Source organism: Cryptomeria japonica, chromosome 3 (genome assembly GCF_030272615.1).
Source record: "Cryptomeria japonica chromosome 3, Sugi_1.0, whole genome shotgun sequence".
Lineage (NCBI taxonomy): Eukaryota > Viridiplantae > Streptophyta > Pinopsida > Cupressales > Cupressaceae > Cryptomeria > Cryptomeria japonica.
The window spans coordinates 910,759,984-910,904,162 of record NC_081407.1 but is presented as its reverse complement, the minus strand read 5'-3'; the positions used below and the strand labels follow the sequence as shown (position 1 = coordinate 910,904,162).

Sequence of the window (144,179 nt, the reverse complement as noted above, 5' to 3'; positions counted from 1 at the left end):
CCCTTCTTTACCCAACTCACCACTCACACCATCTCTCCCTTCAGAACTCTGACTAACAGAGTTATCCAATCCAGAGGCTAAATTCGAGAATCTCACCTCTGGGGGAACCTCTTGCACATCCTCATCCATAGGCGATATAAAACTATTCTCCACAAATATTTTATTCTTATTGGAGTTTGAAATATTAGGGTTATTTGCTCTGATTTTCTCCAGAGCTAGATGTTGCACGTTTTTCCTCCTTCTTTTCATAGGATTTTTCCCCACAACTTGAAACCCATCCTATAGAACTTCACTCATCTGTTTTAGGGTGTCTGAAATAGGAGAATGAATTGTGGGGACAATTCTGGAGGAACCAAAGTTAGTATTTTTACTAGATTTTGAGGCTTTATTATTTTCCCCATTTAATATACTATTGATTTTTTTGCTAATGGCATTATGATTTTCCATGTTCAGGATATGATTCCCATGTATAGGAGGTGGGTTGTTTGGTTCGCTGTGGGGTTTCTCCGCTCCCTTGAATCGATTAATTATAGGGCAATTCTTACGAATGTGACCCTCTTTTCCAATAGAGAAAACAAGCATTAACCCCATCGAGGACTTCAATTGAGCATGAAACAATTTCAGATTCTAAGTTGATGTTAACTGATTTGGGGAGATCACATCCCGGGTTGATTGAAATCAGAACCCTAGCGTCTAGATGAGGAATAAGAGAGGCCGAGTTATCCACCCAGATATCCCTTCCTATCGGTTCAACTATTTGAGGTATAAATCTCCATAACAATGGAGGCACATTTTTAATTAAAATCCATCTAGGGCACAAAAGTGCAAGGATTTCCTCATTGACCGCTTCTGGGGTCCATTATAGGGCACGAAATGTGCATTTTCCCACAGTCCAATATTGTTTATCAAGAACCTCTCTTTGCATTTTATGATCTTTAAATAAAATAACAAATAGAGATTTTTTAATAAGTCTATAAAATGAAACAAGATATCCTAATTTAGTATTCCAGACATTTTTGAACCAATCATCAAGAAATTTACGAGCAGGACATTTATCGACATCTACGGCCGCAAAGAAAATAGCAGTATCTTTAAGCCTATTCTTTTCCATGTTAATTTAATTGCACATTAACACATTGGGGGAAATGGAGATGGATTCCAGTGCACAGTTAGGGCCCTTACCTTCTCCACGGGGGCTGCCATTACAACTACTCACAAACCTCGCACCTTCAGCGACCACTAGCTCGGAGATCTTGGATTGAAGAGGTTTTGATCACTGGTTGATTAAATTCTTGGTTGTCTCTTTTAGGACTTTAATAACCCCTCTTTTAAGTTTCAACTTATGTGGTAATGTGACCATTCTCTTTAGGATTTAATGTGAGAGTGGTGACATACAAGAAGGCTTGCTTTTGGTAGGTCGATGTATTCGTTTGTTAAAATATTGCAGTATGTGAAATACAAGCTCAAGAAGTGGAATACACAATTCCTTTGAAATCTTCACCTCAATAAAATGTTGGCTCAAAGTCATCTAGATTCTATCACTTGCCAGATTCAAGATCAAGGTCTAATTGTAGATTTGAGTAGAGAGGAGATAGTAATTGCTAAGGAGCTTGAGGAATGGGATCTTTGTGAGGAGATTTTTTGGAAGCAAAAGTCTCAAATTGATTGGATTTAGGAAGGAGATAGGAATACTGCTTTTTTCATAGCTCTATTAAAGCTAGAAGAAATGATAATCGTATTACTTCTCTTGTGTCCTCAAAAGGGGTTCAACTCTCCTCTCTAGGAAAGATTTCTCGAGAGGTTACTCAGTTATTTTCAACTTCATTTATTGAGGACTCTCCCTTGCGAGTGATGATGAAAACTCCATTGTTGGTTGTATCCTCTCTTTAGTTTTGAATGAGGCTCTCATTCAACCCATCTTGATGCATGTATTGGACGAGATTATGCTTCAAATGAAAAATGGTAAAGACCTAGGTCCATATGGATTTCCAATTGAATTATTTCAAGAATTTTGGAAGGTTATCAAGTTGGAAACAAACAAATGTTAAGAGCCATGAATTCCACTTGTTTGTCTCTTATTCCTAAAAGGGAAGGGGCTAATGATTACGACCATTTTAGACCCATTGCTATTGGCAATGTGGTTTATAAAATCATCACCAAGTTCTTTTCATAAAGGCTCAATCCTTGGGCCAATTATTTGATCTTCGAAGAGCAAGGTGGATTTGTTGGTGGTAGAAAAATTCTTGATGGGATTGTATTTGCTTTTGAGACTATTAATTCTATGACGACCTGTAAGGAGAAAGCTATATTCATCAAATTTGACATGGATAAGGCTTATGGTAGGGTCAAATGGACCTTCTTACAAAAAGTTCTTCTAGCTTTTGAATTTGGTGGTGATTAGACTAATTGGATAATGAGTTGTGTAACTTCTGCTTCCTTTTTAGTTCTTATAAATGGTGAGCATTAGAAGTTATTTAGATATTTTAGAGGACTTTAGAAAGGAGACACTTTCTATCCTTATCTATTTATCATTATTGCAGAAGGGTTGTGAATATTTATCAAGTCCTACGTTTGACAAGGTTTGATTTAGGGATGGATTTGGTGCAATAGTTTACCCCCTCATTCTCACCTCCAATTTGTAGATGATATACCCTTGATGGGCATGGCTAGAATTAATGAAAAAGTGAATTTAAGAAGAACCTTAGATACCTACTTGGCTTCCTTAGGGAAAATTATTAATGAGGATAAGTCTTGTATTTTATTTTTCAGCACTCCTCGACTAATTTAGAGTGGGATTATGACTAATTGAGAGTGGGATTACCTAGATTATTAGATTTCAAATTGCTTCCCTTTCTCTAATTTATCTTCTGATTCCGCTTGTTGTGGGATTCCAACTTAGGGAGTATTGGTAGGAGATCCTAAATAAGTTTCACAAGAGGATAAACCATTGGAGTTGTGGATGGCTTTCTTCTATTAGGAGAAAGAGTTATAAATTCTATGGTGCAAGCTCTAACTATTTACAAATGCTTTGTGATAGTAGCTCCTTCAAGTTTTGTAAAGAGTTTGATGCTATTGCCCAACAATTTATTTGGGTAGGTAATTTTCTCTCTTCAAAGTGGAGCTTGGTCAAGTGAAATTCTATTTGTAGGTTGAAGCAAGAGGGAGGTTTCAGTCTCAGACCTACGAGTATGATTGGTCAAGGTTTAGCTACCAAGTTATATTGGTGATGGTGTACTTCTCAAGAGCAAGATTGGGCTAAAATGATTACTAGCAAGTATCTTCTAGGGGTGAATAGTTTGGATGTGCCTCAGTGTATCCTTTTAGGGGAGAGATCAATGATATGGAATATGAGTCCCAAAAGAGGGGTGAAACTCATAAAAGAGGGTCTTTTTGGATACGTAATAAGAGTTCGAATGCCCTTTTCTAGCATGATTCCTAGGATGGCTTTTCATCTCTTATATCAATGTTTCCTAATTTGTGATCCCTTTGTAACAATTTGCTTGAAGTAGGGTGGAGAAAGGTGGAGTATTTTGAAGTTGTAGGTGGAGGTGAGTTGTTGGAAGGATCCCGAGGAGTAGCCATTGGGAGGTTTGAAAGAGGATCAACAAGAGTTAGCTAGGATCTTGTCTTGTAGAATGTGCAACTCCCTTAAAGGCAGAGATATTCTAGCTTGAGGTCCCAATCCAAAGGGAAAATATTCAGTTTCCTCAGGATACCTAGAGCTGGATAGGTAATTATTTGGTAAGGTTGGCATTCCTTGGTGGAATCGAGTATCGAATAATTTTTATTGGCCCAAGTGTATTTTTTTCTTATGGCTAGTGGTTCAAAATAGGTGCCATACTTGGGAGAAATTACAAAAGCAAGGTTTTCAGGATCTATGTATCTATGTTCTTTGTAACAATAGTGAAGATTGAACTTCACATCTCTTTTTTCAATGCTCTTATTCTAGAGAGATTTTACACCTCTGGTGGGTGTCCTGGATTCATATTTGTATTCATGCCACATATCTGGTTGAGTTCTAGGAAAGTTTGGGCAGACCTTCAACAATAACCTCTTTTTTTCAGGTTTCTTAGGCTATTGGCCCAGCTTTCATTATCTAAGATATTTGGCTAGAAATGAATCACGTGATCTTTCAAGACTTGAAAATGGTGGGGAATCTTTTGTGGAGTAAGGTCATCATCGGGATCTAAGAAACTATCTTAGCAAAATGTGATCTCTTAATTATAGTGGACCCTAGTGATATGGCTATCATAAGGAATATGGAGCTAAATGACTATGGTTCCAACTCTTTTAAGGGGAAAATGCCTCAATAGGCCAAAAAGAAAATTCCTCAAGAGGGTTGATAGCTTCCTCATCCTGAAGGAATTTTGAAAGTGAATACTAATGGATCATCTAGGGGGGGCCCTAGACATGCAAGGATTGGTGGAATTGGTAGGGATAGTGATGGAGGTGTTGCATTTATTTTCTCCATCTATAAAGAGAAACAAACTAATAACCTTATGGAAGCCCCAAGTATTCTCTATGCATTTGAAAGAGAATGTTACCTTGGAGAATATGATTATAAATGTGAAATTGATTCGCAGATTGTAGTGGATATGTTGAATGAGAAAATATTGGACGGTGTGAACTAGCAATTATCCTCAGTCGTTAAATAGATTTTAAATATTTTCCTCTTTGGAATTTATATTTCTTCTATCATATTCCTAGAGAGTGGAACAAAGTGGCAGATTGCTTGGCCAAATAGGCTTATGAGAATTTGGATGGGTGGGATATTGGTGATTGGGGACTCTTGACCCTAGATTATTCTAATATTTTTGAAAAGTTAATCACGGAGGACAAGAATATGTAGTTGCCATTTTTGTGGGGTTTCTCTTGGGACTGCTTCTTGGTGATTATTGGTTGTTCTTTGGTGGGCATGTGGCCATGTGCTTTGTATTCTTTCTTTGATGAATAAATTTTTCCCCCTTTTTAACAAAAAATAAAATCCAAAAATTTAATTTGTGATAGAAAGTTTTATTAAAATGTTGAAATTTTATCTTGTTTGCTAATCCATTCATAAGTTTTGATAATTTAAGATATCAATCTAGAGTGTATTTCAAATTATGGATATTTTAGATATAGATGTTTGTTCGGTATACGTATTTGTTTAGTTTTATGAAAATTATTGTTATTATTGATATATAATATAATATGTTGTATAATTATTATTATATTTTTATTATTGTTTGTTCTCATGGTTTAGATATGCTATTGTATAAGGAATTTGATATAATTTTATTCTCTAATAAGAAACCGATTTGAAGGTAGCTTGATCTTTTACATTCGATAAAATCATCAAAATCGTTCACCAATGGTATAGGAAGTATAAGTATATTGATATACTATTTTTTTATGAATCAATATTGTAATCAAGGATAAACCTTACATGAAACTAAATGTTACATTATTAGTGAATCATACACAACAACATGTTTATATTCTTATATTGTTATAGAGTTGGAAACTAAACTATTTCAAGGAATTGAATTATTGTTGGCATCTTAACATGCATGTGTAAAGTATTTGAATCAGCTATAACAAGATCAATTTGTTTGATTTAAGTACCTATTTAGGTATGCCATTTTGGGTTTAAGCTATTCCTAAAGAGTAGGAGATATTTCCCACTTTAATATTTAAGCTTTAAGCATTTCAATGCTATTGATGACTCTTTCTACAATATTGAAAAAATAATTCTCTAGCTTTGAGCATGGAGAAAGCTATACAATTTAGGATAGTTGTTTGGAAACCTAATATTTTTGGCATTACTGATGGACATATTTTAGTCTAAAATTTATTTTGAATAGCATGTTTGTATCTACATGTCTAATTATTTCAAATTGAAAACCCCCTCTAGAGAAAGGAGTGACGACTTTGTTGTGAAGTCTAATTTATTAATATTTTGAAGAGCCAAAATAAGATTAGAGATGCATATAATTTAGTGATCAAATAATAAATTCCTATGATAGAAAAAAAAATCGATACAACAAGTAGAGGTAAATCAATAAAAGATACAAATAAATATACCTCAGACAAGTCAACTGACAATAGAGTTAGTATCCATAGGCATAATTATCTAAATCTAATATAGAAGAAAATAATGATGCAAGAAGTACCATTTTGATGCAGAGGTAAGGGTTAGACTCACAAGGGTAACTCAACTTGTGGGCTTCTCCAACAAGATCCTCAAGGCTTCCAACCTCCTTGTCTATTGGTGTGAGGGTTTCTTATTAAAGGTCTAATACTTCTTTGCGAGATTCTTCTCATCCAATACTTTACCCAAAATTCATTTAATAGAGGCTATCACTGGCTTCTTCATGACTGTCACAATCACCATACCCTAGAACAATCATACTCCCAATTGTCCTTTCTTGGTGAAATGGCATCAAAACTCATAGGTTCATAGCTTGGGGTCCTTCCACACCTTTTTCAACACCCCTCACACATGATAGATCACCCTTTAGTTGTTTTATGTCTTGTTTTCGCAATACTGCTACCATAGAGGTCTGATACATGATGAATATCAGACCAATCAGTCTAACTTAGAAAACGTCACAATGAATTCAAAGCCCTACGAGAATGAAACATGAAAATACATAACTACAATGGTCATCCTACTCTATTTTATGAGTTTCTTACATGGGAATGATAAAAATACATTATTTTGATGCCACCGGTTACCCTTATCTAGGGTTTTGACAGTTTTTAGTAAAATGATGATATCTTCTTCAAAACACAATAAAATTTAGTGAGACAAAAGGGAAAATTTCATAGATACACTCCTTTATCACCTCCTACAAGTTTCAAGTGAAGGCATGAAATATTTCACAATGAACAAAAGGAAGAATCAAACCGCGACGTTTTGAAAAACACAAAAAACTCCAACTTCACTAAGAAAATCTTTCAGGATTCAACCAACAACCCTTGGATGGCATTCCAAAGGCATATTTATGCCCATCCAAGTGGGTTACAACCTCCAACCACCAAAAAACAATCTCCCAACCATATTTTTAAAAAGTTGTTACAAAAATGTAAAAATTGTTGTGACAAAAATGACAACTATTTGCAACTTTTACACTTTTTGCCTAATGGATGCCAAACTTACACAATGAGGTCCAAACACATCATAACGACCTCAAATGGCCTTAAAAATAAAAATAAAAAAACAAAACAAAACAAAACAAAACAAACAAACAAACAAACAACAACCTCAAGTTTTGACCTTGTTGGCCAAACCTAGGTCCCTAGGGTGCTCTTGCACCACATTTCATGATTCTTAATAGCTTAACCATATAATGAAACAAAAATATCAAGGGAGGTTACCATTATTTGGTGAAAATAGAATTATAATTGAGATTGCATCCATGCATGGTTAAATGGTTACCAATTAAGAAACAAGAGTGTTTCTCCAAACGAGAAGTAGATAATACAAAATGAATATCAATTCTAAGTCACTTAACATATTTGAATATACAAATCAGGTTCAAGTACATTAATAAGATACACAATCAATTATAATGATAAAACAATCTAAACATTAAATTGGTTGTAGATTAATTGTGAATACATTAATAGAATATTGTTCACATTTCTATATAAAATTCATGTAATATAATAAATTCTTTCTAATTAAACAATGCAAGCAGTGCAAAGTGCTAAAAATAGGAAAGAATAAAGAATATTGAATATATACAATTCTTATAGGATGAAGTTCATATATAACTATTTATAATTGTATCAAAGTTATATTTGTAAAAACTTATGGAAGAATGATAATAAATTTGTAATTGATTTCAGAATTGTGATAGAATTGTTTGAGGATAATGAAGTGGTACTTTTAATCATTGAAAAAGTTTTACATTAATAATTTTAATTTTTAGTTTTCATAATTATTCAAATCCTTAAGTATCTATTATACTAATAATAGGAAAGCATCATCTTAAGTACTTCATTAATGCCACTAACAAATATGAGAATTAAGATCAAGATGTAATGATGAATTATCTTACAATATGGAGATGGAATTGAGATCCCAAGTTTGCTATTCGTGAATTAACAACCATAAAAAGGGAGTAAATGAAATGATAGAGGATTTGAACAATAGATTTATAATGACAATAAGGAAAATTCTACTATGTTTAATTCTTAATGACTCCATCTATATTTTTCTATTGTCTTGTATTTGATGTTAAAATTCCGTATTTTCTAAGAGATAAAGATCCTCATCAACAACATTGAAAGCAATATAAACGCATCTCAAAAAAATATCAAAACACATATTGTACTAATTTATTAAAAGGATATACAGTAGAAATAACAATTCACAAATCAATAAATGAGTATCAATTTTAACTCATTTAATGAATTATAATATTCAAATCAAGGTCTAGTACATTAGTAAGATACACAATCAATTAGAAAGCAAAAACAATATAAAAATTAAATTGGAAGTAGATTAATAGTGAATACATAAATAAAATATGATTCGTATTTAGATAAATCAATTTATTGTATAATATAATATAACTTAAAATAATAAAGCAAAGTTGGATGTTCAAAGCACTAAAAGCAAGAAAGTAGAAAATATATCTATATGAGAGTATATGTAATTCTTGTAAAATAGAATCCAATATATCTATTTATAATTGTAAGAGAGTTATGTTTATAATAGAATAGTATTTGACAAACACTAAAGACTAATTAATTAATGTAACCCAAACCCCTTCTCTCAAATCTCAAAACAAACAACAACTATGAATTCAAAATGCATGAAATAATGCAAAAATTTGCAAGTCTAGATCCAACCTTTTCATTCAAACTTCTCCACAAAGTTGCATAAAACTTAAAAGAATCGACCTAGAAGGCTGATGTTAATTATGGGTAGCTTGGACAGTTGTTCATCCTGACCCAGAAATAGCAGCATTAGATATGGGTAGTTTGGACAACTGTTCGTCCTGACCTAGAAATTAGAAAATGGTTGTTTTTGTCAGATCCTATTGTTAGGATAATAACAATTGTTATTTAATAGTGGCTCTTTTTAGGTGACACCTCATAGCCAAAATTAGTTATTGGTTATTGAGTTGTCTTAATCTCAGCCGTTGGTTTGAATTAATCTCGGATGTTGGTTTTCCAACAGAGTAGTATAAAAAGGGGTCACGAGTCATTTGTAAAAGATGAAGTTTGTGAATTATTTGCAGAGTTAGCAAATAGTCTTGCGGTGTTAGCAAGGGGCGCAGTGATAGCGTTGGGGATAGCAGTGCAGGAATATCAACAGGAGAAATTGGGAGATTGTCGGAGTTCTGCCAGTGAGAGGCAAGGAATTTTGTATCTCTTAATTTGTTGAAGTTAATATATTTCTCATCTGCAGTACTGGTTTTCCCTTCGGGGTTTTTCCAAGGAAAATTGTCCGGAAATATCGCGTCATTGTGTTACACATTTCTTTCTGCCTATTTTTATTTGTGAAGTTGTAGTTGTGTTATTTTCCAATATTTGTTGATCAAATAATCTATTAAAGATAGGAGGTTGATAATCAGTAACTGCAATAGAATTTTCACATGGTATCAGAGCTAAGTTGAGGGTAGAAAAGGTTTACCCTAGGCAAGGAAAGAAATTGAAGGGTTATAAAATCTAGATTGACTTCTTTAGAAATATTATTTCTTTTATCCCTTGAGATGGCCTTGGCAGGTTTAAGAGATTAGGACATATTAGATGGAGCCTCAAATTTTGGTGTCTGGAAAGCCAAAATTTCTTTATTGCTAGAAGAGAATGGTATCAAGGAATATGTTACCATTGTTGTGACTATACCTACAGATGCAACACTTCTTGCAACATATAAGAAGGATGATGCCAAAGCGAGGAGGATAATCATTGACAGTGTTAAGGATCACATAGTTCCTCATATCTTAGATTTGGATAAAGGGAAAGCAATGTGGGACGCCATCCTGAATCTGTACCAGAATGCAACCACCAACCGGAAGTTGATTCTCAGAGAAAAGTTGAGGAATACTTAGATGAACAAGGGAGAAGATGTTATATGTTACCTCACCAGGCTTAGACTTGTCAAGGATGAGTTAGCAGTTGTTGGAGATAAACCAGATGATGACGAGCTAGTAAGAATAGCCCTAAATGGGTTTTCTAAGCAGTGGGATGTCTTTGTTCAAGTAATTAATGGACGAGACACCTTACCAAGTTGGGATCGGCTTTGGAGCAATTTCACTCAAGAGGAGCTTAGACTAAGCCTTGTCAATGGATCCAATAATAAGAGTAAAAAAAGTGAGGTGGAACAGGAAAACGTTGCCCTAGCGGGTAAAGGGAAAGCAAAGAAGGGATCTAGCAAAGGATCAAATCCACAAGGTGAGAAGAAGAAGAAGGATCTTTCTAAGATCAAATGCTTTGGATGTCATGAGTTTGGCCACTATGTCAGCGATTGCCCACACAGGAAGAAAGATAAGAAGGGCAAGAACCAAGTGGCGGCTTCAACAAGTGCAGAGGAGCTCTCTAGTAGATTGGAGGATGAGTTTGCACTCATAGCTTGTATGATTAGCTCAACCTCACAGATTGTCTAGTAAATAGATAGTGGGGCGTCATTTCATATGACAGGAGTTAGAGAGTACTTCTCCAGCTACAAGGAGGAGAACACCAGAATCCAGATCTCTATGGGGAACTTGTCCAAACTCAACCCAGTTGGGAAAGGGACTGTTCAGTTTCAGAGGGAGAATGGTAAGATGATTCCTCTTCATGATGTGTTGCATGTTCCAGGCTTAGGGATGAATTTGATTTTTGTATCTGTCCTTCAGGACAAAGGGTACAATGTACTCTTTAGAGGAGCACATGTATTGATTAAGAATAAGGATTGGAAATCGCCCATAGCTATTGGAGTTAGGAGTGGTCGACTTTATAGGTTGTAGTTTGATACTCCTAAGACACTCATGAGCATCAGTAATCCTAGAGATCTTGGAGAGCTATGGCATAGGAGAATGGGCCATATACATCATGGAGCACTTAAATTGCTTCGTGAGACTATGATAGGTGTTCCAGAGGTGAGCACAGAGCATGATGATATATGTAAGGGATGTGTGTTGGGGAAGTTTGTGAAAGCATCTTTTCCAAGAAGTGACACAAGATCTGAGGGTGTTCTTGATCTAGTACATTCAGATGTATGAGGACCTATGTCAACGAAGTCTCTCAGAGGGTATGAGTACTTTGTTACTTTTATTGATGATTTCTCCAAGAATACCTGGATATACTTCTTGAAGACCAAGGATGAGTTTTTCAATCACTTCCAAGAGTTCAAAGCTCTTGTGGAGAATTCAACAGGAAAGAAGATAAAGGTTCTTCGGTCAGACAATGGAGGTGAGTACAAAGGAAATGAGTTCTAGGAGTTCTGCACCAAGGAAGGAATCAAGAGAGAGTGGACTGTTCCTTACAATCCGCAATAGAATGGAGTTGTTGAGAGGAAGAATCGGTCGATATCGGAGGTTGCAAGAGCTATGTTGCATGACCAGGATATGCCTCGTTATCTGTGGGCAGAGGCATGCAGTACAACATTATACATACAAAATAGAGTTCCACATAAGGTACTGGAGAAGATGACACCAGAGGAAGCATTCACTGGGAAGAAGCCAGATGTCAGTCACTTCAAGATCTTTGGGAGTTTGGCATATTGCCACATTCCTAAGGATACACGTACCAAGTTAGATCAGACTGCAAAAAAGGGGTACTTTGTGGGGTACAGTGAAACCTCAAAGGCATATCAGATATTTATTCCAAGGACCAGGAGGATTATAGTCAGGCGTGATGTCAAGTTCATGGAGGACAAGGCATTTAGAAGGTCCAGAGATTTGCCAGTAGATGATCAGAGTGAGCAATCGACAGAAGCTCCAAGGATAGCTCAATCGAGTCAAGGGCAGCAAAGCTCAAGTAGAGTTACTAGTACAAGCATAGGCTCAGGTAGTGAGAGTTCACAGAGTATGGAGCAACTGGTGTAACATGAGATGCATCAAGAAGACATGGAGGTTGATTTTTCATCCTCTATAGTTGGTAGTAGGAATCATGAGGTTCAGCTGACACAAAAGAATACTCAGGAGTTAGTGGGTACTCGTAGGAGGAGTAGTAGACAACGGAAACAACCAGCTAGGTATGATGACTATGTAGCATTAGTTGGTCAGTTGGTAGATAGTGAACCTTCTAGCTATCAAGAGGCTGCACAACATCAGGTGTGGCAAGATGCAATGGTTGAGGAGTATGCCTCAATAATGCAGAACGATGTGTGGGAAGTAGTTCCTAGACCAATAGATAGGGTTGTGGTTGGATCATGTTGGATCCATAAGATCAAGCACGGTGCAGATGGTAGCATTGAGAAATACAAGGCAAGGTTTGTGGCAAAAGGGTTCTCTCAGAAGGAGGGAATAGACTATGAGGAGACATTTGCTCTAGTTGCCAGGTATACTTTTATAGGAGTTGTAATCTCAATTTCAGCACAAATGGGATGGCAGATCCATCAGATGGATGTCAAGACAACGTTCCTCAATGGTGATTTGAAAGAGGAGGTATACATAGAACAACTAGAGGGCTTTGTAGCACACAGTAAAGAGATCCACATGTGTAGATTAAAGAAAGCTTTGTACGGACTCAAGTAGGCTCCCAGAGCGTGGTATGAGCGCATTGATAGTTACTTGCAGGAAATGGGATTTGTGAAGAGTGAGGCGGATGCTAACCTCTACTACTTGGTGGTTGGGGGTGAGATTCTTATTCTTGTCTTGTATGTGGATGACTTATTTCTAACTGGTTCACTAGGGCTCATAGAGGAGTGCAAGAGGAACCTTGCAGCAGAGCTCGAGATGAAAGATTTGGGACTTATGCACTACTTTCTAAGCATGGAGGTATGGCAGACAGATGGAGATATTTTCCTTGGGCAAGGGAAATATTGCATTGAAATCTTGAAGAAGTTCAAGATGGAAGATTGAAAGCCATGTCTACACCTATGATCACAAATTGGAGGAAGGTAGACACATCCAGAGAGAAGGATGTAGATCCCACGTTATACAGGTAGTTGATTGGTTCTCTCATGTATTTGGTCAATACCAAGCCAGATATAGCATTTGTAGTTAACTCTCTTAGTCAATTCATGGTTGAGCCAAAGGGAGCACATTGGACAATGACAAAGCATGTGTTACATTATTTGTGAGGTACAATCGAGTATGGGATTAGATATGCTTGAGGTGAAGGAATCAAGCTGATGGGCTATACTGACGCAGATTGGGCAGGCAATACAATAGACAAGAAGAGAACTTTAGGGTGTTGTTTCAGTCTAAGATCAGGAGTTGTCTCTTGGTTCAATAGGAAGTAGAAGTCTGTGGCTCTGAGTTCTGTAGAGTCGGAATACATAGTAGCTAGCATGGCGACATGTGAAGCTATATGGCTTTGGAAGTTGCTAGTAGCCTTGTTTGGTCAGAAGGTGGAGACTATAGTAATACACTACGACAATCAGAGTTGCATTAAGTTGACTGAGAATCCGGTGTTTCATGATAGGTCGAAACATATAGACAACAAGTGTCACTTCATCAGAGATTGTGTACAACATGGAGTTGTTCAGCTACAGTTTATACCTACAGATCAGCAGGTAGCAGACATTCTGACAAAGGCATTGGGGAAGGCAAAATTCATCTTCTTCAGAGAGAAGTTGGGTGTCGTGCAGAACAACTTCCTTGCTAAGAGGGATTGTTAATTATGGGTAGCTTGGACAGTTGTTCGTCCTGACCCAGAAATAGCAACATTAGATATGGGTAGTTTGGACAGTTGTTCATCCTGACCCAGAAATTAGAAAATGGTTGTTTTTTGTCAAATCCTATTGTTAGGATAATAACAATTGTTATTTAATAGTGGCTCTTTTTAGGTGACACCTCATAGCCAAAATTAGTTATTGGTTATTGAGTTGTCTTAATCTCAGCTGTTGGTTTGAATTAATCTCAGTTGTTGGTTTTCCAACAGAGTAGTATAAAAAGGGGTCATGAGTCATTTGGAAAAGATGAAGTTTGTGAATTATTTGTAGAGTTAGCAAATAGTCTTGCGGTGTTAGCAAGGGGCGTAGTGATAGCGTTGGGGATAGCAATGCAGGAATATCAACAGGAGAAATTGGGAGATTGTCGGAGTTCTGCCAGTGAGAGGCAAAGAATTTTGTATCTCTTAATTTGTTGGAGTTAATATATTTCTCATATGTAGTACTGGTTTTCCCTTCGGGGTTTTTCCAGGGACAATTGTCTGGAAATATCGCGTCATTGTGTTACACATTTCTTTCCGCCTATTTTTATTTCTGAAGTTGTAGTCGTGTTATTTTCCAATATTTGTTGATCAAATAATCTATTAAAGATAGGAGGTTAATAATCAAGAATTGCAATAGAATTTTTAGAGCTGATAAATATAACATAAATTAGAAAGAAAAAATGATCTACAACAATAATGAATTGCAAAGTTTTTTCCCTTTAAAATGGTCTTCAGTCTAGTGAAATATTGCTCCTCCAACCTACAAACCCTCAATAATCAACCTCTGTTATCAATAATGGAATGAATGAAGATTCTTGCTACTACCAATCCTTCATTATAACCAGCAAAACAAAAGGCTTTAAACCTCCCTCTTCAATATCTAAGCCTAAAACTTGCAAATTCAAACTTTTGTCCAAATAACCCACTAAATTCCAAATCAATAATAATGCGTCCAAGCTCTCTCCAAGCCCAATTTTGCCCCCCTTAAAAAATCCAAGACTAAAACATGAAATAGCCATAAAACCCCATAATTTCATGCATTTTATATCCAAATGGTCTTTTCTATTTTTCTTTGTAATATTGTAAAAATGGTAGATTCTCTTCCCTTCCCACTCCTCACAAATAAAGCTTGATTTGGAAAAAAGTGAGAAAACACAACACGGGAACCACAAATTCAAATTCCTACATTGTGGGAGCATTAATTGGGTTGTCATAAAGTATTAAATTCCGAAAACCCATGCCAAGTTTTCTGATTTTGTAATTAAAACTTCAAATTTGCCTCTTTAGACTATCTATCACTTCTGTCACTTCATAATTTTGAGACATTAAAATGTGACCAATTATTTAATAATATATTTTGGCTTCATATTGGAATTCATTCTCCAACTGCAAAATAAATTAACGAACCTTAGAAAATAAAAAAATTAAATATTCTCTTTTTGGTTGATGAGGATTGCTATTGATTGTGGATGTTCTTGCATCATTAAAATATATTTTTTTGAAGTGTTTCATTATTTAATAAGGAATAAGTTTTTTCAAAATTCAAAATCTTAATTGTTTTGTCATTCATTTTTTTTTTGCAAATCTAGAATGATGTTTTGGTCCAAAGTGAAATTTCCTTGAACTTGAAAGTCCTGTAAAATAGACAATATTTTTTATTTGTTTTTCAAATATTTTTCATAAGTTTTTTTAAGTCATAGAAGAAATTTCTTGAGCATCTCTTTTCAACATTACAATACAAAATGTTGTCATGCTTTGTTGTCATTACACATTTAAGACAATGATTATAGATATATGTAATGTCCTAGTTGCAATTGGTACAATGGCCAATATTGTTTACATCAATGAAAGAGATTGATCATGTCAATGCAAACTGAACAAGTGGGATAAAGTAGAATAGAAAAAGTATTTGCACAACTTTTAATTTGTCATACACCTACACATTTCACATAGCTAGAGAAAATGTTAGAGGTGAATATATATGACTATTTTGTAATGAAAAGATTATCTAGAAATAAAATAGATGTTGTTTCTTAGTCAATGTGAAAGAAATAGAATGTGGTGAAATGTATAAGGAAAGAAGTAACCTAAGATGTACAAGAGAAGAGGTTTTTAAGCTGATTTAGAGTTATTCTTTTATTCAATGAAGTTATGTAGGTTGATTGATATGTACTAAGTGTATGATGTTTGGCATCAGATTGGCTTATGATGTTTTTGAAGAGCATAATCCTTATTTCGAACATGTTGCTCTATTTGTAAAACCTACTACAGTAAAGCTGGATGCAATTGTATCTATGAAGGTGTGCAAGAAAATATTAATGCATTGATGTAAACGACATTGTTATGATATATAAAATTGTGGAGATGTAGAATCAAAACATTTGTGTTTTTAGCTATTTTAGCTTTATCATTTTCAGTTTTTTCATCTTTAATGTCTAACAAATACTAATAAGTTGTTCTCTTGTAGCTAAAAACTTGTGCACCTACACTACAAGCTCTATGCTACACTTTGCAAAAGCATTTTTATTGCTGTGATAAAATGAATGCATAATTCTAGCAGACACAAGAGATATTATCTACACTTGACTCATCCAATACCAAAATGGATTCACAATCATCATGATCATATTTTTGTTTGGAAGCAAGTTTGGAACCTTTTATACAAATACTCGCACCTATATATATTTTTTATTTTAAAATTTTTGTAAATGATTTCTTGTAAGATTTAGTGTGATTTTCATTTCTCCTTTGTGATCAATTAAGTCAACATGGAGGGTTTGTCTTGAACTTTTTACTTTGTTAAGATAAGTAATTTTGATGACATATGCTTTGATAGTTTCAGAACAACTTATCAGCACAAACAAATTTAAGTAATTGTAACTAAAAATTATTTTTAGTCAAACATATGGTCTATAGAGATTTATTATAACTATGTTATATGGGCCACAACTTTTCCAATTGTAATTGTCTACTAAATGTATATTTTATACCACTTTGGGTCTAATTACCAATTTTATTTTATTTTTTGAAAAACTCGATGTTTCAACATCTCTTACTCTTATAAATAATTTTTTTTTTTAAATGAAAAAATATCCTTTTATAGATCTATAAGTGAATTTTCCAAAATATATATCTTTTAATATTTTAATTAGTTTTTATATTTTATATTTTATTTTTATTGAAAGTAGGTCAACAACACTAAAATATAAGGTTGATTATCTTGTGAATGAAAAATACTAAAATTTATTTTAAAAAATTGAAAAAAATAAAAGCACTAGAGGAAAGAGTCTATGTCAAGATGATATAATTTTTTTCCTATTTGGACAAACAATTAAGAAAAGATTTGACATCAAATGGAAAAGGGTTATATTTAAGTACACACGACTTTTCAAATTTAATGAAAAATATATATTCATAAAAAAATAGTTAAAAATATATTTTTGCACTATAGTTTCAAGTTATCAATATACACGAAAAAATTAAAGAAAAAAAGGCAAAATTTACTATACATAGTGTGACGCTTCGTGTAACTTCAATTTCAGCGTTTTATCAACAACTAAATTATAGTGTTTACTTTATAAGAAAGTGTATTCAAATAATTTTTTTTATTTTTTCTTTAAATCACAAACATAAAATACATAAAAAATATGCATTTTATTAGTTTACATCATTTTAAAATTCAAAGCATATATATCACTTTCTATTGATTCAATCTAAAAAGTTGAATCAACATTGGCCATTTCCTTTATAAAAGTGTGACACAACTTTGTGCTTTTACCCCTCTAATTTTCCAAACATTGAGATCTTCAATTGATAATTTATTCAATGTATTTGTAGTTGATTTACAAAACAAATAAAATTCTTGAGATAATAAATGATAATATTTCATTTTTTTAAAAAAAAATTCTATTTACTTTTGGATTTGATGACCTATATCCTTTTGTGGTATCACCGACCTTTTGTTATTACTCCTTTATTAAAATTCAATAACAAATTATATTAATAAGAAAATATTGCATTGAAGAATATAATGAAAGTATAGAATACAATAATAATGGAATATTATTAGAAAAAAAAATCTTACCAAAGATATTGTGAATATATGAAGCTTGTGATTAGAATATATGGTTCAATTACTTCACTATTTTCTTGTATGACTAGTATAGTAAGCAATATACAAATTGTATAGTAGTCACTCTAATATGTATTTGTTTTAGAAATTTGGAATCTATATTTGTCAATATTTTAGTAGGCATGATCAATTAGCAATTTTAAAAATAGAATTTTTTTGTCAAGTAAAAAATCTATTTCTTGTTTGGAATAAAATTTCTAGTCCTTTTGTAATTGCGTTGTCTTGTTCCTTATTAATGTTGAAACCTCCAATAATTATTATTTTTTTGTTAACATATTTGATCATGTTAATGATTGCAACAAGTTTTGTACCAAAAGATGCATATAGATTTACTAAATTGATTTTGTAGTTATGGATAATTAGTTGTACTAGTATAATTTGAATGTTATTGGTTTTATAATACTTTCAGTTTGTGATTGGTATTGCTTTTTTTATACATAGCATGATTACATGTGTAACATGCATATAAATACATTCAAATTGTTGCAATTTGTTATTGATGTTTGAGTCAAATGCATGTGTTTCTCGAAAACATATTATATTAGATTTGATGAAGTTGTAGTCATTTACAATGTCATCGATATATGATTTTAGAATTTGTGTATTCAAGGAGATAATAGATGTTGAGGTGTTTGTGTTTAGGATGTTTTTTTTTGTATTGAAATTGTCATTTTTCTTTTGTGACTAATCAATGCATTTTGTTTACAACTTTTTTTAACATTATTACTTTTTTGTTAGTGAATTCAATAAGTATAATGAATCATGTGACAATGCAATATATACTAGTCTAGGTGATCTAACTCCTAATGGATCAAAGGCGAGTTTATCCAATGTGAGACCTTGTTTATGCACATGTAAGTTTTATAGGGAACTATTTTCATATTTTTATATGTGATACACATTTGGAATTTGATACACATTTTTCTACTCACACTATAGGTGCCCATTGTTTCAGTGTTGTGTTAATGTATAAATGTTAGAGTTTGCTAGTTTGTTGTTGACCAATTTTTACATCCATAAATTAAATCCATATGATATCTATATTATTTTTATAATGTCCCCTTCTGTGGAATAGTCAGAAGTGACCACTTAAACTATTTAATTCTTGTAGGCTAAAGCAAGTATTAAGAGAAAAAAATAAATAAATTATTTTATGTTATCCAATAAAGTACATTTTAAGCATAATTTTAATTAATTAATTTGATAAAGCAATATAAAGTGACTTAAGTGAAATACTAAAAGGAAAATATTAAAGCCACTTTACTATTTTGGAGATCATTTCTTTATGATTGATTTATTTTTCATATATTTGGATTTTGGAGAGCTTCTTGTGGATCAATAACCATAAGAGAACAAACCTAAGGAAAAATCATTTTTAGTTTAACTATTTTTCCTAGCTAGTTGCAGGAGAAATCACTTAGATTTCTCACATAGTTTTAATGATTGAGATTTTATAAAAATTTGTGAAATATTTGGTAAAGAAATTTTTTCATATTTTTTAAAGATTTGATAGTTTTCTTGAAGATGTTGGGACGTCAATCTTGTGGGATATTTAGTTATTTTAATGGTTGACAAAAGACTTTGTGTTTGGGTGATTATTTTATATTATAGAGAAATTTTGTTATGGCTAATGAGGTAAGAGGTTGTGAAGAGAAATTGATAGTATACCTAGGTCATCTTCCTCTACTATTGTGTTGAAAAATGAGTATATGGATGGGCGTGGGAATTAAATTTTGTTGGTAGGTGCATAAAGGTTATGGGTAATGGTTTGGGTGATTAAGGAAGACTTTCCCAGGCATATACTTCTGCATACACTAGATGTATCCCTTTGTCGAGTATTCTTTAGTGTTTAGGGGTTGGGAAAGACCAATACTAGGTGTGTAGTTGTAGCTCACAATGGACTAGTTTGTTAGGGGTGTGTGGCATACTTCATACCTTGGTGTGGGAAAGATAAGCTATATTTATTTCCACACAACTCAATTGCAACCACTGAGTTGAATGTTGCCTTTTTAATATAGTGTTACCAATTCAAAGAATTAGTTTATACGTATGAAAGAGGTCAAAGGTCAACAATAAACCTATTTACTACTATTAAGTTATATGGTGGTTTTATATTGAAATATTTGTAATTATAGCTCCCTCCATTATATATTTCATAGATTATTATAGATCATTTCAAATATGTTATGTATTCATTGACTTGGAATGAAACTATTGCCAACTTGAACATATAAATCTACAAACATAAAATTTATCACTCTTAGAAACATAATTTTTTTTGACAAAATGAGTGTGGGAAAGAGTGCAAAATTATGGTAAAAAATTTGGAGGGATATTAGAATGGTATTAGATCTTAGAGAATGCTATCCTATTGGGTTTAATGAAAAAACTTGATGTATGAAACCTTTTAATGAATATATGAGGTAGGGAATATATAAGTCATGGGAGTAGGAGAGAAAGAGGTGTTTTAAGTTTAGATTTGAAAGAAGAAAATATGGGTGATAAACATGATAGAATGGAACAACATCATCCTAGTGTGTTGGTCATATTAAGTGATTTAGCTAGAGGACAATTTCATAAATTGGATGACGAAAACCATGAATGTAAATAAAAATAATAATTCGAGTGGTCCTAAGAACAATGGTAACATTAATGGTAACAATGGGCATAATGATAACCATGGAGAAGGTAGCAACACTAATATTCCCATAAATAATTACAAGGTAGCAAGTAGAACCACTCTTAGGCCTTTAATTCTTAGATCTTTATAGGCACAACCTAAAGAGAAAGTAGGAAATCAGGGGGTGGTGAAGGTTGGGGTGATTATTTATGAGAGTAAAATCATTGGGTGATGAGTTCCATGCATCTATGTCCTTGGAATTTTTTTGTGGCATGAAATTCAAAAATAGACCTAGATGGGAAAGTAGGCAAGGAAATAATATAGATTTGTGAAAAAATTGGGAGAGATAATAATCCCCAATTTTGATGGTTCAAGCACGAGGGCTTCACTTAGTGAACCTGGGTTATATCATGTGCGTTCATGGCATACTAAAGAATCCCCCTATTTTCAAAAAATATTTCCCTAAACTCCTTTTTTGTCACCCCCTCCCAATACAACACCTAGATTAAAAACCCCTCTATTTTCACTAGATATTGCATTTTTTCATAGCCCAAATTAAAAACCCCCTATTTTCACCAAATAGACAATATATTGTTTTCAATTTTTACGATATTAAACCCCCTAATATGAATGCACACAATATAATATTCCCTAGCCAATGAAGCCCCTGTGGGTTCAAGTAAGTTTACTACTCATGTATGGGTGCATATATTAGACACTTATTTTTAGCTTAACCCCATGACAAAGATGGAAGCAGTTAAATATGTCACTCTTCATTTAGATGGAGAAGCACATGAATGGTGGTACCATGGGTTAGTGACCTTGGGGTATGATAGCATTTATTCATATGTAGATTTTATGTAGAGATTGATAGATAGATTTGATAGGAAGGATCTGAAACTCCATTTCAAAGAGTTGACATAGTTGAAACAAGATGGTTTAGTTGATTCGTATATTTTAGAATTCCAAAGGTTTTCTATTATGGTCATTGATGTGTCAAAATATAGATTGATTGTGTTGTTTATGGAAGCATTATCAAAACCTCTTTATGGTTGGATCAAGGCAATTGACCCCAACAATTTATAGGATGACATCAAAAGGGCTAGAAACATAGAGTTATTCCCATAAAACTTTTTCAGCATAAGCCCTTCTAGCATAAAAAAGATAAGAAACCTTTTCAAAAGGAATGGCTTAAAAAGAATAATATGGATGATGAGGTTGGATTTGAATTATGTAGAATTTTTTAATGTTTTAGCTACAAAGAATCTTGGGAACTAGACTATAGGTGTTTGGAGAAGGGTATGACACACCATATTGTGGTAATCTCTGATGGCAAGGAGAAAGATAAGGTAGAAGGATATCAAGACAATGAGCATAGTGATTCAAATGGTGAGCATGTGAGGAGGATATATAAACACCTAAGGGAGTCAAATGTGAGACCATTGCTATACTTATTTGTACACCTAGTATAACTCCTTTAGAGTTCATGGAGTTCTTTAGGGTTAGCATGTGATTGTGTTTGGTAGATAGTGGGGTAACCCAAAACTTTATAGATTCTACATTGGTAGTTAAGAGGGGATAATAGGCAAAAGAATTTGAGATATTCAATGTGGTTGTGGCAGATGGTTTTTTGATGACTTGCACTAGATGAGTCCAAAAGTTGAGCACTTTATGAACCACACTTTCAATAAATAGTTGTGAAAGCACTAGATAATAGTCTTGTATGAACCACATTTTCAATTAAAAAATGCGAAAGCACCTTGTGGTGTTCTTTGATGATATTCTTATATACAACAAGATATAATCCATCATCTTAGACATCTTGACGAGGTGTTGGGCATCATGGAGGCACAATCCTTGTTTGCTAAGGCTTCCAAGCGCAAGTTTGGGACGCCATAGATTCTTTACTTGGGGCATGTAATTAGTGCTAATGGTGTCCTTTTTCATTAGGAGAAGATTCAAGTTATTTTGGATTAGCCACTACTGAGGGCATTGATGTAGTTAATGAGATTCTTTGGCTTGTGCAATTACTCTAGTGGGTTTGTTAAGGGGTTTTCTTAGCTTGAAGCACCCTCTTACAAATCTCACCAAAAAAGGAGCCTTTAGATGGATGGATGAGGCTTAGCAGACATTTGACAAACTCAAGGAGGTAATGAAGTACTTGTCTTGTTTTGGTTTTACTATATTTCTCTCAATCCTTTGTGTTGGACTATGATGCTTCGAGTGACAAAATTGGAGTAATGTTGATGCAAAAGAGACACCCTATTTCCTATGAGATCCAAAAGCTTCAAGATGATTAGAGAATCTATTCCATCTACATTAAGGAGATGCTTGCCACCATGCATGTGTTGGCAAAATTTAGATAGTATTTGGTGTGTAGAAAATTTATTGTTAGAACAAATCATGATAGCTAGAAATACTTTTATAACATAAAAACTTGAATGAAAGACAAGAAAAGTGGGTTATTAGAGTACATGCATATGACTTTGACATAGAGTATGTAAGGAGGAAAAATAATATCATTGTAGATGCTCTTTCTAGGAAGCCCACGATTTGTTCTCTTGTAGAAATTTAAGACGATTGCAAGGCTCGCCTCTTACTTGAGTATTCCAAGGGAACCTTTGCATGTGAGTTGATGGATGATAAGGTTTATAATGACAAGTACAAGATGGTGGATGACATCGTCTACTACAAGGACATGATTTACTTGGTCGTTGAATCAATGCTAAAGGAATTTTTTTTGAGAGCCTTTCATGACACATCACCTCCAAGAAATCTAGGATACTTTAAAACTTATAGGTAGGTCAGAGAGAGATTCTCTTGGAAGGGTCTCAAAGATGATGTCTCGAAACATGTTCATGAGTGCTTGACTTGTCAATAGAACAAGTTAGAGCATACTTTCTCAGTAGGTCTATTATAGATGTTGCCTATCCTCGAGTAGAGGTAGAAAAGTATATTCATGGATTTTATCATTGGTCTATTGAAGGTACATCACAAAGATTGTATCTTTGTTGTGGTTGATCGATTGACCAATTTCGCACACTTCTATGCCATTTCATCATAAAATAGTACAAGACATTGCAATTTACAAAGCTATTTTTCAAGGAGGTGTTCATACTCCATGGATTACTTAAGAATATAGTCAATGATAGGGATATCAAGTTTCTTAGTTCTTTTTAGCAGGAGCTATTGAGGTTGGCTAGCACAAAATTGACCTTGAGTACCAATTACCACCTTTAGATCAATAGCCGAGTTGAAATTGTGAAGAAATGGGTGTAGGGATATCTATGTAACTATGTAGTGAGACAATAGAAGGCTTGGATTAGGTGGTTGCACTTGGGTGAGCATTATTACAACACCACCTACCACATGTTGATTAGGATGACTCCTTTTAGAGAATTTATGGATATGATGCTTCATCATTTGTAGACTTAGCTTTCTGTGATAACAATGCTTCTAAGGCTAAGTGGATTTAAGAGAGTTAAGAAATCCTTAAGACACTTAAGGATATTTTTTAGAGTGCCTCGAATTAGCATAAGATATATACAAACAAGCACATAGTTGAGAGAATTTTTAGGTGGGTGACTTAGTTTTCATGCACCTTCAGCTCTACAGACAATCTTCCTTGATGAGGAGTGGCACAAAGAAGTTGAAATATCGCTTCTATGGTTTATTAGGAGGCTCAATGAAGTAGCTTACAAGTTGGAGTTGTCAAAGAATAGTAGGATTCACAATGTATTTCATGTTTCTTACCTCAAGAGGGAATTTGGGCAACACATCACATCGCCACTTGAGCTTCCACAATTGGATGAGGAGGGCAGATTGGTTTATTTCTTGATGGGATACTAAATGTCAGAGAGAGGAGATTAAGGAGCAGAGTAATCAAGGAGTATATCATTAGATGGAGAGACTTGTCAATTGAGGATGCCACTTGGGAAGGTGATTAGATTTAGCATCCTAATTTGTAATTGCTTGAAGGCAAGCAATTTCACAAAGGGAGGATTATAATATTCCCTTCGAAGGAATAGTCAAAAGTGACTACGAAGCCTATTTAATTCCCATATGCTAAAGTTAGGTCGTAAGGGAATAAATTAAAATAATTATTTAATGTTATCCAATAAAGTACATTTTAAGGGTAACTTTATTTAATTAATTTAATAAAGCAACATAAAGTGACTTGATTGTTCTTGAATATTAAAAGGGAAATATTAAAGTCACTTTATTAACTAGACTTTGACAAATTATTTAAAGTGAGAATTTGAAAAAGTTTTCGAGAATGTTTAGTGAGTTTTAATAAAAGGTGATTTTGAAGCTCATTTCTTCATGTTTGGTTTATTTTTCATCTATTTGGATTTTGGAGAGCTTCTTGTGGAGCATTAACCCTAGGACGGAAACCTTAAGGGAAAGTCAGTTTCAAAAGTAAAACTATCCATCCTAACTAGTTTTAGAGAAATCACTTAGGTTTCTTGCATGGTTTTGATGATTGAAATTTATAAAAATTTGTGAAGTATTTTGTAAAGACAACTTTTAGATTTGTGAAGGTTTGATAGTTTTCCTATAGAAGTTGGGATACCAATCTGATGAGGTACTTAGTTATTTTAATCATTAGCAAAAGACTATCTAGTTGGGCGATTATTTTTTGATAAGGGGCAATTTTATTAGGAAATAAGTTGCATAAAAGAAGAAGACATTATGAAATATGCTGAAAATACTTTATAATAGATCAGGATAACAAGCCACTTTGAAGGTGCAAACCTCCAAATATCTCCAATGAGAACACAATGAACATAATTTAATAATCAAATAAGACTCACTACCTCCTATATATATCCTACTTATGCCCAGGATATCACCCAAGGTATGACTGTATAGGCCCTTGGTTGACCTAAATAATTAAAAAATGATATTATGACTTAATTAAAAGTTAAGGTAGCTACAAAACAACTACTCATAACCCTGTGTATACTCTAGGATTAAGTGTGTAGTAATTTTTATACGGTTAATGAGATATGAGGGTGTGAAGAGCAATTTATTGTATACCTAAGTTGTTTCCTCTATTGTTGTATTGGAAACTAAGCATATGTTGGGACGCGATAATTCAAATTTGTTGGTTGGTGCATAGAGATTAGGAGCAGTGCTTTGGGTGGTTAAGAAACAATTTCCAAGGTGTATAATTTTGCATATAGTAGACATCTTCATTTGCTAGGTATTTCTTGGTGTTTTGGGGTCAAATAAGCCCAATACTAGGTGTTTGGATGCAACACAATTTGGACTAGTTTGTTAATGGTGCATGACATACTTCATACCTTGGCATGAGAAAGATAAGCTATATCTATCTTCACACAGTCCTGTTGCAATCTTTGGAGTTGAATGTTGCCATTGTATGTAATGTAACCACTTCAAATAATCATTTTATACTTGTGAAAGAAGTAAAAAATAAACCTAGTTACTATTGTCAAGTTCTCTATGTTGAACATTTTCAGTGTCTCCCCTTGAGATTTATGACATGGTCTAATAGCATCCTATGACAGGGTAGTAGTGATTTCTTGAACAATTGCATCTTTTGGGAAAAATGACTAGCTCAACTCCCTACAAATAGTATTAGAGGGGGCTCATAGGTTTGAATCCTCTTAGGAAACGCCGAGGGGAAGATTGTTAGAATGTTTCCAACATCTCCCCTTGAGATTTGTGGCATGGTTTCACAACCTTATGTGAGATCCTTAATTGGATGGTAGCGGTTTCCTGAACAAGTGTATCATTTGGGAAAAATGATCATCTCAACTCCCTACATCGTGGTGGTTTTATATTGAAACAACTTTGTAACTGCAACTCTCTCCATTATATATTTCATATATTATTATAGTTCATTTTAAATATGTTATGCATGATCACTTGTAAGAAAACCCTCGCCAATTTGAACATATAAATATGCAAACATAAACTTTATTGCTCTTAGAAACATATGAACTCTTTGACAAAATGAGCATAGGTAAGAGTGCATGATTTTGGTGAAAATTTTGGAGGGATCTTATAGTTTTGAATTATGTATTCTTGGAAAATATTATTAGCTCCATTTAAAAAATAAAGCTAATGAAATGACAAACTTTAAATCAAAATATGTAGAATCAAAATATGTAAGAAAAGATTTGATATTAAAAGGAATTTAATTTTTTTATAAAACTATTTGAGATGGTCCATTTATCCTTAAATACATCATATGATGTTCTTTTTTCCTAGGCTCCTTCATGATGCCCTTTTTTCTTTGGATCCACACATAAAATAATTATATAAGAGCGAAAATAAAATGGAAAACAAAAATGTTAATGGCTTGGCGAAGGACTAGTTCACATCAACGTACGTATGAAACTTGAAGGTGAATCACACCTAAAAAAGAGTGGGCAGATAGAATATGTTGTTTCTATACTTTGGAACAAGTGGAGATGGAATGACACTACACCATGGAGTGTCTTACTGGCCTCATTTTTTCAAACCAATTATATTGATATTTTAAATGTTGGCTACCCGAGTAACTTGTTTCAAGGAAAAAAGATAACAAAAATTGTAGATTATTTGATCAAGTTCCATAACAAAAAATTTAAACTTAAAAAGAAAGGGAGATCAAATAGACACCGTCTATATGAGTAGTTGATCATTTGAATTTTTGTACTTAAAAATATAATTAATTACTCCATATATTATTTTAATGTGATGATCCCATACACTGTTTGATCCTATGAATAGAATTAAAAACTTTCATTCTTTCCTTAAAAATCTTCATTCATTCATTGGTACAAACTAATGTCAAAACAGCCTTTGGCTTTTGTCCTTTTAGAAAAAGAAAAACTGAGAACACGTGGCATACACGTAACAACTAAACCAGCAATTCGTTCACAAGAAAACTACTTGGCGCTGAGCTGGCGTTGAATTCCTTGGGTTACCCTGCCACTTTACTCACTTTTTTTGATATGATTAAATCTTATACCCGTTGGAAGGCTCTCCGATTGCATTTGATAGCTGATTTGATTTTCTTAAACTGGAATTTCCTACAGCGAAGTCATTCGAGATCTTCATCAGGTGCATTTCCTCTATTTGCAAAAGAAAAAGTGAATTGAAGGCTTTTAGATCATGCTTTAGGGTTTATAACGATAAAATCATACTCTGGAGAAATTATTGTGTGTTCTATGAGATTTTTGCTTGACTAAGCGTTGCATTTTATTATCTGTTATTGTTAAAACAAACCCTGCACATACTAAAGTTTATTTAAAGTAAATTGAAAGTTAGACGAATCCTGAAATTTAAGAATGAAATGACAGTACGGTAATATGTTCATATTCGAACAATTATACAATGAACGGGGTACATTATGGTTTTTCTTGGAAAACTTTTAAAAATGTCCATAAATGACGTGCTGGTGCGTGGAATGTTAAAATTTATTTTTATTAAAAATCTAAGCTTAAATTTTCGTGACATCATGCTATATTTGTTTGCAAAAAACTCAGATTCAGATTTATTCTACATTCAAAGGCATTTATCACCTTGCAAATTGTATATATTTAGGGAAATTTCTGCTAGAAGTTCATGTAGTGAAGTGATGATGGCACATTGGGGGCATTTATGGACTATTTTCGTAATCGGTATATATTTGTACAATTCTGGACACTTCGAAGTTTATCTTAGGTAAATTGGACGATAGAAGAACCTTGAAATTCAAGAATGACATGACGGTACCGTAATGTATTCTCACGAGAACTATATTACCTTGTACGGTGTGAAAAATACATGGTAAGCTCCCTTAAAGAGGAGTCGTCAAGCAAAGAAAACAAGATTATATATAAACAATTGATAAAATGATGAATCAAAAAAAGGAAGTTATGTGATTTCAAGAAGGAAGGAATTAATTTCTTTGGGAAACATAAATCCCAAAGGTTTTTGGAGGGAGCAACAACAAAAGAGAAAACAAATAGAAAATAATATCACAAATGCCCAGTGGTTAGATTATGCGAAGCTTTTATATGAACGGACAAATGAGAAAAGTAATCATCCCATAATTGACACTTCGGCTGAGCTCTTTTCAGTTGTAGACATCAAACAAGGTATAAAGAAGTCGGTAAGTGGCAAAGCTCAAGACATTGATAGTTTGCAGGCAAAAGTTTTAAAATGGGGAGTGGAGCTTCTAGTTCCACACCCAAGAAGATCTTTACTAGGGTCAATCAAGACATCTTTTCGGTTGAGTGGAGAACTAGTGTTGTTTTACCTTTTTGCAAAAGCGGAGACATCAATAACCCTTCCAATTACCGTACTATTATGGTCAACCCTCTTCTTGGAAAGCTTTTTGGGAGCATGCTAGAGTGTAGTATCAGCAATTCGGCAGAAAAAGAGGGAAAAATAGCAAGATGACTGGCTAGCTTCAGGCCTAAACATTCTATTGTTGATAATTGCATCACAATAAGACATTTCATTGAAAAAGTTTGGGACAACCAAGGCGGAGAGTCCTTTTTGCTGCTTTGTTGATTTCAAAATAGCTTTTGACACCGCCTCTAGGGATAAGCTTTGGCACAAAATGGAAGAATTGGAGGTCCCAAAGGAGTATAGGGCACCTATTCATAAGCTCTATGAGCAGGTTAGAGCCAAAATCAGAACTGAGGAGGGCATATCTAAATGCTTTGGTAGTGATATTGGAGTCAAACAGGGGTGTCCTCTATCCCCAACATTGTTTGTTTATATATTGATAAACTTGAAGAGTTGTTACACAATACCAACAGAGAAGGTATCCAGTTGGCAGGCTACATGGTGAAACTACTTTTATATGTAGATGATCTTAATCTTATTGCTAAATCTGCCCAAGGTTTGAGAGAACATTTGAAAGATTTGTAGCTCTTTTGTCAAGAGGTTGGGATGCAATTAAAAACCAGCAAGACCAAAGTTATGATTTTTTCTTTGAAAAACAAAAAGCAATAGGTTACTTTTATCTTTGAGAGTAGCTCCTTGGAGGTTGTGGATGAGTACAAGTACCTAGGAACTAATTTCCACTATAGGCTTAGGTGGGAGACATGTAGATTAAAGAGAATCCAAGGAGGGTGGAGAGCTTCATACCTTCTTCAGGACACGTGTAGGTTAGCAAAGTTGTGGTATTGGAAGACTAAGAACCCTCTTCAGTTTGTTAGTTGTGTTGGTTATCCTCTATGGGTGTGAGGTTTGGGGGAGTAGCATGTCAAATCACAAATGGTGACAAATAGAAAGAATTTAAAAGCATCTAATCACTAGTAGTCTCAAAGTCAAATCAACAGTCCCATACGAGATCCCTTTAGTTGAGGCTGGTATGTTCCCAATTGAGGCTTTAGCGATCATTCGTTTGTTAAGTTAAAAAAGGTTGAAAATATGGATGAGCAACATTGGTCCAAAATGGTTGTTGAAGAGGAGCTAAATCTTAGGAAAAGGACATGGAAGAAACAAAATAGCAAGTGGATGGATAAATGGGACATAAATTTGCATGACTGTCCTCACACTAATGAGGAGATAAAAAAGTGGGTATCAAAAAAATTCAAGAATGCTAGGTGGCCAAAACAATTAGGCAAAAATAAAGCATACTACATCAAAGATTTTAATTCCATGTGGAAATATGATGATAAAGATTATTTGTTATCTACAATCAAGGGAATGGCTAAAATTTTAATTGCGCAACTGAGGACTAGCTCTCATCATCTGAGATGTGAAACTAGCAGATGGATGGTGCCCAAAGAAGATTAGGAAGAAAGAACTTGCATTTTTTTGCAGCAAAGGGCTGGTAGAAATTGAATGGCATTTTATCAAAGAGTGTGCAGTGTATGAAAGATATTTGTTGTCAGTTTGATAACAACTTAAAGGTGAACAGTTAGAATGAACTTTTTGACGAGGCAAGACTTCACAAAACGATGAGTTTCTTACTCAGGATTCATAACAAAAGAATCAACATGGAAAAAAATCTGAAAACACATTAATTTGTTATCTCTTGGTCCCATAGACCGCTGGGTCTTGTGGACATCATTAAAATTCCTTCGTTCATTCATTAAAAGTTTTAAAAATATCCATAACTATAAGTGAAGTGTTTGTCAATGGAATGTAAAATGAGACTTTTCCTTTACGAGTCCAAGCTTAAATATTCAAGGCACCATCTAATATTTTTTAACTAAATTTGATACTTGGGTTTATGCTATATGCAAATGCATTTATGACATTGCAAATTGAATACACTTAGTAAACTTTCTGGTAGCAGGCCATACAGTTTGCTGATTGTGGCCTAATTGAAAAAATTTATGGGCTATTCTTTTTCAGCTGGAATTTTCATAGAAGACTCATAAATTATATTCACTGTTTAGCAAATTTTGAAAAGGAAAATAACATTGACAATTATTAGCCAAGTTTTAGTTCTCTATGGATGGTGTGGACTCTAGCCTAAAGAACATTGTAATTTAGCCTTGGAAATGTGCCTAAGCCTTGAGCTTAAGATCTGATAATACATCATAGAGAAGATGGATTACATTTATGTATAAGGGAATAGCAATGCCATCAATTAATTTGACCAGAAAATGTTTTTTTTCAACTCTAAGAGTAAAACCCCTTGTTCAGGGAAAAAAATAATTTCATTAAAAACTAGTATAAATAGGCAATAAAATTTTCATAAATTGAATTCATTGCTAGTAAATTGCAAATAATGTTTACAAATCATTTATTAACATGCTAGAAAAAAATATTTTGGGTATTTTTTGTATGTCCCAAGGGCATTTCCATGTTTGTTGCATATGGTCTGTATTTGGCATGGAAAGTTTCTGCAAGTAGTTTCCTAAGTTCGGCCTTTTGAGTTGCTAAAAACTTGGCCTCATAGCTTCATGAGTTTACATGTAGAGTACTTCCCTAGGAAAGATTTCTTTGAGTACTCAACAAGTTTGTATACTAGGATGTAAGATACAAAGGTCCCTTGTTCCAACGAAATGGTTTGATACACTCACGACAATATTGGTTAGGCTGTAACCTAAATAGTTAGTTTGCCTTTCTGTTTTGATTTATTGGTCTATGATTCTATTCTCCTTTTTGGCCCTGAAGTCATTTGTTAATGTATGCAAATGTCTACAATAAGATACAGACTGTGGAGCAAAATGGAAGCATATAATTTAGGTGAATTCAAAGACAAACATACCGTGAATTTTATAAGCACATTATGTAGGAGACAGAATGTGGTCTATAAAGTCTTTATGAAGTACATATATCTTCATAACCTTGACGATTTGAATACTTTTGCTGACGTTTCTGCTAAGAAGGTAGAGAGTCAACCAATTATGATTATGGCTAAAAGAAAAATTTATAGGCTTTTATAATTTTTTGATGGTGATAGTACGTCCATGTTAAACACATTAGTGAAACCTACATGCTAAGTTTCCAAACTAATCAGAGCACATGAATGCAAAAACTGAGGGACTGGCACGTGACGTCCTTCAGATACCTTTGGCACATGCCAAATCTGGTTAAGATGGAATTTTGCATGCCATCGTATATAAAATGTTTACTGAAGCCTATGTCGACAAAAGTGGGTATGCTTTAATCTTAGCAATGTAGATTGCTTTCATTTGGCTTCTGTGATGCATTTTTCTAAAGTGCTTCCACATTGTAAGATGTTGTGTAGTTAACAGGGAAGTAGTTCTCATGTGTGAATGGTTACCTGCTTCTCTTCATCAATATATACTGTCAAACCTGGATTTGTTATCGTTTCTTTATATGTTTACTAACTTAAGCTATTAGCTTTCTCTGCTGTAGCTGATAACTCAGGCTGAAATAGCACATTGTATGTAGTTTGTGAGATTTTACAGTAATGTTATGCACTCTAGTTGACTGATTATTTCAAATCTGCCAACGATCTATGGGGCTGGCATTCTAGACATTTTGTTCCCTTTTTTTGGTCAAATGATAGTAAAGAGCGAGTGTTGGAAAAACAGTTAATTTGGCATTTTTTTTCTTTTCCTTCTGTTTTTACCTTTTATGTATTACATGGATGAAAAAAATTGTTAGGTTTTTGCCTTTAGGCTGTTGCTAATCTGGTGGCTGATTAAAGCTTACCTGGTATATAATTTTACAGCAGCAGTCATTTGTATGAGATGTAAAACATTTGCATTCTTGCATCATTATTGTAGTGTGGGTTTGGCACAAGATTTGGGATTTGTTCTTTATCTGTTTGTATTATTTCATTGGAAATGATCAGTATGTTGAACTGGAGATCTTGGACATTTGTCAAGATAGTTAATTTTCTTTTTCACAGGTCACATGGCAGATACAAGCAGCAATGATAACACTGTGCCCATGCTAGAATCACCAGGCAAAGGAAATTCTGCAATAACTGTTCAGAAAAAAGGTCCACATAGAAATGTGGCTTCTGGTTTTGTTGTTGTCCTCCTTCCTGTTATTCTTTCCCTGGTCCTTATGAACAGAAAAAGAGATAAGGTACGTGGAGTGCATGTGGAAGTTGGAGGGGATCCTGGTTTCACAGTTCAGAATCACAAATTTCCAGTACTAGTAAATTCACCTTGGGAAGGAGCTACAACTCTTGCAGTCCTTTTTGAGCAGGCATGCAAAAAACACAGTCAAATGCGATTGCTTGGGTCACGAAAACTTATTAGCAGAGAAACACAAGTCAGTGAAAATGGAAGAACCCTAGAGAAATTACATCTGGGTAGCTATGAATGGTTAAGTTATGCAGAAACATTTGAGCGGGCTTGCAACTTTGCATCGGGATTAGTAAATCTAGGACATCAAAGAGGTGAACGAGCTGCAATTTTTGCTGAAACTCAAGGAGAGTGGTTTATTGCATTGCAGGTGTATCTTCCAGTCCAATTGTTTTTGAATATTCAAATCATGCGTTCTATCTGCTCTCATTTTTAATGAAAACTCTTGGAAACAAATATATAGATATTTTAAATAGATTTGAAAATGAGAGTATGGTCATTTTATTTCTTGGCCATATGGTAACTGGGTCAGGTTTGCAGCTGTTAGTACATGTGGACACTAGATGATTATAAAAATGATACATGTTTTATATGGTGTCCTAAGACAGTTGATAAGATATGCAACGGGAATAATTTCATTAATGCTCCATGATTGCAATATTTTGTTTGTTATCTCACAATTGGAGAGAAGTCTATGAATGGGAAGATGTTCATGTCTCATTCTCATTCTACATCTTTTGCTCATGAAAGAGGAAATAGACTGCATAATATGTATTTATAATTCCTAGTCCAAAGTTAATAGAGATTGTTTTACTTGGTCCAGGGATGCTTTCGGTACAACATCACGGTGGTCACCATTTATGCATCTTTGGGAGAGGAGGCACTTATTCATTCATTGAATGAGGTTTGTACCAAATCATCTAGGTTCTTGGTGCAACTATGTTTAGCAAATCTGAAATTATGGGGTAAGAAAATTTTCAAATTTTTCCATGCAGCTGCATTTCAATTTTGATATGAATGATTTTAGCGTGGATGTTTCCTTCATAAGTTTTTTGTCGATATAAACATAATTTAATGAAATGTTGATATTGTCGTTCTAACTTTTAATAGATGAAGTTACAGCTCGGAAGACTTATCTAAAGAATAAAACTGATTGCATACAAAGTCCCACTTTAGGCAGCTTACAATGTCTATTATTATGTTTCGATAATATTGGTTATTGTTACCTATTTTTCGCTTGTAGCTTAAAAATAGGTTAATTTATGCTTGTTTTACAAACTGGAAACAAAGATACATATTAGTTCCGCTATATTGCATTTCAAGTGCACAAAGAAAATAAAAAAGCAATTACATTATCAAATTGCAGATTGCATTCATGCAGATGCATGACACAGGAGAGAGTACAAATATTTTTGAGAGGAAATAGTATCTTTATTGACAATGTAAATGAACAATGTCTCACACAAGCCGTGAGACTAACCATTACAATGCACACGAGGAAAACATGATACATTTAAAGATGCTATGAAAAGAAAATGCATAAGCAGTGACGGGTGACTCGTCATTGCTTGAATGACGAGTCCGGTTTGAGCTCCCCTGCATCGTCCTTAGTCGTCCTGCTGCCTTGCATTGAGCTATTACTCCCTCGCTGCTCCACATGCCTGCACCTGAAAGACAAATTGTTGTTAGAGCATTGCCGGGTCATCAAACGCTACTTATACACACATCGATAAACGTACAATCTGATCTTCACATACATTATAACAACTAGCCTGTCACGGATGTCCAGGAAAGTAAGAATTATCAAGCACACTTATCATATGCTCATTTTTATCTAATGTGTTTGTTATGTGCAAATGCAGGCGTAGGTGTACTTTTGTTCATTAGATTTCAACATGTGGATTAAAATGTGGCTCCCACAAGGGTTGAGCCCAGCGTGCTACAGGATAGCAAACGAACTATAGAAGGGAGCCAAGTACTATAACCAAAGAGCATCAATTCAAATTCAGTCACAAATCAGAAATACAACAGTCCCATCGAGGGGATCATTGTCACATAATTCCGCAGTTAATGGGTTTTCAGCTGTCATAGTATTGATGAAGAGCCTCATATCATTTCAAACTCAATGTGCAGTTTTAGGAAGCCCTCAGTAAGGTAAAATGCAGTCACATTCTTTCGAGCAGTCATTAAGGTTATTTGGCAATGAGAAGAGCAACTAAGGTACAAATTTCTGAGTCATTTTCCAATACACTATCATTATATGTCATAAATTTGAGCTCAATACATAAGAGCAAAGAGATTGCAGTCCTTCACTCAGCCTCATAGACCAAGGGTAAAGGCAATGAGGTAGGTTATTTGTGCAGTCAAGACCAAATGGAGAGAGCACAAAATCTGGCATTCACAACAGCTAAAGACAATCATTTTCAAAGATGGCATATGCAGCACATATTACTACACAAGTTACAATCAGATCATGGCATTCACAATAGCCAAGATTAAAGAGAATAAAGGTATATCATGTTACTCACCAGCCAGCTAATGAACACCTTCAAAGCACACTGATGATTTACAGAATACACCTCATAATAGTAATAGGCATGCCTAAAATACACAATGAGCTGGCAATATTCAAATCTGAGATAAAAAAAGGTATTATTGCAGCTACAGCCATTAAAATGCAGTCTATTATGTCCAAAAAGTAGTCAAATGGTTGATAAGGGTTTCAAATCCATGAATAAAAGCAAAACATCATACTGCCAGCCTTTGATCATCATCATGAAAGGTCAACATAACAACATTATTACGGATAGAAAAGGAGGAATATCATAGTAATACTCCTATCATCAGTATTGCAGTTAAAAGACATTCACATGCATAGAATTAGATATAACAGAGAGCAATGGTCATTCACAGTGATATTAGATGACAATGATGAGCATAAATATATCACAACAATCAAAACCTCAAAAAATCCAGGAGTGCAGCCTCAAGATTGCAAAAAAATGAAAATTTACAGTCAGCCATACTCAATTTTTTGGCATTTCAAACATTAGCAAGTTTTATAGTAATTTTCCAAGGGAAATGTAAAATATTGAGTTGTTTTGCTCACCTGTAGCGGCATAAGGAATGGTGAAAGGTTGCAGCAAAAAGGGTTTCCAAAACCCCTGCAAAATCAATCATGGCAGCACCCAACACGCACAGAAAATCATCAAAGTGTGCACTTCGATTTTTGCAAATAGTCATTTCCAGAAATCCAAACCAGAAAACCATCCATGGCGGCTGCAAAGCACCAAAAAATTGACAGATTTCGCCCAGAAACCAGAGAAATCCGCCCAGCTCACAGAATTGGCAAAGGGATACACGAGAGCAGTCAGCCGTGTCCTTGCAGCCCCAAAATTCGATTTCAAATCATAAAGTGGGGGTTGAACTTTCAGCGCCATAAGGAATGCTCTCATGGCGTGTAATGTTCCCCAACCATACTGGCGGAGGAAGCAAGGGTGTACGGTAGTGTTGGAGCAGGACCGTACGGTAGTGTAGTCGTATGGTGCTAGAACAAAGGTCGTACAGTGAAGGAGACTGTGTGTATGGCTGCCAAGGAAGGGCTGTACGGTAGTGTCGAAGAGGCTGTACGGTGGTGCCAAGACCGTACGGTGGTGCAGGGCCGCACGGTGGTGTCGAAGAGGCCGTACAGTGGTGCCAAGGCTGTACGGTGGTGCCAAATAGGTCGTACGATAGTGTGGAGGTAGGTCATACGGTGGTGAGGAGGGAGTGTAACCGTACGGTGAGGGGGGTACGGTAGACTTCAACTTGTGCGGGGGTTAATCTCTCGTAAGTGTATTGATTGACGAATTCAGAATATTAGGAATCCTTATGCATGTAAATCAGATTAACAAATACTCAACAAATACTCAACCGGAGAAGCAACAATGATGAAATTCAAGATTTGCCAGATCCAGAACAAGAACACCGAACAGAATAGGGTGAGGTGTGAATCCCACCGAAACTGTAAATACCAAATAGGGAGGGTCTTTCACCTCCGAAATGGCAGAAACCAGAACTCCAACAGGAATTTGCACAAGAGAGAAAAATATCCAAATTCGCATACCTACAACAATGACTAATACGACCATATATATGGGCTTCGGGAAACTTCTCGAAGGATTACAAAATGGGCCGACACGACCAACAAAAACTTGTCTAATCTAATTAAATAAAAGGGCTCGAAAGATTTGTTATTAAATTTGGGGCCTTACAACAAAATAATTAGATTTATTATTTAATTATATCGGGGACATCACAGTCCTCCCGGGCCAAAAATTGCTTGCCCTCAAGCAATTGCAGACTTGGATGTTCAAGAATTTGCTCGCCTTTCCAGGTGGCATCCTCGATGGGTAGATTCTTCCAGCGTATAAGGAACTCTTTGACTGTGCGTGTTCTCAACTTCTTTTCTCTGACATCGACGATCTTCGCCGGCTCCAGAATTAGTTTCCCTTCTTCATTGATGGGTGGCAGATCCCTGGACACTGTGACACGCTGCCCGACTGCCTTCTTCAAACATGATACATGAAAAACATTGTGGATCCGACTCCCCTTAGGAAGCTCCAATTCGTAAGCAACTTCACCCACTCTCCGAACCACCTTGTAGGGTCCATAGAAACGTGGCTTCAGCTTCTCCTTACCACTTGTCTTCAAGGAGGATTGGCTGTATGGTTGAAGTCGGAGGTAAACCAGATCACCAGCCTCAAAATTCCGCTCAATCCGGTGTCGGTCAGCATACATCTTTTGCTGGTTTTGAGCCCTCTGTAGGTTGTCTTTGAGAGACGTCAGGATGTCTAAACTCTCCTGAAGCCAATCTTTGGCCATCGGTGCACGACTGTCTCCCAATGCCAGGTCAACAAATGAAGACAGTTCATAACCGTACAGTGCTTTGAAAGGTGGCATGCCTATCGACATGTGATAAGTGGTGTTGTAACAGTGTTCACCCAAATGTAACCAACGAACCCAAGCCTTCTGTTGTGCTGAGACGTAGTTCTTGAGATAACCCTCTAGCCATTTGTTCACAATCTCGGTTTGTCCGTTTGTTTGCGGATGGTAGCTCGTGCTAGGCGACAGCTCGGTTCCGGCCAACCAAAATAACTCCATCCAGAAGGTACTCAGAAAACGACTATCCCTATCACTGACTATGTTTTGCGGTAAACCATGTAGGCGGAACACCTCACGGAAGAACAACTCGGCTACTTGGACTGCTTGATATCCTGTGGGGATGGCAAAAAAATGTGCATACTTGGTCAATCGGTCAACTATGACAATCCTTTCCTTGCACTCTGGGGAGTCCCGTAATGAAATCCATCGAGATGCTATCCCATTTCTGGTTGGGAATTGGCAGTGGTTGCAGTAGTCTGGTGGGTAGGTTATGCTCAGATTTGTTCTGCTGACAGGTGGAGCATCCCGCACATACTGCAGGATGTCGTCCTTAAGCCCCTTCTAGGAAAACCTTTCACGGATCTATTTATAGGTTTTCAAGTATCCCGGGTGTCCAACCAAGGGAGAGTCGTGCAATTCCTTTAGAACCTTTTCCTTCATCTTGGATTCGGGTACCAGATAAATTCTGTCCTTGTAATAAATGATGTCGTCAACCACCTTGTATCGGTCATCCTGCACTTGACCATCCATTAGTTCGCAGGCAAAAGTGTTTTTAGAGTATTCAACCAATAGGTATTCCTTCCAGTCCACCGAAATCTGAGATAAAGAACATATGGCAGGCCTTCTTGATAGGGCATCAACGACCACGTTATTCTTTCCCTTCACATATTCAATGTCGAAATCAAATGCCTGAACTTTGCTCACCCATTTATGTTGTCGTTCATTCAGATCCCTCTGCTCCAAGAAGTATCACAAGCTGTTGTGGTCCGTTCGCACAACAAACTTTGCTCCGAAGAGGTATTGCCGAAACTTCGTCAGTGCGTGTATGATGGCGAGCATCTCCTTGTCATAGATGGAATATAACCGCTCAACTCCCGAGAGCTTCCGGCTCTCGAACGCAATGGGGTGACAGTCTTGCATCAACATCGCTCCAATGCCTTCATCCAAGGCATCACACTTGAGGATGAAAGGGCGAGTGAAGTCTGGTAGTGCCAGAACCAGACACGTACTTATAACTTCTTTTAATTTGTCGAAGGTCTGTTGTGCCTTCGCATTCCAAAGGAAGGATCCTTTCTTTGTCAGATCTGTCAGTGGTGCCCCAAGCTATGAAAATCCTTTCACAAACCTTCTATAATAACTACACAAACCAAAAAATCCGCGCAGCTCTGAGAGAGTCATGGGTGGAGGCCAATCCAAAATGGCCTGAATCTTCTCCTCGTGAACTTGTACCCCCTGGGCCTTGATGACATTACCCAAGTACAAGACCTCGGTCATTCCAAATTCACATTTGGACCTTTTGGCATACAATGATTGTGATTCCATAATCCCCAATACTTCATCCAAATGCCCCATATGTTCCTTCCAGGACTTGCTATAGATGAGTATGTCATCGAAGAATACCAATAGGAACTTACGCAGTTGCTTGTTGAAGATGTGGTTCATGCAGGATTGAAAAGTGGCCGGAGCATTGGTTAATCCAAACGGCATGACCAAGAACTCATAGTGTCCGTAATGGCAACGAAAGGCCGTCTTTTCCACATCTTGCTCCCTCATTCGGATCTGATGGTAGCCGGAACAAAGATCAATCTTGGAGAAATAGATTGCGCCATGTAGTTCGTCCAATAGCTCATCGATCCTGGGAATGGGGTACCTATTTTTGATAGTCTTCTTGTTTAGTGCACGATAATCGACACACATTCTGAGAGTCCCGTCCTGCTTCTTCACCAATACCACTGAGGACGCAAAGGGGCTAGAACTGGGCCGGATCCATCCCTTATCGAGGAGTTCCTAGATCGTTTTCTCTATCTCATCTTTGAACTTCTTCTGGTGGCGATAGGGTGTGGTGATAACAGGTTTTGCTCCCTCCTCCAACTCAATGGTGTGCTCAAACCCTCGGTGTGGGGGTATACCAGGTGGAATATCAGCGAAGACCAAACTATGCTCATCCAGAACCGACTGAAGTTCCCCATCCTGATAGTACATCGGTTGCCCTTTCATAGGTTTTGTTGAGATCAGGCAATGTGTTGCCCAAACTACTTCATCATGTCTGAAGATGGCTTCCATCCTTTTGGCGGAAATCTCCCCTGGGCCGCCATTCGACATTCCCCTGAGAACTACCTTCCTACCATCCACCTCGAATGAGAACTCCATCCTTTTGAAGCTCTGTGTGTATTGGTCGAGGGTCTCCATCCATTGAATGCCCAATATGACATCCGTGTCATCCAGATCCACAACAAAGAAATCATTGGTCACTGTGTAATTTCCCATAGTGATACTCAATTGCGGAACTAGGTGAGTGCATGATAGGAGATTGCCTCCTGCCACCTTGACATCAAACCCTTCATGTTCCTTCGTGCACAAGCCCCTACGGTTGACGAGTGACGAGTTTATGAACGAGGCTCCACTGTCGAGCATAACAAGAACTCGTTGCCCTTGGAGTGTACCACGTACTCTAAATACATTGCACCTTGGGGTACCCGCCAGTGTGGCAATGATGCCCCCCCTCCGTACCAATGTGGAGATTCTCTCCGCCAGGTTGGTTTCTTCAGCCAATTCTTCCCTTGGGGTTTCGCTTTCTTCATGCTCCTCTTCTCCATCGGACATCACTTCAATATAGTGAATCTTTCCTTTCCCCAAACATCGGTGTCCTGGTTCCCATGGTTCTTTGCAGGTGAAACACAACTTCTTCCTTCTGAGTTCCTGTCTTGTGGCTTCATCTAGCGATGACCCCTTCGGATAGGGTTTATTATCCTTTTCCCTCGAAACGAAAGGTGGTTTGGTATGTGCAAAACTTCTGGAAAAGGAAGATGTTGCCATGTTACGGGCCTTTTTTATTGCTTCCGTGAGCGTGCTGGGGTTGAACCCTTTCACCCAACCTTTTAGTGGTTCCATCAATCCGTCTATGAACAAGACCACCAATCTTCGCTCTGAGATGTCAATCACCAACATGGATAGTCTCTGGAATTCTGTGATGTAATTGTCCACAGATCTCGACTGCTTTAGTTGCGCCAACTCCTTGAAATTGAGTTTTGGATCCTTCCCGTCAAATCGATCTATGAGCTTCTTTGTGAATTCGACATAGGAAGTTATTTGGTCATGGCCAAGAGTGATCATTCCATGATGCCACCATTCATGCGCGACCCCTTCCAGGTGGAGTGCTGCAAACTTGATAGCTTCATCTTCAGGCATTGGGTTAAGTTGGAAGTAAGTATTTGCTTTTTGAACCCAGGCACGTGCCGAGGTCATTCCGGCCCCATCAAAGGATGACAGGTTGATCTTACTAACCTTCCGCTTGATGTCATTATTATAGTGTCCATAATGGCATCGACTTCTGCCGCCCGAGTATTTCATCTGGAGCTCCACATAATCCTTGAAGGATATGTCCCCCTCGAGATTTGCATCCCTCCAATCTTGACTCGGTTGTGCTTGCATCTCCTGAAAGGTGGGTTCTTGCTCCCCTTGTGGTGCTTCTGATTTTTGAGGAAAAGTCGACATCAACGACCGTGAATGTGAGCGTTGGATGTTTGACCTTCCTGTGACCGAATCATTGCCCTGTCCATTTTGTTCTCCATTCGTTTTTCCCAAGGCCAATTGTCGTAAGGTTTCCTCCATGATTTGTTGTCGTTGCTCTCCTCTAGTTAGGGTGTCGTTGAGCTGAGCTTGGCTTTTGGTTAGCTCCCTTAATAGTGCCATGACTTCTCTTGTAGGGTCCTGTGGTTCCCCCATTCAGTCGGCTGAACGGTACCTCCTCCTAGTGTACACTTGGACACATCAGGCTGGCAAGATCACAAGCTCTGATACCACTGTAATGTTCCCCAACTGTACTGGCGGAGGAAGCAAGGGTGTACGGTAGTGTTGGAGCAGGATTGTATGGTAGTGTAGTCGTACGGTGCTGGAACAAAGGTCGTACGGTGAAGGAGACTGTGTGTATGGCTTCCAAGGAAGGGTCGTACGGTAGTGTTGAAGAGGTCATACGGTGGTGCCAAGACTGTATGGTGGTGCAGGGCTGCACGGTGGTGTCGAAGAGGCCGTACAGTGGTGCCAAGGCTGTATGGTGGTGCCAAATAGGTCGTACGGTAGTGTGGAGGCAGGCCGTACGGTGGTGAGGAGTGTAACCGTACGGTGAGGGGGGTATGGTAGACTTCAACTTGTGCGGGGGTTAATCTCTCGCAAGTGTATTGAGTGACGAATTCGGAATATTAGGAATCCTTATGCATGTAAATCAGATTAACAAATACTCAACTGGAGAAGTAACAATGATGAAATTCAAGATTTGCCAGATCTGGAACAAGAACACCGAACAGAATAGGGTGAGGTGTGAATCCCATTGAAACCGTAAATACCAAATAGGGAGGGTCTTTCACCTCCGAAATGGCAGAAACTAGAACTCCAACAGGAATTCACACAAGAGAGAAAAATATCCAAATTCGCATACCTACAACAATGACTAATACGGCCATATATATGGGCTCCGAGAAACTTCCCGAAGGGTTACAAAATGGGCCGACACGACCAACAAAAACTTGTCTAATCTAATTAAATAAAAGGGCCCGAAAGATTTGTTATTAAATTTGGGGCCTCACAACAAAATAATTAGATTTATTATTTAATTATATCGGGGACATCACATGGCGGCACCTGTGTAGCATCTATGATCAAAGTTTTCCTTGCATTTTCTGCATTTTTCTTCCAGAAATGCCCTTCATTCTCGCCCAAACCCTCATGGCGGCTACTTCACGACAATAGAGAGGGAGAAATATATCAAATGCAAAGTGATAAAGATGAAATGAGCTTTTTAGGGTTGCTTTCACCCTATATTGTCATCAATATCTTAAGGCATTCTTTTTTGCCTTGTTTCGTTTTATTTTTATTCCCTCAAGCTTCTAATTCCCCCGTGAAATGCCTTAGGGGGTCATTAAAATGACCTATATTAATCCCTTGTAATATTTATTAAGTGACCTATAAATATCACTTAATAATTTTTTTTTCATAAGATTAATATTTATTAAGTGATATTTATAGGTCACTTAATAAATATTCTTTTTATAAGGAGATGAGAATGTAAATATTTTAAATAAAATAACATACATATTAATTAAAGTAGTTTAAAATTTATCATTTAATCAAATATTTGTTTTGTTTTATTTTTACACTTAAAAATCAAAATATTATTAAATGAAGTAAATATAACATTCATTAAAGTGATAAGTTTGGATCACTTTATTAAAAATATTTTCTCATTACATTTATAGTATTTTAATTTTAAATGTAAACATAAAGTAAAACAAATATTTAAATTACATGATAAATTTTAGATCACTTTATGAGATATTATCTTATTTTCATTTATTGAGTAGGTCAAGGTATATCTTGCATTAATGAAGGCTTCCAGGCCTGTCAGGGGATATTTTGGGGCATTTATTGGTGCAAATAAGAGCTTTTATGGCAGAGCATGGGGTGTCTTGACTTTTAGTTCAAGTCCTTTCAGTTTTACACTTGTTTTTGACCCTAAAAGTGGGCTTTTTAGGTTGAATTCAACTAAGTGGTTAGGGTTTGCTTAGTGGGATGGAGCTGTTGGAAGCAGCATATATACTGCCTTCCTTCTTCATTGTAGGGGTTCTTCATTATTCATCTTTTGGCAGACTGTAATTTTCAGAGTTCTTTCTGTAGAAAATGAATGATTTTGTAACTCATTTTCAGGAATAGTACAGATTGGTGATACCTTTTTGCAGTAACAATTAGTTCATTCCTTCCCATTTTCTTCTATTATTGTGGGTCCTTATTGTTTAGTGCAGGTTCTTGTGAGATTCTTTGTCCTTGGAGTTGTATCTTTTCATGTTGGTACCTTTATGTAGGAGAATAATCATTTGCAGGTTATAAGTTGTTTATCAGTAGTTATCAGTTTTAGGTTGTGAAAGGGTTCTTTCCTCTTAGGACTGTGATTATCCAGCCTCCTTATAAATCACTGATGCAAAGGTTATCTTTTTCTGGGTTGCGAAAGAGAGCTTTATTATTTCTGTCATACTGTGTGTCACTCTTTTTTGCTTTTAAGTTTTTCAACATATCATCTGGTGCATCACCTTAGGGTTAGATTTAAATTTTATATGTCCTCCTCCTTACTCTTCTCTGAAAAAATTGTTAGTTTAGGTGAAGTACTTGAAAAGAACCAGCTTACTGTGGAGGTCCACGTCAGTTTTAGGTCACGCACAACCTTGAAGTGTTCCCATGTTTTAATAGGCAGCTGAAGTTCATAGATTAGTGTGCAGGCTTTATTGATAACAGTTTTTGGCACGCCCGTTGGGACTGAGAGTGCACTTTTCAGTCTTTATCAGAAGTTTTATGCTGCTGTTTGGTGTGTGCAGCAATAATTTTAGTCTTTTAGAGGCATTTTTACGTCATACCTGGCGACTCTGAGCTTTGGTTTAGTTAAACCAGTGCATTTTGCATATGAGAAGAATACAAACCAAAAGTAGTTCCTCAACTTTTGAATATTTGCAGTTATCCCCACCTAGGAGAAGAGGGAGAGTAGCTGAGAAACCCAAAGAAAATCGGGTTTATTCTAGGAGAGCAAAGTCTACTCCCCCTGCCGTTAGGACTCATACTGTGTTACCAAGAATCCCAGTAATCATGATTCCAGCAGGCAGAAATCAGTCGTTCATGGCGTTTAACCAAGGCAGTCCACTTAATTTAACTCAACATGATCCAATTCCTGTTGCTGCCTTGAAGAGTTTGCCATACTTTAATGGCGAAGATCAGACTACTCCAGCAGAGCATATAAAAGATGTGGCAAATCTGTGTGCTGTCCACCATGTGACAGAGGAGAACATTGCAATCAGACTGTTAGCAACTTCTCTCAAAGGGAAGGCTTTGCAGTGGTTCAAAAGCCTAGCAGTTAACTCCATAGACACATGGGATCGTTTAGGGGAGGAGCTGTGCAGTTTCTTCGAGGACAAATTAGACCATTTGTCGCTAATGGAGCAACTGTCTACAATAAGGAGAGCTCCTCATGAGGTCCTGTCAGATTTCAACCACCGTTTTCAGAAGACTTGTGATAGAATCCCACAAACGGTAAGACCTACTACTGACCATGCTTTCTTGTATTATTTAAGAGCTTTGAATAGTGATATCTCGGTCATGGTGCAATCAATGGGAGGCACTTCTTTAGCCCAAGCCTATGCCATAGCTATTAGAGCTGAGAACAGCCTTATACAGGTTGGTAAAATTGCCCCAAGATTTGCTCTACCAATTTTTCCTACTATTCAGCCACCAATAGCAATGCTGGTACTTCCTTTAGCTGTTATCCCTGTTGTACCAGCATTGCCAGCACCAAGTTCTGAGTTCGTTAGACAAGAGAACACCTTTCCAACACAGTCCAATGATTTATAAGACATTAAGGGATTGCTGCAAACATTTGGCAACGAGATTGTGAATCTGAAAAGGTAGCAAAACCAAAATTATAGGCCAAATATAGCCCCTTATCAGGCCCCTTTCTAGCCAAACAGACCTCAATACCAGCAAAATCCTCAAGCCCAAAGACCATTCATGAATCAAAGGCCATTTCAGCCTTATAATCCAAATGCAGCAAGTACCTCGAAAGAATTGGTTCCTATGCAAAACAATTTGTTGCATGAACCTGAATGGTGTTTTCCATGCAATCTACCTCATGATCAGGCCACATGTTCTAATGGTCTTATCAACCAAGCGCTTATGGTACAAAGTGCATCTGCTGTTCAACAAGTTTCAATGGATGATACAACAGAACAGAATGCATCCCTACACTTGGATATGCAGGGAGAAGTATCCCTTCTTAACTTTCAGAGGGAAGAATTTTGTGAAATGAACAACCCACAAGCACCAAATCAATTACATAATGTTGTTGCAACGTACACGAGGCCAAAAAGGAGAGCTGTAGATGATGGACAACAAGCAGACAGTGGTGTTTCTCAGCAGAAGCACATTCCAAACACCCACCAAGGGGCTTCTAGCTCATCTAATGGACAAAAATTCAAAATATCCCACTTTTAGCAGCAAATCAAGCTACAGAAAGTACAGAGCAGCCAAAAGATTCAGCGCAGCCAGCGCCTTTAAAAGAAAAAGGTGTTGCTGTTTGAAAAATTTAGAACAAGGTAAGCGTGGCTGCCTTTAATATCATTGATCATATGAAAAAGGCTAACATTACTTTGTCTATGTGGGATTCATCGGCTATCCTTGGTCAAAAGAGTCTCCTACAATCAGCCTTGTCAGATGTCAGTTTGTCACATGAGCCCACCAATGAACCATCTAGAGTGATGCTTACCAATGTTTCTAAAACAAGGTATTGAACACCCGGGAAAGGAAGTCAAGCCACCTCCTTTTTATGTGTCTCTAATCATTGGTAAGCACCTAGTCCACAATTGCATGATAGACTCAGGAGCTAGTAGCTCCGTAATGCCCAAACAAATAGCTGACAAGCTAGGAGTTGAGTATGAACCTCTTGAGCAGGGAGTAGTCCAGTTGGATGGTACTGCTGTTAAAACAATCGTTGTCGTCAAAAATCTGAGTTTGACATTACATGCATGCCCAGGTTTTGCCATTCTGCAAGATGTCTATGTCATTGACTTACCTCCCTACTTTGCTATATGTCTATCACGAGATTTCACTGCTAAAATCGGTGGGTATTTATCTTCATATTAGTCCCACATGTTTTTCAGGACAAGATATGGTACTAAGGTTACTATTAAGTCATAAACTATAGCAAATGATCATATAGAACCTTATGTACCCCCTGCCATAAATGCTAACTTGTCTATTCTGGACAAAGAGGAGTATCCTATGGCGAAAGAGTTGGATACACAAGTTGATGGTATTCCTGACATGATATTGGATGAGTGGGCAGCTGAAAACAATCAAGATTTAGTGAACAAACAGCTACAGGAGCTTGGTTTTGGTGTTTACTTGATGCATGAACTTGATACCTTGCTTCCCAACTTGGTGAAAGTTGACGTCCAGCAATCAGATCAGCATGATAATGAGGTTTGGAAGTTATTTTTGATGGTTCTAGGAGTTCAAATGGTTTAGGAGGAGGTTGCATGCTTATATCTCCTTAAGGGGAAAAATATTATTCTTCTTTCAGGTTTTCATTCAGCTGTACTAACACAATACAACAAAGTATGAATCGCTGGTTCATGGCCTTTTATGGGCAAGGAAGAAGAAAATCAGATGTCTCCAAGTGTTTGGAGATAGTGAACTCATTGTGAATCAGGTACGAGGCCTTCATATCACAAAAAATGATGCTTTGAAATGCTATAAACATAGAGTATGGGAGCTGATAGAAGAATTTTGTGCTTTTAATTTGTTGTCTATTCCAAGAAGTAGGAATAAGAATGCTGATAGACTTGCTGCCATAGTGTTGACGTGTATTTTGTACACTATCAAACACAGAATAAAATACCAAAAGGTACCTTATCCTCTCTTGAGTAAAGCCTCTGATTGCTGAAGATATCGCGAAAAAGGATCAATCAGGATGACTCCAAGGTTCTTGTATGTAGGGTCTCTACGTGTGGATAAGCTCTCTGTGGTATGATGTGATTTGCTGGAATCACAAGGGGACTTACATTTGATGATTGAACGTCTGATTTGCTTTGAATATTGCTGGAACACAAGCTCTTACTAGCTTTGATTTGAAAAAAAGGGAAAAAGATGAGGGCGAGGAAAAGATCTAATCTTAACACTAAGAATGTAAGAGCAATGAATGATCTTTGATGAAATTCTAACTAAGTCTTGTTTTGACATCACAGGACCATCTCCACAAGGTTAGTGCGATCTTCGAAGGAAAGCTTTATGATGTTCAAATCATCACTGCAGGCATAGACACCATCAGGTTGATGCATATTAATGAAGAAGCGATAATTGAAGTTAAGCTTAAGCTGAATGATTCCAGTTGACTACACAAGGCAAGTCTGCAATCAACAAACTGCTAGTAGTATGGATATACGAATTCGACCATCAATCAAGCACATTTCTTCCACTCATCTAATAACATGAAATCAAACATGAGAAGTATAAAGACCATGCAAATTGTCGAATCGACCCATAAATTTCACCATTTCTTCAATGAAGTTACAAGTCTTTTACAACATCTTGGCAACAATCTTTGCCTTCTCTCTCTACTCTACTTTAATTGCTATTCTCTCTCTATCTTCTAATTGCTTCCAACTATTCCTAACTATTTTCTAATTATTTCTAACTATATAAATTATTTTCTAATGACCTTTACAAAATGAAATGCCAGGGCTTATATAGTGCCCTTAATACAATTCGATGGCTTAGATCAATTCGAGATCAATGGCCAGGATTTTACAATAAAAACCCTAATTAGGGTTTGTTACAACCATTACATAACATTTAATGCTTGACCAATGATAAAATTGTATTGCTTGGACACATGTCCTCTCTAGAAAATTCCACCAATGGATAGCTAGGGTAGGTACATTGGAGTTTGTGCCACCTTCCATGAGTTAGGTACAATGAATCTGGACATGCTGAGGTGGACCACACTGACTGGAGGAGTGATGACTGGGATGCCACCTCATCTGACACTTGTAACTTGGTAGATATTCAACTTGATGTTGTTGAGAAGCTAGCTTTAATTAATTCATCTGGAACTATTTGCTTCTTCAACGAACCCTTGTTCTAACTTCTTGTGTCCTTGATGTGTAGGATGATTGATGTACCTCGCCTTGGAATACTGGATTGGAAGACGTCGCCCTTGTTGATGTTTGATCGAAGAAAGCCATCCCTGTCGATGCTAGACCGGAGGAGGTCGCCCTTGTCCTTGCTTGATCGTCCTTGATGAGAGCCTTCCGACTTGTAGATCCTTCGAGCTTGGAAGTCGCCATCTTGATACCTACACAACATTTCAAAATTAGTAATATATCTTGAAATCTAAAAATTAAACTTTGAAAGGAATATTCAAGATTTTAATTAGGAAACTTCATGATAAATCTTGAGTTATCATATCCTAATTAACCATGTAATACTTAGATTTTTCCAAAAAAATGCTTAAAAAATCAAACCTTGAATAAGGGTGTCAAGATGATTTTGCCATACCTCTTCTTGAGAATTAACTCTAAAAAATAGATGAATTTTGGCTAGGCAAAGTGTAGATCAAAGCTCTCCCTTGGATAAAATGCACCTCCTTTAGCTTGGAAAAGAACTCCACCTTCCTCTTCAAAAATCTGGAAATTCGCCTTCAAATACCTTCAAAACATCTGGAATTTATCCTCCAATCTAGCAAGAAATACGCCTCTCCAATAGCCTTCAAGATGAATTTCGCCTTCCTTAGTCTCCACACTTGGTAGAAATTCGCTCCACACAAGCTAGATTTCGCACCTTGTTGTTCTTCTCCAAATCGCACTTGTGTGAATGAATGAATGATGGATTAAAATCGCTCAACACACCTCTCTTATATGGGCGCTCATCCTATCATTTCCCATAGGCCGACTTGAAAAATAGGCCAAAAGATAAATAAGAATTAAATAAAAGGAGAGTCCGACTTGAAAAATAACATTAAATAATACCCCAAGCGCTCCCATTTTATTTTAAAATAATAATAATTAATTTTAAATGCCTTTATAATTAAAAAAATCGATTTTTAGGCTCAAAATTAATTATTAAATGTTAGGCGCACTTATTAAATGTCAATTTAATTTTTTAAAATATCTCAAGGTTTCATCGAAATTGGCATTTAATGTGTCATAGATGATATTGGCGCCTAGGCATGGCAAGATAATGGACATCAACAAGATCGCTTTGGTCCCTTGGAGAGGGACAGGTGCGCCTTTTCATCTTAGCCTTACAATTTCTTGTTTTTCACGTTCAACACTTCATCCTGGACGCCCAAAATGGGATTTTTGTTCGTAACTTTGAGTTTGATCAATTCAATCTTTGGAATGAATGCCCCTTAGAACCATTTTCGCCCTGGTCCCTTGGTGAGGGACAGGAGCGATTTTTGGTTTTATTCCTAAAATTGTTGATCTTTGGGGGCAATTCCTTGTTCATCATCTTCGAAAGGCATTTCTCACTTTGCACAACCCTTGCCTAGACATGGTTTCGGAAGGAAATGATTGTTTTAATGAATATCGCCTTGGTCCTTGACTGAAGGACAGGAGCGCCTTTTAGTTTATTGCACAAATTCTTAATGGTATCAACCTTGAATCACTTTCTAGACATAGAATATCATTCCCCCCTTCATCTTGAGTCCTGGAAGCAAGAAATAGTATTTCACAATGCTAGGTAATTAAGTATTTTGAAAATTTCGCTCAGGTCCCTTGGTGAGGGACAGGAGCGCCCTAGCCACTTTTCATCAACTTGATGGCCTTTGTTACTTCATTCCTCCGTGAAACCTTTTAAACATCATTTTGACCTTGCGTCTTGACTTGGATTCGTCCGAATTTGGAGAGGAAGGTTAGCTAATGTGTTTTTCGCCCTGGTCCCTGGGAGAGGGACAGGAGCGATTTTGCATTTATAAGCTCACTTGTGTTTTGCTAGCTTCGAAAATTATCTTCAACGGATCGATTGCGTCTTCCTTCACCCACCTCAAACGCGAAACTTGCATTCCTTTTGCCAAAAACTTGTCTTGAGGGAAAATCGCTCTGGTCCCTTGGAGAGGGACAGGAGCGCCCTGGCCTTTATGAGCTCATTTATGCCTTGTTAACTTTCAAAACTATCTTCAATGGGTTGATTACGTCCTCCTTCATGCCTTTGATGTCTCAATTTGTCCAAACAAGGTCAGGAATGACTCCACTAAGCCTTTTCGCCTTGGACCCTTGGTGAGGGACAGGAGCGCTTTTCGCTCTGGATCCTCAGTGAAGGACAGGAGTGAAATTTGACTTTTTGAACTCTCCATCAGGATAATTTTTATGGAATATAACATTTAATTATAAGAACTTATACTTTAAGTTATATTCCATATATACTTTCAGGATGTTTGAGAGTGGTTTCAGACCTCCAGGAGTTATATTGCAAAATCTAGTTTTTTGAGGTTTTTCAGTTTCCAGACTTAGTCAAATTTCAGGATCAGGACTTCAGACTTAGCCAAATTTCAGGATCAGGACATTCAGACTTAGCCAAATTTCAAGATCAGGACATCACTCAAGCCGGACTTGCTATCCTATTGATCTTCCCGACAACACTCAAAATGCAAAGGCCAGCTAACAAAACCCTAAAAGACCTAGAAAACAAACCCTAAAAAGCAAAAAAAATGGGTCCCCCTTTTGCAATGGGGCGATGTGTGAAAACGTTACAACACATAGGAGCACAATATGATATCCCGGATAACATGAGCAATGACAACAAGCAGCAGTATGTGAAGGTTGTTGTTAGACCTTCAATCCCAAATAATAATGTTTTTTGGCAAGTTTTTGAGAATGACCAATAGATTGTAAACTTTATAAGGGAAGAAGCTGAGTTTTCAAGTAGAAATCAGGACAAATGCTAACAACAATATGAAGATCAGGTCATACAGCTGAAAAGTAATAAGCTGCCCAAGGGATTGGTCACCTTGGATTCCATCTTCAATTTTGACGATCAAGTCAAGAAAGAAAGGTCCAACATTCAGATTGATCGGGACCACTATGAAGAGGTTGAGATTTCAAAAGGTAAACTTCTTAAACTCGGCAAATTCCATATCAAAGGAAAAGAAGAAGCTTTTATATCCCTCTGTCAAGAATTTAATGATATATTTGCTTGGCAATATTCTAATTTGAGGGGGTTTGACCCTAAGCTTGCACAACACACAATTGAACTCGAGCCTAATTCCAAACCAGTAAGACAAAAACAGAGACCAGTAAATCCCAAGTTAGAGCCCTTGATGAAAAAGGAATTAGACAAGTTGATTGAGAGTGCTATAGTTTTTCCCATCAAGCATACTTCATGGGTTTCAAGCTTAGTTCCCGTAAGAAAGAAAAATGGTGAAATCAGGTTCTGTGTAGATTTTAGAGACCTTAATCGAGCCTCACTGAAAGACCATTATCCTTTACCTTCCATGGAGCAGATTCTGCAAGTGGTTTCAGGTTCTGAAATGTTTTCTCTACTGGATGGTTTTTCTGGTTATAACTAGATTTTAGTCAAAGAAGAGGACCAATATAAGACAACTTTTACTACTAAATGGGGTACCATGGTCTATAGGAAGATGCCTTTTGGGTTATCCAATGCAGGGGCAAGTTTCCAGTGAGCCATGGATATGGCGTTTCAAGGCTTGATGTATAAAATAATACTGGTTTATTTAGATGATATCACAGTTTTCTCAAAGGAAGCAAAGGATCATCTAAGTCATTTGAGGCTAATTTTCGAAAGGCGCAGAGAATTTGGGGTGTCAATCCCAAAAACTGTGTGTTTGATGTCCATGAAGGTAGATTGCTTGGCTACGTGGTCTCCAAACACGGTATTACTATTGATCCTAAGAGAATAAGTGTCATTTTGGCCCTTCCTTTACCAACACACAAGAAGGGTCTGCAAAGTTTCATTGGAAGGATTAATTTTGTCAGGAGATTTATCCCTGATATTGCAGATTTGTTGAATCCTCTAACTGCTATGTTGAGGAAGAATATGTCTTATAGCTGGACTAAGGAGGGCAAGAGAAGCTTTGAGCTAATTAAAGAAGCATTGGCTGCTGCTCCTACACTTCTGAATCCTGATTTTTCTAAGGATTTCACATTATATGCTTATGGTAATGTTGATTCTCTTTCAGCTATGTTGGTACAACAAAACGATGAAGGCTCGAAATAGCCTTTAGCTTTCTTCAGTCAAGCATTGAAGGATTATGAGCTAAGGTACAGTTTTGTAGAAAAACATGTACTTGCTATTATCAGAAGTTTAAAGAAGTTCAAGCACATGTTGTCTAACAATAGCATTAATCTAATGGTTGCTCATTCGAGCATAAAAGAGTTTTTGTTGAGCAGAGATCTCAATGATAAGAGAGCTAGCTGGGTAACTGTTGACGTGTATTTTGTACACTATCAAACACAGAATAAAATACCCAAGGGTACCTTATCCTCTCTTGAGTAAAGCTTCTGATTGCTGAAGATATCACGAGAAAGGATCAATCAGGATGACTCCAAGGTTCTTCGTTGTAGGATCTCTACGTGTGAATAAGCACCAGTGGTCATTGTAAATGCTGTTTCTTCAAGGGGCCTTACGTTTTCGAGCTGCAGGAACAGAATTTTCCTAAAACTAACAGGTTCTCAAAAAGATCAAAAGATAGGGTTTGCAAGAGATGAATTCTAATCTAATCCTAAGAATGACTCAATGTAGGCTAAACTTGGTAAGATTCTACCAATCTCAGTATTGCCAAGCAATTACAACTCTACTAAAATTGATGCGATCTTCTAAGGTGTTTAATGATTTTCAAATCATCAAGAATTATAGATACTACCATAAAGATACATATCAATAGTTCAATAATGATTGAAGGTTCAAGCAATCCAAATATTTCCAGTTGACCACACAAGGCGTCCTTACAATCAGTAAGAAGCTAGTGGTTTGGAACGTGAATCTCACCAAAGATCAAGCCCAACACTTAGTCCTTCAAATTTAAATACTATTTCGACCGAGAATGATTCAAGAAAGTAAACAACCATGAAGATAGCCACGAGAATTGCAATAAAACACCATAACTTCAATATTTTATTGATCTCAAAGCCAAAATAGACAACAATTGCTTGAAATTCTTTCTTCAATGCTCAATCTTGCTACAAAATAACTTTCTTCTCTCCAAAAGCTCTAATCTTCTAATTTCTAACTATTCAAAATGAAAATGAGTGAGGGTATATATAGCATCCTCAATTACAATGGACGACCCAGATCAAAAGAAGATCAACGGCTAAGATTCTGACACCTAAACCCTAATTAGGGTTTGTTACAAAAAGTCCCCTTTTTAGTTGAACATTATTAAATGCATAGCCAAATATTTAATTGGCACAAAAATCGAGGGAACATAGACCAATGATAATTAAGATGCCACATCATTTTATAACAACCTCTCTTCTAGAACCTTATTCCCCTTCCAATGTTCTTTCTTAGCATATGCAACGAATCTGGACACAATTCCTTCAATCTCAGCAATAGGAATCTCGGGAAGATTCCTCATTCGCTCCTCCAAGTGGATAACCTGATCAAAGGCCTTGAGAAGAGCAGCTTCCCATCTAGGTTCGAGTTCTTTGATCTTCTCAATCAGGAGCATAGTAGTGAACATTAGATCCCGTTGCTCATTCGTGATGACATTCTCATCTTTGCAAAAGATGACCTTGACTCTTTCTTCCAACTTTTGAAGGTCCACATTTATCTCAACTTCGATCCTCCTGCCGAGAATGGTACACAACATTTAAAACACCTTATCTTGAATTGGATGGATGACGCCCTCAACTTGATTGCATTTGGTGCTGATGTCCTCGAAAAGAACCTCTTTCATCTGGAGTAGAGTTGACCATTGAAGTAAATTATGAGCTCCTCCATCCATTATCTTTTCTTGTGCTAGGATCTTCCTTGACGTTTGCTTGATTACTTGCAGAATAGGAATGATAACATCTCTAGTGTGAGCGAAAGCGGCTACTGTTATCTTAGGTTGTGGACGATCTCAAGGACCTGGATAGCTCGGTGGATTGTCTGCATCATTCTTGTTGTAAATTCAACGACTACTGTGTGGGATTTGTCAATCCAAGAGCTCACAAGCTGAACCAAGCTCTTGACTCTCTCTGCCTTGCCAACTGATTCAAGGGGAAGTGCCTGCACAGGAGACACTGCTGGATCCTGACGTCCCAAAGGCTGATTGAGATGGCTAAAGTACCCTCTCCAAGCACCTCTCTCTCTCTCAAGCTTTCTATTCTTTTCCATTTCTTCCTTAAGCTTGTCCTTAAGTACTTCAAATGAATCGGTTGCCTCATCCAGTGCCTGCTCAGCAGTGAGTGGACCAAGCTCAAATGTTTCTACATCATACTCTTCTGCAAGAATTTCACCTTCATACTTGTCCACTACTGGTGTAGCTATCTGCAATTTCCTGGACCCTCTCTCGTCTCTGATCACCTTGGACATTTGGTGGCCTTCCTCTTCTCCATTGCTTCCTGAGAATTTCCTATAAGGCTCTCTAAGTCAATTACATCATCTTCATCATCAATCACAATCACCCTTGTCAGTCTCTCCTTCAACCAATCTGGAATGGCGGATCTTGTCTCTTTAACTTGTATTTCCTTAAGCAATGGTTCGTCTTCTTGGAGAGGAGATGTCATTTCATCATCATTCTTTTCTTCATGTAGCTCATTGACTTGGGGGGATTGACTTGATGAATGCTGAGGTGCCTGCCCCTTTTCGGGTTTATCATTCTATACCATCGACTCCATAGATTCATCAACCTCAGGCAACGTCCTCTCTTGTCCTTCAACTTGACTTGTCCTTTTTTCATGTCGAGAAGATGTGCCGGACGAGCGATCTCGATTGGCCTCTTGCTTCTTCTTGGAGGGTTCCCTTTTCTCAGGTCTTTCTTTCCTCTTCGTGCCTCTAGGATGAGAATTGCCTTCACTTGCGCTTGCTCCTCCTTCTTCTGGTCTTTCCTCCAAAGTAAAAGTCATTGGTATGTTCTGTTCTCTTAACTTTTGATGTTGTACGTCCACCCATCTGCGAGTACATGACAAAACTGGGGCCATCAAAGCTCTCAAGTCTGAAATCTCAGGCTCGTTCCAATCTATCTTCACTGCTTTGTCTTCTTTGTCATAGGATGACTGGAGATGTCTGCCACTGTTCTGAGCTTGATCGGCCACTCTGTAGACTTTGCATTTCTTGATGAAATCTAAAGGTAATTTGGAATGCATCTTTCTTTTCACTTCTAAATCACTTGAGAGATTCATCCAAAAGTCTTCTACCTGAAATTCGTGCTTGTACTTTCTACCAGCTGTCTCTTCCATATACCCATAAGGATCAAAATTCTCCCTCAAGGCAAAGAACATGAATGAATATAAAGCCAACTCCCTCTCTGCATCATCCAAGGCTAGAGCATTAGGACATACCTCAACTGAATTCCCCAATATGATGGGCACGGGAATTCCACTTCCATGCCTGTGTCTGAATGCCTTCGCATAAGCTCCAACTGCCTAGTCACCTCAAGTAGCACTATCCTGTCTGTCGGATACCTTGGCAACATATAGGGAGGTGAAGGACACCCATGAACTCTGATATATGTAAACTTTTGAAATTGGATGAACCAAGCACCATACCTCCTTACAAGCTCTTGTGCATCCAGAGATAGTTGATTGTGAATCCCGCCTTGCAATATCCTGGTGATGTTCATCGTGAAGGTATCATTGACTAACTTGTAGTCACTTCCAGGTGGATGATGCAAATGAACATAAGAGTCACAAACTCTCACTTCTCCGGGTCCTCTTCCGATCACTCCTCTGTGAGGTAGTCCTGCATATTCGAAACTCCTGATCAAGGCATATATGACGTATGAACTCATGTGAAATGACTTGGTAGGCTTTAGTCTTCTTAACTGCACATCCAGGCAATGGCTAATAATTCTAGCCCAATGAATCGTTCCTTTTCCTTGAACTATTACTTGGATGAAGTAGAACATCCACCTCTCAAAGTAGAAGGATTGAGGGGCCCCCGTAACTCGATTGAGCAAAGTTATAAAATCTCTGAACTCCTCCTGGAAGTCAATCCTATGTGGTGTGTTGGGAATCTTGCTCAGGCGAGGACGACTTTTGAGTAACCAATTCTTATTGATGGTACTCAAGCAAGTGTCTGGATCATCTTGATACATTGATCTGGCTCCTTCTAGGCTTTTGTAAATCATATCTTTATGCTCTGGAAGATGGAGAGCTTCACTTATAGCCTCCTCTGAAAGGTAAGCCAAAGTGTTTCCTTCCTTGGACACGATCGATCTCGATTGTGAGTCATAATGGCGGGCACACTCGATCATCAGTTCATGACACTGGACCGCTGGAGGGAAACCAGCCGCCTTGATGATGCCACTTTCAATTATTCTCTTTGCGACAGGTGATGGCTTGCCAATGTAGGGGACCTCTCGAAACTTCTTCACACTGAAGTTTCCCAAGTTGGTATCTCCAATATTGCTCCACTTGGACACGATCTTGGTCTCCAATTCTTCATTCCTCTGATCTTCCTTCATGAGGGCCGGACAACTAGCGGATGCTCCTGCCTTTGGAGTCGCCATCTTGACACCTAGACGACATTTCATAATGAGTAATATATTTTGAAGCGTAGAAATATAGAGTAGAAAGGAAGATTTAAGATTTCAATTAGGAAACTTCATGATAAATCTTGAGTTATCATTTCCTAATTAACTGCATCAAACTTAGGATTTTCAAAACAAAGTGCAAAATTCAAATCTTCAATAATGGTGTCAAGGTGATTACGCCATACCTCCACTTGAGAATTAATTCTAAGAAATGATGCAAAAATAAGGTGAATTTTGGCTAGGCAAAATGTAGATCGAAGTCCTCCCTTCAGCAAAATGCGGCTCCTTTAGTCTTCACAAGCATCGACTCCACCACCTCTAGTCTTCAATACTTAAGACAAATTCGCTCCAAATAGACCAGCTTTCGCACTTCCTCTTGCTCTCCTAATTGCACTTGAAGTAATGAGTGAATGATTGTTTAAAATTGCTCAAAACACCCCTATTATATAGGGCGCTCACCACTTCACCTCCCCATAGGCCGACTTGGCAAAATAGGCCTAAAAAAAAAAAAAAAATTGAAAAAAGAAGAGGCCGACTTGATAAAATAATAAAAATGATACCTCAAGCGCTCCATTTTCAATTTTAATTTAATAAAAATTAATTTTAAATGCCCCAATAATAAAAAATCGATTTTTTAAAGGCTCAAAATTAATTTATTAAATGCCAACATGCTCTTTATTAAATGCCAATTTAATTAATTGTTTCAAATATTTCGAAGTTTGGCGATTTTGGCATCTAATGCATTTTTAGAGGATATCAACGTTGAAATAAGGTGAAAAATAATGAATGCCAATAACTTCGCCCTGGTCCCTTGGAGAGGGACAGGAGCGAACTTGCAATTTAAGCCTTGCATTCTTCATTTTTAATTGCCAAAACTTCATCTAGGCATCTAAAATGGCATTTTTTAATTGGGGTTTTGAGTTTAATTCACTTGATCTCTAGGAGAAAAGAGCTTTTAGGACCTTTTCGCCTTGGACCCTTGGAGAGGGACAGGAGCGATTTTTTACTTTTGTCCTTGATCCTTTATTCTTAAATTTGTCAATTCATGTGTTGGGATAAGCCATGATCTCCTTTACTTGTTCCATGCATGCTTAACTTGTTCTTGCAAGGCAAAATAGGTTCTCCCAAGATTTTCGCCCTGGTCCTCCAGGGAAGGACAGGAGCGACTTTTGCATTTTAGCCTAGGATTATCAGGTTTTGGAGGCAAATCCTTGTTCACCATGTTTTAGAAGACATTTCCCATCTTGCACAATCTCGCCTTAGCGTAATCTTGGAGGGAAATTGTTGATTTTGTAAAAATCGCCCTGGTCCTTCAGTGAGGGACAGGAGTGCTTTTGAGTCCTTGTGCAAATTCTTGATCGCTTCGATCTTCAAATTACCCTTAAGGCGTAGGACATCATTCCCCACTCCTTCTTGAGCCTTGGGAACAAAAATAGCATCTCAAAATGTAAGGTAAATGGGCACATTTGGAAATTTCGCCCTGGTCCCTTGGAGAGGGACAGGAGCGCTTTTGCCAATTGTCATCAAAATTTGCAAATCTTGCATCTCGATTCCACCTCAAAGCATTTTAAACATCATTCCAAACTTGCGCCTTGGCCTAGATTTGTCCAAACTTGGAGAGAAAGGCTAGATAATATGTTTTTCGCCCTGGTCCCTCAGAGAGGGACAGGAGCGATTTTGTAAATTCAAGCTTATTCGTCCCTTGTTAGCCTTCCAAATTATCTTCAATGGGCTAAACATGCCTTCTTCCATTCATTTCAATCACAACACTTGCCTTGTCTTTGCAAGAAATTTGCACTTTTTAGAAAATCGCTCTGGACCCTTGGAGAGGGACAGGAGCGCCTTTTTACTTCTTGGTATATTTCCTTGTTCTTTAAACCCTCAAATCGCGTCTAAGGCATAAAACATCATTTCTCCCTCCTATCCAAGTCAGGTTTTGCCTCAAAATTTCAAACAAAGAGGAGAATCTTGAAAAAACGCCATGGTCCTTCAGTGAGGGACAGGAGCGCCTTTTGTCATTTAGGTTGATTTACTCCTTTGTGGACCACTCAAATTATATTCAACGGACAAATCATGCTTTCCTTGATCTCTTCAAATCATAAAGTCACTTTGATCCTGCAAGAATGGTGCAAATTTGAAAATCAAGCTCTGGTCCTTCAGTGAGGGACAGGAGTGAACTTTGTCTTCTAGGCAAAACTCCATCATTTTTCATCACGAAATGTCTTTGCTAGGGAAGATTTCATCTTGTCACACGCCATGAATAAGAGTTCAAGTCCAAGAAAGGTCTAAAAATGTGGATATAAAGAATTTTGCCCTAGACCCTGGGAGAGGGACAGGAGCGAATTTACCCTTCTAGGCAAAAACTTCATCATTTCATTGTCTTTAATCAAGTCTGGATGCTTTATCATGTTCATTTCGTCCTCCACCATGCCCTTGACGTTTCAATTTGACCAAACAAGGCCAGGAATGACTCAAATAAGCCTTTTCGCCCTGGTCCTTCAGAGAGGGACAGGAGCGATTTTCTCTTAATCCTTCAAAATTCTTCATTTTCATGCCTTCAAAATCCTTAAAAGCATCAAGTCACGTCCAATCATCTCTTCTGAGACCCTGCACAAAACAAAATAGAAAAAAGTCAGTGACAAATATGCATTAAATAACATTTTCGCCCTGGTCCCTCAGAGAGGGATAGGAGCGATTTCACCCTTTCTAGCTAAAATATTCAAAATTTAAGTCTCCAATTACTTCACAAGGCAGAGGTAGGTCATCTTCAAGGCCAGGAACCAGTTAGCAAGCCTTCTCAAAATAAGAAATTGCACTTAGAATGAAATTCGCTCTGGGCCTCCAGTGAAGGACAAGAGCGATTTCTCTATTTCAGGCATCATCTTACCTCCAAAATTTGATCAAAATTTACCTAGGCAAGAATACACAATTTCATCTTCAAAAATGCTAACACTTAGACAAAATTTGAATTTTACCTTAAAAACCTTGATTAGACTTGACCTGAGACCTATTTGACTTTCTTGACAGGCTTACCCTATCGTCTCAATCTCAATCCTCGGGAGGATGCTTAATAACTTTCAAAATTTGACTGGACTCAGCTTGAATAACATCAGAAGAAACCCCTAAGGTTTATCCCTAGCCCAGACAGACCACTCACTCAAAACCCTAAAAGCAGAGAGAAGAACAGGCAAAACAAAAGCGAGAAGAGGGGGTCCCCATTCTAATGGGGCGATGTGTGAAATGGTCACAACAGTAACCAAGATAATGGAATATGACATCAAGATCCAGGTTACCAAACTGGTTAGGGGCAAAGGTTTGTGCGAACAGCTTGCTGATGGCGTTTCTAGCACACCAAAACATGAACATGAGGCTGTTCTAACACTTCAAGATGACAAGCAAGCGGATGTTTTAGCTCCTACTGCTGATTGGGTGCAGGAAATGGTTCATTTTTTTGTAAACTGGCGAATGTCCTAAGGTTTTGGACAAAGCTAAAAGAAGGTATTTCAGATTGCAGTCCATACTTTATGCACTTCTTAATGGTGTCCTGTTCCATAAGGATTTTAATGGTGTATTGTTGAGGTGTATTGGGCCTGACCAAGTAGAGAAAGTGCTACATAATTTTCACGAGGGATCAGCTAGAGGCCATTTTTCACCAAGAGCAATAGTTCTTAAGGTGATGAAGGGTGGCTATTATTGGCCCACATTATTTAGAGATGCGCATGTATGGGTTAGGAAGTGCAAAGATTGTGCGTTGTTTGTTGGCAAAGAGAGGTTGGCAGCTTTACCTTTGCAGCCAATCCAGGTTGAACATCCCTTCATGAAGTGGGGTTTGGACTTTATTGGGGTGATAAACCCTTCATCCAATGCTGGCCATAAGTGGCTACTTACAACCACAGACTATTTCACCAAATGTGTAATGTTCCCTGACCGTACTGGCGAAGGGGGCAAAGGCGTATGGTGGTGTTGGAGCAGGGCCGTACGGTGGTGTGTTCGTACGATGTTTGAGCAAGGACCGTACGGTGGATGTGAGACTGGGCGTACGGTGGTCAAGAGGGAGGCCGTATGGTGGTGAGGAGGGAGTGTAACCATACGCTGAAGGGGGGTATGGTGGACTTCAAGCTGTGAAGGGGGGTAGTCTCCCACGAGCGTGTTGAGTGATAAATTTTGAATATTAGGAATCCTTTATGTATGTAAATTAGATTAACAAATACGCAACTGGAGAAGTAACAATGATGAGATTCTAGATTTGCCAGATCCAGAACAAGAACACAGGACAGAATAGGGTGGGGTGAATCTCACCAAAACTGCAAATACCAAATAGGGAGGGTCTTTCACCTCCGAAATGGCAGATACCAAAACTTCAACAGGAATTTGCACAAGAGAGAAAAATATCAAAATTCGCATACCTAAGACAAGGACTAACTCAGCCATATATATGGGCTCAGAGAACTTCCCAAAGGGTTACAAACGGGCCGACACGACCAACCAAGACATGTCTAAACTAATTAAATAAAAGGGCTCGAAAGATTGTTATTAAATTTGGGGCCTTACAATAAAGTAATTAAATTTATTATTTAATTACATCGGGGACATCACAAAATGGACTGAAGCAGTGGCACTCAAAGAAGCCACTGAGTCTGCTGTTTTAAATTTTTATGAAGATTTGGTTGCCAGATTTTAGGTCCCTGAGTCTATCATTTCCGACAATGGCCTCGCTTTTGTTGGTTTCAAAATATCTGATTGGGCTGTTAAGAAGGGGGTCTACCTAAATACATCTTCCAACTACTATCCGCAAGGCAATGGCCAGGCGGAGTCAACCAATAAAAATCTGATCAAAATCATCAAAAAGACTATGGAGGGTAACCAGAAGACCTGACATACCTAGTTGAAATCAGCTTTATGGGCTAATAAAATCACTCCGAAAAGGTCCACAGGGCAGTCACTTTTCATGCTGGTGTATGGTAAGGAAGCAAGGCTTCCTATCTCATTTGAGCTTCAAACACTTGATTTAGCCAACCAGCTAGACACATTGGTAGAAGGCCCTTTAACAGTGAGATTAGCCCAGTTGTTTGAGCTAGAAGAAACTAGGAATGATGCTATGAGAAAGATATAGCAGCATCAGGCTCAGATGAAGGCATCTTTTGACAAAAGAGTGTCTCCAAGAAATTTCCAGGAAGGAGATATAGTGCTAAAATGGGACACTATTAAAAGCAGGCCTGGAAAACATTCCAAATTCGATGCATTCTAGAGCGGGCCTTACATCATTTCTCAATGTAAACAGCACAACGCTTTCCATCTCTCCAAGCTAGATGGCAATATGGAGCCAATCCCAGTCAATGGGATTCACCTCAAGCATTGTTTTTGAGGTATGATCAACAGCCTGTATATACTAGAGTAGGTTTTTGGTGCTAAATAAGTGTTGCCGCATAATAAATTAGTTGTTGTTTTCTTTTCCTAAAGTGCTTCATGCACAACTTGGTTAGTTGTTAGTTGTTTCTGTTTTTGTAGAGGTCTGTAACTGCTGTAAGTTACTACAGTTGTATGAGGTAGACACCCATCATATGAAACAGTGAATACATGATTTCATTGCCACAATCATACATATCTGCCTCATAAAATTGGGACAACTTACAACAGTTTTTTTTCCTAAGGAGGTGTTATTAGTAGAAGTTTTAATTTGAATTTGAGTTTCAGTAGTGCAAAGAGTGTGTTTCAGAAGAGGTGTTTTGGTGTTGCCTTGTCCTAATCTATCAATTACACATGTAGAATTCATGACAATAAGGTGTCAAGCTCACTGCCATAAACCACACACCTGTACTCAATAGGCCAGGACAGGTTCCAAGAAGGAAAGAGAGATTTTTGCAGTGTTGTGAATTTGTTTTTTCAGTTTTCAAAAGGTTACAGTGACTCTGTGCCCAATGAATAGTCTAAGGCAGCTGGTCAGGATGTTTAGTAGGCAAACATATAGCAGATGTTGCCAAAAATGTTACCTATTTTTTCGCTTCTAGCTTAAAAATAGGTTAAGTTATGTTTGTTTTAAAAAATGGAGTAAAGATACATATTACTTCTGCTATATTGCATTCCAAGTACATTGAGAAAATCAAAAGCAATTACATTATCAGATTGCAGATTGCATTCATGCAGATGCATATGACACAGGAGAGAGTACAAGTATTTTTGAGAGGAAAGTATCTTTATTGACAAAGTAAATGAGCAATGTCTCACACAAGCCGTGAGACTAACCATTACAATGCACATGAGAAAAACATGATACATTTAAAAATGCTATAAAAATAAAATGCATAAGCAGTGAAAGGGTGACTCGTCATTGCCTGAATGACGAGTTCGGTTTGAGCTCCCCCGCATCCTCCTTTGTCGTCCTGCTGCCTTGCATTGAGCTATTGCTCCCTCGGTGCTCCACATACCTGCACCTGAAGATGGATTGTTGTTAGAGTAATGCCGGGTCATCAAAAACTACTTATACATGTATCTATAAACATACAATCTGATCTTCACATACATTATAGCAGCTAGCCTATCACGGATGTCCAAAAAAGTAAGAATTATCAAACACACTTATCATATGCCCTTTTTTATCTAATGTGTTTGTTATGTGCAAATGCAGGTGTAATCATGTTCATTAGATTTCAGCATGTGGGTTAAAATGTGGCTCCCACAAGGGTTGAGCCCAACATGCTGCAAAAGATATGTGTAGGTGCCTTAGCAGAGATACTCAAGAGAAGAGTCACTATGGCAAGGTGTGTGCCAGTCAAAGAGACCCTAATGAACTACAGAGAAGGGGGCTGCAGACATGCAGAAATGAAGTCTTTTGATAGCTAAAGGCATAGAGAAGGCACAAAGGACTTTGATGTAATTCACTGTCAAGAGCAATCTTTGACAGCAATAACAATGCAGGGCATCCGGTTAGGGATCAGATAGGCTACAACATATAAAACAATGCCAAAAGAGTAGATAGAATGAGTTTCAAAGCTATAACTCATTAAAGAATGATCATGATTGCAGATAACAGACTATAAAATCTTTAGTGCAGCCCATGCAGGGGGCTAATGGCATAGAATACAGTGTCACAGTCATATCATAGTGATAAGCATTCAAAGAAAGATTTGCAGAATAGAATACAGCCATATCAGTGCAAAGTTAAGGAATAAGTTTACTGCTAATTACAGAGATGACTATGGATTATTCATTACCAAGGTCCTTTCATGCCAAAGAAAGACAATTTTCAAATGAAGGACAGAGAGCTTTGAAGTGGCGGTAATGTATGGGTTTTCTGCTATTATAAGCTTATAGACAGTCGTACATTAAACCCTTGAGTAATTTGCAATCAAATCATCATCATACTTGTATAGTTGCAGTCATGATTAGGAAGCATGGGACAATGCTAAACCCATCAAAACAGCGAGCAGCAATAACAGTCCATCAAGGGATGCAAGATCAATCACAGTGAGAGCATTCATTATTGTAATCAAAGATTCAATGGCAACTTCAAAGATGGTATGAGCAACATTAAGAAGGGCAGATTCTACAATCTTTGCTACAATCATTGCTACAATATAAAATCAAGCGAAGAGCAGCAGTTTTGAAGATTCACTGACACGGTCCTAACAGCCATTAGAGAGCAGTATTAAGTGATTAAAAGGACTAGGTATTCACTGAGCAAACCCATTCAAGGGGTTTTTAATGTTCATTAACAAAGAGCGGAAATTGATAAGCATGAATTGTAGTCAGAAATCAGAAATGAGCAGTCCCAGCAAAGGTTCATTTAGAAATCTAATATATTCTTCATCAAATGCAATATGCAAGTATGAGCAAAATGCAGAAATCTTTCAACAATACAGCATGTTGCAAGAGTTTACACTAGTAAAGAGAAATTCACGCTATACAATGCAAACATTTTAACCCTCTTCAAGTTTATCAGTGGATACCAGAGAATGAATTCTTCTCAAAGCAAAGAAAGAGGAGGTTTTACGGTTTCCAAGAGAAGATGTAGTGTAGTCCTATCATGACAAAGGAATCACACACGAGAACCCAAATAACAATTCGTATAATTGCACAAAAGAAATATTATTAGGTTTTAGACTTTATTACTTTTCGCAGAGATAATATGCACTTGAAGTGACCCATACGAGGTGGAAAAATCAGCAGCATGGCGGCCAAAAAGGGCAATGCTCAGCTCTCAGAAAAATGCCCAGCTCTTAGAAAATCGCCCAAAAATCAGAAAAATCATGCCAAACACTCAATAGAATCGGTAAAGGATGAATAAAGCAGTCAGTCGTGGCCTTGAAGGCCTGAGATCACCTTCGAATCGCAAAAATGGAGGTCAAATTTTCGAATAGGAGAATAAATGCAGCCTCAACGCATTTCACACGGAAAATCAACAATGGCGGCACCCAAATATGCATGAAGATCACTCAGAAAGTCACCAAGTTTGTAGGTTGAAACTCGCCCAAACCCCATGGCGGCGCCCAAGCAGAAGTTTCCAGAATGTTGAATGCCAAAGAATTATCGAAAAGATGAAGATTAGAATACGTTTTAGGGTTTTCCTTCTCCCTAAAAGATCAACGATTTTCCTTGGCATTTGTTTTGCCTTTTTTTATTTCTTCTCCATGCTCGTAAAATGCTTATGGGAGGTTTGATTTTTACATTTATTATTTTTGTAATTTCAAATATAATATTTATTAAGTGAAAAATTATAAATCACGTAGTATTATATTTGAAATTATAGAAATAATAAATGTAAAAATGTAATAAGTAAAATACTCACTAAAGTGAAATTATTTTCATTTTATTTATTACTTATTGCTTGGATTTCATTCTAATAATGTGAGAAAATGTTTATTAAAGTGAAGGCAGATTATCACTTTATTAAAAAAAAAATTCTTATCATTGTCTTGACCTAAGTCACCAAGTTCGAATTTGAATTCGAAGTTCGAAAGCTTTGAAATTCAAATGAAGTTCGATGCGGAAAAAATAGAAATGTATAAAATTCGAATTAAATTCGCCATATGTAATTTTTTTAAATTTTTAATAAATATATGTAATATATCTATAAATATTAAATAAACAACATTATTAAATAGTAAACCTAAAAAAAATTAAATAAACAACATTATTAAATAAATAATAATAAAATTTATAATAAACATTATTAAATTGTTTATAAAAATATTAAACCTAAAAAAAATTAAAAAAATATAAAAATATATAATATAAAATTACAAACTATTAATATAAAATTATAAATTTTTAAACATTATAAACATTATAAATAAATAAATAAATAAATAAATAAATAAATAATAAACCTAAAAAAATATAATTATAATGTTGTTTAACTAATAAACCTAAAATTTAAAAAAAAAAATAGAGAAGCCGAAGCCTACCTGTGCAGGTCAACCGTGGGCGACGTTGGGTCGGGGTAGCAATGGCGGTGGCCCGTGTGGAGGTCAACCGTGGGCGACGTCGGGTTGGGATAGCAATGGCGGTGGCCCGTGTGCAGGTCAACCGTGGGCGACGTCGGGTCGGGGTAGCAATGGCCGTGGCTCGTGGCTGCAACTCCGTCCGTGGCGGGTAGCAATGGCCGTCGCTGCAACTTCATCCGTGACTGCAACTCCGTCTGTGGTGGGTAGCAATGGCGACTGGAACTAGTGCGTGGCATCCGTGACTACAACTCTGTCCATGGCCGCCCGTATTTATAAAACAAACCCGACGAAACCCTAAAACGCGCAAAAAAAACGTTTTTCGCCAGCCCTAATTTTTTATTTGAATTTATTCGAATTTAATCGAATTTTTAGGGAATGTTTCAAGTTCAGCGAATTTCGAACTTCAAGGTACAAATTCGGCCGAACCTGGTGACTTAGGTCTTGACCTTATTGTAAAAATGGTAAATGAATATTTGATAAAGTGTTAATAATTAAGCATCACTTTATTAGATATTTATTTGGCATTTATTAGAAGGTCAAAGGGATATGTTTTGCATTAATGAAGGTTTGCAGTCCTATCAGGAGATATTTTGAGGTCATAAATGCATAATTAAGAGCTTTTATGGTAAGGGTTGATGAGGCTTGACTTTTGGCTCAAGCCCATCCGCTTCTAGACATGTTTAGACCCCTAAAAAATAGGTTTTTTGAGCCTGCTCGACCCAAAAAGAGGAGGTGGAGTCTTTTTGACTACCTTTTGTAAAAGCATATATACTGCAGAACTTCTTTTTTTCAGGGGTTCTTATTTTTTGCTTCTTGCATATTGTAATTTTTTGAGTTCTTTTAAAAAGAAAGGAGTTTGTAACTCAGTTTCAGAGAGTTTTGACAACTTTGTAACACTTTTTGACAATAATACAATATTTTGCCTTCTCAGATTTCTTGTTTTTGTTTGCTTAGTGTTAATGCAGTTTCAAGTGATGTCTTTTATCCTTGTGATTGTGTTGTTGTTAGCACCTTTATGCAGGAGTTTCTAATTTTTTGCAAGTCATAGGTTGTGCCAGTTATAAGAGTAACCTCAGGTTGTGAGAGAACATCTTTTTTCCTGCTGAGATTCTTATTTTTCAGCCTTCTTATGAAGTGTTAATGCAGAGGTTATGAGTTTTTTTAGTTGTGCAAGAGTTCCTTTTATTACTGGTTATTTTGTGTGTTAATCAGTCTGTCCAAATTTTCAGATATTCATTTTGGTGTATCACCTGTTAGATAGTAATTTCATTTTTATGTTCTCCTTCTTCTCTTTTCTCAGCCAAGTCATTAGGGTAGATTAATTAGGTGATAACCAGCTAAGAACCAGCTTTCTCTGGAGGCTCACTCCAAGTTTTAGGCAACCCACAGGCCTAGGAGTGTTCCCATGTGTCACAAGCCTGATGAGTTGATAGCTTAGCAAATAGGGGTGCAGGTTCTAGTGATAACACAAATATTAAACTGTAAGAGCAAATTGAAATTGAAAATAAATGCTGATCACAACAAGTGGCTTGAAATTGCACTCCAAACTCTTATAATACTGATATACATCTTCAAATGCATCACAAACAATTAGTATGTGGCTAATATGTTAAATATAATTGCTTACTTATGTCTGATTACACATGAACAATAGATATAGAAACCCTAGGATGCCGAAACAGCAATAGGGAAGCTTTGTAGTTGATTTTATTTTAATTGCAACCACTGGAAACAATTACAAATGCTGATATGCAGAACTGGAAACACAATATTTAGAATTTCAATGATGAACATCCACTCACAAAATATCAAACAACAGATCTGATTTATTAGTTGATCTGAATAAAAGAAGCAATAGGGAAGATTTGTAGTTGATTTTATTTTAATTGCAACCACTGGAAAAGTTACAAATACTGATATGCAGAAATAGAAACTCAATTTTTAGAATTTGTTGATGAATATGGCTGGAAAAGATCTGAACTGTAGATGGTACGACTAGCTTTTACAAGGGAAAACACCTGTATGGGTGGGTGGTATGGTGATGACAGGCTTGTACAGCAGTGATCAGCAAGGTACACAGTAATAGGCATGTACAGTGGCACTCGGCAAGGTACATGGTGGTAGGCCTGTACAGTGGCAATTAACGAGGTAGGTGGTGGTAGGCCTGCACGGTGGCGATCAGCAAGGTAGGTAGCTGATAAATGGTGAAAACCAATGCTGTGTAGCAGGAATAACATCTCAAAAATGCAATCGCTGCAATATGACAATGATAATAGCAATAAATGCTATGTTACAACACCAAAATTTGTAGATAAATTCTGAAATCTAGCAATACCACTGCTTTTCTTGTAAATACTAATTAGCTCCAATGCAATCTCTAGGTGAAATCACCCTAAAGGAGATGAGGGTTTTCATCCTCCAAGATCTCTGAAGTGCCAAGGGTTTTCATCCTAGGATGTGAAAATCGAACACAATACTCATTCTTGAAAAGTTAATTTGCAAAATGTTGACAAGAGGATCCTCTTTGGATTCAAGCACCCCCTTTAAATAGCTTTCCACCTTAGGATTAGGAATTTAAATTTTCATAAGTATTTAAAAATACTTTTCATTATGAAGTGTTTAAAAACACTCTTTAATTAATTAAAATAATAATATTATTAAGTTGCCCTTTTTAAATTAGAAATACCAGGCCCAACTTAGAATAACATTATTATATCTCTTGCTTTATTATTTAGCCTATAGGAAATGGGAATAGGCTAGCATCTTTTACATGGCTCTAATTCTGAAACGTGGACATAACGTCCATGCCAAATCTCATGCTTCTAAACAATTAGATGTGTTCTGTTATTTATTCAACATTTCAAGTAATTTAAAGTTGCTAGAAATGTATTGTTCTTTGACGTTGTGGGAAGCATTTTATGTGCTTTTCAGTTTCTTATCTTTTGGCAAAAGATAAGTTGAAATTATATGAGTGGCTTGTTATCTTGTAATGACAATGATCCATCTTCGTCTTCTAAACTACATAGGGACACATAGCAATGGCAATATTGTCTTCATCTTACATAATGAGACTTGATAGTACCTCAAAAAGGCCTTTAATTAATTTTGTGCAATGGTGCAGAATTTTCAATATGCTGAACACCCTTTTTTAACAAAATCTTTTGAAATCATGTGAAGAGCTCTAGGTTTATTTAAAATAAAAAATATTGCATGACAATATTTCATGATTTTTATTTGTTTGATGGTACCAATCAATTTATAATTTAGTTTAAATCACAAGTTTATGTCACGTGACTGATATTTTTTTAAAATAGCAACTTCTTCAGAATAATTACTTTCATTATTGAGGAAAACGTAAATGATCACTTTTGGTGTAAAGTTTTTCTTTTCTTGGTTGCATTGAGCTAATTGATTTTATATAATCTGATTTTGTAATTTTATGATGCAACAGACAGAAGTATCAACAGTAATTTGTGATTCCAAGCAGCTGAAAATGCTCATTGACGTAAGTGTGCATGTGGCTTCTGTAAGGCGTATTGTTTACATGGAAGAGAAGGCCATTACATCTAAGACTTCTTTTCCTGAAAATAGCTCCAGGTGGACAGTGGTATCATTTTCAGAAGTTGAAAGACTAAGTTTGCAGAATCATGTGGATCCAAATTTGCCTGTAGCTTCAGATGTTGCAGTTATAATGTATACAAGTGGTAGTACAGGGTTGCCCAAGGTTTGCTATTACATTTAACTTCGTGATTTTACTAAGAATTTCTTGTTTTGCTATACAGTTTTTTTGCAATTTTATTCCAACGTGCATAATAGAGAGTTGAGACTTTCAACCATTTTTAGTGTTCCTTTGGATGGCTCTATGATTGGTTACATAATACATTTGTTGATTCTCATGGGGTAGAAGTAAGATTTAATGTCATGATACTATTTAGACTCTATCGTCTTTCTCAAAGAAAATAAATGAATGAGAAGATGCTATGAAGAGCAAAGAAAAGATAGGAAGAATTTTAGCATTTGATGTACATGAATAGTATTACTGATCTGTAGTATTTGTTCTATGTTCCACGAGGATGCATCCCTTGGCCTTGTACCCGTCCCTGTACCAAAAACATTTTGGGGATTGGGGGATGGCTAGGAAACGTTCCCTCTCCATCCCTTTTTTGCATTGAGCAGGAAACGTTTCTGGTATGCGTCAGAAACGGGTAGGGGACGACTAGCCATCCCCTATGGCCCAGGCATAATTTGGATGCCAATTTTAAAAAAAAAACATATTTTTTAATGTAAAAAGGGATGGGCAGGCCCACAAGGACCCCACCACCCCTTTAAACAAAACCTAAACCTAATCTATCTTTCAAATCAACCAAAAAGAAAAAAAATCTCGTTCATTTTAACATTTGCAAACAAAGAAAAAAATAGCAAGATAGGAGCAGCAGGTGGTCAAGTAGAGAATAGCAGTTGAAAGAGGAGTCAAGGGCATCAAATCTTCTACACTAGAGGTAAGTTATTCATCTTTTATTTTTGCAATTATTTTTACATTTTTTCAATTTTTTTTCAAGTTTGCAACACATAGGGAGGGCATTACGAGTTTTTTTAATTTGAATTTGCAGCTCTCCTTGAAATTCTTATTAAAAAAAATCATGAACAGAAGTGGGAGTAGTGATAGTGAAGATGTTGAAGCTCAAATGCAATTAAGAAGTAGACCTAGAAGTATGGAAGCCATTGGGGGTCTTCAAGTTCAAAGCCATTTGCTTGCCCTTCCCAACTCCTCAAAACCTATGCAAAAGGCCTATTTAACCCCAAAAAACCTCTATTACAATTTGTATCAGAGTTAATAAAGATAAGAAAAAAAATTCAGGGGATAGTAGAGTATGGGAGTGCCATTTGTGCCACAAACAATATAGGGGCAGCTATGGTAGAGTTTATTGCCATCTTTTGTGGATAAGTGGTCAAGGGGTGAAAGGTTGGAAACAAATAACTCGAGCTGAGACAATTGAGGCAACTAGATTGCATATGGAGGGGGAGGCATTAGGTAAAGGGATTCCATTGGAGAGTTTAGAGCCTAGTGTGTCAATGCCTACAAGATAGATGTTACTTCTCTTGGGGGAGAGGGTTCTACTAGGGGAAAGAAGAGAATTGCTAATGTTGCAGATATGTTTAACATACAAATAAAAGATGTGGCTGAAAACTCTATTGCGAAGTTTTTTTAATGCTCATGCCATACCATTTCATGTCTCACATTCACCATATTTTAAGCAAATGTTCAAATATGTTCAAGTTGTTAGTCCCTCATTTGTTCCACCTAGAGAAACTAAGGTACACACCACCCTTCTTGATAGAGCTCCAAGATGAGTGTTTTGATGGAAGATATGAGACAAACATGGATAAGGGATGGATGCTCCATAATCATGGATGGGTGGACCAATATCAAACATTGGCCACTCACCAATCTCATTGTCACTACTTTATCAAACTCTTATTTTCTTATGGCTATAGATAGTTCAAGGAAAAGTAAGGATGCAGCCTTCCAATTTCAGATTTTGAGTAATGCCATAGAAGAGGTTGGAACCTCTAATGTTGTGTAGGTACTGATTGATTCAGCTAGTGTGTGCAAGTTAGCTGGATTGATGGTGGAGGATGCTTATAAGCACATTTAATCCCATGTTGCGTGCATGCATTGAACAATACCTTGAAGGTTTGATGTCCCCATCCAAATTCTAAGACCAAACAAGAAAACAATTATATTATAAGAAAGCTCCTTGTATTATCTATTGAAGTTTGTCATTGATGTTTGTCATCATTATGCAAGTCGACTTAATCAGAACATGTCATAGTAGCCAGCCAAAGATTAAGACAGGCTGATCATATTTAAAACAAATTAAGATGCAGCAAACACATCCATATGCAGCGATCTCAGCAACAATGACAAGTTAGTGATCAAGTATTAAGAGATTAACATATCTCTAAGGCATTGTTCAACAAGTATTATGAGTGATTAACATGTCCCTAAGAAAACAAATTAGTAATTAATGACATGTCATGTCCCCTTTCTAGAGTGGACATCAAAGACGGAGGAGTTGGCCTATCATTGGAGTCTTGTAGGCTAGCAGAGGTTGATTGGGACTCATTCAGTGCATATAGTGACTGGATTTTGGCTTTTCAGGCAGTTTGGAGCCGGTTTGGAGCAGTTCCTAGATTTTAGGGGATATCCCTAAATTTTAGGAGGTCGTGATAGTTGCCAGTCGTGAGGTTATTCATGACCTTTCAAATGGTTTCAGTTTTAGGAGATTTGGGTGTGTTTCCTAGTTTCTAGGAGCATCCTTAGATTTTAGGGATGAGACTGCCAGTTGATCCATGATTTCCGACATCAGTCACAGACAGGTGACAGGTTCAGTTTTAGGCTTTTGGTGTGTTTCAAGCTTTCTGTAGCTATTTGGGTTATATTTTTAATATATTTAAATATTTCCTAAGTTAGCGTTTTAATATTTTAAATAAGGCTATGTCTATAGCCATTTCGGAGTAATAAGGGGTTTTTGGCTTCATCTGGATTCGTATGCCCATGTGTTATAGCTCGTTGGAAAGGTCTTGAACTTTTCTAAATGATTTTCACTTGCTAGGGTCCTTTTGGCACTTGGAGTTATTTTATATTGAAAAAGTGGTGTTTTTTCTATACATGGGCGCCCAATATTGGGAAATATGACTTTATATTAAAGCGCACTTTTCATATATCTTTAGGGTTCGATTTGGAAGGAAAGAGATATAAGGAGAAGGAAACCTAATTTCTCATTATCTTTTACATATTGAAAACTTGTTTGGTGCGATATTGCTATGGTAGAGTAATTCTTCAATCTAGGATGCAAACCCCATGATTGGTACTGGCTGGGACGTAGCCCTCAGCTATTGATTGGCAGTGGATTCTTTTGGCATTGGCATTATTGGTCAGAGTGTATGCGCTATTCCTTGTGGAGATTCAGATTGCTTGGTGAGGGTTTCAATAGGGTGGTTGAATTTCCCAGCTGGGGCGTGATTGTTTCAGCTTGATGCCACCATTACAGCAGGTACACTTTACGCTGGAAGTGGTGAAGACTTTCATTCAGCCATAGCTGGTGTTCTTGGTTTGTGTTCATCATCTACCCTTCAGTTGGCGCCATTATTGGATGTAAGCACATCCCTAGTGTGTAGGGAATAATCTGGATATTATAAATCAGAAATCTGCCTGGTACAATTTGTATCAATTCTGATTTAATTGAATGTTCTTACTTGTTTCAGCTTCCTTCTTTATTTGTTGTTCTTTATTCATTACTTGCTTATATATTCAAAAAAATACAAAAAGAAACCAAACATTCTGCAACTTCTCTCTATTCTGTAAGACCATCAGCAAAATCACAAGAAAAATATAGTTTATTATTTTAAAAATTACAGCGGATCAGCAAGGGGAACCATCAGGGATCTTTCATGACATAAAAGATCATCATGAAAAGATGTGATCTAAACATTATAGCAATTCATTATGTGCGTGGAATGAACGATATAGGGAGTGTAATCTGCTGAAGCAATGATTATGGTTGTTAATGCAGCGATTGAAGAAGCTTAATACTCGATTCACATAAGACAAATGTTCATAAACAAATAGTTAGTTAGCAGCGGTTAGGAGGAATGTTAACCAATCATGAATTAGTTATCTTTCATGGGGTGCTGCTGGATATATTATTAATTCGGTTTGTTTGCAAGGGTTATGACTTTGAGATACAACATCTCACATCATGCTGCCTCCTAACATATTAAAGAGAAAATCCTCATTCCTCCAAATCATCGAATCATTCTTATTTACTTCCTTTTATCCACATTTGGATCGCTCTCTTGGAGCAGTTGCCTTATTGGCACAAAATTGGTGGCATACATTTAAGGCTATCAATCAGGAACAACACCATGCATTGCAGACTTCTAAGGCCAAATCAGAAACAACAATTAACCTTATTACTACAAGTGATATTGAATACCTTTGCATACTTATAAAGTCTATATCAGAAACAACAATTTATATCATCGCTATAAGCAATAGAAAGCAGACTTACAACATATCTCACATCAATATATCAGAAACTGCGACAAGCATTTGGAAGGAAACTTACAGCATGATTCACATTGATGTATCAGAAATAGCAAAGTTAACTCCATAAGTGCAGATCAGAGTTAATCAAGAGATCATAATTGCATAATCCCCATAGTCTATATCAGAGATAGAAATGATTATCCACGTTATTGCAGATCTGAATTCCTCATTAATATACAGTGATTAAGATTATCAAAAGATATTCATTTACAAGTGGTATATCATATAGTGATCAAGATCATCATATTATAAATGGTATTGATTGTATATCTTGAGGATAAACATTTATAAGCAGATCATAATATATCATTTTTATACTTAGTGGTATTTTTTGATGTGTTTTTATGCACTTTGAACACAGAATAAAATACTAAGTATTCTATCCTCTCTTGAACAAAGACTCCTCAAATGCTAGATTGTGTGATCAAACGAGGTGACTCCAAGGTTTCTTTAGACAGGTCTTGACTTTGCAAATGGATAGTCTCAGTGAATATGATGCGATATGCTGGTATCATACAGGGACTTATGTTTATGAGTCACGACTAGAACTTCCTTCTACACTTAAACTCAAACAAAAGGCAACAGAGAAAGGGTTTGGGAATCTATTCTAACACCTAAGGACAATGATTACTATGAATGATGCTCAGATAGACAAACTCAAACCAAGCTTTTTTTGCTATGATAACAACTACACAATGTTGGTGCAATCTCCCAAGGAAATGAAATATTTTTGTACGACGAACTATTCATTCAAATACCTAATGCTGACACAATCCAAATTAAACATTCACAATCAAACTTAGCAATAATGAGGTTCAAGCTAACTTTGCACTGTAGCTTACAATCAACAAACCACAAAAAGTATGAACCAAGGAATTCATCATATATCATCACATTTCTCCATTAAGATCAATGAACTTTAACTAACTGAGAAGTAACAAGAAACCATCCAAAATGTAGAGCACAACACAAAGAACCACCATAACTTCAATGAAACTTATGTATGATGTCAACATAGTCCTGGCAACAATTTCTTCTTTCCTCCTACTCTACTTTCCAAGACTATCCACTATCCACTGTTGTCTATTGATCAACTATTAATCTTTACAAATGAGAAGGCTATGCCTTATATTGCTCTTCTATTACAAATGAATAGCTCTAATTGATTCTCAAATCAATGGCCAAGATTTAACAATAGAACCCTAATTCTTCCTTGGTTGGCCATACACCTGTAGCAATGGCGTGAGGTTTCTACACTTGGGTCTGCAACATCAGTTTATTCATTTCATACCATTGGGAGGTGATATTTGGAGAGAGGCATCCAATTTTGCATCACCAGTCTGCACCTTTCAATATTAAATCAGACTTTCACATCGCTGCATTTTATGGGTATGTTTATATTTGTAATGTCATTTCATGAACTGGATTGTTCACATTTTTAAGATATATTGTATCTATATTTCTGAAATTAAATCTGAGATATTTGAGCCTTGTGGATTTCCTGAATATTGTAATTTTCTGAGTTATTTAATTGCTGCAAGTATTTATATTATCTGCACTCCTCTTTCTTCTATAAACAATTGTAAAACACAAAAAAACAAGGCAGAACCAGGATGCATATTACACAATCTCGGTCTGCCCATCTATCTATTGGCAATAACTAGTGCACGGGGTTAATTTAGTTGTAGCAGTGCTCACCCAAAAGGATTTTCTTGGGCTAATTGAATCCCTTTTGAAACTTTAATCATGTCATTTCGCATTTGAAGTTTCCAACTGCATTACTACGTATAATTTGGTATTCCCCCTTCCTGCTAAAGAATATATTTGGACTATTTACAGCTTACTCTGGTCAAACTTGTCAAAGTTGGGGAATTTTATTATGTACATAAAATATCTTATTGAGTTCTTCTCATTAGGTAGCCCAAGTTTTTGGGTCAACATAAAATCATTATAGTGTGATGCAGATTTAGGCAACTATTGTAGGTCTCATTCTATAACCATTTTGATTACATAGCTACTGTCACATGCACAAACTTTACAGCTTCTACATGTCTGTCTTCTGTCAATGTCAATGAAAATACATGTTGATAAATATATGCTTATAAGTACCTATATCATATATGGATTTATACAAATAGGTGTAGCTTTTTATTCTTGAGGTTTAAAAATGCTAATGTTCTGCTGATCCTGACTTTCAACACAAAAAAGGGAAAGCATGATATAGAACTGACTATACATGAAAAAAGAACAGAAGATGCTGAATTTGATGTTCAATTTCTATCTTTTGCAATGACTTTGAATGGAGGTTTAGTAAATCATAAATTCTAAGAGTTACCAAGAATTGTCCTTTGTTGTGTCTACAACAAAGGTTGATGACGTTCTAGGCTGTTAACTCTTTCCTAAGCCTTTCTTGCCCGATTCAGCTTTCCCTATGACATTTTAACAAGCATCTTGTATTTTGTTTACTTGTATAGCTATAATATGGTTAGCATATGAAAACATTAGCATTGAGGAAACAAAGAAAGTTATTCTAATATTAGAATTGGACTTCACAGTCTTTGATAATGTCAGAGTATGCAGGATCTTTCTGCATCTCTGATCCGCCCTCTTTCCAAACATAATATATTGATATCTCTTGTAGGGAGTAATGATGACTCATGGGAATATTGTAGCAACAGTGGCAGCAGTCATGACACTTGTTCCAGGACTTGGTAATAAGGACATCTATTTGGCATACTTGCCATTAGCACATATTCTTGAACTAGTAGCAGAGGTATGGATTATCTCTATAAAGGAAAAGATTCAAGAAAAACAATTTGAGATTTAACGTGTATGATTTAACCTTTGGGGAATATAGGCACAAAAAAGCTTTAATTGTGTGAAACTACCTACTATGCTTTTGTAAAGAAGGGTGTAGTTGTCTGTTGCATTACAGGTAACAATGGTTTCTGCAGGGTGTGCAATAGGTTATGGTTCCCCTTTGACTCTAACTGACACATCAAACAAGATCAAGAAGGGAACAAAAGGGGATGCTCCAATGTTGGGCCCTACATTGATGACAGCTGTACCTGCTATTTTAGATCGTATCCGAGATGGTGTACAGAAACAGGTACAAGACAATGCACACTAGATAAATTTTTCAATAGCTTTTGCTTAGATACACCAATTTTTCATGAATTTGAAATTATCATTTCATCAAGAATCATTATAAGGTTTTTTTCAAGAGTGCAGGTTGATGCAAAGGGTGGAATATCAAATACACTATTTAATACTGCATATGCCCGAAGGTTAGCAGCTATTGAAGGAAGTTGGTATGGAGCATGGGGTCCAGAAAAATCTTTTTGGGATGTTGTAGTATTTAACAAGATACGTTCACTTCTTGGAGGTCAGGTTCGGTTTTTTCTTAGTGGTGGAGCTCCTCTTTCTAGAGAGACACAGAGATTCATCAATATTTGCTTTGGGTAAAGATTTACACCTGTTTTTTCTGTTAACTAGAAGAGATAATCTTCTTTTAAATTCTTACCTCCTATGTTTCTAGCAATATAAAATAAGAAATTGTTACAAGTTGAGGAAGTGAACAGTTACACATTCAGACCGATACAAGAAAATAAAGGAAACAGAAAGACTGGCATACAATGCCTGAAAAATACATCTAGTTACTATGTTTAGACATGCACTCCAGTAGGCTGTCTGCTTTTCATGCATATAGATTTGAATGGTAATGTAAGATATCATAACACACAGAATTGATTATGATTCTTTCATATTTAGAATGAAATATGTTATAATCAAGGTTTAGTTTTCATGAAAACAAAAAATAAAAATGTATCATTAGACTGATTTATAGTATGAGGAGGCCTCCAAACAGATGGAGATAAAAAGATAGATTTTTAAGTCCATATATACTAAAGCAGTCCAAGACTTGTTAGAGAACTCAGTTTTGATGTTACAGCATACCTGTGTTTTTTTTTTGGGGTGGGGGGGTTCGTGCTATGTATCCTATACTCTTGTAGGGTGGGTAAACCCTCACCATCACACGTGTATAACAATGTTTCATGGGTTCCTCATGTATCTTTGCACCATTTTAAATGTTTTTTGATATCCTTGGATATCTAATATATTTTTGTACATTTCCAAGATGCTTTCGGAATGTTTCTATGCTGGAAATATTTACACATTGGATATGGGAAAATTAGGGTTGTTTCCTTTGTTGGATCCATTCAGAAAGAAAGAAAATTATATTAGTGTCCATGGATGACCAAAGTAGTTTGGTGAATGGACATAATGAGAATCCTACAAAAGGTCAAAATTATGAAGGAATCAGGTCCTGATTTGGTGCCAGATTTAGAAATACCTTTTTTCTGTCAAAGATGGCTGTATATTTTATGCTGTTTCTTTGAGTAGAAAAGTAGAAATTATACTTGAATATGCAAGGCAAATTTATACATACTCTCTTGTTCTCACATCAAATGAAATCACTAACCTTTGACATGTTTCCCATAGGGCACCAATTGGGCAAGGATATGGTCTCACAGAAACGTGTGCAGGAGCAACATTTTCAGAATGGGATGATACAACTGTTGGACGTGTTGGTCCACCTCTTCCTTGTTGCTATGTTAAGGTACATCAGCTGTTATTTGGTTTTAAATTGTCTGAAAATGGGGGATGCAGCTTTAAAAAGAAACATGAGAACATTTTGCTATCAATATTGATTGCGAAAGAGATTTACACAGTTAATTGCAAAAGATTACTAACAAATAGTTTGACCGTTTAAATATGATATTCTTTCTATTAGGCTGTGCTGTTATCTTATTTTTCTTTTGGAAAGAATTGCATCTTATATTACACATGGAAAAATGAGTCTTAACAAAATGATTACAAGTTCAGTTCTATCCAATGATAACTAGGAAAGATATCCCCAAGAAGCACACAAATGTTTTGTATTTATTAAAATCAAGGGCTAGTCTTTTTGCATATGATATTTATTTATTTATTGAGGAGTCTCTTGTTTTGATGGGATATTGAGAGAAAAGTTACATATGAATGTTAATCTGTGTCGCATCGATTTCTTCTTGAAGCTTTGAAGTCATCATCTTAATTAAGTTGCACAGTTAGCTCCCCAAACTGCTAAACCAATGTACCCTAATAAAATATGCTTTTTGGTTTACATGATGAACTGTAGTGTGATACTAAGAACCACTCATCGAATGTACCTTATGATTCTAATAGGACACCTTTTTGTCTATAATATATGTGCCTACACAGTGGTGACCCAAGCATGCGAGTGTGGAAAGGCAATTGACACTCTCAATTCCTTGTTTCCAATAACCTGGATTCTGAAATTCACACTTCTTGAGAGAAACCTGTTGATGTGGCTAAAGTCGGATTTCAACTCCCTCCGGTCAACATAGAATAGAATTCAGTAGCAATCCCATTCTCTGTTGATGTGGCCAGTTTTGTAGTAACCTTAGGATACTGTCTACGCCTATAAAATTGTATTCCAGCAAAATTTTCTCGCTCATGAGTAGATCTTAGAATTCTTTCAAACCTCTATGGGGAGAAGGAACCGATTCTATCTAGCTTGGGCCCTCCTAGCATCAATTTTGTTGACATGGCTAAAGTCGGATTTCAACTCCCTCCGGTCAACACAGAATAGAATTCAATAGCAATCCCATTCTCTCTTGCGTAAGGTAGTTCCAGTGCTACTGAAACGATCACTGGAAAGCAACCTCAAGGTTCATTTCGTTAGGTCTTGACTATAGGATGGCTCAGAGGTTGATGTGTCTTGCTAGTAGACACGAGGGGGACTTAAGTTATCGAATAGAATAAGCTTCGAAGTTTACAACATCCCTAAGAATCTACAAGTCCTACTTTCATCCAATTATCCATATACATGATGTTGTTTTACAATTTGCAACTTAAGATTCTTTTTTAAAAAAAAAGGAAAAAAGAGAAAGAGAATAAGGAAGAGATACTAACTACTCTAACTAAAATAGCACATATGGGCAAATAGACGGGGATCTTAAAATTACCATTATTCTACCTTGCCAATTGAACACAACTTAGTAGAATTTGGTGCAATCTTCAAAGGAAAGTTAGATTTTCAAACTTTTAAACACTAATGCTGAATCCAAAATATACATTCATAAAAGTGTTTAACAGCCGAACTAAGCACATGAATATGTTCAAATTAACCATGTAGGGGGGATTGACAATCAGTCAATCCTTAATGGTGTGAACTTAAAATCCCTATCAAATATTTTTCCAAATACACTACTTGTAAACAAAATACATTACAAAAATTTAAATGAGGAAGAAAGAACCATGCACTCGCAGGAAATATGAAAAGCTTGGAATTCGATAAAACCAGTAAACATTTCTGTAGAGTTTTTGCAACAATTTTGGATCTTACAAGATAAGGGAAAACCAGTCCCTTTAAATAGAACTTTAAAATTGGATGAATGGCCCAGCTTCATCCCAAAAGCATGACTACCCATACCTAGTTAATAAAGAGCATACCTCCCAACTAACTAACCAACTAACAACCATAAAGTTGTCCCCCCCAAAAAGTGCATTGCACAGAGCTCAAAAATTGAAACTGTACTTGGTAGTTGGGGAGAAATAACTAAGTTTGGGAATGCACTTTTAATCATCCCAAAGTAGATATTTTCCCTTTTTACAATAAAAAATCACTTTCTCCATCTAAGTACCTTTTCCAAATGTCTCGACGTGCAGCTTGCTTTGCCTGAACATGAACTTGGAATTTCATGCAAACGGCTCTTATCTTGTCGAGAGGAGGCATAGGTGGGGTGTGCATCCTGAAGCTAGTGTCCATGCAACGATCATCTACCTCCCTTGCTAGATCCAATCAACCCCGTTGGTCTTATATTCCTGTAGGGCTGCGTGGAATTTGTTTGCGCAAGTTAAATCATGTGTAGTGTATGCTAGTGTTTTAAGACTCGTGGACTCGCCACGGACTCGCGAGTCCATGGGAGCCATGAGTCCATCTGAAAGACTTGTGAGTCTTTTGCAAGGACTTGCGCAAGTCTTTTGCATGGACTCACGAGTCTTTCAGATGGACTCGCGTGACCTAGAAAAAACGTCATGCAAGCTTTAAAAGTGAGTTTTTTTAATATTTTTGCCCTCATTTGGCATTCTTGCTTGGTTATGACAGGTTTGTAGGGTGTGAAGGAGGAGAAATACAAAGAGGAAGATGTAGTCTTCTATTTAGTTTGTTCATTGTTGTTTTTCACATTTGGAGTTGGACATATCATTATATGTAATTTTGTAAACATTTATAAACTTATGCTGCTATTATACATTTTAGAGTTGAAACTATGAGTATGAATGATGAAATTTCAAATATTGCGTGTTTGTAGATCATATTACATGTGTAATATTTCAATTATGGCTCTTATGTTCTCTAAATGCATTAATTTCTTTATGTTTTTTTGTAAAACTGCGGGTTTTTTCTTTTGCCGAGTCTTTTGCGGGTCTTTCACGAGTCCGAGTCTGAGTCCAAATTTTTGGTTTGCCGAGTCCATGGCGAGTCCGAGTTTTAAAACTTTGGTGTATGCAGCCCCTTCCTTCTTCAACTGGCTCTTCTAGAGCAGTTTGAATTCATTGCAGTCCATATTTGGTCTCCATTCACCAACCAACCTTTTGAGGAGATTTGCATAGTCATTTCCAATACGGAGCAAATCTGCCTCACTATCCTCCCATCTTTCATCAATGATGTCTATGATGTCGCTCTTCAACACCAACGCTCGAAACCAACCCTCAAAAGTATTGAAATCATGCGGCTTGAAGATCTGTTGTTCATTTGGAATCAACTAGTGAGTCCAAAATAAGGCCTTCATGATCGGAAACACCTTCTTAATTGCTGCTTGTGCTCCTTCAATATTGCTCCTCAGGGCCTTGACTGTTTGGAAAGTTCTCTTTGCATCTCGCTCACAGTAGACCAAATCACTAATCACCTTGTTTCCTACCCTTGTAATATCCTTCATCCATTCCATGGTTGCCTTGGCGGTGTCTCGGACACTCAAATTCTGTAGTTGTTTTCTGTGCCATCTCTAGAGGAGGGACATAAGCCTCATTAGCGTGCTACAACGGCTTCAATAAATGGTCTATGTAATTTTCAGCATGTAGGGCACGAGCCTTGTACATTTCTCGCTCGTAGTCATCCTTTCTAGCTGGTTTAGTATGGTGTCCACAGAATCCTTGAATTTGTCTACCTCCTAACCTTTAGTCACCTTTCCCATTGGGATAGACATCACATTGTCCTTGGTAACTTTGGAGTATGTCCTTGGTTTCTTCTTCCCTTTAGCTTGCGGTTCTCCTATCCTAGAGAATAAGTCATCCAGGCTTATGGGTGGCCTTGCTGCGACTTTCTTATGTATTCGAGACTGTAGCCATGCACAAGAGTTAAGCTGTCCTGAAGTGACTACTAACTTCTTGCCCTGCTCTCTTGATGCTTCAGCAGATCCACTATCTACCTGTGGCTGATCATTCATGGAAAAAGGCTGATTTAGTTTTGTATCTTGCTCTTTGCCTACAGTTGAGTTCTCTTCAACCTCACTCAGCAATTGCTGGGTGGTCTCAAGTACCCGTTCTTCATTCCCAAGGAGCTCTGCATTTTTGTTTTCCTCTTCACTTTCTCTCATGGCATCATCATTTTCTCTATCGTTCATTTCGTTTTGCTCTTCATTCTTTTCAATAGCTGCCCCATCATCTTTATCACCTTCCTCCTTCGGTTTTTCTTGTTTGGCCTCTTGCTTGCTATCCTCATCATTGGGCTGTATTTCTCCTTCTTCAACCTGACTCTCAGGCTTATCTAGATCAATGATCTGTATCTCTGCTTCTTGCACATTGGGCTCTTGCGAATCAATTGTTTCAGCGACAACTGAATCAATTTGCGGGGGAGGAGTAGGTAGATGCTCGATTTCAACTACATCCTCAGTTGAGTCAGGGTCTTTTGATGAGGCGGCAGCAATTGGGTTCTCTCCAACCTCACTCAGCAATTGTTGGGTGGTCTCAAGTACCTACTATTCTTCATTCCCAAGGAGCTCTGCATTTTTGTTTTCCTCTTCACTTTCTTCTGTGGCATCATCATTTTCTCTATCATTCATTTCCTTTTGCTCTTTAATCTTTTCAGTAGCCACCCCATCATCTTTATCACCTTCCTCCAGTTTTTCTTGTTCAGCCTCTTGCTTGCTATCCTCATCATTGGGTTGTATTTCTCCTTCTTCAACCTGGTTCTCAGGCCTATATAGATCAATGATTTGTATCTCTGCTTCTTGCATGTTGGGCTCCTGCAAATCAATTGCTTCAGCGACAGTTGAATCAATCTGCAGGGGAGGAGTAGGTAGACACTCAATTTCAACTACATCCTTAGTTGAGTCAGGGTCTTTTGATGAGGCGGCAACAGTTGGCCTTCTTACTGGTATCTTTTCCCGCACAAGGGCCTTAGGTGACTGGCTTGGATCTTTCCTAGACCTCTTTGATGTTCGCGTTCCCTTACTAGCCTTCGTCTTCTTTCTCTTCTTTTCGGGCCTCCTCTCAGTCTCTTCTTCTTTTGCAGCACTCGATGCCTCTTCTTCTTCTGACGAGTGAGACTCAAAGCCTCCCATCAAGTTGTAGGTGAATTGTATCCCATCATGGATCAACTTCTGAATATGTTGATATAGCCAAGCATCTGTAAATCTCCTAGGGCCTTCCATTATGGCCTCCAAATCGGTGACCGTATCTTGGGACCAATTGATTGAATGTAGGTGGTCCTTCACTGCCTCATAGTCCTGGAATTGCAAACAATCCCCATAGTCGACTAGCTGATATGGGACTTGGGCATACTTGAAAGTCCTGATTTGATGCACATTAAGCCTTGAGTATTCCTGGCTACGGACTTCAAAATCATCTGCGCAACTGGCCCAATAATCCTCTATAGTCATTTTATATCTATAATGCTTGCCATAAGCCTTCCTTCCTAATCCAGTAGGGTCTAAGTTCTTCCTAAAGGGGTGCTCTTGTAGGCAATAGGATGCCAATTTTTCAATTGATTGCTCAGTCTGTGCGGGAGTCTTAAAATATACATCATTGTCCCCTATGACCATTGGGAATGTGACTCCTGACATCTTCTTATCCCAAAGGACTTGCTCGACCGCATGTGCTTGCCTAGCAACCTCCAAGAGAATCATCCTATCTATAGGGTACCGTGGGAGTCTGTAAGGAGAGCCCTCGAAACTTGAGATTCTTAAGTAGTAGAACCGGGGGAATTGGATGAACCATGCTTCGTACTTCCATATTAGTGTGATGACCGGCTTAGATAGCCTTTGATGCAATCCTTCCTACATTGTCTTGATTCTTGACCATGCGCATGTTGAATGCATCATTCACGCTCTCATATTGGCCCATCGCATAAGCTATGTTGTTTTTCACCCTCTGTTTTATGTTGTAGTAGTGTAGATGAGGGTAACACTCATACACTTCCACCTGATTTGGCCCGTTTCCAATTTCACCTAGGCGAATCAATCCTAGCAGTTTAGGGTGTCTTGCAAACATGTATACCAAGTAGGAAGATATTGTGAAGTATTTCTTATATGCGAGTTGGACTAGCTTGGTATGGATGTTATCACTAATAATTTGGGTCCAATCAAACTCAACCTTCCCCAGAAATACCTGTTCTATAAAATAAAATATCCATTCCTCAAATAGGTTGGAGTGAGGGAGTCCCATGACTTGGCTAAGTAAGGTGACCATGTCTCCATACTCCTCAATGAACTCACTCCGGTAGGCCTTCTTGGGAAGAAGACTTTAAACCAATCTTCATTTATTTTTCCTCTGCACTTATTGGGATTGGCCTCGTATGCTACCTGAGCTTCTTACATCATTACTACAATCACATCCTCGGGGAGAGGGATATCAAAGGCCTCCCCAATAGCTTCTGGGGTGAAATCAGCCATCATTGTTCCACTTGCCAGTACCACCCCGTTGTCTAGTTGATAGCGCTTGGAGGGCTCTACAACAAGCTCATAATTTTGAATAGCTTGTGGGAAACCTATTGCTTGTGCTATTCCATTTTCTACCATCCTCTTGACTTTCTAGTAAGCATTAGGAGCATACACCCTGTCTCTAAAGTACTAGATATCCACGTCCAAAATCAGTGTTGCCTACATTCTCCCAATTACTCTGTACTTTTGATTCCCGTTTCACCCCTTGATATCAATACTTCATTTTCTCTAACTTGCGAGGGTTGTCAACTTTGGGTGCCTGGGATGTCCCTGGTGCATTGGGTGCCTTAGATGATTCTGCCTCCTGACGAGGCATCTATTCTGCACACCAGGCCACGAATTACGAGGTGGATTTAAAAGTGTAAGAGTGGTTAGTGGTGCCCAACAACGATGTTAGTAGCGAAATCATGGGATAATCAACACAATGAAAATGAAAACAACATGATGGCAAAAAAAATTGAGTTGTTATAATTTGCTGTTTGATTCATTTAAATTTCGTTGCACGGCTGGAAATTGTGATTTTGGTGTCGTTCAGAAAGTTTAAACTTTCGTTGACTTGGATGTATTTGCAGTTTGGGCATTTCCTTAAAGCATTCTAAGTTTTAACTTTGATTATCAATCATAGGGGGGGGTTTTCGGCACTTTAAAGGAGTTTTGTGAAAGATTGTTTGAAGTTTTCACTTTCAGCTAACGTCCTGTTGACGTGGCTAAAATCGCATTGCTACGACTCCATCCGGCCAACGCAGAATAGAATGCTAAGTATCCTATCCTCTCTTGAGATAAGGAAATCCCTAATGTTGTTTCAATTGATCAATGGGGACAACCTCAAGGTTTCGGTTGTCAGGTCGTGACTGATGTGATTTGTTGGGAGCACAAGGGGACTTACGTTTTGCAACAATTATTTCTACTGCGATTTTCGGACTGCGGAATAAAATCAAAAGGGAAGGGTTCAGGAAGCCTAAGGACAAGTATGATAATAGCTGATGTAGCGGGTAGACAGATTTCGATAAACCAGTTCTTGTTTCACCAGAGATACCCTCACAACTAGACAAAAACGGTGCAAGCTCCAAGGGATAAAGGATTTTTCAGACCAGAGACACTCGTTTTAGGCACCCAATTCTGGTGTAACCTAAGACGAACACCTGCAGTTGAACTAAGCATAGTTTTGGGTTTAGGCTAACCATGCACGGTGACCTACAATCAGCAGACCCCCAATGGTATGAACCAGAAATGCATCAAATACCCCCATCCACTTCACCATTAAAATCCCTGCACTCTAAAATTTAACCAGCTGAAAGAAACCATGCAAATAGACTAAAAAACAAGATGATAAACACCAAATCAATGTCTATATATTGATTTCAGCTGCCTATTACAACAATTTCTACATCATCTCTATGCTATTCCTATAATCTAACCTATTCTAACTCTAAAATCTAACTACAAAATTCTAACCCTTTACAAAAGAAAGGCCTCTGCCTTTCATAGAATTTACAATTTTGAATCGAAGGGCAGAATTGACTGCATCCAAGGGCTGCAACTTGCCATCCAGAAGCTGGCAGCCTTAACCCATGCCCATTAAACTCTCACTCATCTATCCAACCACTATCTCAACTACCTGCAACTGTCTGGATTCAATTTGAGTCTATCCGGTAGTTGGACATAACTGTCCACAACTGACCTATTTCCCCTTTGTTTCAAAATATCTTGAGTGGGACCCACAAGCAGTTTTTACAATAAAAATAGTTTCTGTTTTCAGAAACTAAACTTCTAGAGTTAAATCCAGTTGTGAATTTCTCGAGAATGCATAGACTTGCTGCATTCGGAGTGTCCTTCGGTCTTTGGTCCCGGTGGTGGACTTCAGCTTTGTGGTCTGGTGGCACAGCAACACGCTTCCCAATGCTCGGTTCAGATCTCGTGCTCCTGCAGCGCGTTCCTACATCTTCTTCAACTTTTAGCGCCTGGCTCCTTGATGTTTCAAACCTTCTCCTGGTTCTTTCCGATGATGCCTTTGTTTACCTCACTGGGTAAACAGGAAGAATACAGAAATCGAACAGCAATGCACAATGCAAATACAAAAGAAGTACCAGAATAAGCTTGCCATTAATGTCAAAAGATGTTCATATTATAATCTGTCGCCAACATTACCTCTTTCCTCCAACACCCGGAGGTGGTACAATATATGTCAGCCGAAGGGGTGCGACACAACCGTCGCGACTCCAACTACCTACCCATCGGCTAACTGACTATCAATAAATAACATTACTAAACTATACATTTTTTTCGATAACATCATCCCCCCCAAAAAAGAAGTCGTCTCCGACGACTAACAACAAAATGGAGACGATGCATATATACACCCAAAACAAAGTCAAGGAGGGTGCTGAGGAAGCGTCCCTGAAGTCGAAGGCTGGGATGCTGGTGTCTGGGCCACCAGGCGGGCGCAGAGGTCATAAACCTACTGAGTGCGTGCTGCCACATCCCGCTCCGCCACCAACACCTTCTCCAAAGCCGTCTTCACCATATGCGCAGCTTCGAGCAACTCCTTCTCCTTGGTATCCGCGGACTCTGTCATACCGACCAACTGAGTCTGCAACAAACCCCGCTCTGCAGTAACAGCATCCAACTCCTGCTGCACAAGGCTCCGCGCACTCTGCTCCTCCGACAGGCGGATGCCAACCGCAACCTTCTCTGCACGGGTTGTCTCAAGCTGTGCTAACAACTGCGTCCTCTCGGCTGCCCAGGAAGCCTGCTGTCTGGCGAGATCTCTCCCTATCTCTGTACGAGCAGCCTTGCGGACCGCGGACTCATGCTGCGTCTGCCGCAGTGCATAGTAGGCATCCCTGTAAACCTGCTCAATCTGTCGGACGAGAGTAGTCACCCTACCCTCCACGACGGGCTGAGGCACACTCCAAGCCTCAAGCATTGCATCTGTCTGAATAGCTGGCCACCCCTGTGACTCAAAGCATGTGGCAAAAGCTGTCGAATAGCCTACCCGCATAAACTGGAGGACCTGCTCTAATTCCTCCACAACCTGCTGCAAAGCTCGCGTCTGAGCCGTTGCCACCACTCGCCGACCCCTCGTCACCATATCTGCTAAGTAAGCCTCAATGTCCTCCCCATCCTGCCCCGAAGGCTGGGACCCCGATATAGGTGCAGGGGGCTCGAGTGGGATCAAAACTGCTGCATCCTGCTGGCACCAAGGTGTCTCCTCTACCCCCGCCTGCTCCTGGATAGCAGGGACGACTTCTCCTATCTCATGCCCTACTGCTGGTACCGGTGTCTCACCCAATGAATCCTCCAAGTCTACCACCTCTGTCAGAGGCTCTCGCCGAGGTGAGAGTACAGCAGCTCCTACTGGTGGCATCACCGTCATCTGAAATCGCCGGGTCAGCCAACTCCCCATAGCCTCCATCGATGGATCCGTACTGAACACCTCCGGGCCTCTCTCCACCTCTAAAGTGTGTCTCTCTAGGGGCTCCTCCAACAAAGAGGCAGACACAGTCACTACTGCCTCGGATCCCACAACGTCCAACTGCACCTGAGGCTCTGCGTCGACCACCTCCCTGTGCTCCTCCTCTGCCACTACTTGCTGCGGTGGTCCACACGACTCCGCCATGCCTTCTGTACGTGCCTCTATGGCCGGAGGCGGTCCCGCGGGTGGCGCACTAGCCTGCGGAGGTGGTACGATGGAAGGTGATGCCACCTGCTGCATTGGCCCAAGTGCAACGGGTGTGCAGCCCTCCCCAAAAGCTGGAATGGACGTGCCTCCCACTCCTGCGGATGACCTCACAAGTGTGCCAAGTGGTAGTGAGGGTGGCGCAAACAAGACTCACTCCCCCGCGGGCTCCATCCTCCCCTCTTCTGTCGCCCTACTGCTACTATCCTCCGCCGAATCTTCTTCCTCCGAAGTCTCTTCGCTGTTGGAAGTCTCTCTTCCACTATCAGGTTCTGCCGAGGGGGTCTCTACTATCCTTTTCCGTTTCGCAGAAGAATGGCCAATGTCAAGGTGTCTCCAATGCATGATAGGAGGCTCACCTACGGCCAATGGTCTCTGCGGCTGTATCTCCAATTCTGCCTCCGGTACTACTTCTTGCGTGGCCTCCAGAAACAATCCGATGGCATAGTGGGGCATGTAAAACGTGCGATGCTCCATCATCAAGAACTCGCACATTCGCTCTGATAACAATGTAGCCCAATCATACACAACGCCATTCAGAAGTCCATTCATCAATATGATCTGTAGGAGAGCGATGTCCGATGCCCTACCAGACCCCGTCAACCTGCTCTTGATAACGTCCATTATGCACCGCCAATGGCCCTCTGCAACAAAAGACCTACGCATCCCACGGTTCTTCGTGGCATCAACAATGCTCTCCAATTCTACTGTGGTCAAGTCTCTGGATACTCGTTTAATCCAATATTCTTTTTCCTCCCGCGTCATCTTCTTAGCTTTCAATTCCACTTTCTTGCCATGTACTCCTGGAATGCCAAACACTCTCGTAAAATCTGCCGGTTTGAAGGATACCGTGATATCCTTCCCAAGGTACTCAAAAGTACTCGTCCGTGAATGGCTATCAAAGGTATCAACCATGAATCGTAATGCTCCCTCATACTCACGGATAGCAAACACAGGCATTCGGATGGCCCACTCCACTCCTGCTTTCCGAAGGCTCTTCTTCACCAAATCATCATCTGGTGTATCCTGCCACCACTTCCTGCATTCGGACCCATTCAATCCCTCGAAGGTGATATGCTGTGGGGTCAATGCGTTCTTCCCTCGTGCGGCATGCTGCTGTGGTGGCTTTCTCTTCTGCCTGGGGTGCATTGTGCTACCGGCTATGCGAACACCCGAAGGAAGAACTCGCGTATCCTTATTTCTATGGCTGCTATCCTGCAACTGTTTTTTCCAATTTCTTTTACCTGCCGACTCCATTAACTTCTTCCTGTAACTGAATTGTTTAGGAAAAAACTCTACCCTTCATGACGGCCGCCTTTTTTTTTTTGGCTGCCGCCGTGCGGCTGCTTGATCTACCTGTGGCTCTTATTCTTCCCTTTGTGCCCGCTGCGCGTAACCCTTGCTGTTTGGTCTACCTGTGGCTGCGTGGGATTGCTGTAGTTTCTTTTCAATCTTATTGCTATTTATGCTTGGTTCCAGTTTGCAATTTAAACGGCACAAGATTGCAGGTTCTTAACAAATAAAAAGGCCAAAATAAAACTCAAGCAATAAGCAATATGCTTCAGAATTGGCTACTCCATTATATTCGAACACTTGCAAGTACACAAAATTACAAAATATAATCAGAGACTTGCAGGGAACGAAGTAATTCGCTTGCACCTTAACCAATCTGGATGTTCACACTGACAATGGATGCCAATATAATTAGATGAAGCCTGCGTTGGAAGTCGCAGGGCACAATCAACAATAATTTCCCTTCGTGCGGTGTCTCCTCCTTCGTGCGGTGTCTCTTCCTTGTCTCGGCGTTTTAACCTTGCGGCCCTTCAGCGGTGTGCGGCGTTATAGTTTCTTTTTCGGCCTTCGGTGTGGGTTATCGGTGGTGCGGTGGACACCGCACGGTGGTTCCACCGCGTGGTGGTCACCGCACGGTGGTTCCACCGCGTGGTGGTCACCACACGGTGGTCCCACCGCGTGGTGGTCACCGCACGATGGACCCCAAGTTTTTTTGTTTTTTTTAAATTTCTTTTATCAAATTTTCTTTCTTATATATATATATATATTTTTTTTTTTCAATTTTCTTTTATATATATATTTTTTCAATTTTCTAATTTTTAGCCGCGGCTGTCTGACTGGGGGTTCCCGGTTCCCTCCGTTCGTGATAGACCTTCAGTTTCGACCCGTTGACTGCGTCTGATATCTCCTTCCCGTCCAGCGTCCATAATTTTATTGCCCCGTTTGTGTTGACCTCACCTATCCGGAAGGGCCCTAACCATCGGACTTTGAATTTCCCCGGTTTAATTTCGTTTCGTCCATTATATTTCAAGACTAACTGCCTCGGGGTGAACCTCGCCCGCCGAATGTGTTGGTCGTGCCAATGTTTCCTTCATTGCTGGGCCACGTCTGTCACCCATTGTGCCATCAGCCTTCGTTCATCGAGTTTGTTTAGGGCATACAGGCGCTCCCTCAGGCTCTCCATATCGCCAAGTTTATTTTCAATAGCAATTCGGAGACTTGGCACCATGAACTCCATCGGTACTACCACTTCCTGTCCGTACATTAATTGAAATGGTGTCAGGCCCGTCGTTACTTTGTAGGTGGTGCGGTATGCCCATAACACCGACGGTAGTCGCTCCTCCCAATCTTCCTTTTCTACCCCGCACGACTTATAGATGACGGAAACTAGAATCTTGTTGGTCGCCTCCGCTTGACCATTGGCCCTCGGATAATACGGACTGGACAAGGAGTGAAAAATTTTGAATTCTGTCGTAAGGAGTCTCACCACATGGTTCACAAAATGGCCTCCTCTGTCACTGGTTATCTGAAGCGGAATTCCATATCTCATGATAATTTGTTCATAAATAAATCTGGCTGTACTCACGGCGGTGTTATCAGGTAGGGCCCGTGCTTCGACCCATTTTGTCAAGTATTTTGTAGCTACCACGATGTATGTACATGGCCGCGGTCTGCTGACTTTTAAAGGCCCCACAAAATCAAGCCCCCAGCGTTCGAATAACTCTTGTGCCGCTGAAGGGTTTAATGGCATGAAGTCTCGTTTTAGTGGTTTTCCGGCCCTCTGGCATGTATCACAGCTTCCGACCCATTCTCTGGTGTCGCTGTGTAGCGTGGGCCACCATAGTCCGGCTAACAGTACTTTCCTGGCCGTCGTGTCCGGCCCCATATGACCTCCTGCGGGTCCTTCGTGTGCTTCCTTCAAAATCCCCAGTATCTCTTCCTCCATCACGCATCGGCGGAGTACTTGATCTGTCCCCATTTTGTAAAGGAGTCCATTGATCAGTTGGAATGTTCGGCTCCTCAGAACTAGTTTGCGTCGTTCCCCTGGTGGCATGTCCCGAGGGAACTGGGACGTTGATAGGTACTCGCCAATACGAGTGTACCAGGATGGTAAAACCGCAATCCGGAATAAGTGCGCATCCGGGAAATCATCATTCACCCCCTCCGCTCGTTCTCCCGACTTGATTCGTGACAGTTGGTCAGCGATCACATGGCTCTTCCCTGGCCATACTATAATGTTGAATGTGAATTCTTGCAGTAATAACAGCCACCGACTCACCCGTCCTTGAATACTAGGTTTATTCACCAAGTACATCAAAGCTTGGTGGTCTACATAGAAGGTGAAGGGTGTCGCCAACAAATAATGTCGGAACTTCTGTACTGCGTAAACCATGCCGAGCGCTTCCCGTTCAGTTGTACTGTAATTCCTCTCAGCTTTCGAGAGTAGTCTACTGGCGAAGTAGACCGGGTGATCCAACCCATGATTCCCAACTTGTGCTAATGTTGCACCTATTGCATAGTTGGAGGCGTCGACGTGCACATGAAATTCTCTGTCCCAATTTGGGTAGGCCAATATTGGTGCCGCCAACAGTCATGATTTCAATTCCTCGAAGGATTCCGACTGCGCTGTTCCCCATACGTACGGTTCCCCTTTTCTTGTGAGGTTATCCAGGGGGTAAGATATCTGGGAGAAATTTTTTATAAACCTTTGGTAATATCCGATGTGTCCCAAAAAAGATTTTACCCCTGAGACATCCTGTGGGGGTTCCATCTCCACAATCACCCGAACTTTATCCGGGTCTGTTTTAAGTCCCGCTTTACACACTATGTGTCCGAGTAGTCTACCCTGAGGTACCATGAATCTGCATTTCTTAGGGTTCAGTGCGAGTCGTGCCCTCCGGCACCTGTCCATACATTCTCCGAGTGCCTTCAGATGCGTCTCCTCCCCACTGTAGATGGACCAATCATCTAGGAACGCCTTGAAGTTACCCACGGACATCTTATCAAAAATGTGGAGAATTATTCGTTGGAACGTTGCCGGAGCATTGCAGAGAGCGAAGGGCATCCGGTTGTAAGCATATACTCCGTCCTCCACCACAAATGTCGTCTTCAGCGTATCTTCCTCCGCTATTGATATCTGATTATAGCCGGAAAATCCATCCATAAATGAATAGATTTCATGGCCGGCCACCTCTTCAAGAATAGAGTCCGTGAACGGTATGGGAAATGGATCTTTGATGGTAACTGCATTGAGTCGCCGGAAGTCGACACAAATCCGGATCTCGTTACCATCCTTTTTGAGAGATATTACGATGGGGGATACCCATTTGCTATTCTGCACCCTAAAGATAATCTTGGCCTCCAGCATTCGTTCAATCTCTTTTTGTACTTTTGCAGCATAGTTTTTATTCATCCTGTACGGTCGCTGCCGTACTGGTACTGCGCCTGGTACCAACAGAATACGATGAACACATAACTCCGGTGGGACTCCCTTCAGATCCTTATAAGTCCATGCGAATACATCTTTGTACTCGGTGAAAATCTTGAATGCGGCCGTTTTCAGCACTGGGTTCCAGTCATCTCCTACGAGAATGATTTTCTTATCCGTCTCCGTACCTAGATTCAAAGGTTTCACCGTCGGTTCTTCATACTTCATGGCCTCCTTGTTTCTAAATTGATGTGCGGGTACGGTGTCCATTGTAGCTTCTCCTTCCTTATACTCCCCGTATTCTGGAGGATATTGATCTGGCTCCTCTCCTTCGACGCTTAATACGTTACAGGAGGGTGAGAACATCTCATAGTCCTCCTACTGCCAATGGAACAATCCATTTAGTGAATCTTTGTCTTCCTCCGAACAGCAACCTCCGATTTTTAATATGCCTTCGGCATTTGGGTCCATCCCCTCTCTCCCTTCGTCTCGTGGGTCATTTTCCCTCTCGGATTCAGATCCCGAGGAAGAGGCAAGTTCCTCGCTCACCAACTGCGTCCGGAGATCAATAGTGAATTTCTTGCCTCTGCTCTCCATCGAGAGTGTATTTCGTTTCCAGTTGTGGTTTGCTTTCGCTGCCACCAACCATCCTCTTCCAAGTATGGCGTCGTACCCTTTCTGTTTCAATGGAATGACCACGAAGTCGAGTACAAAAGGTTGTGCACCCACAGTGACTTGCTCTGCCATCAACATGCCGAGGGGTTTAATCCCGTGCTGGTCTGCACCTAGCAGATTAAACGTAGGTGGCCACAGAGTGTGCTTTCCTAGTTTTTTCCATGTGTCCTCCGGAAGGACATTTACTCCGGAACCGCCGTCTACTATAGTATCCGTCAGGATGGTGCCCAGGATACCCATCTCCACCACGGCTGGGTGTCGGCCATTGTTGACGGTAAGTACAACTGGATTTGTTGCCGAGCTTCCTAGTATGGGAGCGTCCATGTCTCTCGGTTTGGGTTTATCAGCCTTTGTGCCCAACAACACTGTCCCCAATTGCGGTATGGTGTGTAGGAGGTCTTCCAGTTTCACAGGTACCTCCATTTGGAGCATCTGCCATACAATGTTCCTCTCCGCGTCTGTGCAGTAGGGTTCAGATGACTCGTGTGTCTCTCCCCGTTGGGCTTTCATGGCCCTTTCTATTTCCTCCCTTGCCTCCGTCATTCTCTGCTTCTCCGTGTGGGGATGGGGGTATCGGGCTTCCTTTGCCTGCCCTCGGGTAAGAGCAAGGATGGCTTCTTTACCCCGTGTGTTGCCTTCGATATCAATCAGATTGGCCCCTACGCCAGACTTCGGACAATCGGCATCTTCATGGTCACCGGGGCCACACCACCGACATAGCTTTTGAGCGGTGTCATTGTTATTACACTCTCGTGCGTAATGACCCCATTGATTGCAAGCCCTACATTGAATCATCGGGCGTCCCTTCGCATCGTATTGGACCCTGTTTCTGGTGGAATTATTATTATTCCCGCATCCGCCTCGTCGGTTTCCTCGGTAGCCTCCGGAAGATGCATTATTGTTTGAATCCGATGTGGAGGGCTGCTCCTGGGCAAAGAGCACTTGCTGGTTACATGCCTTCAGATTGTATGGGCATTCCTTCGTAGAATGTCCCATGATCTGGCAGATGTCACAGAATGCCTTCTTGGGACAGGCACCCTTTGTGTGGCCGCTCTCCTTACAATCCGTGCACCACAGTTCATCATCCTTGCCTGTGGTCCCCTTCTTTGTCTTAAACTCTTTTAACATCCGTTCCATATCCTTCTGAAGGGCCATGACTTTCTTCTTCGGCTTCTCATCACTGCTACTCTCTTCTTCCGACGTATCATCTTCAGAGGATGACGAAGATCTATTCTTCTTCTTTTTGGCCGTCTTATTTTCACTTTCCAAGTCCATGGCCCGGTTGTATGCATCATCGTAGGATGTCGGAGAAGGGCCGTGACTTTCTTCTTCGGCTTCTCATCACTGCTACTCTCTTCTTCCGACGTATCATCTTCAGAGGATGACGAAGATCTATTCTTCTTCTTTTTGGCCGTCTTATTTTCACTTTCCAAGTCCATGGCCCGATTGTATGCATCATCGTAGGATGTCGGAGGCACAATTTTCATCTTTTGTTGTAGCTTAGGGTTCAGACCCTCGACAAACCACCGCTTCTTTAAGCCATCAGCCGGTTGGCTTTCCATCTTTCCGACTAATTCCTTCAGCCAGCGGACATATGCCCGTACGGTCTCCTTCTTTCCTTGCTTTGTTCCATAGATTTCCGAAACTATCTCATTATCATCTCGGAGAAGCCGAAATTCCTTCTCGAATGCTTTCTTCAATTCATCCCACGTAGTTACCCCGGTTTTATCCAAGTCTGAATACCAGTCAATAGCCACTCTTCTCAGTGTGGCGGGGAACTGCTTCATCCATTCATCCTGGTCAGTCACCCCGTTGGCTGTCCAGATGGTTTCGCAGGTACGGCAATGCCGTGCGGGATCATCTTTGCTATCCCCGTTGAATTTGGGCAACTTCTGTTTGGTCGCCATTGATGGAAGTCGTCCACTTGGAGGTGGTTGTGGCCGTGTTTGCCCTCCGGCGCTGCTCCCTCCGATGCCGCTGATGTCTTTAGTGGTGGTGACCAAAGGTACGGTGTTCTGCCTTGTACCTACCGTGCGGTTAGCTTCCCCTTCGCCGTCGTCACCCGTGCCCGGCTCCCTTCGGTGATCCTCCCTTTGTGGCGTGAGAGCGACTACCGTGCGGTTAGCTTCCCCTTCGCCGTCACCCGTGCCCGGCTCCCTTCGGTGATCCTCCCTTTGTGGCGTGAGAGCGACTACCGTGCGGTTAGCTTCCCCTTCGCCGTCACCCGTGCCCAGCTCCCTTCGGTGATCCTCCCTTTGTGGCGTGAGAGATAAGTTTTTGAACCGATCTCGAGTCTCTTCAACTAGTTCTCTCCGTAACCTAGTTTCCTCCAGAACTCTTCAAGGCTTCTCGCTCTACGGTAGTCTGGCGACGCGTAGAAATTCCCCTCGGCTTCTGCACCTTCCGTGAGACCTCCTTGGTTCCCTTCGGGCAACCCTTCGGCAGGTCGTCCTTCGGCAAGTTGCCTCAACCTCCGTCTACGTTCTACACTTTGTTCCAGAATCAAAGCCTTCTGCGCAGCCTCCCACTCTTCGATTTCTAATTTCTTATTTCTGTCTTTATTCAGTAAATTGGGCATTAATTGTGGTACAATTTCATGTTTCACAACACATAAACCACAACACAATAGTCTTTATTAATTCATTCTTTTGTATACAATCAACATAATTCTTCTGCTTCCAACAGTGTTCTTTATTTCTCTCCCTTCACAATTTAAGGATTATTTGTCCTTCGTCGGTCTTCTCTACGTCCGTCATCCTGGCGCTCATGAAATTCTCGTAAGATGTGCTGTCGTCGGTTCTCACGGTAGGTGTCTTCTCTGCGGTTTTGAAGAGCCAAAAATGCTTGAGCCAAAAGGTTAGGCAAATTGCTCATCAACCGATTCACCGCCGAGCTTACACCAAGCATGCTCCACACAGCATCCTCTGGAACAGCCTCAATGGTGGCTTCCCTCCGTACGTGTGTTTCGATGGCCGCCTGAAGGATGCAAGAGAAATCTTTTGTGAGTGCTCGTTCTCCTTCGAACAGTTCTTGGTGATCTTCGTCAGGGTTACTGCTCGTCCCCTCAGGCAATGGTTGTCCCATTATCCCTGTGCCATGTAGTATATTCCCGTCCCTCCCGAAATAATTTCGGCAACGGTGCCAAATGTTTACCTCACTAGGTAAACAGGAAGAATACAGAAATCGAACAGCAATGCACAATGCAAATACAAAAGAAGTACCAGAATAAGCTTGCCATTAATGTCAAAAGATGTTCATATTATAATCTGTCGCCAACATTACCTCTTTCCTCCAACACCCGGAGGTGGTACAATATATGTCAGCCGAAGGGTGCGACACAACCGTCGCGACTCCAACTACCTACCCGTCGGCTAACTGACTATCAATAATTAACATTACTAAACTATACATTTTTTTCCGATAACAGCCTTCGACCCGCGAACAATCAATCTTACTTTAATAAATCAATTTGAAAAATTAAAATTAATTTAACAAACATTAAATTCTAAACGTCTGGCTCGAGAAGCTCTTTGTGAGACGTATCTTTTGAATGCTTCTCTTCAAACATGAAATTCGATTTGTCATCTCGATCCGCTCTCCTATTTAGACAAAATTCGGGCCTGAGAGGTGAAATGAGAGATTAGTTTTCTAAAGTTAAATGTCCCCCTTAACTCTTTCGCGTTTTGACTCATTTCGTTTCATTTGCAATTCAACGTTAAATTGTTCCTTGCTTCCTTTTCAGGTGACTTGGGAGATTTGTGGGATTTTGTAATACTCTCTCCCACTCTTTGTATGAACCTCGGGCGACAAGGGAGGATTGGGAAATAAACATTTGTTATTTAAAGTTTAAATTTAATCGCCTTCTATCTCCTCTTTTGGGCGATGCTATGACTTTGGAAGAAATTGCGTTGCTTTAAGTCATTAGCCTTAAATTTCACCCATTTTACACAATATGTGCGATTTGTTTTAGCTTCCCATATGTCTCTTACAAACTTCAGCCTTTTAGCCTAGAAATCACGATTTCAACCTTCTGCAAACTTTGCGGTTTTCTACAAATCACGTGATTTTAGTTTTGTGAAGATTTTCGGGGGTTTGGATCATTTCGCGAAATTTGGGAAATTTTGGCTTGAAGTGATATTTTGCGAATTTGGAGCTAGCACTTTGGCCTTTTGGGCCGGTTTTCTAACTTAAGGCATATTTTTGGCCCTTTAGGCCAAGCTTGTACACACCGTGATTTGGCCTTTTATTTCTCTTACTTTGGCCACTTAATTTTCTCTTTATCTTGCAATTCGGCTTGGAGGGGCGTTTTTCACTTTTATCCCGTAATTCGGCTAAGGGAGCCGATTTTCTCTTTAAGTTCATTTTCGGGTTATGGAGGCGTTTTGAAAACCTTCAAAAATTTCGGACTGAAAGATCATTTTGTTAAATGATATCCCTTTTTGTTGTCAGGTAATTAAGCAATAAGACATTTAATGTAATTAGAGTTAATGACGGCAGTTAACCTGTCGGTTGTCGATAGTTGACATCGGGTAACTGACCGGTCACCTTTATATATTAGCGAGTCCTTGGTCATGGGGACGGAGTTAGTATGGTCATTGTCATTGTACTGACATTATTATGAATCAATGAAGATCTGAGTTCCTTTATATTCTATCATGATGTATTCTGTCATGTCTATTATTTCTGCAATGCATTGAATTACACTTTATTGGCAAAACATTTGGCGTCGTTGCCTAGACAGACTCGGGAAAAGGAGCGGATGGCGTACGGACGCGATGGGCCTACCCGCGAGCGAGATTAACCCTGAGGCGGACGATGCACGAACAGAGCTCTACGACGGAGAAGATACTACAACGAGGGAATTTTCAATCCTGCTTTAGGTGGCCATCGAAACCTACGTCCGAAGAGAGGCCACGGAGGTGGAAGTTCCAACAAGTGCCATGTGGACCGCACTGGAAGTTAGCCCTGCGGTGAATCAGTTGATGAACCACCTCCCCCGATTGCTCGCATAGGCTTCACTCGCACAGCGGGCTTGCTTGGAGGAAATTGCTTGTGAAGAACGACACCAACAGATCCTCCTACAGTATGAAGAAAACAACCGTTGTTGGGAAGCACAACAGGATGGCATGCGACGGGACACTTGAACCTTGAGCCGTACGGGGCGGAATAAAGAACACTCATTGTAATAATTATGTCATATTGTTGACATAGACTTGTATCCCACAGGATGAATGAATAAAAGTGTTCTACTTTTTATATGTCGTTGTTATACATAAAGCCGTACGGGAATTAATGCCCAATACATTGAATAAAGACAAAAATAAGCAAGAGTATATAGATGAATGTGCAATAGCCTGACGTGCCTTGATCCTGGAATAGCAAGCGGAAAGGCGATGGAGGTATAAGCGAAGGGAGGAGGAACGCTCTGAAGGGGACGGTGAGGCCGACGGCCACCCACGGAGTCGGGAGGAGTTACTTGTGGAAACCCGCCGCAGGATAGAGTGTACTAAAACTCAGTTGAGGGACTTGAGGGACTTGTCACGCACACCAGAGGCTAGGAAAACTCCACGGAGTGGGGAGGAGGCAAGGGAGGGAGAAGACACCGGGGCTGCCAGGAGTGTCGGAGGGACACCGGGGCACGGCGGTCAATCACCTCTTACAGGATCTAACCCATCCGGAGTAGGACAGCAGCCACCAATAGTAAAAAGACAAGGCATGGCGCAAAAACAAAAACTTCCAAAGTTCCATGGGGACGGGAAAGAAGACCCTGTCCGCCACTGTCGCACTTGTGAAACAATTTGGGGAGCGAATGGTGTTACCGATCCGGACGAGTGGGTAACACAGTTTCCGGCAACCCTAAGGGGCATGGCCATCGACTGGTTCTCGGATACGGAGAAGGCTAAAATTAGCACATGGCCTGACTTGAAGAAGGAATTTCAAGCGGAGTTTCGTCTCCTAGGAGACGATAATGAGATCGTAGCCGAAATTTACAGCACGAAACAGAGGAAGAACGAGACGGTTCGAACCTACAGCCGGCAGCTCAAAGAGCTGCTAGGAAAAATGGAGAACCAGCCCACAAACGGATTGAAAAAACGGTGGTTCGTGGAAGGTCTGAAGACGTCTCTTAGACGGAAAATGAAGATCGTACCTCCCTCTTCATATATTGATGCCTATAATAGGGCAATGGATTTAGAAAGCGAGCAGAAGACATCCAAGAAAAAGAAAAAGAAATCCTTGTCAGACAACGATTCCTCTTCTGACAAAAGCAGTAGCAGTGATGACGAGTCTAATCACAAGGTACGGGCTCTCCAGAAAGATATGGAGCGAATGATGAGAGAGATGAAAGTGACCAAGGGAAGCACAAGCAGAGCCGACAAAGGGGATTTATGGTGCACGGACTGCTCCAGCGACGAACACACCAAGGGGTCTTGTTCGAAGAAAGCATTTTGTGATATTTGTCAGATTGCCGGACACCTTACCAAGGAGTGTCCGTACAATATGAGGACCCGTAACCAACAGGTTCTCTTAACGGAACTGTCTGCGCCAGCCGGCACGTCCCAGCCTGCGATCAACAACGCGTCGTCTGGCGGCTATCGGAACAACAGGCAAGGAGGAAGAGGCAATAATAATAATACTAATTATAGAAGCCGAATCCAATACGACGCTAAAGGGCGGTCGATGATACAATGTCGGGCTTGCAACCAATGGGGGCATTTTGCCAGGGACTGTATGGCGAAGGAAGTGCCACAAAAACTTTGCAAGTGGTGCGGTCCGAGGGACCATGACGATGGCAACTGTCCAAAATCTGGAGTGAATTTGTTGAATGTAGAAATGGAGGATGTGCTCGCCATAACAAGATCCAAGACGAAAGTGGCCACTTACCCAGATCCTTGTACGGAAAAACAAAAGGCACTGGAGGCACGAGCGGAACTGGAGAAGGAGATGTCGACGAACAAGGATGCACACGAGCTTGCAGGTACTTCTCGCTCTGAAGCAGAAATAAATATTATAAACCAACTGCTACAAGTCGAGATACCCGTCAAAATGAAGGATCTCCTGGAAAGTATGCCACACTTGCAAACGACACTTCTGCAATCCGTACTGATAACCCCAGTCGGCCGACCAACACATGAAAGGGACAACCTTGGTGAGACGGCGGCAGACCCATTAGCCCTGACGATCAACAATGGTAGACACCCAGCAGTGGTGGAAATGGGTATACTGCGCACCATGTTGACCGAAACCATTGTTGACGATGGGTCGGGAGTAAATGTCTTGCGAGAGGAAACATGGAAAAAATTGGGCAAACCTACTCTCTGGCCGTCCACCTTTAATTTATTGGGAGCAGACCAACACGGCATCAAGCTGCTTGGCACACTCATGGCGCAGCCAGTAACGATCGGAACACAGCGGTTCGTCTTGAATTTTGTGGTCATCCCATTGAAGAAGAAGGGATATGATGCCATCCTTGGCAGAGGCTGGCTGGTGGCGGCAAAAGCAAACCACAATTGAAAAAGAACACCTTGTCCATGGAAAAGGCCGACAGAAGATATATCATTGACCTCAAAACCTAGCTGGTCAGTGAAGAGTTGGCATCAGAGTCAGAGTCTGACGGGGACGACGGTACGGACGAAGGGAAGGATGGCAGGGAACCAGATGATGAAGGCATCTTAGGAATTCAAGCTTGTTCTGAGGACAAGATGGATTCTTTGAGAGGGCTCTTCCATTGGCAAATGGAAGACTATGAATTATTGTACGTGTGCAATGTGCTGGAGATCGAAGAAGAACCTGATGAGAATGAGTTCCCGCCAGAGTACAGACAATACAAGGAAGGGGATGCCCCTATGGATGACGCACCAGCGCACCAGTTCGACAAGAGTAAGCCCATAAGGTACGAGGAATCCGCACTTAAAATTACAAATCTTGGAGAAACTTCAAAACAGAAAAATATTCTGGTCGGCGACGACTGGAATCCGGTCTTGAAGACGGCGGCGTTCAAAATTTTCACAGAGTACAAGGATGTGTTTGCCTAGACGTATAAAGACCTCAAAGGGGTACCACAAGAACTTTGTGTACACCGGATCCCTCTGGTTCCCGGAGCCGTGCCTGTACGGAAGCGGCCATACAGGATGAACAAAAATTATGCTGCTAGGGTAAATGACGAAATTGACCGCATGCTCGAAGCAGGAATCATCTTCAAGGTCCAGACCAGCGAATGGGTATCACCCATTGTGATATCCTTGAAAAAGGAGGCCGATCAGATAAGAATCTGTGTAGACTTCAGATGTTTGAATGCTGTCACAATTAAAGATCCATTTCCCATACCATTCACAGACACCATCCTCGAGGAAGTAGCGGGCCATGAAATTTATTCATTTATGGATGGATTCTTCGGATATAATCAAATTTCCATTATAGAGGAGGACAAATTGAAGACCACCTTTGTCGTAGAAGATGGCATCTATGCATACAACCGGATGCCATTCGGGTTGTGCAACGTGCCAGCTACCTTCCAACAGATAATCCTCCATATTTTCGACAAAATGTCCATAGGAAACTTCAAAGCATTCTTGGACGACTGGTCCATTTACAGCACGGAAGAGGCACATCTCGCCGCACTTGGCGAATGCATGGAAAGATGTCGATGAGCCTGCCTTGCCCTAAATCCCAAGAAATGCAGATTTATGGTTCCTCAAGGCAAGTTACTAGGGCACATCATCTGCAAGGCCGGACTGAAGACTGACCCTGACAAGGTACGAGTCATTGTGGAGATGGAGGCGCCTGACGATGTCACTGGCGTCAAGTCATTTCTTGGACACATTGGGTATTATAGGCGGTTTATTAAGAACTTTGCCCAAGTATCATACCCACTTGATATGCTGACACGAAGGGGGGAGCCGTACATCTGGGGGATGGCCCAAGAAGAGGCTTTCCGGGAGTTAAAGTCACGATTGGTAGGTGCGCCAATCCTGACATATCCAGACTAGGACAAAGAGTTCCATGTACATGTCGACGCATCCAACTTTGCCATAGGGGCCACACTGGCGCAGGTTGGCAGCCACGGGCTGGACCACCCAGTGTATTTTGCAAGCCGACTCTTGTCAAAAGCAGAGAAGAATTACAGCACGACGGAGAGAGAAGCCCTCGGGATGGTATACTCCATCCAGAAATTCCGACATTACCTATTGGCGACACCATTCACATTTTATGTGGATCACCAGGCGTTGATGTACTTGGTGAACAAGCCAATCATCCAAGGGCGGATTAGCCGATGGCTGTTGCTGTTACAAGAATTTACATTCAACATCATTGTCAGGCCTGGCAAGAGCCATGTCATCGCTGACCAGCTATCACGGATCAAGTTTGGAGAGCCGACCGAAGGTGTTAACGAGGATTTTCCGGACACCCATCTCTTCCGCATTGCCGTCCTTCCTGCTTGGTACACGAGTGTGGGCGAATACCTGTCAACTTCAAAATTTCCTAAGGAAATGTCGTCAGGCGAAAGACGAAAACTTGTACTAAGAAGCAGAACGTTCCAACTTATAAATGGCCTTCTCTACAAGATGGGACCTGACTAGATCCTATGACGATGCGTCTTGGAAGAGGAAATCCCAGGAGTCCTGAGAGAAGCACATGAAGGGGTTGCAGGAGGACACATGGGACCGAACATGACGGCAAGGAAAGTCTTACTAGCAGGCTTATGTTGGCCGACAGTGCATAATGATGCCAGAGAATGGGTGACAAGTTGTGATACATGTCAACGCGCTGGACGACCGTTAAAGAGGGATTTTATGCCACTCAACCCGTCGAATGCTCAAGAGCTGTTCGAAAGATGGGGGTTAGACTTCATTGGTCCGTTGAAACCAAGTCGGGCCCGACGATGTAGATACATTGTCGTGGCGACCGAATACTTGACCAAGTGGGTCGAAGCGAGGGCCTTGGCAGACAACTCCGCCGTTAGTACGGCGAGATTCATTTATGAACAGATTATCACCTGGTACGGAATACCTATACAGTTGACAAGTGATAGAGGTGGGCACTTTGTAAACCACATTATCCGGCTGCTGACAACTGAATTCAAAATTTTCCATTCTCTATCAAGTCCGTACTATCCTCGGGCAAACGGCCAGGTTGAGGCGACCAACAAAATCATGGTGTCAGTAATTTATAAGTCCTGCGGGGTTGAGAAGGAAGACTGGGAGGAGCGTCTACCGTCGGTACTTTGGGCGTACCGAACAACTTACAAGGTAACCACTGGGCAGACACCATTCCAATTAATGTACGGCCAAGAGGTTGTGGTGCCAGTGGAATTCATGGTGCCAAGTCTCAAAATTGCCATTGACAACAGGTTAGGCGACATGGAAAGCCTCCGAGAGAGACTATATGCCTTGAATAAGTTGGATGAAAGATGGACGATGGCATAGTGGGCGACGGAGACAGCTCAGCAACGACGGAAAGCCTGGCACGACAAACATTTAAGAAGGATGCAGTTCACCCCAGGGCAATTGGTATTGAAGTTTAATGGTCGAAATGAAATTAATCCAGGCAAGTTCAGGGAAAAATGGCTAGGTCCCTTTAAGATTCGCGAAGTTGGCGTGAACGGAGCCATCAAGCTGTGGACGATGGACGGGATGGAGGTGCCTGATGCTGTAAATGGCTCCAAGTTGAAAATCTATCATCAACGGAGGCAAGAGACGAGGTCCGCCCAGGCGGACAGGTAAGTGCGGTTGTATGGAAATGACCATACGGTAGGTCCGTACAACCCCATACGGTGCCATAGGAAAAAAAAAAAACGGAAAATTAAAAAATATAAAAATGCTGTCGTACGGAAATAACAGTACAGTAGGTTCGTACGGTCGTACGATACGGAATTTTTTTTAAAAAATTAAAAATTTAATTTAAAAAAATTAAAAATTAAAAAAATCCGTACGATCATACGGAAAAGGCCGTATGGACGTACGGAATTGAGTTTTTTAAAACTTTTTTTAAAAATTAAAAAACCATATGACCGTATGGACAAGGCCGTACGGACGTACGGAATTGAGTTAAAAAAGAAAAAAGAAAAAAGGGACGTACAGAAAAAAGTTAAAGTTATTTTTTTTGTCATTAAGTGTTTTATATGGCATGAATACTCAGGAAATTGCCAAGTTAGAAAATTGTTGGGTTATAAAGACGTCCGTACGGACAAATCAGCTACTTGCCAGTTAGAAAATTGTCGGGTGATAGCTGTACAATCAAATCAGCTACTTGCCAGTTAGAAAATTGTCGAGTGATAGCTGTACAATCAAATCAGCCGTACCACATTAGCAAGGCAAATCCGTACAAAATGAAAGACAGTTAAGGCTCGAAACAATTACAAATCGAACCCCAGACAAGGAATTTTTATTTTATTTTGATTAATGGCGACTAAACCTAGGGGATTGAAAAAGCTAGACTGGAGGAAGAAATTGCAAGAAAGAGAAGAGCAAACCAAGAAGGAAGCCAGAAAGAAACCTGTTGTAGCAATGGGCGACCAAGACAAGGGCAAAGCAATTGCACAGGATGCAGGAAAGGGAAGAGTTACGTAGGTCACCGCAGATACAATTCTATTCGAGGGTTTGGCTGGAACGGTGTGCAGGCAATGGTGGGAAAATGCCACGAGCCCGTCAGATATTGAGGTAAAAATTGAATTAGCAAGAGCTAGGGTCCATGATGCTATTCAGATGCCCATTTTTAATATTAAGGAATTCGAACCCTGCCTACAACAAATGATTAAAACATATGATCCTGAACTTCGCACATCGTCATTCAATTTCCAGCACACTGACATCATTGTTTCATTTAACTCTAATGATTTTGAGAGAGTATTTGGCATTCCTGACAAGGGTATAAAGATTGACAAAAAGGTAACAAAGTTGTCCGAGGAAAGAAGACTACAGAAGAATGGAGTCGCATCCTGGATCCGAAGAGAAGAGGTCTGAAGAAGACATTTTTAAAATCTGGCATCTGGCAATGTTTACTTGACGTAGTATAGAGTAGGTTGACTGGCACCAACAGAGCGTCGGACGCGACACTACCTATGATCGCATTGATGGTAGGACTCAGAAAGGGCACGGTGTATGATTGGGCCAGTCTACTGTCAGACAGAGCCCACGACTGTATGATGCTGAAACATAAAGTATTTTATATGTCACATCACGCTATCGGATTATTTTTAGATTCCGTGCGGGTACAGGTGCCACCACACCATAGAGGATGGCAGCCGCGGGATAACATCGACTCCCTTAAGCTAGCTATATTTTATTGGTTAGAGCTGGATATTTTGACTACCGCCGAGGGACAGACTAGCAGGAAGAGGAGACAGGTCCACGTAGTGGTGTCGGCCAGTGACACGGATTCAGGACGACATGGCACTAGTGAGGAGGAAAGTGAGGGGTTGGATGATTCAGAGGAAGATAGCACCTTCAGGCTTTCACAGACCGAGCAGCCAGTACTGCCGCAGGACCCCCACCACTCAGACAGTATCGTTGGCAAGTGTACCGAGGGGGCATCGTGGAATGCCTGGAGGGGGAGCTAGCAGGACTGGCCAGGTGGTATTTACTCTAGCACTCCTGACCGTCGGAGGAGAGGGAGGACCATTAGCATCATCTGGAGTCACAGTGGGTACCATCTCTACCATCCCCATACCTGGGTTTGGTCAGATGCATCCTCGGCCGACACCAGTCCAGCCATCGCCAGTCACAGCCAAGATGACGACACCAGCGAGTGCACCAGTACGCATACCCGTCATCCTGACAGAAACTAGGACAGAGGAGGCCCAGAGGACGGTCGAGGAGAGGTCAGCGGGGGACGATGTCGATTCATGGCTAGACAGATATGCGGCTCTACCTTCATCCCCACGCAGGCAGGCACCACCCACACCTTCCTACCCTTGTATTCCTTCACCTCCAAGGGTTATCGACTTGGACAGTGGCACTAGAAAGCAGGGCGATAGAAAGACACCGCTGGTGGAGGAGGGGGCGGTATCACCGCAGCAGCAGCATCAGGTTGGACGGATTGGAGAGGGGAGACCTACTGCCATGGTGCAGTTCTTAGCCAGGATGGAGGAGGAGGTTCAGTTACTGGTTGCCTCGACAGTAGATGAGTCTGTCAGACAACTCACTTTGCGGAGACTCCTTGCGTTTGCTACGTCTGGAGTAGCAGTGACATTTCAGCAGTGTTTTGAGCAGCCTGGATGGCCGACGCTTGATCTTTTAGAGATGCGAGCAGAGTGGCAGAGCCAGGAGGTGGTCGGAGGGAGTCAATGTAATGTCCCCTACTAGGTCTAGCTTTGTTTTCCCCATAATTAATCCATCTCAACATACTTATGACTTAAACTAAATTGATTAGGAGACAAACTATCTTAAATATCGCATTTTCCAACTTCTTAGATATCGATAGTCATAACAGAGAAACATAGTCTTCTTTCTAATATTGAATTAATAATTCAATTTGGTTTATAATCTTATATTTACTTGATTATTCAAAGAAAAATCATGGTAGAACATACAGAAATTACTTTTTTCAGATTATACATATGCAGCGGAAACAAGATTTATTCAATTGCAACTTATATGGTTTATAACATTTTTTTTTCCTTTAATAACCATAGTTGGTAGCACAGGGAATGATCCGGTTAGCCCATCCATCCCACTCTGGATCCAAAGGCAGTCATTATGCCCCTTTGGCTTACTATTAGTGGTGTGGGTCTTATCACCGCAATTCATTCCTTGTCTCACCCTAAAATTATTAAACCAAGGAAGTTTCAGATTGTAGAGGGGCTTATTAATTGCCAGTCCCAGGCCCAGTAGCAGTCATATGCCCTACTGGCCTACTGATCTTACATGGATCAGTAGATGGACAACTGAGACAGTTATCCCCCTCTCCCAACCACTCTGCTTTCTCGGGATTTTAAGTAAATTAGTGAGTAGATTCATTTTTATTGTTATTGACATAAGATTGTACAGTATGTTTTAGTTTCAGATCTGTAAAATAATCTGTCAGTATTTCAGCAATTTGCTTTATCCAATTTATGTATAATCTTATGGTTATTATATCAGGTGAACAAAAAAGGAAATCATTAAGGAGCTCGCTTATGCCTTTTGTGGTTTAACTTTAATAATAATCTACTTATGTATATCAAAATATATCAGACGTACTGTGAAAGTCTAGTGTCAATTCCTTAGCATAACATTATTCATATTTATTACTATTATAAACTGCTTATGCGTATCAGATTGTGACCGCTTGGGATCGTAAATACATATATGACATTAAGTTTAATTACTAGAAATGCACAGCTTTATCAATTCACATACATAGTTGTAGTTTAATATGTTATACATGTTGAATGATGAATAATTATGGTTTAATACAAGCACACGTGAATTTGGCATTATAACCATAAATGTAAACACTGTCGTGCATTATAACTTGTTTGTATCGTTTAACCAATCGAGCATATTTTTTGAGTATGCGACATACAGTAAGTTACTGAAAACTATATATTAGATTTGTTACAGTTATAATTAGTTCTGTGAAATGGTTTAACATTCGTGACATACTGAAGTGATTTCTATCATACTTTAGATACACGTATTACTCTTTGCAATATCTTAGTAACAATTATTACCATTCGTTTAGGAGATGAAGACATACCTGAAATGTCTTCTTTCTGAATTTCTTTGGTTGTTTTATACCCCTATCGTGTTAGTCAGGGTGTAGATGTGGACTGAGGCAGCAACAGTGGTGTCAGAGTCCTTCCTTTCTCCAATAATCCCTTATCCTTAATACTTTGTTTTCTTCTCCACCAACGTAATGCCCTTTGGCAAGAGACACACCCTTTCACCATTAGCACCTTTTGAAAGAGTGCAACTCTTCATTATTTCTGCCCTTTGGAGGGGACATAATCTTTTATAATCAGATCTGCACTTCTCATTTTTCAAATTCTCCCCCCATCAAATGAGTTTCTCTTCTCCCTTTTATATCTCATGTTTGAGGAAGTCACAACTTATCATTTCATGCCTTTTGACCTTTCATTAACTTTAATCAAATTTTAATTATATTTAATTATATTCTTTTATATTTTAATATTAATTTTAATATTTATTCTTTTGTATTTTAATTTTATTATTATTTATTATTAAATTATATTTCAAAGTGGGATATTACAGTCAGACACAGTTTGTGGTCAGACGGATTGAGCAGGCTGTACGAGATAGGTATCTCGAGCTTCGAGAGACTCAGCTCAGGGCAGATAGGGCTCAGAAGGAGTTGGCCACTTGCATCCCTGCATTGGAGACAGAGTTAGAGCAGCAGCGCACCCATGCTAGGAGTACAGATGAGATCCTTGCCACCGTGAGAGGAGAATTGAGTGCCGTGAGGGCAGAGTTGGTAGTGCAGTCAAATGAGAGAGCCTCAACAGAATCGAGAGTTGCTACCCTAGCAGCCGAGTTGGAGGCGAAGCATAAGGAATTGATGGAGGCAGTGTTTCGAGTGAGGAGTTCCCGGGAGCGGCAGTTGCAAGCTGAGCAGGACCTCCGATACCGGACCGACCAGGTGGTACAACTTCGAGAGCAGTTGGCAGTAGCAGCCCCAGCCCCTCCACCATCAGGGACGCCTCCCTTACCTCCCTTACCCCATCAATAGTTTGTGTGTAGTTGTTATTTTGTGGGGTTCGTAGTTGTTATCTGTTGTAGGCATATCATTCCCATTTTGTTGTCTGTCATCCGGAGACGACATTTCTTTTTGGGGGGGATGATGTTGTTGAGTAATTAAGCAATAAGACATTTAATGTAATTAGAGTTAATGACGGCAGTTAACCCGTCGGTTGTCAACAGTTGACATCAGGTAACTGACCGGTCACCTTTATATATTAGTGAGTCCTTGGTCATGGGGACGGAATTAGTATGGTCATTGTCATTGTACTGACATTATTATGAATCAATGAAGATCTGAGTTCCTTTATATTCTGTCATGATGTATTCTGTCATGTCTATTATTTCTGCAATGCATTGAATTACACTTTATTGGCAAAACACTTTTCGGCGTTTAGGAGCATTTTGATAGTTTCAACTTTGTGAAGCTTCGCGAGGTCTGCCACTTGTCTCATTTTTGGCAAATGATTTTCTACCCAAGTCACGATTTTTATGAGATTTAGTGCTTATTAACTTTTTGGCCAAAATGCTTCCTTTTTGCGATTTTTGGGTGATTGGTCATTTTCGGCTCAATAAACCCTTTTGCGTGATTTTCATCCTTGACTCCATTTTCGGCACCTTTGAAGATTTTGTGAGAGTGCAAACTTTGACGTGATTTACACTTAGCCTCCTTTTTCGGCCTAAAAGGATATTTTGTGAGTTTCGGGCGGATTGGGGATTCGGCGAACTTGTGCGATTTTCCTTCATTTCAGCTTGTGAGGGCGATTTTGAAGACATTATAGAAGAATTGGTTTGGCCGAACCTTGCATCACCACAGGCCTTCTTCTCTGCTATCGGGCAGACATACACAACACGGGGGGTCCCTGTCAATGACGGGGCGTGTGTGCTAAACGCACAACACGTCCCCAAAATTTTCCCAAGTTAAATTTTTTTTTTGAAAGTTTGGGCATAAATTCGGATTTTGGCAGTGCCCATTTGGCTTAGGGTTTGATGATTTTTTTTTAAAGAATATTTGCAAAGGATATACACAAGCCTAGATTTAAGCAACAATGGCATCCATCACATGCTGAAAAAAGAAAAAGAGAACCCCTTTACTGAAATTTTGATGGGTTGATGCATACTTGGAGGCGGTTGGAAATTTGAATTCTGCTGAAAAGTTTGTCACTCAAATTCCTTGGAATATGTTTCTCTCTTGTCAGTGTGGCTTATGCTTGAATCAAAACCTTGGCATGTGACCTCAAAAGGCCCAACAACGACAGATCATGGATGCCCTTCAAGGGTGAATGTCGGCGGTTGAAGGAAAACGCGAACTTCTATGTTTTAAATATGCAGAAAATGCCTTGTCTCCCTTTCACTTTGCTAATACAAGGAGAAAACTCGGCCTTTTGAGGCAAAATACGCGCTTTAGTATAAAATAACTTCATCGAACTCTTCGACTTTTGTTGTCTTGAGGGAGAACCTCGTCTTTGTCAAGAAGAATGTGAAATGTGAATCCTTCCTGCAACTCTTTTCTTTTCACTTGGCCGATTCAAGGAAAAGAAAGTCGGTGATGCAAGGTAAGCTTGAAAGAAAGAAAACGAAATTATTTTCCAGCTCCCCTTCTTTATTTTGGTTTCATTGCGTTGAGGGGAAATTTCGGCTTTGGATGAAGGAATGCGAACTTTTGTTTAGGCGCTTTACTTTATTTCCTTTTACTTTCGCTCTTTTATCTTTTTCCCTCTTTTGCTTCATTTACTTATGGGAAAAACTCGACCTTGCTAGGGAAATTGAGAATTCGACCTTTTACACCCCTTAGACTCTTTTATGCTTTTTGGGGAGAAACTTGGCTTTGTGAAGGAGAATGTGAAACACACGACCTCATGACTAAAGGCACCCTTTTTATATCTTTTCTTCTGGTTGTGACGTTTTCACACATCCCTCCATTGCAAATGGGGACCCCTACCTTTTGCTTTCTAGGGTTAGTTTTCTTGGTCTTCTAGGTTCTTGTCTATTGACCTTTTTGCATTTGAAGGATCGCTAGGGGGCTCATTAGGGTAGCAGGCTTTGCTTGAGTCAGGTGGATCTCCTCAAGAGATCAGGTCAATTGAGTGATTAGGGGTAATTTAGATCATTCCTAGGGTGTTTTTTTGTGTACTATCTGGTTGCACTTCTAGTTGCTAAATCAAACCTTGGTTGAATGCATAATGTCCTCCTAGGTCCCATCCCTTACATCAAGAGCAAAGCGAATTCGCCTTGAGAAGTCTGGAATGTCATCCTAATCCTAGAATTTGACAAAGTCTGGAAAATTGAAGAATCCTCCCAAAACTAGATTTTGCATTATAACTCCTGGAGGTCCGAAACCACTCTCAAACATCCTGATAGTATATATGGAATATAACTTAAAGTACACTTATACTTAAATGTTATATTCCATATATGAATCCTGATGGAGAGGCTAAAATATCAAATTTCGCTCCTGACCCTTCCAAAGGGTCCAGAGTGAAATTTCACAAAGGACCTAAATTCTTCACCTAAATCATTGAATGGTTGAGAAAATTTGCAAGGATATGGAAGGAAATGGATCTAGGATCAAGTCTAGGGCAAAGTCAAGTCGAATCCAAGGTGAATTGAGTCTAGAATAGGAATTTCGCTCCTGACCCTTCCAAAGGGTCCAGAGCGAATTCTTCTATAGGACACTCTACATTGATCAAAGCCATGAGCTAATCCATGTCCCAGGTATTATTGAAGGCAGTTCACTTGTTTAAATGAAGAAATGTGGGAAATGGAGTCAGAAATCAACCCAAAATGCAAATTTCGCTCCTAACCCTTCCAAAGGATCCAAAGCGAAATTCTTGTAAGACCCTATTTCTTCACAAAATATTGAACTAGATGCCAACTTGAGGATCAAATTCACTTGATCATGATGGAAGGAGGCCTAAGAAGTTATATCCAAGCCAAAGAAGGGAGGAAAAAGGTGAGAAATGAGCCCAAGTAAGAATTTCACTCCCGACCCTTCCAAAGGGTCTAGAGCGAAATTCACATAACCTTCATTTTCTTCCTTGTCATGGCCAAGTTTTGGACTTATAAGGCATGGTTGGAGTGACCTTGAGGTGTTCTAGCCTTTGAAAGAAGGTTTGAGGTGATGAAATGGTGAAAATCAACCTAGAATGGAAATTTCGCTCTCGACCCTTCCAAAGGGTCCAGAGCGAAATTCTCCATAAACCTCATTTTCTTCCTTGTTTAGACCAACATCTTAGTCCCTTGGGCATATTTGGAAGTAAATCAACATGTTTTTGCCTTAGGGAGTAACTAAAGGTGAAGGAGTGAAGGATTTTAGCCTAAAACTTGAATTTCGCTCCTGACCCTTCCAAAGGGTCTAGAGCGAAATTCTTGAAAACACCTATTTTCCTCTTGGAGAAGGTCAAATCCTTGGTTTTTATGGCATGGATGGGAGTGGAGTGATGTGTCCTTGCCTTTTGAGGTAGATTGGACTTGAAAAAATGAAGAAATGAGCTCAAGACATGAATTTCGCTCCTGACCCTTCCAAAGGGTCCAGAGCGAAATTCCCAAAATCTCCTTTTTCTCCCAATTTTGTGTCAAGCCAAGTGTGGATCAGGGTAAATTAGGATTGAAGATGTCCTTAAGCATGCCTTTGAATGGCTTGTGACCACCAAAAATGAAGGTTTTTGAGCTAAATCTTGAATTTCGCTTCTGACCCTTCCAAAGGGTTTAGAGCAAAATCCTAAATAGGTCATGTCCCTGGCCATGATTTTGAGCGAATTTCTCCTTTCAAGCCATTTTGAGGTCAAACAAGTGTTGTCTTCGTGAGAGAGGGATCCAAAGTTGAGTGTTAAAGGAAAACAAGGTATGAAGAATGAATGTAGGTGAAGGAAAACAAGCAAATCTTGAATTTCGCTCCTAACCCTTCCAAAGTGTCCAGAGCGAAATTCTCAAAATCACCTAGTTTGTTCATGATGAAGATTAAGATATGGATTCCTAGGCCTTGGTGGAGAGAAGGCTAGCATGTGCTTGTCTTGGGAGGCAACTTGGAGTAAGGAAATGATAGAATTTGAGCCTAAGGAAGAATTTCGCTCCTGACCCTTCCAAAGGGTCTAGAGCGAAATCCTTAAAACCTCTATTTTGCTCCCAATTTTGCATCAAACCTAGTGTTGATTGAGATTAGAGGCATCCTTAGGCATGCATTTGATCAAGTTGTGGTCACAAAATGTGAAGATTTTGTCCTAGAATGCAATTTTGCTCCTGATGACCCTTCCAAAGGGTCCAAAGCGAAATTCTCTATAGGTCCTGTCCTTGGCCTAGGTCCAAAGCGAAATCCTTTGTTTTGGTCTTTTTGGGGGTCAAATCAATGATGTCTTCAGGACAAAGCGATTCAAAGGTCAAGAGAAGTTTAAGGCTAAAGGAATGTGAATTAAGCCTAAAATGCAAAAATTCGCTCCTGACCCTTCCAAAGGGTTCTGAGCGAATTTTATTGTAGGGCCTGTCCCTGGAGAGGATCTTGAGTGAATTTCATTCTAATGCCTTCTTGTCAAAGATATGAAAGGAAATGCTATGTTAGAATGAATTTATTTGTACCTAATCACCTTTTGGCTTGTTCTACAAAAGGAAGAAGATCAGGACAAGGACGATCTTTTCCAAGCCCATCATCATCAAGGACATTCCAAATGCATGGAGGAGGACTCAAGATGTTTCTAAGCGTTGGAAGGCTACAAGTGTTCGAGGAGTTCTAGGCTATCCTCAAAAGACTCCATTCTACCACACAAAAGATCCACATGATGATAGAGAAGAATGACCTTACCAACACTTCAAGGTGAGGTATGCTACTGGAGAAAGAAGAACTTGACAGTAAGGAAGCCTCATCAAGCACATAGAGAATCAAGGAGTGCATCTTTCTTCGCATAAAGGACAGAGGAGGATCAACAAAGATACAAACGTCAGACAAGGTGGCATCCCAGTCACTTTTCCTCCAATCGGATTGGTCTACCTCAGCATGTCCAGATTCAATGTACCTGACTCGTCAGGGATGGCACAAACTTCAGTGTACCTACCCCTGCTTCCTATTGGTCCACACTCATTGAATGTAATTTTCTCATTGGCTAAGGAAGTTTGTTATAACAAACCCTAATTAGGGTTTCTGTCTTGTAATCCTAGCCATTGATTCTAGGTCAATCAGAGTCGTCAATTTGTAACTGGCTCTCTATTTAAAGACCTGGCTCTTCATTTGTAAAGGTTAATAGTCAGTGAATAGTTAGAGACAGGCAATAGTTAATAACTAGTAGCTCAATAGTAGATAGCATTTTTTAGAGTAGAGTAGAAAGAGAAGGCAAAGATTGTTGCCAAGACATTGTTGCAAAAGACATGTAAACTTCATTGAAGAAATGGTGAATTCTATGTGTCGATTCAACAATTTGCATGGTCTGTATACTTCTCAAATTTAATTTCATGTTATTAGATGAATGGAAGAAATTTGTATGATCAATGGTGAAATTTGTATATCCATACTACTAGTGGTTTGTTGATTGCAAACTTGCCTTGCGTAGTCAACTGGAATCATTCAACTTAAGCTTAACTTCAATTATCGCTTCTTCATTGATATGCATCAACCTGACGGTGTCTATGCTTGTAGCGGTGATCTGAACATCATAAAGCTATCCTTAGAAGATCGCACTAACCTTGTGGAGATGATCCTAGAATGTCAAAGCAAGACTTAGTTAGAGTTTCATCAAAGGTTATCCATTGCTCCTACATTCTTAGTATTAGAATTAGATCCTTCTCCAACCCTTATCCTTTTTTCCCTTTTTTAAAATCAAGGATCAGTAAAGACCCACGTTCCAGTGATATCCAAAGCAAATCAGACACTCAGCTCATCGAATGTAAGTCCCCTTGTGATTCTAGCAAAATCACATCATACCGCAAGAGCTTATCCACACGTAGAGACCCTACATATAAGAACCTTGGAGTTGCCTCGATTGATCCTTAGGCGAAATCTTCAACATTCGGGGAAACTTTGTTCAAGAGAGGATAAGATACCTTGGTATTTTATTTTGTGTTCGCATGTGCATGAAAAACACATCAACAGAATTGGTGCTAGAAGGAATTATTTTAGCCACCTTAATCAACCATTAAGGCGACAGGATCCAGCAGTATCACCTTTGCATGCACTTCCTCGTGAATCAATGGATGAGGCAGAAAAGATGAAGAACTTAGCCCAACTCATGAGTTCATGGATTGATGAATCTTACAAGGTAGCCATTGAATTTGTAACAAGAATGATGAAGACAGTCCACAAGGCTATCCAAGTCCTTGAGATCATTCATAATCTATTGATAACTGTGGATGCATTCACTAACACTAGAGACATTGTCATCCCGGTCTTATAAGTGATAAGAAGGACTCCAAGGCAGATTTTAGCACAAGAGAAGATAATGGATGGAGGAACCCATAACCTTCTGCAATGGTCAACTTTCCTCCAAATGAAGGAAGTTCTTTTCGAAGACATCAATAACAGATGCAGCCGAATTGAAGGCACTATCCACCCTATTCAAGACAAGGTGTTTAATGTATTATGTACAATCCTTGACAAAAGGATAGAGATCTAAACAGATGTGGATGTCCAAGAATTGGAAGACAGGATCAAGATTATTTTTTGCAAAGAGGAGAACATGGTCACAAAAAAGCAGCGAGATTAGATGCATGCTACTATGTTCCTGATCGAGAAAACACAAGAGCTAGAGCCTGGATGGGAGATGACCCTCCTCGCAACTTTTGATCAAGTCCTTCACTTGGAAGAACGAATGAAGAACCTGCATGAGATTCCCATTGCTGAGATTGAGGGGATTGCCTCCAGATTCATTGAATATGCCAGAAAAGAACATAGAAAAGGGAACAAAATTCTAGATGAAAAGTTGTTATGAAATGATGTGGCAATTCAATTCCTATTGGGCTATGTTTCCTTGTTATTTGTGCCAATTTCTATTGGCTATGGGATGATAATACTTATCTAAATAGGGTCTTTTTGAACCAAACCCTAATTAGGGTTTAGATGTCAAGATCTCAGCCTTTGATCTTCTTTAGATCTAGGCCATTCATTGTGATTGAGAGTGCTATATAAAGCCCTCACTCATTTCATTTTGAAAGAGTTAGAGAAAAAAGAGAAAAAAAAAGATTAAGATTGTTAGCAGCAGAGAAAGAAGTAGTGAAGAGAGAAAGTTGAACAATTGTTGTTTTATTTTGCTATGAGATCAGTAAAATATTGAAGTTATGGTGTTTTATTGCAATCCTTGTGGCTATTTTCATGGTTGTTTATCTTCTTGAATCACTCTTAGTGGAAACAGTGCTTAAATTTTAGAATTAGATTGAAGGACGAATGTTGTGTTTGATCTTTGGTAAAACTCATAGTCCAAACCACTAGCTCCTTACTGATTGTAAGCACGCCTTATGTGGTCAACTGGAGATATTAAGATTGTTTAAGAGTTCAATCATTATTGGAGATATTGATATGTATCTTAGTGATAGTATCTATCCCATTGATGATTCGAAAATCATTGAATCCCCTTAGAAGATCACACCAATTCTAGTAGAGTTGTAATCTTTTGGCAATACTGAAATTGGTAGAGTTTTACCAAGACCACTCCTCATTTAGTCATTCCTAGGCTTAGTTTAGTATCGCCTCCTTAAAACCCTTATCTTTTGCCTTTTTTGAAACATCAAGTAAAGTTAGGAGAATTTAGTTTCCTCATTGAAAAGTAGTTGCAAGAACAAGCTTTCTTAGAAAGTACGTAAGGCCCCTTGTAAAACAGCAAACACAACGACCACTGGTGCTTATCCACGAGTAGAGAGCCTACATAATAGAACCTTGGAGTTGCTCCGATTGATCCTTCTGCGAAATCTTCAGCATTCGGGGAGCTTTATTCAAGAGAGGATAAGTTACCTTTAGGTATTTTATTCTGTGTTTGGTCGTGTATAAAAGACACATCAACACTTACCTTTTTACTTGGCGTGCAACTTGGGGGGAAAAAACTGAGCACTTGAAGGAAAATGCGAACAACATTTCATTATGAAGGCTTCATTTTCATCTTTATTAATCACTCAAAGGGAAAAGTTCGGCCTTTTGAGATGAAAGTGCGAAAAGTTTGACATTTTATGTGGCCACTCAACAACTCCGCTGGGCCCACATTTCCAACTTGCTTTGCCTTAGAGCTTAATGCCTTAGGAGAAAATTTGGCCTTTTGAGGCAATATGAAGAAATTCACTCTTTAATATTTTGATGCATTTCCCTTTACTTTCACTTTGTCATTTTACTCTTAAGGATAAAATTTTGACTCTAAGAGGCAAGAGTGTAACTCCATTTTAAATTTCCTTTCTTTTAAAAAATCTCTAACTTCTTCTAAGACAAACGCAGGAACTTGTCCTCAAATCCTATGGCATACTTTGACCAGATCGATATTGCACCTAACTCTGCAAACTAAACCAAAACTCCTACTCAAGACCTCAAGTGGCAAGCAACAAAAGGGGGGACCCTATCTAGGACGGGGAGTGTGTGAAAGGCACAACAAAACCCAAGAATCTTTTATAGCTGACACTTGATTAGAACTGTCTCAGGACGTTAATTAATATCAAAATGAAGGGAGAAACAAAGATTGAAATTGCAGAGAAATATTACCATCCTAGAATAGGCTTTGGAACAAAAGTTTGTTGTTCAGGACCAATATTGTCATTTAGTGGATATGAACTTTTTGAAAAGTGTGAACAAGTTTTCATTTAGCAAACTTCCATAAGTTTGTAAGTTATTATTAGGTGGCATCTCTGAAATGCACCTTTTCCTTGAAGCATTTCTAATCACGACATTTCTAACAGCATGAGATTTTAGAATAGCTGTGTTAATATAGCCTACTTCCTGAAGCTACTATTTTGGCACCATGATAATGGTATACATCTTGCTTTACAATTTCACATTTAGTTTCTGCCCCAAATATACAGGTCTATTACAATGTGTCTAGCATAGGTGGGCATATTATAATTATAAAATGTGCCTAGCATAGGTGGTGAGGATGTAAATATCTTGAATTCTGATCATACCGAATTCTTTGGTTCTTATTGTGGTTGAATTTTTGAAAGATATAAGTCCCTAACAGATGGGTTATTAACTTATTTTCCACCATACTTGAAGTTATTGTATAGTCTGTGTGCATATTATGTTTTTTCTTTGCAGCTGGTGAATTGGGGAGAAGGTGGATATTTGACAACTGATTCTCCAATGCCTCGGGGAGAGATTGTTGTTGGTGGACCGAGTATAACTTTAGGATATTTTAAAAATGTTGCCAAAACTGCTGAAGTGTACAAGGTGAGTTAAGGGTAGTGTTCAACATGTCATTGAAAATTGTTTGGATAAGAATATTGAATAATCTGTAATACTTTGATGAAAAAGTTGGACGAGAATGGGACACGATGGTTCTATACAGGTGACATAGGGAAATTTCATCCTGATGGTTGTCTTGAGATCATCGATCGTAAGAAAGACATAGTAAAGCTGCAACATGGAGAGTATGTTTCCTTGGGAAAGGTAAATGATGCAGAGTCTTCATTATCATCTCTACATTTGGTCATTAGTTGCCAATTTCTTGACTATGATACATTTCATGCATTTTCTTTTTGTAGGTTGAAGCAGCTTTAGGTGCAAGCAATTATGTAGAAAATATCATGCTGCATGCAGACCCATTCCACAGCTATACTGTAGCTCTTGTAGTTCCAGGACGGCAAGCTCTTGAGAATTGGGCACAGAATGTGCATTTAGAATACACAGATTTTAGAGACTTGTGTCTAAACAAAGATTCAAATAAAGAGGTCTATGGGTCACTTTTGAAGGTTTGTTTATTTGTAGATCTTATTACTATATATAGGCTTTATGTAATTTAGATGTATCAGATGAATTATTTTTATAGTTGAGACTGTTCTCTCTAAAAGGTTTTCTTTAATAGTTTCCATTCTTCTGGCCATAGGCAGCTTATTTCAGGTTTATATATCATACACTAGTTAGCATTTATTCAATTTTCGGAAAAGATGATTTCATGCCTATCCTTGGTTTCCATTCATAAACTAAATGGTCCTGATCTACAAACATAGTTGTGCTAGCTCCTAAAAAAACCAATTGTTCTTTTGTATGGTGTGCAAGGAGGTTTGGAAACTATATGTACTAGAGTAGGATAAGGATATGGCCTATAAATATAGTAGCTCAAAATGTATGAACAACAGTAGTATAAGGGTGTGAACTCTAAATGCCAAAATTCAAGAGATAACATCAAATGGGTAAAATCATGCACAAAGCTGTAACTGAACTATGAGAATAAATAACAAGCACATGAGTTCATTGTTGGTTTAGGATGTGTGGGATGGTGCTCAACAGGAGGTTAATGTTTAATATTGTAGCCAGTTTCACTTTTAAATTTTTTTTGGCATATAATTGACTGCTATACTAACAGTTATTCCTATTCCAATTCTGATTTTTACTAGATGTAAAAAATCAAATGAGAAATATGACAGAATTCAAACTATTTATACCATAAAATCTGGTATAAGGTTTTGGTCCCCAACTTGCAACTAAAAATCTTTAATTTTCCATCTTCTGAAGCTGAAACAATAGGAAAAGGGTTTTTGACTGAATATAAAATTCATTCACAATAGATAAGCTGATACTTAGGCTAGAACCTTTGAACTTTTTGTAACATATTTTCTTAAAATGGGCAAGTAAAATAAGTCATGAAGGGTTATGTCCATTGTTTGATAAATCACCTACTTTCTTATATTGTACAAGTGTAAGACTTTCAAGCAACCTTTGATTGACAGACCAAACCTTGGAAAAAATGGGTTGTTATAAATTTATAATAATCAAATGAGAACTTTTATTGGGTTCTTGAACCTTTAAAAAATTATGATATAGGTGCCACAAAACAATGAGGGAAGAATATGAAGCACATATGGTGAAAAATTGCAAGATAAATATAAACTTATATTTAATGTTCCACAGGTATTTGTCCCACCCCCGAAAACCCCCCATTTCTAGGATGTGTGGACTTGGGGGCAATGTCCCCCCATCCCACCACCTTTTCTGTAGACCAAAGGACATTTCCGAGATGCCCCCCTCAAGGAGGGGATGTTTCTGGATATTCCCCTAGTTTGGGGATGGCTTGGAGATTCTGTGACATCCCTAAGATGTCTAGGGAACTCCTAAGAGTCTCCCAATCATCCTTGAGAATTCTAGGTGTCCTCTATGGCATAAAAATGAAAAAGTCAATATTTTAAAAAAAATCAAAAAGTGTTTTTGGTGTGCCACTAACCCTTATCTAATGGTCTATGGGCCCTACCAAACCCTCTACACACAAAAGACTTATAAATAGGCATCTAAGATTCATTCCAAATCACTCCCAAATTTCAAATAGTAAGGATTTGGTGTTGCAAATAACAAAAGTGATAAAATGTGGAAATGTCATGCACCATGTAGTTTTGTGTGATTTTGAAGGCCTTAATTTATACTCTCCCCAAACCCCATGAGGGGTATTTCCCCTTGACCTCATTGGAGGATTTGCCCTCAAAGCCCCACGAGGGGTGGTACCCCTTGACCTTGCCAGGGGCTCCAACTCCAAACCCTCCGCAAGGGACCCTACCCCTCAAACCCATGGAGGCTTAACCCCTAAACCTCCACTCGCTACCACCCCCTTGCCATCATCCCACTATCCCCAAATTCAGGCCCTTGGTCCCCTTGTCCCCAAGACCCATCCTCCATGTCCCCTTTGTCCCAAGACTCCATGAAACATTGCTTATATTCCTAGAACTCGAAAATTTTCATGTATTTCTATAAATGATTGAAGCTCCACTGGAGTCAAAAAATAATAACAAAACATGGTCAGATTTATAGCTTGAAAAGTAATTTTTATTCAAAGATTCTTAAGTTCTATGTAATAAAAACAAATAACTAGTTTTAATTGGAGGGGTATGAGGGATAAAGGCTTGATGCTACCTTTTCCTTTGAACTCAACTAGCTTCCTTAAGACAACCTCCAGCTAATTTTCTCTACCCAATAGAATAGTCCATATTGCCCTACATACCCTACTTTGGCAATGCTACAAATATTTAGAGCACTTGTAGTAATAAGAAGGGGTCATGCCCTTCCAAAATTTCCCTTGCAGTTCTGGACTATTATAATCCTTGATAGGACATTGCACTATTTTCCAAAGAAACTTCAATTAGTTCTTTCCACTGTTTCCTTCCAGGTTGAGGACCAGTATAACATTGTTTTTAGTTTTGTTTAACATTGTTTTTTGTTAGTCATTTATATTTTATGGGATAGGTCGACAATTGTTGGTCAATTATTATAAAACTACTTTTTTTCTTTGCATAAAATTCTTATGATGGAGCAATACAAAGTCACTACATTTGGATCTAATAGTGGTATTGCTAGCATTATAGTTTGCTACTTTCAATGTGACACAACACATAATAAATGTTTGATAAAACCACTCTTTGAATTATAAGGGGAAGCTCCCTATAAATTAAAAACTAATCTATAATTGGACAACATGTACTAGTAATTTACAATCTCTACAATGATTTTTGTGGTTGGTCACATTCATTCTAAATAAAATGTGAATGTGTATCTTTCTGGTTTTGCCTAGAGTAAAAGGCTAAGACACTCTTTCAACACTAGGCAAAGGATTTTATGCTTTTTGACTTAAATCGAATCCTACAACTACACATTCCGTTCAGTTAAAAATAGAGATCAAACAAGTATGCATTGAGTTGAATACGCTAACACAAACACATGAACACACTGGGTAAATGTAGGACCCAGTATAGAAGCATAAATTGGGAATAAATCACAAAAATAACAATTAATCATACAATGGCAGCATTTCAGATTTTTTCCCTTAAAAAACACATTTTTTAATTAAATCATGGACAACCATTTTTTTAATCAATTTATGCCGACTTTTGCAGTTAGTCATGATATTTTGCAAGTTAAATGTTGTATTTCACCTACCCACATCAGTAGGGTGTATACCATGGATTTTCATGGTTTTTTCATTTTTCTTCTATGGGTTTCTTTGATGATTTTGCAGCATGATTTTATTTCCACTTAGATGGGTTTGCTACAATTTCATTTCCAATCTAGTGTTTTCTGCTATTCTGTTTCCATATTGCTGCTGTGTAACAGTTATTTTTCCAGTCAATGGGCTTTTGATATTCATGAATCTTTATAAATTTGCATGTTATTCCAGGATATAAGTTTGAATAGGCTTTTGATATCTATCTTCCTATCACTCTTCCTCCATCCCCTCTCTCTACCACTCTCTATCTCACTCTCTCCTCTCTCCCCCAAGATCTAGACCTATCTCTCTACCTCTCTCTCTCACCCTCAGACCCCTGCAAGGGATGCTAAGCTCAACCTCATTTTGGCGAGGTGGAGGAGGCACATCGGACTCCTAGGACTAGACCCTCTAGTTCTATTTCTCCCTTATTTTTCACTAGAGCTAAGGAGAGGAAGATGTAAAATGTTTTGATGTAGTATTTACTTTTAGTTTTAGAAAAACAATTTGCTATTTCATTTTGTTTCAGACTATCAACCACTAGTATTCCATAAGAGGATGTCATTTTGTACCCAATTTGCGTTTAAATCAATCAAATATATCTAGACTCAGCTTGTTTCTTTTGTGTTCTCATTTATTGACTCATTGGATGCATCTCCTCACTAAATTTTGCAAAAAAAAATGCATTTCTAATTAAATTAAAGCAATTTTTTAAGTTGTCGAGTACTGGCCGAGTTTTTCTCAAGTTTTTTTTTCAGGTCTTGGCGAGTTTTTGCTTTTGGCAATTAGTTCAACTATGCGCAAGCATTAAGGGTGGCCCCGTAGGCATTCCACTTGAGCATCCAAGGATTTATGACGACTCCATACAAACACGTGGCCACCAAGGCACATCTCCCACATGTAGGGACACCATAAGCCCACTATGCTCCACGGTTCTTGACCTCAAGACCTTAGCTCTGATACCACTAAGGCCCAACCACTACACCAAAAGACTGGCCTAGTGGTGAGGACGACACCCATGGGTGTTAAGGGTGGCCCTGTAGGCATTCCACCCAAGCATCCAAGGATATTCAACGACCCCATATAGACACGTGGCTGCCAGGGCACATCTCCTATGTGTAGGGACATCACATAAAAATAGCAGTGTTCTCTAGGGACCAAAGAGAACAAACCCAAAAAAACTGAGACAAATTGGTGTCATGCAAGCACTTACTATAAATAGCAATTGTCATTGAAACCTGCTGAAATGGAGAATTGAGCTCACCAAGAACATAGGAACACTCCCTACAAAATTGGAAACCTCTGGGAAACCCTAAAAACTGGCCAACGCTAGTAGAAAAGAATGGTATAAAAATGGGGACATTATAAATAGTAAAGAATTTGTCATTGTATTCTTAATCAATTCTCTTAGAATCAGGAAAATGATGTGAGATTCATTAACAAGGAAGTTTGAGCGCTATTCATCCATGAGCTCTCTTTGTAAGTAGTTATTTTAAGTATGGTTGTTAGCTATTTGAAATCTTGATTTGGTTTAATACGATCTTCGAAAATTGAATATTTGATGTTTGGCTACATGCAAATTCCAATTTTTCCTGTAAGCGAATGCATGTGAATCCTGTAACTTTTTCATGTGAATCCTGTAACTTTTAAGTGAACAAACTTAAGATGCAACCTCCAATAAGCCAGTTGGTGCTAACCTATAAGGACACAAGTATGAAATGTGTAGCCCTAGTAGAATTTTGGGAGGTTTTTAAAGGAAACCAACAACTCGAAGGAATATTATCCTAGTTCTAAATCAGGCATCTGAAGTTTGGGGAAGTTAACATTAAAGCAGAGATGGAGACATTGGTGCCCTAGTTCAGTTATGCCCTGGGTGTGAAATTTCAGATAGCTTTCATACTTAACCTTTATATTGCTAAAGATGGATCCAGAATTAGGATACAAAACTCTAGATAATTAGAGTTTTCATATTCAAACGATTCCAAAAGCTTAAAAAACATTAGTACCCTGCAAACAAGACAACCTGAATTACAATTTTAACAGTGTTCTGAGAGTATCTTCCAGTACCTGTCCTTATGGTATTTTAAGGGAGCTCCAAAAAGAATATCATATCAAGAATATGTGCTTTAAATTTATTCCCATCAGGAGGAACGTTTCTACATTAACTTGAGTAGACTTACATATTGTGTGGTTGTGTATCTCATTTTTTTTGTATCAAAGAATAGTTCTCTCTTTAATCTGTGGAGTCCTATTGATTTACATTTTCTCAATCTTTGCCCATCTCTCTCTCTCTCTCTCTCTCTCTCTCTCTCTAGCAGTCAGACACTTGACTTTTATAAGCAAGTTATATAATATATTTTCTCAAGCTGTATTACAATGCATTGTTCAGTGATTTTTAATTTCTTTTTGGGTTGTCTTTATCAGGCTGCCAAAAACTCAAAGCTTGAGAAATTTGAAATTCCAGCAAAGATCAAGCTACTTCCTGATGCATGGACTCCTGAGACTGGTCTTGTCACAGCAGCTCTCAAGTTAAAACGAGAAGCTTTAAAGAAGACCTTTTCAGAGAAATTATCTAAACTGTATGAGTAGATGGAGTTCTTTTCTAGCTTTGTAACCGCTGATGGTGTCTTATTCATGTTTTACTGTATAAACTCAAACTATGTGTTTGAGGTTTTATCATATCTTAGTATTAGTCTGTTGGCCTCATATTTCCCAGAGAAATTTTATAGTGGACAACTGATTATAAAATAAACTTTAAATTCCCAACTAAGTTTTGCCATATTGATTTATGGGAGCATTCTGAGGGTTGCTTGCTACAGCGGTGAGTACTTTATTAATGTCACATGATTTGATGGTTACTCTTTTGGCATGAATTGTATGGGTACATGATGTTACCAAGACTATACTCATGAAAAACTATATATACAACTGTAGGTGCTTTCTAAATAAGGAATATTTGCAGGTATCTTTCTTAGGTAACCTACATAGGTAGTTTGAGAATATCAATAATAATAGATTTTTCCAATGTTTTATTGTGTCTGTATCTAGGTGTGGAGAAATTGCATCGCGTCAGCAGTACAGAGTTGCTTCAAAACTGTAGAAATGGATGAGCCTCTCTAATTACTGAATAATAACCATGTAGAATGTTTCTACTTCAGCTTGTTGAGGTATTTGTATTCTGAGGGTTGCTTGCACAGTGGTGAGTATTTTATATTAATGTCACATGGATTTAATTGTTACTCTTTTGGCATGAATTGTATGGGTACATGATGTTACCAAAGTCTGTACTCATAGAAAACTACATATACAGCTGTAGGCACTTTTAAAATAAAAAAATTGGTGGGTATCTTTTGTGGATATCTACATATATAATTTGAGAATGTCAATAATAATATATTTTTCAAATGTTTTATTTTACCTGTATCTAGGTGTGGAGAAATTGCATTACATCAGCAGTACAGAGTTGCTTCAAAAATGTAGAAATGAAAGTGCATCTCTATGACCGAATAATATTCACATAGATTGTTTCTGCTTCAGTCTGTTGACGTATTTGCATGGTCATTATTGCAACTCTTTTGCATGTCATCGATGGCATGCAACATTTTGAGCCATTGTTGTTGTGCAAATGCCTAATATGATTAAGCTGTAAAGTTTATATAACAAATATCAAATCAAATGATAAAGGACAAAGTTAAGAAGGAAAACAAGCAACTGTGAAATACCTAGAAGGGTTGAGTAATTATATAAAAAAAGAAACTACCTGCAATAGCTCATCAAAATTGTTGGAAGAATGAATGCGGCACACACTCTAATGAGTGTGGTTTGTATGTATTATTGAATGGAGAACTTGCCTTGGTAGTTGTAACTTACATCGTACATTAGTATTTACCGTTTAGACATAATAAATGATGTTACTACACCACTGAAAGGAAATAGAAACAACCTTTCAAATCAAATAGAGTAAGGCAACACACTCAAAGAAGCAGTTAAACACTAAATTAAAGAGTTGAGACAATAACTAATAATAAACACACTTTTAGAAATGATAAAAGAGAATATGAGTTGGCTTCGTGTGTAGCTCAGAGAGTCTTTGTGAAAGGTTGTTCTCAAATGATCCTTAAGATCTCTACTAAGATATATGATCGATAAATTCTGACAATGATTGGTTGTCATGTTCTTTCCTATGGGTCAAATCTATGCCTACATAACTAATCACACAAATCTAATTTATGTTTGCAGAAATGAACTTTACACTCCTAGATGTCCAGAATCTATTTGTTTTGTTGTCTATACCCAAGTTTGAATAGTTGGTGTTGACAAACACCTTTAGGATTTTGCTAAGCAAGAATTTTCTCCTTTTGTCCAACCCAAGAAGCAAATAAGAAAGTGACGCTCCCCTTAATGCAGAGGGGACAGTGGAAAATAGAGAGACAAGAAGATGTAGAGGCGTAAAATTCTGAACAGATTTATTTTAAAAAAATAAATTAAAACCACATAAAAGGTACAACTACCTACCATCCATAAAAAAAGAAAAGAAAAAGGAAGTACCACTTTTTCTGTAATTTTTGGTGGAAGGCAAACAGTAAAAGGAAAAGCATAGGAAGAGAAGGACGGATAAGTGGCATGGCAAAAGGAGAAAGGGGAGTTTTAGTGGAGGTGCAGCATAGAGAAGATAAGTGGCATACGGAATTTTTTTGAAGAAGAATGGAAGGACATTGAGAGGGGGTTAATGGTGGGTGAGAGTAGAGGCTGGCTGAGAGACTCAAATCCATGGAATTAGTAAGAGGTCATGAAGGGCCATATGTGTGTAATGTGAGTGGAAGGATGTGCTAAAACAAGTTTTTATTTGATAAGCATATTATAATCAATTTTGAAGTGTTATGTCCCCAATTAAAAAAATCAGTTTGTCGATTTTGCAGCAATAAATAAAGTGTTTTTTTAACATTAGTTATTAATAAATAATACTACATAATAATATTAAATAAATTAAGTTTGTTGTCGGGTAATTAAGCACTAAGGTAAATTGTGTTAGCGTCAGCAGTGTTGTCCTCATTTTTGGATTCTCAAAAATGTGACAACCCCTACAAATTTTTGCCTAAAAGGTGCCATTTTTGTCTCCAAGGCACGTTTTACGAGCTACAAAACTCACATTTGATAGTGTCAAATCATTGGGGGGTGTCTTTGCCATCATTGTCCAAGTTTTGGTGAGTTTTGGTCTTCGTTTTCCTAGCTTTCTGTGCAATTTCGGGTTTCAGAATAGTCACTGCAAGTTGAAGATTTTACTCTATGGCATGCTTCTCGAGGCATAAATTTGCTCATCCTTGGGCTGGATCAATCGTTGATCCATCCCCAAGCTATGTTTCGAATTTCGTCGCATTTCGAGTCCGTTTGCTATGTTTTTGCTTCAATGTAGGGGAATTTTTCGATGATTACCAGTAACTGGTAATTTGTTTTTCAAACCCTCCTTGAAGCTTTTAGGCTTGTAGGGGAATTTTTCTCCAATTGCAAGTTTTTATAACTTAAAGTTGACTTTAAGTGTTTAAAAACCTGTAAATAGGATTTTAAAACCCCTTTACATGTCTTTATAACTTAAAGTTGTTTTTATAATGTTAAAATAAAACTTGTAAATGGGATTTTAAAACCCCTTTACATGTTTTAAGTGAAATCACTTGTAAAGGGAATTCTATTTCCCTATTACAAGTAATTTTACTTGTAATTTCTTTTCTAAAACCCGATTTTGCTCATAAAGTGCATTTTTGAGGATTTTAAACTTGGTAATTGCATTTCTAAAACCCGATTTTGCTCATAAAGTGCATTTTGCCTTCTTGATGAAAAAGTGACAATTTGAAACTTGCACTTTGTTCCAAAAAACTCGATTTTGCTTATAAAGTGCATTTTTGACATTTTAAACTTGTTATTTGGTCAAAAAATCCCGATTTTGCCTAACATGTTGAAAAAGTGAAATTTTAAACTTGTTATATCCTCCAAAAAACCCAATTTTCATTGTTTCATGCATTTTAAACTTGCTATTTGTTCCCAAAAACCCGATTTGCAAGGAAAAACGTTTTTTTGAGGATTTTTAGCAATTTTTTGTGGAAAATTTGTTGGAGGAGGAAGGCGTTTAGGATTCCTTCCTATGTCCATGCATTTTCAAACACCTTTCATGCCACATGGAGGTTAAGATTGCTGGTTTTTATGTTTTATAACAGCAGCCACATTTTTTTGCCATTTGGAATGCCACGAATCAGCAATGTTATGAATCGTTTTGGCTTGGTATGCTAAGGCGTTGAGGTTAGAAAGAGTCTTGGCCATTTTCCATGCCATTTCTCATGCATTTGCTGCCACGTTTTTCAGTTTTGGGCATTTTTTCAAAAACGTGGCTAGGGTTTGGAGATTGTGGTTTGTGTTTACTTAAGAGTTTTTCTTTCTTCTTCCAAAGATTAATCATCTTGTTGAAGAAGCATTTTCAGATTGGAGCAAGGTAAGATTTATTTTCTTCTTGATTCATTTTTCTAAATTGTAAATGGTTGGTTCTTCCCCAAAAATCGGTTTTTGTGAGAGGAAATTCTCCATTTTACAAAGAAATTTGTAAAGCAAAGTTGTTCTTCCCCTTTGGAATTTCTCCTTCTTTACTTGCGTTCGGGTTTTAAAAACTCGATTGCAAGTAAGAGGAAAATTAGTGTTCTTCCCTTTTTGGACAAAGACTTAATCTTCTTTGGTCCAAAAATCAAGTTTCAAAATAAAAAAAGATGTGTTCTTCCCAAATTTGCAAAGAGATTTGCAAGTGTAAAGAGTTCTACCTCTTGATGTGTTCTTCCCAATCATTTGCAAGAGGAATGTTTTGAGTGTTCTTCCCTTTTTGGACAAAGACTTAACCTTCTTTAGTCCAAAAATCCAGCTTCAATGACGAAAAAATCAAGTTCTTCCCAATTTCGGGTTTTGAAATCTAGATTGCAAGTTGAAAGTTCTTCCCATTTTTGCATTGGCAAAGTTCCAAGTGATCTTCTTGAAATTCATTTTTACCTATCCGCTTCCAATTCCCTCATCCGTACATACCATTTCATCCACTCATTTCACACATTCATTCATTTTCCCCATTTAAAGTCTACCTGCAGTCAGCCATCCAGAACCCGAAATTGGTCCAAAATGTACTCAAAAAACACTTGAAAATGAGTTTTAAAGGTCCAATTACAAGTGCAAACTTGTAGTTACCCATTACACATATGAAGTTGCATGTTTGTTCCCACATTTGCAAGTTAATGCTCTTGTTTTTCCCACACATGTAATGCAGCTTCCAAAACCCGAAATTCACTTGTGAGCCCATTTTTGCATCAATTTATCCCTTCCCTTGTCAGTCCGGTTTGCACACACGATCTACCAAATCAATGGATTAAGGCATGGGCCTTTTTGCAAGAAGATTTCAAGATTGGAGGATGATACAAAGAAGAGATACGACAACAATTCGTAGTTGAGAGCATAGAATGCTTTCAAGACAAAGATGGTCATTACATGAAAAGAGGAAGGCGACCCTTTCCCTCCTGAAAAGATGATACTACCCCAAGCAAGAAGACAAAGATGCAAGTTCCCATTCCGTTTCAAGATGTCTTTACCAATCCAGAATACTTCAAGTTCTTGCATCCTGAAGCAGCATGAAGATCATCACAGACAAATGATGATGCAGTTAGAGTCGTGTCTTTAGACACATGGAATAATTTTAGTTATGCATTTGTAATTTTGTTTTGACAAGTTACATGTTAAAGTATTTTTGTAAAACGCAAGTTACACATTACTTGCACTTTTGTAATTACATGTAAGGCAACTACAAGTTGTGTCCGATTAGGACTATAGTTGGAATAAGTCTTAGTTAGTTAATGAAGTCATAATTAGTTGTTGAATAGGTCTTGGTGGTTGAGGGAATTTCTCAAGTTAGTTAGGATCCTCCCACCTTTTTCTCAAGGCTCCTCTCCTATAAATAGAAGAGAGGGTCCTTTGTAATCGATATCTTTTGGAAAGCAAGCAAATACTCTGCCAAATTTACAGCAAGAAGTCTTTGAGCTTATGTATGTGAATTGAAAGTTTTGAAGAATAATAAAGAAGGATTACTCAAGTTTTGAGTCTTTGAGCTACATGTTTGAGTTTGAATATTTTTATTTCTTCCATGCAAAATGTTTCTAAAGGAGCTTAGTCTAATCTGATTTGAAGTCTTTGAGCTGCAAGTAGAGAAGATTAATTAAAATAGGAAAATCTCTAGAAGGAGTAGCAAGTCTTTGAGCTTGCGTCTATTCTTGAGGAAAAATTATTGTTTGATAAGAGATAGCAGCAAGTCTTTGAGCTTGCATTAGTTCTTGTCTTTGTGTTGAAAGAATAGATTATTCCAGTCTTTGAGCTGTTGTCTTTTATTCGTTGTAAAATTTAGTATAGCAAAGGGTAGATAGGACTTCCAATAGTCAAGTCTTTGAGCTTGATATTGTTGTCCCGTCCCGAAGGAAGTGACGGGAGTCTTTGAGCTTTCAGGAAACTTCATTTCCTTTCTCTCGTTTTCATTTGAAGTTGTTACCATTATTATACATTTTCTTGCTATCACTTTTCTAAGGAGAGAAAAGGATATAGGCTTCCTTGAAGAAAGAAGGAAGACTGCTGTCCCATCCTGTTTTTATTTCAGTTTTAGATAGATAGGGGGAGCCTTCCCTTAATTACGAGAGTTTCATACTCACACACTGTGGTTGAAGCTACAATTTTGTTTGCTTTCACGAGTGTACAAAATTTTCAACCAACAAGCAGTTAACCCGTTGGTTGTCGGCAGTTGGTACCGAGTAACTGACCAGACTCCTTTATATTGTATCTGTTCCCAATCTTTGGGGAGGCTATTGTAGTCGAACATATTGCTATCATCGTATGTACTGGCTTACCATGAATCAATAGAACACTTGTGAGTTTCATTTATTATGTGTACTTTTGTCATTTATGCAATGTCTTAACCTAACACCCTATGGGGAAAACATTTGGCGCCGTTGCCTAGACGTACTCGAGAAAGGAAGGAGCAAATGGTGCACGGACACGATGGGCGGGCCTACCCGTTGGTGAGATAAACCCAAAGGCCAACGATGTGCAAACAGAGCTCTACAACAGGGAAGACACTGCGACGAGGGAATTTTCAATCCTGCTCCAGGTAGCCATCAAGACCTACGTCTGAAGAGAGGCCACGGAGGCTGAAATCCCACCGAGTGCCGTGTGGACAGCATTGGAAGTTAGCCCGGTAGTAAATTGGTTGATGAACCACCTCCCCCGGTTGCTTGCATAGGCATCACTAGCACAACGAACTCGCCTGGAGGAGATTGCCCGGGAAGAGCGACGCCAACAAATCCTCCAACAATACGAAGAAAGTAGTCGTCGGGAAGCGGAGTGGGATGGCACGAGGCCAAGGAGGAATTGAACCCTGAATCCCATAGGGATAAAGGAACATTCTAATTCAAATAAAGGTGTCATAATATTGACACAAGTTGTATCTGATGAAATGAATTAATAAAGGAGTGTTCTGGTTTTATGTGTTGTTATTTATGGAAATGTACAGGAATTAATGCCCAACCTTTAAACAAAGATAGAAATAAGAAAGCAAAAATGGACGAGTGGGAGGCCGCACAGAGGGCCTTGATTCTGGAACGAGTAGAACGTAGACGGAGGCTGAGGCAACTTGCCGAAGGACAACCTGTCGAGGGGTTGCCCGAAGGGAACCAAGGAGGTGTCACGGAGGGTGCAGAAGCCGAGGGAAATTTCTACGCATCGCCAGAACACTGTAGGGTGAGAAGCCACGAAGAGTTTTTGGAGGAAACAAGGTTATGGAGGAATCTAGTCGAAGAGACCCGGGATCAGTTCAGAAACTTATCCCTTACGCCACGAAGTGAGGATCACCAAAGGGAGTCAGGAGTGGGCGCGAGTGAGAACGAAGGGCAGGACAACCGTACGGCTGTAGGTGCGACACACGGCAGGCAAAACACCGTACCCCCAGTCACCCACGCAAGACACACCACCGGCACTGGAGGGAGCGGCGTAGGGGCACAGACACAACCACAACCACCTCCGAGGAGACGACCCCCATCGATGGCGGGCAAACAGAAGTTGCCCAAATTCAACGGAGATGGAAATGATGACCCCGTACGGCACTGTTGTACGTGTGAAACTATCTGGTTCGCCAACGGAGTGACGGACCAGGATGAGTGGGTACAGCAGTTCCCAGCCACATTACACGGAGTTGCCATAGATTGGTACTCCGATGTTGACAAGCAAAAAGTGGCCACATGGGCCAATCTACAGAAGGAATTCAAGGAAGAGTTTCGGTTGCTCCGTGATGACAATGAAATCGTAGCCGAGATATACAGTACCAAACAAGATCCCAAGGAGATAGTACGGGCATACAGCCGGAGGCTGAAAGAACTGCTGGGTAAAATGGAAAGCCAACCCGCAGATGGGTTGAAGAAACGATGGTTCGTTGAAGGGTTGAAATCCTCCCTACGGAAGAAGATGAAAATTGTACCCCTAACGTCATATGATGATGCCTATAATAGGGCGATGGACCTCGAGAGCGAACACAAAACGTCAAAGAAGAAGAAAAGTAATAAATACTCATCCGACGATGATGAAGACTCTGACGGGGAAAGCAGCAGCGGTGGCGAATCGAGCAAAAAGGTGCACGCGCTCCAAAAGGACATGGAACGAATGCTGAAAGAATTCAAAGCCATGAAGGGGAGTACAAGTAAGACTAAAGAAAATGAAGTGTGGTGTATGGACTATAGGAGTGACGGACACACCAAGGGGTCCTGCCCCAAGAAGGCTTTCTGTGACATTTGACAAAGGAATGTCCTACAATATGAAAAGCAAGAGCCAACAAGTTCTCTTCACGCAAGAGCAGTCGGCCGTCGGAACTTCGCAAACTGCCAACAATAATGCATCATCTAGCGGATATCGGAACGACCGGTGAGGGGGGAAGACCAATAATAACAATAATAATAGGGGCCGGATCCAATATGATGCGAAGGGATGACCGATGATCCAGTGCCGAGTCTGCAATCAATGGGGCCACTTTGCCAGAGAATGCACCTCAGAAGAATAAATCAAGAAAGATAAAGGAGCGAATTGAATTGATAAAGAGAGTTAACTTGGTGAACCCAAATGGTAAGGAAGAAGGTTGAGACATAACATTAAGAAGGAAGAAAGATATCACAAAAGAATGGAGAATGTGAAAAAGAAGACGAACAAGGAAGAGAAAGATATTGGAAAGGAAGAATGGAAGACTCCAAAAAGGCTGGTTTCACATTGGGAAAAAACAAGGCAAACTTTAATAGATTTGGAGAAGAGAATTGAAGAGTATGGAAAATCCAAAAGGTTGTTGGTAGAGGATTGTCAAAATAGGGAGGCTCCAACCCTATCACTGTTTTTGATTTCCGGAATTCGCTTTTCCTTTGTTTGCACTCCTTCCTGTACTCTAATTTCCATACGGATTTTTCTTCTGAGATCCGTGGAGTGTTATTTATTGACCGTACGATATTTCCTTGTGGAATCCGTACGGATCTCTGTCTTTCAGTTTCGTACGGACTTACTATGAATGAGTCCCCCTTTAATTCTTCGGCACTTAAAAAACATTCTTTTAAATTTTTCCAACTTGTAAAATTTCCTTTTATTTTCTTTTATTTTTTTGCTCGCCACTTGCAAATTTCCCTTCATTTTCACAAAAATATTAAAGACAAGTTCCTGCAAAAAATAATGAAAACAGTGTGCTCCATGAAGTTTCGTGTGGTTCTGAAGGTTGTAAATTGGCGTTGGCGACGAGGGGCACTGCCCCTCGACCTCGCAAGGGGCGCTGCCCCTTGACCTCGCTAGGGTGTTGGCATCAAACCTCCGTTTGATTTGGTAGGTACACTACAAGTTGGGCAGTTTTTTTGTTTTTTTTTAATTGTTTCTTACTTGTGCCGCTGGTTGGGTCCTTCTCGCTCATGGTACACCTTCAATTTAGAGCCATTCACTGTGTCCTGCATCTCTTGCGCGTCCAGTGTCCACAGCTTGATCGCCCCGTTCGCGCCGACCTCGCGAACTTTGAAAGGGCCCAGCCACTTTACCTTGAATCTTTCGGGCTTGATCTCGTTGCACCCATTAAACTTTAATACAAGTTGCCCTGGGGTAAACCGCATTCTTCGCAAATGCTTGTCGTGCCAACTCTTTCGCCTTTGTTGTGCCATCTTTGTCGCCCATTGAGCCATCATCCATCGCTCATCTAATTTGTTCAAAGCGTACAGTCTCTCTCTCAAGCTTTCCATGTCGCCAAGTCGATTATCGATGGCGATTCAGAGACTCGGCATCATGAATTCAACTGGCACCACGGCTTCTTGTCCATACATTAGCTAGAAGGGAGTCTATCTTGTAGTTACCTTATAAGTCGTTCGGTATGCCCAAATTACCGACGGTAGGTGCTCCTCCCAATCATCCTTCTCCACTCCGCAAGACTTATAAATCACCGACACGATTATTTTATTGGTGGCCTCGGCCTGCCCGTTCGCCTGCGGATAGTAGGGGCTTGATAAGGAGTGGAAGATTTTGAACTCTGTTGTTAGCAACCGGATTATATGATTTACAAAATATTCTCCTCTGTCACTCGTCAGTTGGATTGGAATCCCATACCGCCTAATGATTTGTTCATAGATAAATTTTGTTGTATTGACCGCCGAGTTGTCCGGCAAAGCCCGTGCCTTGACCCACTTGATCAAGTATTCTGTCGCCACTACAATGTATCTGCACTGTCGAGCTCTACTTGATTTTAATGGTCCAATGAAATCCAATCCCCATCTCTCAAACAATTCCTGGGCATTCGATGGGTTGAGGGGCATAAAATCCCTCTTCAATGGTCGTCCAACCCGTTGGCATGTATCACAGCTCGTCACCCACTCTCTGGCGTCATTATGTTGTGTCGGCCACCACAGTCCTGCCAACAGAACTTTCTTGGCCGTGGTGTCGGGCCCCATGTGTCCACCTGCGGGCCCTTCATGTGCTTCCCTTAGGACACCCTGAATTTCCTCTTCCAAGACGCATCGCCGTAGGATCTGGTTGGGTCCCATTTTGTACAAGACGCCATTAATGAGTTGGAATGTTCTGCTCCTTAGTACCAGTTTCCTTCTTTCTCCTGGTGGCATCTCCCTCGAAAATTGTGATGTCGACAAGTATTCCCCCATGCTTGTGTACCAGGCGGGGAGAATGGTGATGCAAAATAAGTGAGTGTCTGGAAAATCTTCATTCACTCCTTCGGTTGGTTCTCCTGACTGGTTTCTCAATAGCTGATCAGCTATCACATGGCTCTTCCGGGGTCTTACAATAATGTTGAATGTAAACTCCTGAAGCAGTAGCAGCCATCGGCTGATTCGTCCTTGGATAATTGGCTTGTTTACCAGGTACATCAATGCTTGGTGGTCCACATAAAATGTGAACGAGGTGGCCAGTAAGTAATGTCGAAATTTCTGGACGGAGTACACCATCCCAAGGGCTTCCCTCTTCGTGGTGCTATAATTTTTCTCTGCCTTCGACAGGAGTCTGCTTGCAAAGTAGACCGGGTGATCTAGCCCGTGATCGCCAACCTGCGCCAGTGTGGCCCCTATGGCGAAATTGGATGCGTCAACATGTACGTGGAACTCTTTGTCCCAGTCAGGATATGTCAAGATTGGCACACCCACCAACCGTGACTTCAATTCTTGGAAGGCCTCTTCCTGAGCTGTCCCCCATGTGTACCGTTCACCTCTCCTCGTCAGCTTGTCCAGAGGGCAGGATACTTGAGCAAAATTTTTGATAAATCGCCTGAATACCCTATGTGTCCTAGGAAGGATTTGACTCCCGTGACATCTGTCGGTGCCTCCATTTCCACTATCACTCGAATCTTGTTTGGGTCAGTCTTGAGTCTAGCCTTACACACTATGTGTCCTAACAGCTTCCCTTGAGGCACCATGAATCTGCATTTTTTGGGATTGAGTGCTAGGCAGGCTCGCCTGCATCTCTCCATGCATTCGCCAAGTGCGGCCAGATGTGCATCTTGGTTACTGTAGATGGACCAGTCGTCAAGGAACACCTTGAAGTTCCCTACTGACATCTTGTCAAATATGTGAAGGATTATCCATTGGAATGTCGCTGGCGCGTTGCATAACCCGAATGGCATTCGGTTATACGCGTACATGCCATCTTCCACTATGAAGGTCATTTTTAATTTGTCCTCTTTGGCAATGGATATCTGGTTATACCCAGAAAATCCATCCATAAATGAATAAATTTCATGACCGGCCACTTCCTCCAAGATGCTATCCGTAAATGGTATTGGAAACAGGTCCTTTATGGTGACCGCGTTAAGGCATCTGAAATCCACGCAGATTCCAATCTAGTTTGCCTCCTTTTTAAGGGATATCACTATGGGCGATACCCACTCGTTGTTCTGCACTTTGAAAATAATCTTGGCTTCGAGCATAGGCTCGATTTCATCATTCACTCTCGCAACATAGTTTTTATTCATTCTGTACGGCCTCTTCCGTACATGTACGGCCCCAGGTACGAGTGAAATTTGATGTACGCACAGTTCTGGCGGCACCCCTTTAAGGTCCTTGTACATCCAGGTGAATACATCCTTGTATTCCATGAATATTTTAAACGCGGCGGCTTTCAGGACTGGATTGCAGTCGTCGCCAACCAGGATGTTCCTTGGCTCTGCTTCCGTGCCGAGATTTGTAGGTTTTACGGACTCTTCGTACCAGATTGGTTTCGTCATGTCAAACCTATGTGCTGGTGTCTCGTTGACAGAAGCATCCCCTTCCGTGTATTCCCCGTACGCTAGCGGAAATTCATTTTCGTCTGGCTCCTCGTCAACCTCCAACATGTTGCACCCATACAGCAGCTCGTAGTCTTCCATTTGCCAGTGGAAGAGCCCATTAAGGGAATCGGTCTCATCTTCCGAACATCCTTGAATTCCTAGGACGCCTTCCTCATCCGGTTCCCTTCCGTACTTTCCTTCGTCAACTCCGCCCTCGCCGTCTGATTCCGATTCTGATGCAAGTTCTTCACTCACGAGTTGTGTTTTCAGGTCGATAATAAATTTTCGCCCGACTTTCTCCATGGATAGCATGTTACGCTTCCAGTTGTGATTCGCTCTGGCTGCCACCAACCACCCTCTACCAAGAATGGCGTCGTATCCTTTCTTGGCGAGTGGAATCACCACGAAGTCGAGGACAAATGGTTGTGTCCCGATGGTCACTTGTTGCGCCATGAGCATTCCAAGAGGTTTGATACCATGTTGATCTGCTCTCAGTAAGTTGAAGGTTGATGGCCATAGTGTCGGCTTGCCAAGCTTCTTCTAGGTTTCTTCCAGAAGCAAATTCACTCCCGACCCGTCGTCGATAATGGTGTCAGTCAAAATGGTGCCACGTATTCCCATTTCTACCACCGCCGGGTGCCGACCACTGTATAGTGTCAGCACCAATGGGTCTGTTGGTGTTCCGCCAGGAACATCCGTATTCCAGGTCACCCGACTCTGTGGGGTTACTTGCACCGTACGTAGGAGTGTAGTACGTAATTGCGGCATCGTTTCCAGGAGGTCCTTCATCTTCACAGGTACTTCAATTTGCAGCATTTGATTCATGATATTTTCCTCAGCCTCAAAGCGGGAAGTACTTGCTGCTTCCTGAGTGTTCCCTTGTGCCAACATTTCCTTCGCCACTTCAGCCTTTGCCTCCAGCACCCGCTGCTTCTCTGTGCGGGGGTCCAGGTATGTGGCCTTCGTTGCTTGTGACCGTGTGATTGCCAATACCCGTTCCTCCGTCCTGTCAATGTTGAGCAGGTTCACTCCCGACTTTGGGCAAGTTCCATCATCGTGGTCTCCAGGCCCTCGGCTTCTGCAACGGTGGATTTAAGAGTTATGGTCTCTGCACTGAGACCATTTTGACTGTTACAAAAAAAACAAGAATTCTTCATTCCCAGTCTGCCTAGGGCATCAAATATCTCATAAAATACTTAACCAATAACATTGAAACTGAATTCATTTGAACTATAATTCAACCCTCTATAAAACACCAAATTGACAACAATTTCCAATGGTGCAATCAAAAGATTTTAGTGAAACTCTCCACAAACCCCAATTGGAGCGTTTTTTTGACAGTTTTCACCAAATCTTGCATAACTTGCTTCAAAATGATTGAAATTAAATGAAACCAAAGGGAAAACAAAGTTAACTCATTCCATTATCATATCCAATACATTTCCAATGGATACAAATGATTTTTCATAAATAAAAAAACAGTGAAGGGAAAAGTCCACACGAAATTAAAGTGGCAAGGAGAGGAACAAAACCGTACGGAATTTTTTGGCGACAATGCCAAAGATTTGTATGGAAAGTGGAGAACTGAAATTCCGTACGGAATTTAAACGCACAGTCCATACGACCTTCGCCAGTAACCGGATTTGGCATGACAAATTCTGTACGAACCAAGGGGCTGCTAGAGTCAAGAAAAAGTCCGTACGGATTCAGGGGTGCCAGAGGAAAACAAATTTTCCGAGAAGTAAAATACTAGTCGTACGGACCACGGAAGCAAACTAAAAGTACCATTGAGACAAGGGGAATAAGAGATCGCAATCGGAAGAAAGAACATGTGAAGGTGCCCAGGAGAGGAAAGATATAAGTTTGGAAAAAAAGTAAAAAAAAATTTAAAAAAATCATTTGATGGCATCTAGCGCCAGGCAGTTGAAAAAACTGGATTGGAGGAGGAGACTATAGTCTTCAAAGAAGACAACCAGGAAACCGTCTACAGACTGTCCTATGGATAAAGGGAAGGTTGTTGTACCGGATACAGGCAAGAAAGAAAGGCAGCCGAAAGTCACGGCGGACACAATCACTTTCGAGGGGTTGAACAGCAATGTGTGCAGGCAATGGTGGTTGGAGGCACAGTCCCCAGATGACATTTTGTTGAAAACATAGTTAGGAAGGGCACGGGTGCATTGGGCCATTCAGATGCCAATATTCGCCATTCGGGATTTTGAGCCTTGCCTGTGCATGATGATAAAATTGTACAATGATGAGTTGCGCACCTCCTCGTTCAAGTACCAGCACACAGATGTTATCGTGTCTTTTGCTCCGGATGACTTTACTAGGGCTTTTGACATTCCTGACGAAGGGAAGAAGGTGGACAAGCATGCGATGAAGATGTCTGCCAAGAGGAAAAATCAGCTAGTACAACAAATATGTCGGGATAACCTGACCAAAGCAGAGTGGGACAGGATTACAGCACCCAAGGGGCAAGGACTGAAAAAATCTTACATAGTACTTGGTGCATGGCAGTGCTTTCTCGACTTGATGAAGAGTCGTCTCACACGAGCCAATAGGGCCTCCAACACAGCCGTGCCGATGATTGCATTGATGAATGGGCTCCGGAATGGGACGGTGTACAACTGGGCTACTGTGCTGTCAGACCGCATTCATGAGTTCCTCACACTAAAGCACAAGGCATTCTATATGCCCCACCACACCATTGGGTTATTCCTGGACGCAGTTCGTATACAGGTGCCAGAAGAAAGGCGAGGGTGGCAGCCACGGGACAACATTGACCCTACCGTGCCCTCCATTTTTTACTGGACTTATTTGGATACACACACAGGGGATGCACCATCCAGCAGGAAGCGGAAGCCCCAAATTCAGGTAGTCTCTGCTAGCGAGTCGGATTTGGCCACCGAGAGTAGTTTAGGGGCGGAGTCGAAGGAGACATCTTCTCGCTGTTCGGGTGGGGATACCGGATTTCGCCTCTCACGCACAGAGGTACCGTATCCAAAGTTGGGTACGAAAGAAGGCGCAGGTGGTACGGTTGCCCTCGGCCAGATACCAAAGGGGACGTGGGGACTGCTAGGAGGAAGAGTGGTCCGACCTACAGGTGTTCAGACAGGGAGGCTAGTATATGCACCCGCTGTGTTGACTACAAATGGGACCGTGACACCATTACCAGCAACAGGAGTGACAGTGGGAGCCATATCAGCAATCCTTGTGCCAAGGTTTGGCCAGCTGCATCCTCGTCCCTCCCTCGGGCAGATTTCACAGGTCCCTAGCAGCAGTGTAGTTCAACCAAGGGACACAACCCTTATTCGGACAGAGCTAGTGGATGGAGGTGGAGAGATCAGGTTAGACAGGGGTGACGTTGAGGGAGATGATACAGACTCATGGTTGGAGCAATACTCAGTGCGACCGAAAGCCCCAGTAGGACCCCCGCTTGCCACACCTCACCATCAGGAGGTGGTTGATTTAGAGGGCGGTGACTCTCCTCATGAGATGCGTGCACGGGGGGAACCTATGGACCTACTCCAACACATGGGTGGTGCGGAGGATACGATGCCACAGGTAGACATTCTGATGCCTAGTTCTATAAAGAACCAGCCCACTGCCTTGACTCAGTTTTTGGCAGCAGTAGAGAGTGAGGCATGCAGACTTTTGGCCTTGATAGAGAAAAGGACCCTAGGGCAGCCAGTGTTGGAGGGTCTCCTGGCATTTGCTATTGGAGGAGTTGCTAAGCCGTTTCAGCGGTGCTTTGTTGACAGAGGATGGCCTCGCGTGGATCTTCCTGTGATGTTGGCGGAGTGGCAGCACCCTGGACAAACTGGAGAGAGTCAGGTGCAAAGCCTACTCAGGAGGATCGAGCAGGCCATACGGGATAGTCATTTGGCGCATCGTTGTGCTTAGCAGGAGGCAGATATCACTAGGGAGACACTGGAGTTGGAGTTGGCTCAGCAAAGAGCCCAGACAGGGAGTATGGAGGAGGAGTTGGCTCATGTCCGCGCCGAGTTAGCAGCAGCCTCAGCCGCAAGGGTGGCAAATAGGGCTTTGTTGGAGGCCAGTCTGAGTAGTACGACGGCAGAGCTGGATAAGAAGCATACCGAGCTGATGGAGGCCGTATTCAGAGTGCAACGGTCTCGGGAGTGCCAGCTGGTGGCTGGGAGGGATCTTTGCCATTGCATAGAGCAGGTGTTGCAACTCCAGGAGCAATTGGCCTCTTCCTCATCCACGGGACCATCAGGGACGCCATCTCTACCCCAATCCCAGTAATTTGTTGTTTGGGGTTTCAGTTTTGCTTGTACATCATTCCCATTTTGGTTGTCTATCATCCGAAGACGACGTTTCTTTTTGGGGGGGATGATGTTGTCGGGTAATTAAGCATTAAGGTAAATTGTGTTAGCGTCAGCAGTTAACCTGTCGTTTGTCGGCAGTTGGTACCGGGTAACTGACCAGACTCCTTTATATTGTATCTGTTTCCAGTCTTTGGGGAGGCTATTGTAGTCGAAGATATTGCTATCATCGTATGTATTGGCTTACCATGAATCAATAGAACACTTGTGAGTTCCATATATTTTGTGTACTTCTGTCATTTATGCAATGTCTTAACCTGACACCCTACGGGGAAAACAAAGTTTAATATTAAATATATTAATATTAATAATAAATTATTTTTATTTAGGGGGCTGACCTCATTAATGATGCAATTTTATATTTTTGTTTGTGCCAACTTGGGCCAACTTGGTGGATTAATGTTGCTAGCACCTATTTAAATGGGGTTGGAGCCTAATTCTAATCATCTTGAAATTACTGAATTTGCTTTAAACATGAATTTTTTCTGCCTGGAGCGAAACCCTCAGGTGGCATCCTACATGTAGGATGATACCCCTGACTGATCATATATTTGCAGTGTTAGTTTGTTCCTCTGCCATCCGCATATCTAATCAGTGTGGCATCTTACATGTGTATGTCAGTGGACTGCCTAGCGTGCCTACGCAATATCTAGGTCTCGAGAAGTAAAGTTGTTCATAAAAGGGTGATCATCATTATCATCACAGGTTAGACAAGGACATAAGTTAGGCCTGCTACCTGGGCGAATAACAAGACCATCTGTAGCACCGCAAACCATAGTAGTGCTATAGATGTGCCATTTCCAAGGCACATTATCATCATCTATTGACCTCCAGATCACATGAAGCCATTTCCAAGGCACATCATCATCATCTATTGACCTCCAGATTATATGAAGCAGCAACCCTTAGAGTCTAATGAAAGTTAGTATGAGATCCTGATCAAACACTTATATTTGCATGGTTGGAGCCTGTAAGTTGTCTATGGTTTGAGAGAATTCATTTGTATGATCCGATTAAGGTGCTTGAACAAACTTCTGGAATTGTAATTTTAATGAGCAGCATGTTGTTGATATTCTGAAACTATGAAATGATTGTTGTTTGATTTTATAATAATTTGATGTTATTAACTTATTATTATTATTATTAATGAGCCTTCTATTTCTGAATTTATATTTTGCAATTAGTTTAGGCAGTGATAATATAAAATAGAAGGATTAAAATATGTAGA

At 39.4% G+C, this 144,179-nt stretch overlaps 2 protein-coding genes across 7 annotated transcripts; one reads left to right on the top strand and one right to left on the bottom strand.

Moving 5' to 3' along the window:
- Positions 1–27,412: 27,412 nt before the first annotated feature.
- On the top strand, positions 27,413–127,104 carry LOC131067010 (long chain acyl-CoA synthetase 9, chloroplastic). 6 transcript variants are annotated; one of them, XR_009111759.2, is made up of 13 exons: positions 27,416–27,623; positions 32,836–33,389; positions 33,843–33,923; positions 70,284–70,556; positions 77,587–77,718; positions 77,863–78,054; positions 78,177–78,406; positions 79,449–79,566; positions 119,908–120,039; positions 120,124–120,258; positions 120,354–120,560; positions 126,200–126,596; positions 126,824–127,104. XR_009111759.2 is itself a non-coding variant. In XM_058001925.2 (12 exons), the coding sequence occupies exons 1-12, from the start codon at positions 27,515–27,517 to the stop codon at positions 126,362–126,364; spliced, it is 2,316 nt and encodes a 771-aa protein (XP_057857908.2). In that variant the 5' UTR covers positions 27,415–27,514; the 3' UTR covers positions 126,365–126,749. The 6 variants fall into 6 exon arrangements, 5 of the variants coding, with proteins under 5 accessions (XP_057857912.2, XP_057857908.2, XP_057857907.2 ...); XM_058001925.2 differs by lacking the exon at positions 126,824–127,104 and having other exon boundaries at positions 27,415–27,623; positions 32,848–33,389; positions 126,200–126,749; XM_058001924.2 differs by lacking the exon at positions 126,824–127,104 and having other exon boundaries at positions 126,200–126,748.
- An 8,625-nt stretch (positions 127,105–135,729) lies between these two features.
- LOC131067005 (uncharacterized) lies at positions 135,730–136,083 on the bottom strand. Its single transcript, XM_058001917.2, has one exon. It carries the CDS (start codon positions 136,081–136,083, stop codon positions 135,730–135,732), a length of 354 nt encoding a protein of 117 aa, XP_057857900.2.
- Positions 136,084–144,179: the final 8,096 nt, after the last annotated feature.

Bases quoted from the DNA above. Each gene is read 5' to 3' on its own strand.
- LOC131067010 (XM_058001924.2), top strand. From the start codon at position 27,515: ATGATTAAATCTTATACCCGTTGGAAGGCTCTCCGATTGCATTTGATA. The intron at 77,719-77,862 runs GTATGGATTATC...AGAAGGGTGTAG, and splicing joins TTCTTGAACTAGTAGCAGAG to TTGTCTGTTGCATTACAGGT. The intron at 78,055-78,176 runs GTACAAGACAAT...TCAAGAGTGCAG, and splicing joins GAGATGGTGTACAGAAACAG to GTTGATGCAAAGGGTGGAAT.
- LOC131067005 (XM_058001917.2), bottom strand. From the start codon at position 136,083: ATGGAAAGCTTGAGAGAGAGACTGTACGCTTTGAACAAATTAGATGAG.